This window comes from Falco punctatus (assembly GCF_963210335.1).
Source record: "Falco punctatus genome assembly, chromosome: 3".
NCBI classification, from domain to species: domain Eukaryota; kingdom Metazoa; phylum Chordata; class Aves; order Falconiformes; family Falconidae; genus Falco; species Falco punctatus.
Window position 1 is genome coordinate 120,206,132 of NC_137582.1, and position 142,064 is coordinate 120,348,195.

At 49.9% G+C, this 142,064-nt stretch overlaps 2 protein-coding genes and 1 long non-coding RNA gene across 14 annotated transcripts in view; 1 reads left to right on the plus strand and 2 right to left on the minus strand.

The window, feature by feature from the left end:
* Positions 1-33,755: 33,755 nt before the first annotated feature.
* LOC308060463 lies at positions 33,756-95,155 on the minus strand. 5 transcript variants are annotated; one of them, XR_013926744.1, is made up of 4 exons: positions 83,143-95,155; positions 57,801-83,042; positions 57,475-57,537; positions 33,756-49,682 (listed from the first exon to the last, which is right to left on the minus strand). It is a non-coding gene; the product is annotated as an uncharacterized lncRNA (long non-coding RNA). The 5 variants fall into 5 exon arrangements; XR_013926745.1 differs by having other exon boundaries at positions 33,756-57,537; XR_013926746.1 differs by having other exon boundaries at positions 33,756-57,663.
* Positions 95,156-101,309: 6,154 nt separating this feature from the next.
* CTPS1 (CTP synthase 1) lies at positions 101,310-122,278 on the plus strand. Its single transcript, XM_080379225.1, has 19 exons — positions 101,310-101,463; positions 101,701-101,874; positions 102,202-102,372; positions 103,195-103,295; positions 104,503-104,619; positions 106,255-106,338; positions 106,585-106,665; positions 108,379-108,530; positions 110,233-110,365; positions 111,807-111,895; positions 112,810-112,904; positions 113,460-113,522; positions 114,390-114,433; positions 115,266-115,362; positions 115,642-115,697; positions 116,145-116,241; positions 116,537-116,681; positions 119,001-119,091; positions 120,574-122,278. Exons 1-18 carry the CDS (start codon positions 101,367-101,369, stop codon positions 119,083-119,085), a joined length of 1,881 nt encoding a protein of 626 aa, XP_080235351.1. The 5' UTR covers positions 101,310-101,366; the 3' UTR covers positions 119,086-119,091; positions 120,574-122,278.
* A 1,147-nt stretch (positions 122,279-123,425) lies between these two features.
* The window catches only part of SCMH1 (Scm polycomb group protein homolog 1), a 76,612-nt gene continuing 57,973 nt past the window's right edge, over positions 123,426-142,064 (minus strand). For 3 of the 8 annotated variants that reach the window (XM_080379193.1, XM_080379191.1, XM_080379192.1), the window contains 6 exons: positions 141,362-141,562; positions 140,503-140,688; positions 134,313-134,444; positions 128,576-128,779; positions 127,292-127,434; positions 123,426-125,456 (listed from right to left, as the gene is read on the minus strand). In XM_080379193.1, the coding sequence (XP_080235319.1) occupies positions 125,331-125,456; positions 127,292-127,434; positions 128,576-128,779; positions 134,313-134,444; positions 140,503-140,688; positions 141,362-141,562 (992 nt within the window). In that variant the 3' untranslated portion in view covers positions 123,426-125,330. Of the gene's footprint in view, positions 125,457-127,291; positions 127,435-128,453; positions 128,780-134,312; positions 134,445-140,502; positions 140,689-141,361; positions 141,563-142,064 lie in introns of those variants that run through there. The other 5 variants (XR_013926724.1, XM_080379195.1, XM_080379194.1 and 2 more) reach the window with 5 other exon arrangements.

A 142,064-nucleotide genomic window follows, 5' to 3' on the forward strand; every position in this document is an offset into this window, starting at 1 on the left:
AGGACACGACAAAGCCCCTGCCAAGGCCATGGGAGCAGTGACCACTGCCACACAGGGGACCCTTGTAACCCGCGTGGTGGCAAGGGGCAACAAGCTGCCGTCATGGCCTTCCCCTGGGCACGAGCCAAGGGCGGCTGAAGTGATGTGGGTCTCTGGAAAGGGAATGGCCCGGCCGGCAGCACGTGGTGTGTGGGGATCTCAGCTCTCCGTGCTGAGCACAGGAGCTCCGGATGGTGCTGGACGAGCTGCTTCCACCTGCAGTCCTGGCTGCCAGGCGGCTCTGCCCCTCGGGGGTCACAGGCCAGGGTAGCTGGCAGATGGTCTATTAGTTTAGGTAGGGTTGATCCTGTAGGGGGGCGGGGGGGGGGGGGGCTTCCTGAGAGGTTCTTCTCACTCCAGCTGTCTGTGGGAATTACTGGCATCCCATCGCTATCAGTTGATCTCGTTTTCGCCGTCTCCCCTTGCCCTCTATTGTAGGGAGCCAAGGCACAGAGATGAGCTGGTGTTCCCCTGGGAGCTGGGAATGTGCTCTAGCTGTGGGTCTAGCTGTGCCTCCTGCGGGGCAGCCCCACTCCGTGAGACCAGGGCTGCCCCGAGGTGCTCTGCAGCCCTTCACGGGGGGCTGACAGGGACAGAACTGGGGTCCCACCACGGTCACCCTTAGGGATCAGCCGTTTCCTCAGGTGCTACAGGGATTTAATGCAGTTTGAAGGCCTCTTCAGGTGTGTCTGCTCACATCCTCCTGCCCCGGGGCAGGGCTTGCTGTCTGTGCTGGAGCTGGGCACGTTCCTGTCACAGAGCAGGGAGAAGGCAGCGAGGATGCTCTCAGGGTGTAAGTGCAGGACGAGATGCCCATGCCACGCTCTTACAGCGCTGCATGCTGGATTGCTAACACAGAATGAACCGACTTTGGCGGCAGTTTTGTTTTCTCTCAGCCGAAGCCTGGCTTTCTCACCGTTCAGCATCCCAACCGTCACAAGCCGGCTGGGTTGTACCTCCACAGCCCCGTGCACGCGATGAGGAAGCACTTGCAGAGCCGCAGTCCAACACAGGCACCACCACCAAGCTAGCCCTGTCTGCCCCGTCTCTGGGGACCCTGCAAGGAAACGAAGAGCCTGGCTTGCTGCCGAGGTCCTCTGTGGAGGTGGCGCTGCCAGCAGGGCTGCAGGGCTCACCACCTTCACAGGGAGCTTTTGTCCCGGAGCCCGGCTCCTGCGTGGTGCCCCAGTGCTGCCGCTCCTCCCCTCGCCTCCACATGGGGAAGGATAAAAGTTGCCCATCTGGTGCTCCAGTGGAAGCAGAGGGGGCTTGAAGAGTGGGCTGGGTGCCTGGCTGCCATGGCTTGCTCGGCTCTCGGCTGATGGGCTTGTCACCGCTCTCAAGAGTCAAGGCTGCCTGCCCACCTCCACTAGGCACGAAAGCTTGAGAGGGGCTACACTAGAAACCTGGAAAAATTAAGTCTGGAAGGATCCCTGGAGGTCTCTAGTCCAACCTCCTCATGTCAAAGGTGGGGCAGGTTGCTCCTGGCCTTGTCCAATCCTTCGGAAAATCTCTGGGGCTGGAGACTCCAGCACCTACGGGCACCTGTTCAACCAAGCTTTAAATGACCGGTGACCATGGGACAGATGGACAGAGGGCCAGGCAGGATCTGCTCTCCTCAGGGGCGAGATGGTGCTGAAGCAGCAGTGGACCTCTTCACAGGGTCCCACTTCTCTTCTGCTTCCCTACCAGGACCCTCGGCCTCCAGACCACCATTGCCCATGGCATGGCCAAAACCTGAGCGGCGCTGGCTGGAGCCCCTGATGCTGGCGATGAACAGGGGGAGTTAAAGGATGAAAGGATCACCTCCCTGTGGGGGCTTAATGCAGCCAGCTGGTGGTTGTGTTTTCTTCCTGAGCTGGAATTAGAGCTGTCTGGAAAGTGTACTGCATTTCCCATGAAGGTTTCAGAGGACTTGCACACCTTTCACTTGCATTACCATTTCATGTGCTCTCACTGGTCTCCAAGAAAGAGCTTAGCAGGTAAATATTTGCAGGGGGCTTGCCAATTAGAATTAAGAAAATACAAAATGTCATACTTTTCTGGCCAAGACCTCTTCCAAACTTAGACAAAGTCTTCCCAGCAGCTTTGGCGGTGAGAGATGAGGTTTGGTTTGTTGGGGTGCTTTTTGGTATTTTGTTTTTCGAAACGCCGTTTTATGTCAAAACAAAGTTTTAGGTGAAAACTTTTCAATTGGCTCAGGGGACAGCCAAGCACAGAGCCTGCGGGTTTCCCTCCTGCGTCTCTGAGTCATTGTGAGAGTGGAGGGTCTCTATTTTTAGCCTCTGCACACACTAACTGATACTAGCTACAAAGCCAGGCTGCTCTTCAGCACTGGGTTACAGTTACGAAACCCCAGCACAGAACTGGTCCTTGGGTCTGGGCTTGGGAGCACAGGGTGGCACCTTTGAGGAGAGGAGCAGCAGGAGGGGACAGAGGTGTGACCCTCTGGTCCAGCCTGGGAGTGTGGCAGCAGAGCTGCTGTGCCAGACGATAGCCCCTATGATGGCCAAGGGAGCCATCCCTCCCTGTGCACGATGCTCCCCGTGCCGGAGTGGGAGTACAGATGCGGGAGAAGGACCAGCTCTCACAGGGATTACCTGCCATGTTTGGCTTGCATAATTTTTGCCTGGAAATGTAGAAGTTTGATTTTTAACCGTTTTGTTTGTTTGTTTTTATGGTAACTGTAGCAGAAAGTTTCCAGCTTTATTTAGTAAGTCCAACCACCCAAACCTGACAGCTTGAGAACTATTTTGACTTGAGGTTGGCACAGTGATGCCTTCTGGGAGAAAGATGCCACATGGCCCTCTCCTGCCTGGACTGGTTTCACTGGTGGGACTGCAGCTGGGGTCAGATTTTTTGCTTGCTTTATTTTTGAAGAATCAGCTTTGAAATGTAGAAAACCCAGTCTTTACTCTGCCTTTGTTCTGGGAGCTGAGTGGAAGGAGCCCATGTTTTTTTCCATTGGGTGCAGAAACGCAGAGGAACAGGCGACGGAGAGTGTCCTGCCTCGGGCCAGATGTGGCCTTGCAGACCAAAGGATTGGCCTTTTTTGTTATTTTTTTAAATTTAATTTAAATAAATTTAAATCATTTTTATAATAAATATAATAAATATACATTATATTTTATATGCACATATAAAAACAAATAATATATACATATATGAAATAAATTTAATGAAATTTAAATAAAATTAAAAGAAATTAATTTTAAAATGTTATTATTTTGTTGTTCCACCAGGTTAATTCTGGGTGGAAAAGGATGGCTTTCTCAGGAAAGCTGTTGGGCATGCCCACAGATGTCAAAGCAAGAAAGAGACTTCCCCAACCCACCAGAGTGGTTCTGTATCGAGGAACGTGATGCCACGGAGGTGTGCGTCTGTGGGCTGCGTGATGTGGCAGTTAGCACAGAGAGGAAGGCAGCAGGTACGTGGTCAAACCAAATGGTTAAAGAAGAGATGTTTTAAAAATAGCTCGCTGCTGAAGAGTGTGTAACTCTTCACTGCTTCACTGTGTAACACTGCTGTAGTAGGTAACCTGCCCGAGACATACAGCTCGTGTTGCAAGATGAGCTTAGCTGCAGTTCACCTGAGAGATGCACATCTCAATTAGTCTATGAAAGACGCTGCACGCATATCAGCTCCACGGTAGTGTGCTCATTAACCATGGCTGAAACTACCACAAGACCAAGTCCAGCATTGGAAGGCTATGTGTGAGATGGAAAAAAAACCCTAAATAAGCCTTTCAAGCCACTTTTTCACCCAAGAGTTGATGTTCCTGTAGTCTTGACAAAAAGCCCTGGACCAGAGAGAGAAAGGAGGCACTGGAAGAACTCTGTTCCTCTATAACTCATATACATTCACTTTCTTCCCTGAACCATTTTAAGAAGTGTAGGAACAGCAGATTTTGTTCACCTTATGTGACTCTGGCATTACTCCATGCAAGGACTTCACTCCTGATGTGCTCCAGCACAACTGGGACACGGAGTATAAAATCACAGCGTAATTCAGACCTCACTGCAATGCTAGCACAGGGTGCTAAGTGGCTTGCCTGGGCAAGATGTGGTCCCTCTGGGCCCTGTCCCCGTGCTTGTCCACTGGAACAAGTTCTCGCTGGCTCATCCAAGCCTCCTGAGGAGTTGTCTGGTGAGTCAGCACTTTGCAGGTAATTTGTGTGAACTGCATCATTCCAGCCAGATTCCAACAGTTTTTAAAACCTTCCTCTGTTTTTCTTGGCCAGAGGGTTCAGGCAGCCGGAGATGCCCACCTGGAGTTGTCTAGCCAAGCTTTGTGTTGGGTTGAAGATGGGATGTGTTATCCAGGGGTCACGTCTCCCTTCCCCATCTCCCTGGGGCTGACCTGATCACCCCCATTCCCCTGCTCAGGGTGGCTGTGGTGGTGGACACCACCACCAGCATCTGTCTTACCTCTCTAAGGACGGGGCCATGTGGAGATGTTTCTTCTGCTTCCCCCAGGTCCTCAGTCCACTGAGACCCCCCCAGCAGCTTCCAGAGGGGGCTCTGCCCTCACGAGTTGCTGGTTAGTGCAGAGCCCTGGCTTTACCTCTGCCTCAAGCACTTAATACAGTTTTCTCTTACCTACAGCATCAGAAAAATTCAATAGTGAGGGCAGCACATTTGCTTTCCAAACAAATGCTAATGAGTATGCATAAGGAGTGGCTCGCTGCCAGGATTCCAGCCTCCAGGAGCCCACATTGTCCCAGCAGCCACAGAGGGATGCCCGGCAGGGCAGAGGGATGCCCGGCAGGGCAGAGGGATGCCCGGCAGAGCAGAGGAATGCCCGGCAGAGCAGAGGGATGCCCGGCAGGGCAGAGGGATGCCCAGCAGAGCAGAGGAATGCCCGGCAGAGCAGAGGGATGCCCAGCAGGGCAGAGGGATGCCCGGCAGGGCAGAGGGATGCCCGGCAGAGCAGAGGGATGCCCGGCAGGGCAGAGGGATGCCCCGCAGAGCAGAGGGATGCCCGGCAGAGCAGAGGGATGCCTGGCAGAGCCCACACTGATCCCAGGTGGATGACACTGCGTGGGCTTCAGAGCCGCTGTGCCTCAGGAGGGCATAGCCTCACCCCAGGCAGTGTGGCTGAGATGTGCGCCAATGTGAACAACTTCCCACTGGACTAGGTGTCCATCTTCAGCTTCCTAGAGAAATTCAAATATGAAAAATATTTCCCCATGAGGGCAGAAACCCCCATTCTTCTTGCTCCTCTCTGTTGCACATTAAAGATCAGAAAAAAATGTGTAATTTAGAGGGGAGTCGGAAAGCTGGAAAAAATCAAAACAAATCTTTGCAAAACATCTAGAAGAAAAGCTATATTTATTTTTTTTCCAACAATATTTTTATTTAGACAGTTTTATTTCAGACAAAACAAAACGCCCATTTTGCAAGCAAGTGGAAATTCCCATTGGCTACTCTTGCTCTAATAAACATGAAAAGGAAGTTTTTGTCTGGTTCTGGTGGTAGGTAAATCGTGAACTCACACCTAGGCAAATGTGTTTGCCTGCTCCTGATTGCAGTGTGGCCGGGGCCAGCTTCTGGTCTGTGTTTCGCTTGGGTGATGCTGTGCTGGAGCACAGAGTAACTGCAAACCGGACGAAGCAGCTGCACGCCAGCCCCTCTCAACCACCGGAGCCCTCCAGCCTGCGGCTCGGCTGGAGTCAGCTGTAGCATTCTTTCATGGTGCTGAAAACGATTGTGATTAAGCAGCAAGTACCTCAAGGAGGCTGGCTCTTGGGTCCTGACGAGTGCGCGCACAGCAGCTGCACCGCGGTGACAGATCTTATGGGGAAGTTTGCAAATAGGCGATCCCTGACGGGCTGCTTGGTCGTCACTGTCACTTGTGACTCTCTTTTGAGAGAATCTCGTACAAAGTCCATTTCCAGTGGTCAGAACCCCTTTTCTGGCAGCTCTAGCCCACGTTCTTCCCTGTTACGAAGCTGATGTGAGCACTGGGGGGGGGTAAGCAAGTCCCCCAGGGACACAAAGCCCTCCACTGAAGGAATGTGGCATCCTTCTCAGACGTGCTGCGCAGGCTGCTGGCCTGTCCAGACAGCTGACAGGGTTCAGTCCACATCCAGAGTCTCTGGAGCAACAGGAGGACTCGAAGCACTCATCCTGCTCTTGATGTGGCCGCTGCCCCAGCCGAGGTGGCTCGATGGCGAGGAGGGAGCACTCTGTTTCTCCCTGCCCCTGTTTCTCAGTGGGTCTGTTTGTTCTGCCCCACACCAAGGCCCAGCTGGCTCTTCCCTGGCCCTGGCGGTGCCAAGCCGAGCAGCCACTCCACCAGAACTAAAGCAAACTTCTCTTGGCTTCCCCGATGGCCTTGTTCACCGGCCTCCTTCTCACAGGAGCTGCACCAAACATGTCCTCAACATCTCCCAGCTCCATTCACGTGGCTTGCAATGTAGGGCCTGGGTGGGAGGGTTGAGAATACCTTTCTTGGAAGGAAAGCAGAGCACTGCACACAGCCCTGAATACCTGAGGGCTGTGAAACACTCAATACCAGGAACAGCTTCCCAGCTCCAAAACCCCAAGCCACAGAGACCAGCACAAGAAATGAAACATAATGAGTACACAACTAAGTTATTTTTGTGTTTCTAGGAAGAATTTCTCTTTTCCAGGACCACAAATGTGCACTCCTGCTGCTGCGAGAGCCCCAGAGCTCTAGCGCTTTCACACAGTCCCACTGTCACGTTTTGTAAATGCAGAAAAGAAGACAAAATGAGGAAACCCGTTAGGTGTTCAGTTGCAGGCGATGCAGCAGGGGTAGCCCTCAAACCTGTCTGTTGCTAACCTTTGCTGCTGCCTACTTAAAACACGAAGCGACCTCAGGAGACGTGAGGCTGCCCAGCATCCAGGCTGGAAGCGCAGAAGAGGTTCCCCAGCTGCAACACTCCCATAATTAACAAGTGGGAACGTGATGCTGTTTGGGGAGGCTGCACTGATGCCATCTTTATCAGATATTTGGGAGCTGAAATTAATTACCTCTTGCCACATGTGTGTGCAGTGCTCTCTTTTGGGGCATGTGCATAGATCAAGGCTAATTATTCATATCTGTCTCAGAGGGTGCTTTGCCCGATGATGGCCCAGATCTGCTCAGGCTGCTGACCTGCAGCAGGGAATGGTTTTTGTGTGGAGTGTGCCCAGGTGTGTTTCTCACACCACTTTCTGGAGAACAAGTCCCCAGGGCTCAGGCCTCTGGCTTGCAGCAAGTAACATTTTCCTTGCTCTTCAGTGATGCATTTTTGCTGTTGCATTCTCACTTTGGACTAAGCCATTCCTCTCCCTCTTGATACTCCCATCTCAGAACTGTTAGTGCTTCCTCTAGATTAGCCCAACACGTCTTTTTTATTTTTAATCTTACCCCTTAAACTCAACACGGACTTTTAACTTCTCTTTCTAGCTTGTTTGTGACAACTGTTGCCCTTCCTGCTTTATTAATGCTAGAAATTCCTGAACTAGTCACATTTCTCAAGGCTGTTATAACCCTGGAGCCCCACAGGCAACGTTAACTTCTCCTGCCTTTTACAAAGACCAGTTGCTGAGCACTGTGTGTCCATGAGCTAGTGGGCAGCCCCCACATTACTGCCTTTGCTGTGTGGAGTTCTGGAGCTCCACCAGAGTGAGATGAGGTCTAGCTTTGAGAAACACAATGGAGTGGATCCCTGGAGGAAAGATCTTCACCAAAGCTGCAGCTGCCCTGTGTAGGGAGATCTTTCTCTCCAGAAGACTTCCCTTCTCCTGGCTGTGCTCAGGAAACATGATTCCTTGTTCCTTCAGGATGCAAGGAGGGTTTCCACTCTGGGTAGCTTTAGCTTATGGAAAGGCTCAGTACAGCTCCTGCCAAAACCTGTGGGACCTTCCCGCTGGCAGCCGAGAGGACCTGCACTCACACGTGGCTGCTTTCTCTTTCTATGTCAGGTCTGTGGTGTCTCGCACTGGGACTGTTGGAAACTGCCTTTTACTGTGGGCAGAGAGTGCTGGCTGCAGGCCTGCTGCCTTCTGAAGGCCAGGAGAAAAGTGGGCCCACAACCTCCTGTTTGTAAGTCCTGTGTATTCAGGGGTGTCCTCTGCTCACACCATCCTTTCTGGAAGAGCTCGTCTGCCATTCGCCAGCACTCAGCGGTGGTTACACCACTTGGACTGCGCTTCATTTGTGAATGTATTAACAAAATTCTTTAACAATAATAAGCTTTAAATAACGAGTGGCAACTGGTGAATGGAGCCTCCATCTGTTCTCACCCACAATGTGCAAAGTCTACCAAAGTCAATGGACTTCTCTCCACTGAATTCAATGGGCCTTTTGCCAAAATCTGTGTCAATATAACGATGCTTGTGCATATATTTATGAATGGTGAGGAGGGGGATATGAGCAAATTCAGCATCCACTAAGCGCCCATGAAACTGCTCCTAACAGGTTTTAGTGAATCCCAGCAATTGCCTGTCTGAAAACTTCACATTATTGCAGGAAGAGGAACTCCATAGCCCTGGGATGACATTTGTGCTACATCAGAAGAGAGTCACGTCAGAAAGCAATGTCATTGCAAAGGACACAGCTTCCCCAGTGCAGAAGTGGATTTTGAAGACTTCAGCACTGTACCTGTGACTCATCCAGTTTGCTCTGGTATTTCTTTACTGCAGACAATTGCTGCTGTCACAGTGTTTATCTAGTTATGAAAAAATCCAGCGCTGTTATGACTCCTACAAAGGAAAATGAGGCTTGGGGAAGAATTCCATGTAACTGTGTGTAATGTAGGTTGCTCTGAAGTCATTAGTTTCTCCTAAGGGGCCCTTAAGTGTTGAAATGACACTTAAGGAGTCAGCACATAATGAGCCCAATTAGGGATGGCTTTAATATCCCTCTGGAAAGGCATGCATTCTCCATCACCCTTTGAGACACCCCCTGGACATGCTGAGTTGCCACAGCCAGTTGGAAAGAAAAAACCCAGAGTTAATCTGGATTTGTTCTGATATAAACATTCGGTATTAGTCCTCAGATGATGTCCTGACAGTCTGGGTAAAAAAGCCATAAGCCCCAGTGCAGTATCTCCCCCTTGAGAACCCGCAGCCCTCCTTTCCTTTTGCTCCAGGAACTGGCATCTAGGGTGAGAAAGCGAAACAGTAGGAGAAAGAGAAGGAGGAAGGTCAAGTGTCTTGGAGCAAGCGGACACAAGTCCTGATGGCATCACAGGATCTCCCACAGTGGAGCCGAGAGCTGGGTAGGGACAAGGGCCCTTGTAACAAACAGATTGCCTGAAGGTGCCCGACTCCTGGCCTCTTCACAGCAGCTATCGGTGTGAAACAGCTTTGCTTTATTTGCTGGCAGTCCCGATCCCTTCTGCCCTTCCTTTGCATTTGTCCCTGAGGCCAAACGACAAAGACAAAATTCTCCTTTACATCTGCTGCTCCTGAGGCATTTGTGGTTGTGTCAGCTTCCCTTTGCAAGCCGCGTGTGGTGAGAAAGGACACAACCAAAAGGAGCCCAAGGGCTCCTGTGTCTGCATGCCATGTCCTCCTCCCTGACCCCTCCGTTCACTGCAGCCAGCGCTTCACCCTCCCGCAATGGTGCTCCCCGGTCCCTGGGCAGCTGCCCTCCTAGTTACTCCCGGGAAGAAGGGTGCATTTCACTCAGCGATAAAGGGGAAAAGAAGTTTCCTTAAAGTTGTAAAATATGTTGAAAGCTACAAGAACGGAGATGGAAAGGAAGAGATGTTTAACTCCATTTTATAATTTCAAGTGATGATGTTTCCCGAGGTAAGCCCCAGTGGGGTACCCCTGCTGTCCCAGCCCTTCTCCCTGCAGCTCTTTGGAGGGATGGAGATGCGGTCACTGAGGGATTCCAGGTGTTACTTGCCTGTGCGTGGCATCAGCCTGGGCACCTTGCAGCTTTCCAGCGGGATGGATGGGGGACGGGAGGGTGAGGGGACCCCGAGCTCAGCACGGTGGGGGGTGGGTGCCCATGCGGAGCCCTGAGCCCAGCACGGCAGGGGGGGCGGGGGGGGCGGGGCGTGTGTGCCCTTGGGGACCCTCAAGCCCAGCACGGCGGGCGGGCGGTGGGTGCTCGGGTGGACCCCTGAACCCAGCATGGTGGGCGAGGGGTGGGCAGGGGGCGCAGGCAGGAGCCCCGCGGGATCGGGTCCTCTCTCCAGCCCTCGGCAGTGCTTGCCTCATCAAATGCAAACATCTTAATGACTTGAGCTGTTCAGTGGATTTCTTCTCGGTTATCCCAGCTAAGCTATTTGCTCTACTCACAGGCTGGCAGGCGTTCCAGGTCATCTGAAAATGCTTTGTAAACTTTTGCACATCATTAGATCTAAGTGGGCTGGTTTCAGAGCGATGGAGAGGAGTTAAAAGGCAATTTACTGTTTATGAGAAATGCAGGTACCCTGATGATAAGCTCTTGCCTCCAGTAGAGAATCTGTGAAGCACTGAGACAAGGAGTCTAACACCGGGAGAAATCACAGGCTTTTTTACCCCCAAGGGTGATTTTGCTATTTTCCTGCTTGCGGGTGATACTGTACACCTTAATGGCACACACCCCCCCACACACACACCCCAGCGTCATTCGAGCTGACATTCTGCAAACTGTCACCTAAAGGTCAATTGCTCTGCATTCAGCCCTGCTAGCCTGGAGTGCGCGGGGTCAGGTCCTGGCAGGTGGCAGCAGGTGGCATCTGCTGCCAGCCCCCAGTCCCCCACCAGCCGGGCACCACCGCTGCGTGCAGCACCAACGCGGCAGCCACGGTGCGGAGCGGGCACTGGGAGGCTGCCTTGGGGCTCTGTGCAGGCTCAGTGACACGGGTTTGTTTGCATAAATCAGGTCTCTGTTCATACTGGGAAATGCAGTTTTCTGTGGTGTTTGAACTGGGAGCCTGCTTGTTGCAGTTCGTTCATCACGAGAGGAGCAGCACAAGCTCTTCTGTTTGCTTTCCCTGTCTGGACGTGCTGAATCTGTGCCCTCACCAGGGCAGCTCATTGTGCATTAAGCTTGTCCACAGGGCAAGTGATTTTTCTAGTGCTGACAACAATTTTGTACCTAGCTGACATGTTCAATGCTGTGCTAATCCCAACGAGACAAAACTAACCGCTGGAAAGGGGGAAGAAGACAGCCACCGTTTTTATGCTCAGCCACCTTTTGCAGTGCCTGCAGGAATATGGTCTGAGGATTTTCTGGCTACACTTGCACAGAGGCAGCCTTCTTCCTTGTGCTACAGGCTTAAGACTGTTTGCGTTTGGATTTTTTCATTATTATTATTGAGCTGAATGAGATTACTAATGATACATAAGTACTGGAGATCAATGTGCCTCCAGCAAGCATGCCAGAGGGTTTCTGAAGGCAGCAGGCTCTAGTATTCTTGGCTACTGCAACAGGCTTATGTGGAGTAAAATCAGAGTGAATGATGAGCTGCTGTTAATAATCAAAAACCTATTCTGCACCTTTACAGCAGTTGTGTAAACGATGCCAAGAAACAGCCCATGCCACAGTGGCATGGCTCTCCTGGACCAACTAATGCTCTTCCAAATTACTGCTGGGCATGGTTCAGGACTCCTTGTAGAGCAGACACCAGTCCCGTCAGACAGGCTGGATCTACCATGCTGTTCTGGAGGCTCACAGAGTTTAATAGCAGGGCTGTGGGAGGGTCTGGGCTGCTTGATCTCATGCCAGTGGTTTGGGAAATGTTTAATTCACTCATATAGACCTGAAAAGATTGCGGATGTGGGTATCTTTTGCACTGACAGATTTCAAGGGTAGTATTGTTGTCGATATAAAGCTAAAGATAAGTTACTTGAAAAGAACTAGCAGAGCTGAAAACCTCCACAAGCGAAGGTAAGAATGTGCCTCATTAATAAGCTGGAGCAAGACAGATGGTTCAACTGGCAAGACAGTGTTTTACGAAAGCTTGGCTTTGGGGAGAGGTTTTCACAGGAAGGCTGGACAGCCAAGCCAGGCTCCTGTTCACGATGTGAGCCCTGGTTACGTTTTTCTGTCCGTGTGGCAGAGCAGGAGGATGTGCTGGGCATAGACTTGGCAAAGGGCCTGTGCCTCCAGTTTTGGCAGCGTGGCTGAGTCCTGATAGCATCAATAAATGATGTGGATGTCCAGAAGGCAGCAGCATCCATCTGGCTGTGTTTGTTGATCCGTAATTTGGACTCTTGGGTTATTCACAAAATCTGCTCCTTAAATGCTCATTCTGGGGTGCTGCTCTGCACGGCTCGGAAGCAGTCTTGGCTGTCCAATGATCCCACTCGCCTCCTTGGCAGATCCTATGTGCTCTTTTCCCATGGCTTGCAGATTACTCCATAGGTCTGATTTGTATCTATCTCTCAGCTCAAACACCAGCTGCACATCTGCACCCAGTTACCCACCATCCAGATAGAAGATGACTCCTGCATGACCAGGAGCTTGGCTGGCCTTACACACTGCTCCCCAACCTGCGTCTACAGCCCTGATTTGGAGCATGCAGGGCAAACACACTCTCCACCTCAAGAATTGCCACAAGTCCCTTGTGTGAGGGAAGGGACCACTAGGACATCACTGGCCAGTGCATCCTGCTGGAGTTGGGGCAGTGAGAGTACCTCCTGAAGAAGGTCTTGCTGAAACTGTGCTGGAGGGTTTCCCTTCCCCCAAGGCACAACCCTGCCTAGCTGGAGCCCAGGACATGCTTCCTAAAGACACTTCACCAAAGCCACATTTCTAAGCTTTTCTCGCCAGTCAGGATGGGGTTAAGCCAGCTCATTAGTAAATGAAATGGGGGGGCAGCTCCCACTAGGTCAAGGCATGGCTTTGCCACTCTTGTTGGGACCTGGCTTGAGAATAGAGTGTTCTTGAGTGGTGTTGCTGGCCACTGCGTAGACCTGCCCTGCACTCCTGGCTTAACCATCTGTTCTGATGAAAGCACCCAGCCCCACGGGCTGTTGATTAAGCGCTAGACCATGGGCGGCCGAGGAGTTGGGGCACAGAGCCCAAGGGATTTTCAGGCTGGCTCATGGTCTCAGCTTGGACCTGGAAATGATTCCTTATGAGGCAGAATTCCTGGAGAGTTGTATCACTGCTGTGGGAGCTGCTCTTTGATTGTCTCCTGCCCAACACAGTCATAATGAGATAAGGACATTACTGCAGCCTGCTCACTTTTACACCCATTAAGGGCTTAATTCTTGATACCTGGGTCTTGTCTGGAATGAAGGAGACATTCTAACTGTAACTGCTCAGCAGCGGTAATGTGTGACCAAGGAATGATCTGGCATGGAGGGCAAAAAGGCCCAGCTACAAGAAGGTTTAAAATGGCTGGAAGCAGGAATTCCAGAGACAGAACAACTCCTTGCAAGGGACTGAGGCTGCTGCAAGGGTATATAATAAATCTGCTTGTGATGCATCTTTGCAGACTCCACATAGAACCTCATATTGTGGTAGGACTCTCCCCAATGCATTGTTCGTTAATTTTTTCTTTTATATTTAAGCAGAAACTTGTGTTTAAGTCTCCTCAAGGGATATTATAAAAGTTCCCTATCAGTGACATTTGCCTTCTTAAAGAGTAGTCAGTCTGGATTTGTGCTGACACCAGTTCCAGTGCCCAGGAGCTTGGCTGGCACATTAGTGAGGGCAAGAGCTTGCCAGCTAAGGAGCCATCCCACTTCCACGATGCAGCATACATTACAAATGCATCTCTCACATAGGCACCCCTCACCCACTTTCCTCCCTTGAGGCATGTCTGGACAAACCAGCTGAGCGAGGCTTTCTTTTGCCGACCTCGCCTCGCAGCAGAGCCAGCCAAGAATGAGCCTTGCTCAGGTTATCGGTGTAGACATGGTTTCAGTGCGAAGTTCAGACTTGACATAAGGAGACATTTCTGTACTAAGGGGGTGGCTAAACACTGGATCAGGCTTCCTAGAGAGATGGTCGATGCCCCAAGCCTGCCAGGGTTAAAAAGGCATTGGTATAATGCCCTTAATAACAAGCTTTAGCTTTTGGTCAGCACTGAAGTGGTCAGGCAGCTGGAATAGCTGACTGTTGTAGGTCCCCTCCAACTGCTATGCTATTCCTGTTCTATTCTATTCTATTCCTGTTCTATTCTATTCTATTCTATTCTATTCTATTCTGTTCTGTTCTGTTCTATCCTGTTCTATTTTATTCTATTCTGTTCTGTTCTGTTCTATTCTGTTCTATTCTATTCTATTCTATTCTATTCTATGCTATGCTATGCTATCCTATTCTATGCTATCCTATTCTATTCTCTCCTATCCTATCCTATGCTATTGTATTCTATTCCTATCCTATCCTATCCTATCGTATCGTATCCTATCCTATCCTATTCTATTTTATTCTATTCTATTCTATTCTATTCTCTCCTATTCTATTCTATTCTATTCTATTCTATTCTATTCTATTCTATTCTATTCTCTCCTATCCTATTCTATTCTATTCTATTCTATTCTCTCCTCTCCTCTCCTCTCCTCTCCTCTCCTCTCCTATCCTATCCTATCCTGTTCTCTTCTCTTCTCTTCTCTTCTCTTCTCTTCTCTTCTCTTCTCTTCTCTTCTCTTCTCTTCTCTTCTCTTCTGTTCTATTCTCTTCTGTTCTGTTCTATTCTATTCTGTCCTATCCTATCATATTCTATTATATTCTATTATATTCTGTCCTATCCTATCCATCCTATCCTATCCTACCCTATCCTATTCTATTCTATTCTATCCTATCCTATCCTATCCTATCCTATCCTATCCTATCCTATCCTATCCTGTCCTATCCTATTCTATCCTATCCTATCCTATTTTATCCTATCCTATCCTATTCTATCCTATCCTATCCTATCCTGTCCTATTCTATTCTGTCCTATCCTATCCTATCCTATTCTGTCCTATCCTATCCTATTTTATCCTATCCTATCCTATTCTATCCTATCCTATCCTATCCTGTCCTATTCTATTCTATCCTATCCTATCCTATCCTATTCTATTCTATTCTATTCTATTCTATTCTATTCCATTCTATTCTATTGTATCCTGTCCTATCCTATTCTATTCTATGCTATCCTATTCTATTCTATTCTATTCTATTCTATTCTATTCTATTCCATTCTATTCTATTCTATGCTATTCTATCCTATTCTGTTCTATTCTATTCTCTCCGTTCCATTCCATTCCATTCTAGTCAGTCTAGTCTAGCACAATTTTTTGAAGTTTAAGGACGTCTGAAAACTGCAGGGAGCCTGTGGTTGAACTCCATATAAAAGGGTTATAGTGAAAGAGAAAAAGAGTAAAAATTAGGGACAGAGTTTTCCAAGTTGCAAGATGAAAAGACCCTGATCCTTTTATTGCCCCGGCTGAGGGTCTGGCACTGGAGCTCCTCAGCTTGGTTTCACACTCCTTCTCCCCCGTACCCGGAGAGGTGGGTGACACTGTCACTGCCACCCTGTGAGCAAGCTGTCCAGACCTGCCTCGGGGTCAGACAGGGCATGAGCCTTTTTGGGGCAGGAATCACCTGCCTGACGGGTACAGTCAGAACCAGATGGGTTACTTGTACTTTCTTCTCTGTAGTGCTTATGGAGGGGGCTGGGGATGACTAGCTCACATGGGATTCCCTGCCTTTTAGCCATTTTACAGGGGAGGTGAGATGCGTCCTACTTCAGTTTTGGACTCTGGCACATTATTTCCACTTCATACCCTGCTTCACTGTGAGGAGAGCTGACCACATCACCTGGGGCAGGCAGATCTCTTTTTCAATGATGGAACAAGAGGATATCCCAAGATAATAAGAGGGGTGTGATAGCATGTGGATGTGTGTGTCTGTGCTCATGAAAGGTGGAGCCTTAGGAAAACCATTCATATACCTCCTACAAAACTGATGTTTTTACAATGGTAGGCATAGTTTCTATAGCTGCTGAGCCATTTCAGCTGAAAAATCTGTGCAAAGCTGAAGGCAACAAACGGTTGGACAAAGAGAAGAGAAACAGTGCAATAAACTACAACAAAGAACGTTTTGGTTCAACTTGAGTGGAAACCTTTTGGCCGTCAGGAAGGGCAAATGCTGGGGAAATTGTCTGGGGAAAATCTTGTGACTCCAGCATGAGAGGATTTTAAAATCAGGTCAGACACGTTCCTCTCATAAGTGACAGAAGCATCACTGTACTGGGAAGGGGATTAGCTGACAGCTTGCAGTGTCTCCCAGCCCTGTTTTTTATCATCCATTCACCTTTTTATGGGCACACTGTGTAAGCAGCTTGTAATAATTTTGTAATTAATACAGCCCTGTCTTCTTCCGCCTCCATCACTCACAGCCAGCGAGCTCCTATAATGCAGACTGATGAGTAACTCTTCTGTGAGTTACTGTCAGGCATATCTCCTAGAACAAAGATGTCACCAATGCAACACAAAGTGTGTTGAAGTAAGAACTGAGCATCTGTCATTTGCCTGTGACATTCACGAGGCTGGGGCTAGCAATTTAGGGAGCTTTGAAATCTTACCAGCTATTTCTAGAACAACAGGAATACCCACGATCCCAACAGTTAACACCAAGGAAAATTTTGGACAATGGTTAAATTTTGTGTTCCCTGCTCAACGGTGCAAGTAGAGTACTTGGGTTACGGACCAGGAAGAGGCTGATGGTGGGTGCTGAGCATCAGCATTTGCATCAATATGTGTGCATGAGCATATGCCAGCATATATGAAGACGGAGCTGGATGTGCAGGGTCTTGTGCTCCTTCAGAACAGACAAGAGAGTGGTGAAAGCCAGGCATGCTGATATAATTTAAGGAATGGTTTATTTATATGCAATGTGCACCCTGGTATTTGGGCTCAAGCTGGGTGTGAGGCTGCGTGCACTGGATGCAGCATGTGAATATTTCCCATTCCCACCTGCAGCGCACTAAGTCCAGTGCCATGCTGATGCTCTTGGACTGCAGTTCCTGGCTGCATTGGTGAGATGCTCTGGACAGGCAGGGTTAGCAGAGCTCCTCTCACTAATGGGTCTTGAATTTTTCCATTTCCTGCCTTTTATACATTCACATCAGCAAATCCCATTGGAAAAAAAAAATGTAGTAGAGGGCAGGTGTGGCCAAACAGCCTGTGTCTGCTGACCTGAAGGGAGCAAGTCATACCATTAAAGATTCTGAGGGGGAACCAGTCGCCTTCTTCCCACCTTGAGCTATCACAGATAGATCGAGTGCGTGTGTGTGTGTGTTGGTATAAACTTTATAGTCTCAATGATCTGGAATTAATATTTGCAAGACATGAGATGTCATGGGAACATCAGGACAGGACTAGTGCTGGGAGGGTGGTTTTCAGGACACATGGACACTGTGGCAGCGGGACTTAACTGGCTTACAGATATAATCCTTGCTTCATAGATAACAGCAGCTGTCTGTGGAGTGCCACAACACATCCTGACCTCAGGGCTTTCCTGCTCACTACAGGGACAAAGTATCTGACTTAGGGCTTGGCCAAGTGATGTAACCATAGCACTAACTTTGGGAGCTTCTAAAACCTCCCACGGTGCTTTACAGGGTGAGACAGCTGCCACCTCTGCAGCCCTGCTCCCCCCTGGCACAGTGCAGTGGCCACACACTGACTGCTCAGGGGGCACCCAGCAGCTTGCCTTCATCTGGGGTCTGGTCAGAGCAACCAGGCATTGGGCAGTTTTCAGTGGAAAGGCCACTCATTTCTAGAGTTATTCTGGATTCACTGGCTGCCTCAATGTCCTCTCTGTCTGCTTCCATTAGTACTGGCTGGAGCACTCGCACACACACTCATGGGGAAAGTTTCTGACTCTCAGGATGCAGCGTGAGGATGACCAGGGCACTGCAACCACTTGTGGGTATTTCTCAGCAGAGGGGCTGTGCTCCTGCCAGGCAAGAGAGAGAAGCACCTGCAGCTGCAAGCAGTCTCTGGATCTGAAGAGATGCATTCGCATTGCTGTAGCTGGAATTCCCCGCCAGCAAAGGGAATTCAGTTTCTGCTACACCTGCCTCAATCTCTGAATTTTGTTCTTTGCCATCATGGTTATACCAGGCATGGCACTGGCCCGTAACAGAGCATTTCTGCAAACCCCTGATAGCCACAACACTAATTGAACATTGGTGGGAAATGCCTGGAGACACTCTCTGTTCCCTTTGGAACATTTATGCAAGGAGCAAACAGGTTAAGCTCTGCTGATCCACGGAGTTAGAGGAGCAAAGACATCCTGCCTGCCTGTAATACGTCGCCAGTGTCCCAGTTCTGTAAACATCCTCTCACCAGGGCCTAAATCGGTGTGTCACATGTAACCACTCCATCTCCTGTTATAGTCCCATGGAAAATAAGAGTGCTACAGCCCATAGAAAATAGCTCCAGTCATGCTGCCAAGGGGGAACTTGGACAAGGCTGTTGACACCCATGTGAATGGGGAAGAAAGACACTGGCACAGGGTGGATGAAAAAGGATGTATCTGCTGGAGCCTGCGCCCTCCTTTGTGCTCATATGAAGACAGATCCATCCCAGCTAGTCACCATATCTGGAAGTGTTTCATGTCTTTTAAGTAAGAAAAACAGAACAAAAAGCATCCTTCCTGCTAGCTTTTGCTTCCAAATGAAGAACCTGTGTGCTCAGCCTAGGCTGGGCTCTGTGTGATGGGCTGACAGCTGCTGTCTGACAAAGCCCAGCTTTCCAACACAGCCCAACACAGGCACGCAGACAGCAGGCACCTTACTCTTCTCGCTGCAGGTACCAGCACGGCAGAGCTGGATGGCCAAGGCTGTCCGGGGGCTACGGGAGAGCCAGAGCTACAGCTTTCCAGTGGACAGGGGGATGTCTGAGGGCAGGGAGTGCACGGTGAACAGAGGACACGGTACGGCAGGGAAGGGCAGGACCTACAAGTGCATGCACCTGTTTCCCACCACAAACCCACTTGTGAAGCCTAATCTGAACCTCCTCTCTATTTTCAGGTTAGTTGAAGTAGACAAAAGCTTGAAACTACAGAGAAGACCCAAACACAGTAAGCAAAATAGGATCCAACATGTGGTTCTAAGGTGAAAATATCTTTATTTTTAATTTGATTTCATACTTTTGAGACTTTGCAGTGACTGGCAACACTGAAACTCATTGCTAAGGAAACAGCGATCCTGTGCTCCTAGGAAGGCAGTCTTGAAGGTACCTGCATGCCTGAAACTGAAGCAACAGCAACAAAATGATCATAAAAGCAGATTTTGGCCCTACCACTGTTTTGGAAAAAAACAAGCCATCCATTTTTGAGGTTTGACAGTTACATCTTAGTGGCACAACTTTTTTTCTTGACTCCTTTACTGTTTAAAAAGCCCACGAAAGTGGCAGCAATTACAAGACTGCTCTATCTGAGAAACCCTCAACCCTGTGCACGCTAATCTGTGGAAATTTACTGTGCAGTCACTGCAACACAGGGAGAATGCTCTTCCTTCCTAATCCCTTACAGCTCTTGTACTGTAGGATTACTGCTGCTAACAATAGGATATCAAATATTCAGGAAGAAGTGTGATTTGCCTGGCGCTGAGCGTTGTGATGTCCCACACTGCAAACACAGCTGCTGATCCTGCTGGTTGAGCTGTGTGTCGCTTTGCTGGCTCCTTAGGGTGGAGTGTGATGGCCACTCTGGAGTGTGTTGCTCCACCTGATATTTGATGATGTCTCGCTGAAAACCCAAAACAGAAATGTGAAGATGTTCTCAGGAGGCTCAGACTTGTGCTCCCTGCTTACGGGGAACAAAATCTTGGTTTTGTGAAAAGGAAAAAAAAAACACAAACCAAAGACAGAGCTTCCCCAGATATTTGATTTATGAGGCAGAATGAAACCTAGGACATCTGAAATCATGCTTGAGAGGATGTGATTTGGGTCCTGATCACCTAAGACAGTCCTGTGGAAAAGAAACAGCTCAGGTACCTGAATGGGTGTCTTCTGCACCATGCACATCAGCATTCTCCTGGCCCAGTGAACATTTAATTACACACTCTAGATGAAGATGGTTGTTTCTGCAGCCTGCGCCTGGGGCATGAACTGGGAGCTAGAGGAGTGGAGCCAAGCTTCGAACTGCACTTGAACAAAGATGGTGCTTGGATCGCTGCTCTCCATGCCTACCCCTGCAAAGGCTCTGTCAGACCAGGCACTTTCTCTGCCAGGAGTTTTGATAAAATTGTTCCTTGGGAACACGCCTGGCCAATCTGCAGTTTGTGCTTGATTTCCCTGGATATTCAAACAATCCAGCTACTGACAGGATGTTAGCTGGAAAAGTGTCCAGCAGTTCTGCAGAAAGCACTTTGGCACCCTCCCAGCGAAGGAGTAGGAGCGTATCGGGTAGCTCATCTGAGCAATCAGGCCAAGGACCACAGCACCAGCGCAAAACACTTGTGTTTGGTGCATCAGAAAAAAATGGATGCAAAGGGTAAAAATGAGGGAGGAGGGGGAGAGAGCTGCTCAGTGTGCTCCTAAGAAAAAAGGAGCCTAGAGACCTGCAAAAGAAACTCAGTTGTGGATGCTCCCCTCCTGGCTAAAAGAGGGACTTGGTGTAGGTTAACCCCTACCTAGCCTTCCAGGTTTGCAGTGGGATGGGAAATAACCTTCAAATGACCTTGCTGGAGACTGTAGTGCCATTGCCATCAGCAGTAGGAAGAACAGTGAAACTAGAGCTCCTGAAGCTTCTTAAGTCCCACTGCCCTGTGTTTGCCACATGAGCACAAAACCTCTTTCCACCTTATTAGCAGTGAAAACCACGGTGAGGATTTTAGGAAAATCCCACCGGTGCGGAGGAGAGCTTCAAACAATAGCAGGGATTTTCAGGGACATGTGCAGCCTTGCCAGTGACTTTCATGCTGCAGGTGTCCTAACCTCATCCCTTCCCCCATGTGAAATCTGCTGCGGCTGCCTCGCTAACAGGCAGAGCCCAGGGATGCTGCTTGCCCGAGGGGAGCAGCGGTGATGGGGAGCGTTTTGCTGTCCAGCCCCACTTTAGGGGACAGCCCATGCTCCTGCTTTCAGGTCCCTTTTTAGCACATATCCCAGTGCAGCTTCATCTTGCTGTCCCATGTAATTTAAGCAAAAGCGGTGTTTTCTCCTCTATCTTCATTCCTGCCTCACACTGCATGCAGCCCTCTCACAAGCACCGGTGCATGCAGACAGACAGGGATGCACCAAAACCAAATCTCTCCAGCAGCTGGACTGCAGCTGGCTGTAGGACAGCATCGGAGGGGAAAACACCCTGTGCTGCCTCCTGTCCAATGAAACCTGCAGGTCTCTGCTGGTGGGCTGGGAGCACACAACACCCATTAGCTCAGGACAGTAGGAGTGCAGGGACTGAGCAAACTGGCACCAGGCTTCAGCCAGCTGCAGCTGCCCTGCGCTTTTCGGGTAAGTATGTGCAAGTCACTGCTTCCTGCTGCATCTGCCTCTCCTGGCACAGCCTGTTCCAGCCCTGGTAAAGCTGGGGATGACAGGGGGTTGCACCACAGGGACCTGGGCTGGAAGGTCTCCGTGGCCGTTAAGAATATTCCCAGGTCTCGCTGTGATTGCAAGCCACCAGCATGATTTTGGGTCAAGCCAGTTAGTGCTTTCAGAAACAATTCCTGGAAAAAAAGAGCAGTGTGGACTTGGTATTATTGCCCTTTGCACTTGGATGCATCCATCCTGGCTTGGAGGGTAAAAAAGTTTAAATTGTTCTGTGTCAGTGGCCTCAGGGCCAGGGAACAGTGCCAGGCATATTTAAATTGCTGGTGCAGATGCAAGCACTCTGGCTGCTGGTAAAGCTCTGAGCATCTCCTTCTGGGCAGAAAAGCAGCCATCAGATTATGAGTGGGGTAAGGGAGGGTCAGGGCTCCCTGGTGTGGCCCTTCTCTGTCCAGCTGGGCATTTCAAAGGCTGTTTTCTGCCCAGTTTCTCATCACCTGCCAGCAGGAGCACTGTAGCATGCCAAGGTTACACAATCCTTTGCTTAAGGAGCAGGCACTAAGGCGTAAGCTTTCCCATCCGTTCTCCAGACAAAAAGACTCAGCCGGTTCTTAGAATACCTGAATGCACAATTCCTTTCATAACCATCTCAAAAGTGCATCCTGGGTGCAAGCAGTGAACGTCCTGGGGCAGTGCAGAGGGAGCCAAGAGGGGCCGAAGGGAACAGCTTGGAGCTAGAGACTGGGATCAGTTTTCATCTCGACGGGCTGTTGTTTTCCCTCCCTGCTCCTTTCGCCAGATCACACAACCTCCCAATGTGACCTTGAGGGTGCTGGGAGGGGGGAGGAAGACATGGCAAAATTTGTGCAGCCGAGAAAATACTGAATTCAGAGGAGCTGCTGTCCTGGGGCAACCTGAGAGCTCGGTGACCCAGGGGAGTCAGAGCTGGAGGAGGAAAAGTGGAGAATCGGGGACTCATGAATGCCCCCCTTCCCATGATAAGCTATTTTGCAGACTCAGCAAAATCCCCTGGAAAGGGCTGCCTGGGAAGTCCCACAGGGCTTCAGACAAATTAACTCAGTGTTACCCTGAAACAAAATCGCTTGAGCATGACTGTGCAGGGTGGGGAGCGGGGGATCGCGTTTCATCGGGGCAATGATCGATCCCAGATAACCCTGCTGGAAGAAGGGACCTGCCTTTGTTCTGGCTCCCCTGGGGCATCTGTGCTGGCATTTACCCTCTGCCTTAGGGCACTGCCCCGGTTCGTCAGGGCGAGAGCCACACCGACAGGCTGGGCCTGATTCTGTCATTCATTTTCTGGGGGTGAATGGGGGAGGACTCCGCCGAAGCCCCACCAAGCGTGGAGCCTGAGCAGGAGAAGGCTGGTGCGGCCCGAGGGACGCCAGCGGTCCCACTGCCACCATCCCAGGCAGGGTGAGCAGCGATGGGCTCCGTCAGCCCCCACCCAGCTGGTTTGTGGCTGCCCGCCTGCAGCCCACCCGCACTCCTTGCCCACGCCTCACTGCAGAAGCAGCAGCAGAGCAAAGGACGAGGGTTGACGACCTGAGCTCGGGGGCTGTGAGCGAACTGCAGGCACGTTAAGGATCATGCCCAAGCGAGGAGAACCAGTTCCACCGCAGCAGTGTGAAGGGTGTGGATCAGAGGCTGGAAACCCCCCAGACACAGGAAAATGAAGAAACGAGGCACCAAAATTTTCTTCCAAGCACTCGCTGTGACTCAGAGGCACAGAAGACTAAGCCTGGGAGAGGAGCAGCGGGTCATGCAGGCTGCCCAGGGGAAAGGGAGCGATCTGCAGGGGACCGCGTAGGAGAGCCTGTCCTCAGGCATCATCCAGGAGAGCCACCAGGGACCCTGAGCAGCAAACAGACTCTGGGTGGCTGGGCCGGACCCGGTCCGGCAGGGCTGGGACTGTGCCCGTCTCTTGGCTTGAAACTGCAGTGTCAGAGCAAGCCTTGACCCTGCGCCGAGAGCAGGCTGCGCCGCTCTCACAGAGGGTTTCTGGTCCACTTGGCCTGTTCCTTGATGGCTGCGTTGGGAAAGGGCCCCCCATTGGTGGGGTTGCTCCATTTTGCAACTCTCAACAAATGTTTGCTTCTTTCCCTCCCCCACTGAAATGTTTCTCTGGAACATTTCCACTCCAAGAAACCATTATTTCCAGAAGAAAAAGTCTGTATGAAATTTCCCAGAAAGATTGATGACATGGCAAAGGTCTTGGCAGGGCAGCCAACCTCTGCAACTAGGTTATGCTCAGCCTGTCTCACTTCTTCCAGGACTGGATCAAAAAGCCGCTGAGATAACCAAGCATTCAGCCTTCAGCTTCCCCAGGAACTGCATCAGGCTGTGCAGCTACTTGGAGGCTGAGGAGGTACCGGATTGCTTTTGGTCAAGCATGTCTCTGCAATCAAAGTTATACAGGCTTCTCAGTAGGACGGGTAGAAGACACACAGAGACCAGGAAGCAACTGCTGAAACTGCCAATGATTAAAATGCAGTAAAATGTTTGCCTTCTGCTGCTGAGCACAAGTGTGGCATGTGTTTCTGCTGAGGCAGCAGAAGTGGTTGTGTTCACTGAATGAGCAGCTAATGAAAAGCATTTCAAGCAGGAAGCAATGCTGATTAAGATTATGAGCCAGCTTAGATCTTGGAGAATTAAATGGCCTGGGCTGGATACTCCTGTTTTACACCTGATTTTGCATTGATCAAAGAGGATTTACTCTGCTCTACACCAGTGTGGAAAGAGTGGGAGCACCTCTCTGTGCCAGAAGCTGCTGGGGAACATCCCCCTGCCAGGGCTACCTGTCAGCAGAACAAATCCCTTCCGCAGCCCTGGACAGGGCAGCTCAAGCAGATCAGGGCCCGGAGTGAAATTAATCTGGCAGCAGCCATTTGTGCTGAAGCCAGTCCCACGGGAGCAGCTGCCGAGAGGCAGAAGCTTCCGATCATGCTAATTCCTCCTGGGTGTCAGGCTTACGAGGCTACACACGGTGCTGGGTCAGCTAAAGGGATGGTGGTCTGCAGGGTCCTGCCCACCGTGAACTTAACTGCCCCGGAGGGTCAACACCGTCAGTCAGCTTCTGTGTCTCCCTTCTCTGCAGTGGTGGAATTTGCTTTGGTACTTTACTGTTCCCCAATGTATTCTTTTAGAGGTGGTCTCTCTGCTCACATCTCTGGTTGAACCAGTGTGGCTTGTCACGGGAGGGTGAGATGCTCCAGGGAAGTCATGGCCTGAGACGGACCTGATTTCTCCTGAGGTGTCTAGCACTTTATGCATTTTTCTCCAGAATGTCAGAAGGCAGCAGCATATCTGAGAGCAACACCTGCCTGGGGCCTAACCACGGTCATTACCGGTATTTTATTTATTGGTGCTAGTAAAACTCGCTGCCTGTCTCTTGGCAAAAGAGCATGGGTTACTCTTCAAACATGGAACCACAAACCAATGTCTTCACTCTGAAATCACCTCCTGCCATGCTGGGTGGATGCATGCAGAACAGCCTCCACGTGCAGTCAATGACATCTGGCAGCTTCATTGTCACTGCTTCAGGAATTTCCTGCAGTGCCAGGCAAGCGAAGGAGACACAAAGTCACTGAGTGTGAGCTGTTCAGTGTCCTCATAGCACTGCATGTCTGTGCTGCTCCCAAAACCATCTGCAGAGGCTGGGTTCGGGTACTCAAATGCTAGCAGAGTGCATTGTGCATACCGGTCCCATCCTCGGAGGAGCAGGGCTGCGAGCCTTACGATACTCTCCAGACTTCCACACCATGGCTGCAAGTCTCTTCTAGGCAGCATATTACAAAATCATATGTGTGTACAAACTTGTTTGGATAGATATTCCCTGCCTCATCTCTTCCCACTCCCTTCAGGGCAGGACATATAAGTCATCCCTGACAGCTGGTTTACATTGCAAACCCTAGTGTGCTGTTCAGCTTTGCTGAAGGTGGGCAAAGCACCTTCTCAGGCTGGAAGTTGGCAAGGATCCACGCGTTGTAAAATCTCAGCTCAGCCAAAGCCCCAGAAGGATTCCTGGTAAAACAAGAGCAGACATGTCTGCTTACCCTGACACTAGGAGATACTAATGTTAAGAGCAGGGTGGCAAAGAACATCTAATGGATGGAACAACACATTCCTAGGGTTACTCACATCCAAATCTTGCAAGACACAGAAACAGTCCAAAACAACCGTGCCTCCACAGTTCTGGTTTCTTCAGCAGCCAGTGCAGCATTACACTGATGGTGTGTTTTGGCTAGTACCAGGCTGCCAACTAAAAAGCATGTGTGCTTTCTCATGCATGCTAGGAAGGGCACCACTAAGAATATTTCTAGCCCATGATCCCCCTCGCACGCTGCCACGTGTACCAGGGCCCAGGCCTGGAGAGCTCTAGCACTGCCCATGGCAGATTCCACAGCTTGGCTGCGACCTGCTGTGGCGTGGTTGCACTCAGCATCCCATTTAGACTCATTGCATGGCTTCCTCTGCCTGCTTAATGGGAATGGTTGTAGTTATCAGCCTGGGTGCACCTGCATGTTCCAACACCAACATGTTGGGTGGTTTTGTTAAACAGGTTTAACCAATCTGTGCTGCAGAGCATACTCCAGGGAAATTCAACTCACCTGACTCTAGCTCTGGAAACACCAGGCAGCTGGTCTAAGATGGCTGTTTTGCATCCCTTTGCAGTCAAGGGAGAAAGAGAGAAAATCCTGAGGACAGCACCTTACTGATGTCAATTGTCAGCTTACTCCACATAATTTTTGGTGCAATCCTCATGAGGCAGATGGGCAGAGAAGATCCATTGGCAAGACTCTGGTGCTGCACAACACATCTGAGAACCTTCTTCTGGTTAACAGCTGAAATGTGACCTTAACTCTTCCCTCCCAGACTCCATGATGTTCCTCAGACAACTGCAGTTCCATCAGCCTTCATCTTACCAGCTAAACGGGCCGAGCCCACGCAGCATTTGCTCTCAGGAAGGGGTTTCTTTTCCCATCACTACAATTGCAGCCCCCCTGTGCCTCAGGTCTCTTGAGAGTTCATGTTTCACTGAGCAGGTCTTGCTGATGTCTTATACAATATCCTTTATAATTCTTTCTCTTCACTACTGCTATCTCTGCTGACGCATTGGGATCACACTAGCTGTGTCATACTGATGGGTGCAGGATTTCTGAAAGACCTCGTGTCCCAGGCATTTCCAGCTTACGAGGCAATGCTTTTGCCACCACTTGACTTTGCCTTAGTGCAGCTGAGCATCATCTAGTTTTGCCTGTGTGAGAGACAGATGCATGTAAGGACAGGGGATGATACCCCGATTACTAGGCTGTGCAGGACTTTGGCATGTCTGCCTCCACATGGTGCTGCCAAGAGCAGGGCAAGTTGGTGGAGCCTCAGTCACTGGCCTGTCGGTCATGCTAACAATACTTGGAGAGAAGGACAGGCTGAAGCAAGTTAGCTTCCCCATTCACCTACAAGGGTGAAGTTCAGGCCAAGATGAAGTCTTTCAAGTTCTCCCCTAGGAGAAAGCTCTCAATTAACAGATTCCATAAGCCATGATTTTTTTGGGTTCAGAGGGATGTCTGGAGGTCTCTGGTTCAACCTCCTGCTCCAGGCAGGGCTCACTTAAAATTGTTTAGGTCTCAGATGCTCAGGGCCTTGTCCAGCTGAATTTTGAAAATCTCCAAGAAAGGAGACCGCAGCATCTTTCTGAGGAACTTCACAGAAGAGGGCAAAGAATAGTGTTTGAGATGCCTGTTGGAAAAGACAGCCCTCAAGGGTTCCCTGGGAGGGGAAGAACTGAGGCAATTCCCCTGATCTTCAGCATTGCTGGGCAGATTTGCAGCAGCATAGTTTATAATTTATAGGTAATTTCTAAATATCATGCTTAATGTTTAATGTCTAACCTGGACTATGTGTCGTGGGGACACATGCGTGGAGAACTGCAAGTTACCAACTGGAGAAGGTGCATGCACTGTGAAAGTTTTGAAAGTACGAGGTCTGTGGCGTTTAATGCCACCTTGAAGATGGCTCAACATGTAAGGAAATACTTCCTTGAACTCAGCAGAGAATTCAGCAGAGTTCTTCCTAATGCCCACAAGAAGCATAACAACTCGAGGTCCTCTCTGTGCCCGTCTGCAAACTCTCAATCCATTTATCCACCATAAACCACTTTGCAGCTGGCTGGGCTGAGAACTGTGTCACGCTGCTCTTGAGCATGCAAGTAGGCAACTCTCACCTTCATCTGCCCCTGCTCTCACAGTGGTGGAATCAAGAAATTTCCTTGCCAGCTAGGTTGGGGAAGGACAGAGATGTCCTGGGTATGAAGCAGGGAATTAGGAGATGACAGCATCTTCTAATCACTATGGACAAGTCAAAATAAGTCTTGTGGAGCCTCTTGAGGTCTCTGTCAGGGCTTCAGCAGGTCACCATTCATGAGATCAGCTTGCAGCGTGTTAGGGCAGGAGAGGAAGATGGATGTAGCTCCTTGGAGAAACAGGGTTGGGCTGGCACTGGCCCCGTTGGTGTTTGAGGTTGCTCTGTGTGTGCCTGGAGTCGGTGGTGCAGGCTCTCAGAAAACAGATTTGGAAGTGAGATAGGATAGGGAGGGTGGAGGCGTGGGCTAGAAACAGCCCCAGGCAGCTGGCTGTGTGGGTAGCCATGGGCTGGCACTGGCTTGGGCACCTTTCCATCTCTCAGGCAGCCACAGAGCCGTAAGTAAAACTAACATTTTCAGGCTCTTATCAAACAATTTGTGTTTGTCCCGAGAAAAGCTTGGTGCTTTACTAGCTTTGGGCTGACCCTCCTCAGTCCCATGACCTGCTGAAGGTGTGTGGACAACTGGGGAAGGACAAGCAGCAAAGTGGTCTGTGCTGCTCTGCTGCTGGATGGGGAGCGGTGAAGGGCGGGTGGCCAGCGGTGGCTGGTCCTGGCCCAGGGGAGCGAGCCAGGCATCCAGAGATCCACAGGGGTCCGTCCTGTGGGACAGCAGCTGCTGGGTGGAGGCTGGCAGGTGTGGGCAGAGGTTTGGTGGACACACCTGGGGAAGGAAGGGCATTTGTCTTCAGTGCATTCACCCTTCAGTCACCGTTCAATAACCTTTTCTGCCAGAAAGAAATGTCCAGCACTGACCAAGCCCAAACCCGGTGGCCTTTTGCTCCATCAGGTTAGTCCCTAAAGCAACAGGCTGGCTGATAGGAGCTGGCCGCCCTGGGGATGCTGGCGGTGCCTGCCTCCCTCAGTGCCAGGGAGCAGCCCCGTGCATCCTGGGGGAATGCTGGGATGGGCTGTTCCCTCCCCTGACTATGGGGGTGGAGGAGCATCCCCTCGGAGCACAGCGCTGTTAGCCATCTGCATGGCGTGAGCCCTCACTGCTGTGCCTGTGGCAGGTAGGGCAGCAGGACCTCCAGCCACCTTTTCCACTCCTTTCAGCTCCCAGGGTGAGGGCCAGGCAGGTCTCTCCAGAGTCCCCATCACAGCAGCCAGAAGGGGAGGAGGATCTGGAGGTGATGCAGGATGGAGCCCACAGCCCACGTGCTCCAGCTCAGCGAGGAGGGGTGCAACGAGGTCTGTGCTCTGAGCACCAGCCCCTGGGAAGCGGCCAGGCTCCACGCACTTCCCACAGGCAGGATCGTGCACTTGTGGGTTTAATGGAAAAAAAATCAATGGAGACAACAGCCCATCAGCACAGCCAGCAGTGCTAATGGGGAATAAATCTGGTAGCAAATGTCACTGCGTAGAGGGGGCTGTCTGGGAGACGTTTCTGTAGGGCCCAGCGATGGCCAGGCTTGTCTGTGTTTTCTAATCTGACCTGGTTTCTATAACTGTATGTGGACAAGATGTGGACACTGTTAGGAAATTCTGGAAGACAAGAGAGTAAAATACTTTTCATCTTAACCAAAAATGCAATAAAAATTTGTCATTATGTTTCTGTCTCAAAAATCTGAGCTGCAAAACACCCAGTTCCTATCCCAGGCTGAAATAAAATATGCATTGATATTAACTTTCAGGTGCAAAAACATGTCTGATGGTGTGTGAGGATAGGTAGCAAAGCTATCAGCACACGCCACAGCAATCAGAAAGGTCTGTTGTGCCCCAGAGAGAACAGGACACACGTCAATGACCTGAGTGTTCACTTAGGAAGCCCTTGCCTTGGGGCTGGTGCACAACCAAGAACTTGTTCAGATCCAGCTAAGAGCTGAAATTTGTTTCAGTTTCATGTGGGATGAGTTTGTGATGAATTTTGCTTTTGGATGGGGGGCATCCCCAGAGCCGAACAAGGGCTGGCTTGGCTGATTTTTGGCTTTTTCATCTGTAGGCAAGATGGAACAGCTGCTGGCCTCTGCTCTGGGGCTGCATGCTAGAAATACATCCCTGAGCACCCTCCTTTTTGTCTACATCTACAGTTCAAAGTGGTGATATTCAAAAGAAACATAGTGCAAGGAACATGAATCACAGCCTTCCCCTGAAATAAAATGGTATTCATTGCTGCGAAAGTATTAGTTACTGCCAAACCTTAATCAACCACTTTCTAAATGGGCAGCAGAAGCCCAAAACTGGCTGACAAACAGGTTGGTTACATTCACTTTTTAACTGGTTCCTTGTGATGACCCATTTGAAGAGGCTCATTTCGTGCTTGCAGTATTCTCTCATATTTACTCATCTTTCTCTTTTTTTTTCAATGCTAATTTCAAAACTCCTTCCACCTTTTTCTTGGTACCTGGAGAAACCTGTTAGCTTTTTAACCCATTGCTCTGTGCAGATCCCAGCTGGTTCTCCTCTTGACAGATGCCTTTGACACTGAATCCTTTGGTTGCATCCTGATTTCAAGCTCCTTTCCCAGCTCTCCATCAGGATATACCTAAGCCTTGCCAACAAAAAGCAGAGAACAGTTGTGGTATCAGTCCCAGTCCTGCTGCTTAGATAGCTGTTTAATCTGCTGCATCTCATGAATTCTGCTATAAAAACCACAAATCCAGGACAGAACTACAATCCTAGAGTCACAGCCCTGTCTCAGGTATGGGCAACCCAACTTAACTCAGTGTGTTTTTCTTGCAGAACTGCATTTCTTAGCAAGAATTTAACACAAGCACAATTTTTACAAAATCTACAAGACTCAGCTGCTGTGCTGGCCAGTGATCTCACCAGGCCTGAGTCTCTTGGCCATCTTGTCTGCTCATGAAGCCACTGCTGTTCCCCAGGCTGGTGATTTTATCTTTCTCATTCCCCATATTTCTCTGACAGCTGCGGACCAGTTATTTCCATGGCACCAGGGAATTCCTCCTGTGCATCCATACAGTTCTCATGGTTTCAGCTCGAGGTTACACCGCTGGTGGCAGGGTCTGAGGTTTATTTTACTGGCTTGCTCCTGGACTGGTGATGGACCTTCATTCTTTGTACTGAGGCCACTTTTTGAGAGAACTAACACATTCACCTTTTTTTGGTAGAGTCCTTGAGACCAGGCTCAGATGATGCCGTGCCTCAGAAAAGAGAGCAGGGGTGGTTGGGAGGGACCTCTGGGGATCTCTAGTCCAGCCTCTTGCTCAAACTTGGTCAACAGTAGTCCATGTTTCCCAAACATCACTGTTGATAACTACTGTTCTGCTCTTCTTGTTCCCTTTGTTTACTATTGCTTTCACATGATTTCCATGTGGGTTAGCAGGGCCCCTGACACAGACACCTGCTGCATGAGTGCTCAAGGCTGAGAAATGCTTGGAGACTCATGACTCTTCCCAAGACTCTGGCCAGCTGGGCAGGGAGGAGGGGGAATGGATGAGAAGAGGAGGCAACTGCTCAGATGGGGCAGGGTGGACTCAGTACCTTGCTAGCTCTAGGGTCCAAGCGCTTGGCTGCCTGACCACGAGCTATGAAATGTGGCTTGCTGTCACCTACAGTGAAGTCTGAGAGATACAGTCAAAACCCACCTGGACAGCACTCTGTGCAACCTGCTCTAGAACCTGCTCTAGCAGGAGTTGGACTGGATGATCTCCCGAGGTCCCTTCCAACCCCGACCAGTCTGTGGTCAGCCAGGTGTATAAAAATACGTGTCCCAAACATTCTTTTTATGTGACCGTGTAAGCCATGCAGATTGCCACACAGCTTCCCAGCCAGCTGTATTTACACAGCTGAAGGGGTGCGGGCAGCAATTTCTTAAACTGGCATTGCCACTGAAAAAATGTTGGTGGCACCACACCCTGCATCTGCCTGGGAAAAGAGTAGTCAGAAGGTGGCAACTCCATCAGCCGCCTGGCAGGAGGGTGAGCCGGGTGTGAGACATCAGCACATCACAAAGGCTTTGTGTATTCCAGCACCCAACATGCTTCAACAACATTTCATTTGCATTCTCACAAACAAGACATTGGAGCCAAGCTGGAAATACCAAAAATTTCTTAAATTGATTAGTTAGAAGGAAGGAAAGGGAGGGGATGAGGGAGGTTGAACTGCTTTGAGGATACCTGCACACTCAGTGCTGCCTGGTGGCCCTGGCTTGTGCCTGGTGCTACAAGGACCCGAGGAGGGTGCATGCTAGGGGCTGAATTAGGTGTGGTGTATGTGTCTCACAGAAGGGTTGTCCCTGATAGATAAACATTTTTCCTCATGTATTTATTCAGAAATCTACTGAAGTGCTCTGGAGTGGGGCTTGGTTGCATAAAGCCACATTACTGTGGGCATAATACGCATTTGCCCCAAGTTTTGCCAAACACATTTGTTTTCCCTCAACAAAATGCAGATCAACGTGTCCTAATAGGTTGCAGGGAATGTGTGGCCAATGTCGGGTGCCTTGTGAACTAGTTCAGTGCCCTTCTCCTAAGGAAAGCTACACATCCCACCGTCCTTCCCCACCATGACATTCCCAGGTGGCACAATAGTGGCACGTTTTCTTTCCAGAGATTGGAGCTATGAGCTGGAGCTGTGTCCATCAGGCTTGGAGAGCAAAGGTACCGGGTAAAGGAGGGTGCAACAGACCTGCTGCAAACTGCTCACGAGGGATTTTCACCCAAACTTCAGCCCAGGACCCAACGGGACCAGTATTACCCCGCTCAGGCCCTGGGGCTAGCATGAGCATGTGATGTGCCATAAAGGATGCCTCCCATCTATCTGGGATGAGAGGAATGCTCTCATGTACTTGTGAAGGGTATCACAGATGTCCTCAAACAATTCTCACCTTTCATTAACCTGCACCAAAATGAAAGAGTGCTCCCAAGCAGCTCTGCTGATGCTGCCTTTATGCCAGAAGGAAAAGAATAACCTGATGGTGGAGGACTGGTCACACTGGTATGGGAGTGCTGTAGGACTTGTCCTGCCCTCCATGCTCAAAACAGGCTGAATACACAGAAAGGGTCCAGCAGACCCAAGAGGTACCAGGAATCCATGTAATATATAATAAATCAGCAAAGTTCAACAATGGAAAGTGGGAATCAGACACTCTGAGACCGAAAGTGAGACACCATCTAATAACAAAGGTAATTAGACCTTGGAAGGCATTCACAAAGACTGTGATGGACTCTGTTAACAGAGCTGTTAAAGCAAGAGTACATGTTCAGCTGGGATGTCAGAGAGATAAGGTGGAAAGATAATTGTAAGGAAAAATGCTGTGCTGCCTGGCTTCGGCAGCAAGGGTGGATGCGAAGCGTGCGGGCTGCAGCCCCAGCAGCACGGGCAGCCTTAGCTGTGCCCCCTGGTGCTGCCGTGTCGCAGCACGGCCCGCACACCCCCTCACACTGTCACACAGCACCCCTGTCCCAGGGGTGCAGGCTGACCCCCCTGCTGTGCTTTGGGTGCTTGCCACCTTTGCCAGCACCTTTTGTCACCTCCCGCTCCAGGGTCCCTCTTGGTGTCTTCTGTGTCCTGACCGGGGGGCTCTGCACCATTCTGCCTCCTGCCCCTGCGGTCTGACCAATCCCCATCTTTCTGGGTGCTCAGGCCCAAATACAGCCCCAACATGCACGGTCGGAGCATTGTGTAGGAGTAGGAAGATCAGTAAGGCCCAGAGCCAGCGTCAGGCATCCTTCAGCCCTGACATCTGGGAACTCCGTGACCTTTCCCTGCTTGTTACCTGGGTGTCCCCTGCTGCAGGGAGCAGGTTCCCCCTCGCCCCCGGTGCCTGTGTGTCACTGCTGTGCAGGCAGGCAGAGCTGGTCCATGCACAATGGTTGTGTGCCACGCTGGTACCTGCCACGCCAGTGGGTGCCACGCTGGTACCTGCCACACCAGTGGGTGCCACGCTGGTACCTGCCACGCCGGTGGGTGTCACGCTGGTACCTGCAACACCGGTACCTGCCACGCCGGTACCTGCCATGCCGGTCATGCCCTGGTCTGCAGTAGCTCTGCCAAGGTCTCCACTGCAGATGACATAGTGATGGCTGAGCTGTGCTGATGCCACCTGTCACCCACGGTGCCCCTGGGCGTGCCTGCAAGCAGAGAGCCTTTCTGAGGGGCCTGCTGCATTAGCAGCGGCAGAGGAGCACTGCAGCAGGTGGACCTGTTTGCCAGCTCCTCTGCCCAGCTGCAGGAGCGGCGGTGGATGCATTTAATTCATATTTTGCTGGCAATCTGCAGGACTGGCCAGGACCATACTGTGCAGCAGCTAGAGCAAAGTGGTGCTTTCTTTCCTATTGTTCCTCATGTACTCAGTTTCTCACATTTTTAGGATGAGGACAATTCAGAACCAGGGAAACAGGGTCTTCAGGAGGTGAAACATCATTTTAATGCCTTTGTAGAGGGGCAATACAGGGACATTTTCCAGCCTCTTGGAAAGTGGAAGTTCATGTTGCACATTAACAGCTGAACTGAAACCGTTTCTGCACACCCTGTCATGCCTCCTGTTGCTCTTGTGGTTGGTTGTGGGTTTTTTTCTTGAACGCAACCATTCTGTCACTGACATTACTTTGCCCATCTGAAAATGCTAATTTGGCACTCTTATCCCTGACGTAGCACCCAAAGGTGTCCAGCTGCAGGGCTGGGGAAGGCAGACAAGAAAGAAGGGGAGAAAATGAAAAGCTGTTTGGGAGCCAGCAGCAGCCCAGGCAGAGAAACCTCTGGTGATAAACCAAACCAAGCGCAGGCAGAAGAAGCGAGGACAGCTCTCGAGCCCACTCCTGAAGTTCACAGCTGAGTGTATCTCCACTGATCTCAGGCCTGCTACAATAGCTAATAAAATAACACAACATATAATAAAATAAAAGTTCCAAAATCATGGATTGGAGCAGTTACTCTGCAGTTACAAGCAGCTGTGTGGCTTTAGTGACAATGGATTTCACCTGAGTTCTTCTCCTTCTCTTCTTATGTATTTGTCACGTGATCCTGAAAACAATTTTAGCCTGGAGCTTTAATAACATAAGAAGGGAGCCCATGCAGTTACTAAATGCCTCATGATTTTGCAATTTATTTATTTTTTCGCCCAGAAGTAGGATTTTAGATTCTCATTTTAAGATTTAATAAGATTAAGAGCTCTGTCCTCACGATGGAGAAATGCAGCAAAAGATATAAGGAATAACAGAAATTAATATATATAGAAAAACTCTTAGCTTCTCTGCTGAGAGCCTTGAGGGTTCAGCCGTGCTGCTGGCCCGTCAGTGCTGTCACAAGTGCTCAGAGTCCCCAGCGCTCCTCTGCCATTTCTTTAGGCATTTTGATTGTTACATTTCACCTCTCAGGGCAGTAATAACACAGGTGTAGGGGAAGTGCTTTTTATGCAAATGTTTTGTTTCTTGCTTGTAGGAGCCTGAACATATCTCCGAAGACCACCTGCTCAGGAATCCCAGGGGTGGCCACTCCAGGGTGCTCCCACGGGCGGCACTGGCCATGGGGGGAACTGGTCTGCTGGCCACTGACCATGGACAGGACAAACCCCATGGCTTTAGGCACCTCCTAAGAAAAGGAAACGAAACTTGGTTGGGAAGTGTCATTTCCAAGAAAATGAATATTTAGGGTAGTTGAATTCTGGTTTAGTCTGAACCAGGCTGAAACTGAAACTTTTCTACATTTCCTTTGAATGGGGAACGCTCCAGATGTTTCTAGGGCTGCAAGACTGACAGTTGTCAGTCAGCATCACCTGCCCAAGCCCAGTTCCTCAGTACCTGGAGGAGTCCCAGTGTGCCCAGTCAGAGGTGACCCAGCTGGCTGGTTGTACCGGGGCTGAGCTGGCCGGCCGCTGCCCACCAGACCTGCAGCTCTGGAAGCCCAGCTCCGCAGGCGAACTGGACAGCTTCCCCCAGACCGAGGCATTCCCAAGGAGAAATGTGGGGCTTTGTGAACCGGTATTTTCCAGTTCCCTGAGCTGCCGTTCCTTGAGTTTCCCCAGTGTTTATAGCAGGGTAACAGCCCTCTAATTGCCTCGTGCCTCCCTGCTGATCTTACGGGAAGGCTGCCACAGCATTTGCTTTCTCCCAGCCTCGTAAATCTTTCACGACATCCCTAGGTTTATTAAAAATATCATCCTATGAAAGCACCCCCTTCTAGACCCTTGGTTGCAGGTTATTGCAGCTGTTTAACTTTGAAGTTTTTAAGTAATCAGTTAAACTTTGATTTTCTCAATTGCAGTTTAACACCCTCCTTCTCTTAGGGGTGGAGCAGACACTTTGGTGTTACCTCAGCTTGGTGGGAAAGCCTCTCCCGCTATCTTTCCAGATATTAGCAGAGCAGTTTACTGAATCCCTTGGAGCTGTGTTAAGCCCAGTAGACGCTCGTGACAGCCTGATCTCCATCTAGCAAAGGACCTGTGAGATCTTCAGTCTGTATGTTTGCTTCAGATATACTTCAGCAATTCCATGTCTTTGTTCTTATCCTTGTGGCTATTCGATCTTCATTTGTTTTGTACTCTGCTGAGCGCATTCTTATAATGGATTTTATTTTCTGTCCTCACTATGCTTTCCCACACCCATAAGGTGTTACCAATATCCAGGCTGAACGCCAGCAGTCAGCTGAGATTGTTTCTGATAAGGCAGGAATCCAAGGACTTCGATTTTACACGTGATTTTGTGGCCAGTTTTTCTGGGCTTGCGCAAGCCCTTTTTAGCCACCAAAAGGACTTACAATTTGGATTTTTAAACAAACGTCGGTCATTCAGATTTTGATTCTTGAAATTCAGCCAAATTTAATCCTGATCGACTAAAGCAAACATTTAAAACCTACCCAAAGTTTACCTTTGGTGGCCAGCTGAACCCTCCTGCTTACAAGAACTTGTCCAGCTCCCGGTCACTGCACAGTGACTCCAACTCATACCACATGGGTATGGACCGGGCCCAGGCTGGTATGCATGATCTCCCTTTTCTGGGGAGAGGTCCTCTGTGTCCAACTTTTCCATTTGGATCAATCTCCTCATGGGATGTGTCAGCTTTCTGCAGAGCCCAGCCCAGCACCCAGAGGCTCGGTTTCTGTTTCTCTCCAGCTGACAGGCTGGTAGGTGCAGGGAAGATGGCAGTGAGCTTTTTTCTTGCAGGGCAGACTGGCAGTGGGGAGGCATTCCCAGCCCAGGTCTGGGAACATGCTGGTGTGAGCACGCAGCAGCCTGGGCCCGCGGGGCCAGGAGATCCCTTGCTGGAGAGCTGGCATGGCCGGGAAAGGCTCTGCAAGTCTCTGGCATCTGTTACAGGGGCAGCTTTGCAGAGGGAGACATTTGCCCCGTGCGTTAACCAATGTGTTTGTGAACAGGGAAGAGGAAGGAGGGAAACACATCGAACACATCTAGTATTCACTGTAGATACACACCCTGACTGGCAAGGTGACACCTCTTCACAAACACAGATAAGCTGCACTCACCAGCCCAGGACACATTTTGCCACTGTTTGCCCTGGGATTAGTGCCCTGACTGACCTTTCCCGCTGATGCTGTCACTGGGTGAAACCCCCCTGCGCGGGCAGCGCTCTGGGATTTGGGCATCCTGCAGAGTCTGTGGCAGAGCAAAAAGCCTACCTTCATCTCTTTGTGTCAGACTGTGAAGATTGCTTTACTTCCATGAAAAGGCATGACATAGGCTCTTAAGGCATCATTTGCACTTTAATTTTTTTTTTCCCCCCAAAAAAGAAGCAAATACATGGTGTGGCAGGCTAGCAAACCCCACAGACAGCTAATCAGATGGTCTATAAAATGCAGATTACTGAGGTGACAGCTGTGGTGTGCAGTTGGCTGTGCTCCCCCAGCTCCTGACCATTTGGTTGAGGCAGGTACACACAGCACAGAGGCAGCAGCCTTTTGCAGGAGTACAAGCTGATTCACAAAATATTAATACAACCCTTTTGAAATTAAATACCAGACAGGTTTAGGATCCTGACATACCACTGGGAATGCCATGTTTTGGCTAAAATATCTCAGAGTTGTGAAACGCACGTCTGGTTTTAGCTGTTTGTATGGCTGCTGCAGACAGCAGTAGGTTTTGCATCTGATTCACATCCATTGAGACTCAGAGTTGTTAACCAGAACAGCTGGCCCCTGAACCTCTGGTCCTTAGTTGTAAATCAAATGTGGACAGTTCTCTAGATTATCAAAAATAGAACCAGGACAGTGCTGTCAACTTGTGTCGGCAGGCGGCAGGCTAGTTGGCCAAGGCAGTCTCTTTTAGCCTTGAGTCTGTAAGTACCTAAGATTAAGAGAAAGCCATGCGCATCCTGCAAATGTCTCTGCTGACGTTGAAAATAAAGGGAGATACCCAATGCCATGGCACAGCCTTTTCCTGTGTCAGCAGCAGCAACTCAAAGAGAAGCGCAAAAACGCTTCCCTGGCACAGATGCCTGCTGCTCTGAGCACAGCATGACCAAGAAGTCACTTTGGTCCCTTGAGTCTTCTGACTCAGGCTGAGGGTGCAGGAGCACCGGTCAGAGTCAATGACTTTGTGTTTCTCCCTGTGATTTCATCACTTCAGACATTTCGTGTCTATTTAAAGTTCTGGTTCCTGATTATTCACATATTTTGTCTTTTAAACTCATAGGAAGACTCTAACTTCCTAAGAAGCTGTGAAGTAACATCCTTCCAATATAGAGGAACTTCCAAATGAAGTAACAGCTTTCCCAGTGTGACACTGCTGCCTGGCCTGTGTCACCATACTGTAGGTGTGGGCATTTCCTCAATGTAACCAAAGCCTCATGGTGCTTTCTGCACTCAGAGATGTTAGTATGCACAGGCATGGGAAAATACAGAGGGAATTTACAATCCATGTCATGATTTTGGCGCTAGATTTCTGATTCTGAATCTCTGAAGCTGCCACAACCACTGCTGGTCCTGAAGACGCTATGACCTACCACAGCCCTGACTCCTGATGGAGGGAGTTCAGCATCATGACTGGCTTTGCATCTCCAAAGCAGAGGGCTCCTACCTCTCTTGGTTTCCTCCATAAAGACATCTGTGTTTCCCAGTGCTTGGGTTGGGCAATGATGAGAAGGTCCTTTGACACATGAGGGCATCACAGTGAACCAGGGGGATTTCTCAGGAACTGTCTTGAGAGTAGAACATCACTGACTCCCTGTGCATCCACCAGCTCGAGGTCACTGCTCTGGATCAAAGACTTTTTTGTGAGATGCAAATAATTAGAGCTTTATGAATTCATTCGCTTGGCTGAGCTACAAAACTTGGCAAAATAATTTTGCTTTGAGTGAATATGAAAGAAAAAAGCCAAAAATAAAGCAAAAAAAAAGGTGGAAGTGTTCAATTTAAAAAATAGCAAAAGTTTGTATTGTCTTGAGTTTTCCCATGATTTTTCATGGGATCATGAATCAACGTGGTATTTGCAGGCATGTGCTTGGTGTGCTCCATCCTTTCCAGGAGCCCAGAATTTACAAGTGGTGGAGTCCCTGAGATTGGTCCTGCTGGAGAGGCTGGTGCTGGGTGCGCTCAGCCCCTGGGGCTTCCTAATGGGTGGGTGGTGGCCAAGTATCAGCAAGAAGCCGCAGAAGGGAGTGAAGGAGAGGCTAGCCCAGGGTTTGTGGTGTTCTCTGTGTTTAAAAAAATAAAATAAAATTGAGCACGTTATTGTGAGATAAATATTTCTCAGTTTGGAGTCACTGTCAACAGCTTAACACAAAACTGAGAGTCTCAGGGGTGAATGGAAAGAAATGGTTTATTTGACTCCAAAAAATAATTAACTTTTTCTTTTTCTGTTGCTATTTGGCTTTATAGGAAAAAAAAGAAAAACCTCAAATGTGTTCAAATGAGAAAGTGCTTTAGATGAAAAAGCTAAGTCAGCCATCCTCTTAATTTTTGTCTTTTGATTTCATTCTTACAATATTTTTTTTTCCCCAGGCCTTTCTTCTTCAGGAAGAAAGAATGGGACAAACTTTTATTATTTTTTCCTATCACAAAGGACCTGCAAATCTCTTCAGTGCAGGAAATCTGAGCCTGGGAAACCCTGTCATTTGGTGGGAAAGAGCAGAGCATCCACCAGAAGTGATGACACCATCACACTCTGTGATTCTAGAATCCTCTAGTATTTATTTACTTCCTAGTATTTATTTACTTTCAAATCCCATTGCCAGATTTGTCTTTCAGAAAAGAATGACTCCGGAAAACACGAGGTTTGTCAAGCTGCATCTTTCCAGTGTGAGAGGAGCTTGTGCCCCACACAGCCGCTGCCCGGCCTCCAGCCGTGCATCCTGCAGCACATTAGGTGAATTGTCAGTAAAGGAGAAAAGCACACCCTTGGAAACAGAGTGAATCCCTTTAATGAATAAGAACTTTGTACATGAGAGAGCGAAATGTTGTTTAATGAGCCTGAGGCCCATTAAAGGAAGAAATCTGCTATTTACCTCTCTCCGTACTGTGAAATCTCTCTTAAACAAACACCTGCTATAGGCATAAAGCTGCGAAGTATTAAATTGGCTGCACATTATACCTAGACCATTATCAGTTATCTAAGGAAAACATCAACTACTTTTCGAAGCTTTTTGCTGGGGCCCACAATAGACAAGAACTTTATTGTTGGTTCTGTATCAGCAGTGTTACCCTGCATGACTGAGACACTGATGTTCATCTTTCCCCTCCAAAAAGCTGAGATTTCCCCAAAGTACCACAAAAAGGACCTCGCTGTGATTACCTCTAACAGAAAGACTGCTGTCGTCATCCCAAGGGATGAAGTCTTCCTGGAAAACCTGTTCAGAGGTCAGAGCTGGACATGCCTTGAAGGCAGGTCTGCAGAGCTTTTGTAGGTTGGGAGAGCTTTGCCACACAGCACCATGACACAGCTCGAGCTCCCACACAGAGCACGACCCGTGTGCTGCTGGCCGTTGGGCACTGCCTGGCTGATACCCCAGTCCAGCTGTGACACATCTGTAAGCACCACAAGGGACCAAGCAAAGATGTGCTGGCTTTGGAGGGCAGTGGTGACAGGAGCTACCAGTGGGTCCACGCTTGGGTGGCACTGGCCAGTCCAAGTAACATCACTGTCAGCTCATGGCTGGGTAGTGGAGGTTGGCAGGCTGCAACCCCTGCTGTTGTATTAGCCCTTACAGAGGTATCTGGCCTCGCTGAACCTCATGAGGTTCACACAGGCTCACGTTTTGCACTTGTCCAGGTCCCTGGATATTTTTATTTTATTGCCAGCTGTTACTTTATTTATTTTTTGTTTGTTTATGTAAATATATATTTATTATTCAATTATTTCATCTTGCCTGAATGGTGAAAGATAATAGCCATGTCACAACAATGCAACGCTAACACCGCGTGCCAGCCCTGGTGATGCCATGGCTTGGTCGCAGCAGGCAGCCACCAGCTCCCAGCCCCAGCCCTGTGAAAGCAGACAGAACGTCGGTGGTGGCTGTGTCGCGGAGGAGGTGTTGGTGACCTGGGTGGCCCAGGATGGGTATAAAAAGGGGTACACCAGAGCAGACTGGCAGACAGGTAACCTGGTGAGCAAGGGCTGAGAGAAGAGGGCAGGGCTGCCCATGGTGTTGGAGGGTCGCTGCTCCTCCTTCATTCCTTCTCCTGTCTATTACAGCTGGATGCCTGGATAGAGATGTGACCAGACTGTGGCACATTCCTGTCCTGTCCCCCCTCACATGCTCAGCCAGAGAGCTGCCAGCATGCTGCAGGACACGTATGATAGCCCCAACCCCATTATGGGCTTACGGGCCACTGGGAGCTCCCTGAAGCTGTGGCAGAGCCATGCACCCTTTTCCCCCGGTAGCCAAGGGCTGAGCAGCACAAGAGCTCTTGGCACCAGCCCTTGCATCCAGGTCACAGTGGGAAAACACTGGTGATGGCCCATGTTGCCATCAACCACAGTGGGGCTGGTGACATGGTTGGCCCGGGAGGTGTCTCCTGTCTGTCAGGCAGGCATGGGATGGACAGCCCTGACATGAGGCGTGGGCAGGTGATTCCCTGTCCTCCATGTGCCTTAGCATAGCTTCGAGGAGGACCTGTTCCATCATCTTCACAGGCACAGAGGTGAGGCTGACAGGTCAGTAGTTGCCAGGGTTCCTCGTTTAAAAATGGATGCAATGTTTCCCTTTTTGCAGTCACTGGGGACTTCACCTGACTGCTGTGACGGCTCAGATATCATGGAGAGTGGCTTGGCAACTACATCAGCTAATTCCCTCAGGACTCTGGGATGCATCTCATCAGGTCCCATAGACTTATATATGTTCGGGTTCCTCAGGTGGTCTCAAACATCCAGGTTTCTCGTCCTGAATAGCCCCAGAGTGCAGAGGATGCCTGGGGCTGGCCAAGCACCATGCTCCTGCCCCTGGAAGATCTCCAAAGGGAGTATCGTAGATAGGATTCAACTGGCCAGTGCAGTGGAGTAAGGAGGTCTAGCTTGGACAGGAGTAGGAAACAAGCTGCAATTTCTACATCCACATGTTCAGTGAAAGCGAGTGTGTCGAAGACCAGAGCTCTGTTCCTGGCTCTGCCATGAGGTCCTGAGTAAGCCACTTGGCTGTGACATGCTGCACCAGTATGATGGGCAGGGAGGGGCTGCCTGGGTGCCATGCGGCCAAAACAGTTATGAAACCAAAATCTGCATGCATATGCAGCGGATTATCATATTTAGCCAGAAAGGGACAAGTTCATTTCTATATCAATATATCAATACATTTGAAATGTTCAGAGAAAATCAGCAAAACCGTTTGGGACTCAGAAGCAAAGATGAAAAGCGTTAATATTTTTAGCACGGCAGCCTCTGCTTCAGCAAGGTCATGACACCAGCCCATTGTAATTTGAAAAGTGTACTCATGAAAGAGGGAAAAGAACTGCTTTGGAGCAAGTAGGTGTAATGGGATGAAAGGCACAAAGCTACATTTCAAGCCGAGAGCAGCCTCTTCCAGGCACTTGGCTGAGAACTGCGACACCCAATTTCCCTCCCGTTGCCGCCGCTGACCGGCTTTTTCATCTGCAGTTTCTATTATTCAGATGAGTGGAAATTACTGCAATAAATATTGATGGAGTGGCGTATGGGAATGACCGCACTGAATATTGACAGATTACTATACAGTGCATGTGAACTGCATAGAAATAAGTGACCAGGAGCACGATGCGCTGCGGAGCGGGCACAGAGGTGCTTCTGGGGGTGCTGGGTCCTGCGGGGGAGGTGGGGTGACGGGATTTTCTCTGGGCCTTCCCGGCCGTGGCCGAGACAGCGCCGTTCAGCGATGGATGCTCACCTTTTGGGTTTTTTCACAAAGAAACCAGGAAAGCAGCACGGCTCTGGATTGCACTGAAATGAGGTTGGTTCCTACAGGACTTGGTCGGGGAGACGGGGCTGAGCACCCGGCATGGGGGGCTGTGCTGGCGCAGGAGTCGGCTTTGCATATTCAGAGGAGACGGGGAGGAGGATTTCATATCGCAGGTGACCCTGTGGCAGGCACAGCTCCTCGCCTGGCTGCTGGGAAAGGTGAAGGTCCCTGCCCATGGCCCCGAAGAGTATCACCAAAAAGCTGCCTGTGAATCCCAACAGTACCTGCAAAGCATTTCAAACGGAACGTCCAGAAATAAAGACTCTTAAGCATTTGAAAGTGTTGAGATGCTAATTAATTCTGATGATTTGTATGTTTTAATTATTCACTGACACTGTATTATTTTTCAAGCAGAAAAGGAACTTTTTAAAGTGTCACTGCCTCTATTACTTAAATCAAAGTAATTGTGTTTAATTAAACCGAGACCAACAAGGCTGTATTGTGTGACACTTGCAAAGAAGCCTGTGGAATAAGAAATGTCAAAGATTAAACAAACCTCTTTTAAAGCCAGCTAAGAGCAGAGGTGCCACTGTTTATAAAATCAGAGCCAGGAAAGATACAACAATTAGAAAAAAAACAGGTCATATGGAAAAAGAATATCCAACTTGACAATCCTTCATGCAGATGTGATTTGAAGTTTATTACTCATTGTATTCTTGCACAGAAGGCTTTTTGTTATTCTCTGTGCTAAGTCATTTTTTAATTTAAATGGAGATGGAGATGTGTTCAAAGGATTTTTTTTGAACAAATGAACACAGATGCATTTCATGTCGGTTTTGATATAAAGGTTGAATGAAGCTGCAGGGAAGGAAAACTGCATTTAATTAATTTATAATTTTTTTTCACAAATAGATCTGTTTCTGACCACTTCCTTTAATATTCATGTGTGGTTGGCGGGCAGAGAGTACACGAGGTTGTTTCCTCATTTGAAGCCTAGTTTAATTACTTTTGAAAGAACATAACAGTTAAATTTAAGCTCTAAAACGTAAATATGTGTATTAATGTAGAAGGAGATGATGAGAGATTTGTCACCGGCTGGATTTCATCACATGGACCTAAATAATATTGTAATCTGAGATGCTCATTCAGACATAAGACACATATCATTAAAATGTGCTTTAATTCTCCTCTTTGGTGCTTAGAGCTATTTTCCACCCCAGAAGGTTACAGTGCAAAATATACAAACCGACAGTTCCCTCCTCCCTCCCGCTCCTGACAGCTGGGTGCATTGGGATGGAGGCAGCGGCATCGCTCCGGAGCCAGGTGGGCACGCTCCAGCCCTGAGCCCCCACTTGCCCCGACTCGTCCCCCGGCTCGGGCATGGGGTGGAAGCCCAGTGGGACCCTGGTGCTGAGCCAGCCCCGCGCTGAAGGCACGGCAGAGCCTGCCCACGGCCCCGGAGAGCAGTGCCCGTGCCTGCCATGGTCCGAGACCAGACCCCAGGTTACAGGACCATCCAGCCTGGATGAGGGTCACGGACCCTTCCCTAGCTGGGGAGCAGCTGGAGTTGGACGGGCTGCTCTGTTTCTCCTCCACAACCCATGTACTTTGGGACACTTAGGCAGTACTGTCCCCTTTTCTCGGAGAGCTGCTGGCCTCGGGGGCAGGTGATGGGCTCATGGCAGAGCCTGGGGCAAACCTGGCTGCCCTTACCATGGGTGAAGCTTCAGCGTGCCCGAGACGCAGGTGAGGGGCTGCACTCCCTTGTTCAACAATTCCAAGTTGCTTGGACTGAATTAGCTCGCTTGCTTTATACTCCCTAATGTGCCATTGAGTTCAACTGTCCTGAAGCAAAAATTCTGAGAAAAGTATAATAAAATAACCCACATGTTGGGATTCCTGATTGCTAAAATCTGTCCACCTTATTACCTGGTGTGCTGGACACACGAGTGGACAAAGCAGGTGTCTCTTTCCACTTAGAAGGTGTTAGAGTTTGACAGGGCTCTATTTAGCAACCGAGACCTGGGAAAGACTCCTGAGTGTTGAGTCCAGGCCCTGTAAATCCTTTCCTAGGCTGACTGGGATGACTGGCCGGCAGTGGAAGGGCTGGGGGGGGGGGGTGTCTGCAGCCCTGTCCCCCTGAGAACGGGCTGGGGAGATGGACTGTGGGTCCAGCCTGGGGCCCAAATCCACCTCCATACTCTGTGACAAGAAGGGTGATGCTCCAAGGGAAGAGGTCTAGGGCATTACCCAGAGGGAAGACATCTCCACTGGCTTCTTGGTGCTGCCATGTGTTGCAGCAGCATTTGTCCGCAGCCTGTCACTGCAGGGACTCTTGCTGTCCTGTCCTGGTGTCTTTCCTTCCCTGGTGGGACACATGAGAGGTCTCATCCAACTGTGCCATGCCTAGGGCTGAGGGAGCAAGCGTTCCTGTGGGGGATCTGTGACCCTGGGACACATATGATTTATTTTTATTGAACTGTGTTCAAACTTACTTCAACCAGCTGATAACACTACTGAATGTGATGCCAACAAATGGAAAAATGTGGCATAAATAATCATAAAAATGGCAAATGAGAGCCCCACGGCATGGCAGCAAATGGGAAATTGTTACAACAGTGCATGCCACTGATCTCCACTCAGTCTTGGGTAACAATGGTCTGCTTGTATATCTAAGCAGTCTGTTGATTGATTAATTGATCTGTCTACCCACTCCATGCAGAAAGGATATTTTAACCCATAAAAGTATTCTTACAGGATCTAATGACAGAAAATGAGTTGTTGCTTTTTCTCTGGGATGAACCAATGCCAGGTGCCAAACCCTCAGTCCTCATTTCTACTACAGAGCACCAGACCATGGCAGATGCATTGAATGGATCCTGGCAGTGCTTGCCAGGGTTGGAAAAGCCATTATCTGCACTGCTAAATTGTCAGAAAGGGCCCTGGGTTTGGACTGTGCCAGACAGCTCTCTCCAAAGCAATTTCTGGACGTGGTCGGCAGCTGGAGTGCTCCTGGGACTGTTTTGGATGCATCCATCCTGCTGCAGGGACCAGGCAAGTTCAGAAGATAGTGTGGGGTGCTCATGCTGGTTGGTCCCAGTGCCTGGGCATATTTCCAGACCTATTTAATTCACTGTTCAGACGTAGGCCTGAGGTGATGTTGGCATTTGTGGCATCCTGCCTGTTGGCAGATTGCATCCTATGCCTCCAGTTGCTTCAGACCAGGGTTTCCCACAAAAACATCCTGTTCTTGCTCCACTGCTCTTCCACCTTTGGTTCCTATAGGTGTGCTGCTCTGCCAGTGCTGCCCTGTACGATGCTCTCACACTTCCAGGAGCCGTAATTCTCACCTCTTGGTCCTCTCCAGATGACAAGAGTTCAGGGTGGTGAGACCTCCCCAGCACCTTTAGGAGGTCTCTTCCTGCAGGGAGCTGTGGCAGCTCCAGCACACATGTCACATCACCTCCTCTGCAGACTCCCTCGCACGGGGGTCCAGCATCCCACTCACACTCCCTGTCAGTGGTGTAATTCCCTGGTGGCACCCTACTTTGGGGCTACTGCTATCCATAAAACCTCTTGAGGCTGAACCATTACAAACCTGTCACCCTAGGCTTGGGTTAGCAAAATGTAGACCCCTGATGCCCCTCCTTTCTCCTTAGGCACATCTGAATGCCTAGATGTCCAGCCAAGCCTGCTCAGATGCCAAAAATCTCGGTACCAGCTCAGCCCTGAGCATCACCAGCATCCTCCCCTCTGCCCCTGCATTTCTCTCCTCTGCTGCCCAGTCTGCAGTGTGCCTTCAGAGCCATCCCACTGGGTTAGGGTGGGAGGAAAACAGCCAGAAAACCATGGGCTCCTCACCACAGCAGGCTGGTACTTTGAGATACTTCAGTGGGTCTCCTACCTCTCTGAGGCTGCTCCAAGAATGCAGCTGGGATGGAAAGGGCTCTTCTCTCCTTGCCAGGGGCTATTCTCTTTGCTGCCTCTTAAAGCAAAGGCATTCAGTCATGCCAGCACTTCTGCATCGCAGGGCTCCATTAGAGCTTTACCCTGCTGGAGACACAGCTGAACATTTTGCATCAAAATTATTTTCAGCCAAAACCGATCGTCATCAACACAGAAAACAGTGTATAACTTGGGGGAGGGTCGAAATTTCAGATTCTCATTAAGAAAATGAGCCTGAAAAAGCCCCAGCTCAATAAGACAAATGTCATTTTTTGTTTTGACAAAAACCCTGGCAAATCTTGCAGAAAATCTTCAGCAAAAATATTTGTTGTGAGCCTGTATAAATCACTTCTGTGAATGTACAGTTGCCCTGAACCCAGGCAGCTCCTGGTGGCAGGGGTGGCCCAGGTGCATGGCCAGCCCTAATAGACATGTTTCCTTCATTTGTTTGCTTGAAGCGCCCCAGGGCTGTCCTAGAGGCAGAGGATACATTGAAATAACATACAGATTCATTAGTGCCCCTGCTCATTAACTGAGACCTCTGTGGCACTGATGTGGCGCCTCTAATTTGTGTCAGTGGTGCAGGGGGTGCTGAGCACCGCTGCCCACCCAGCTCTTGCAGACAAAGCTGTCGCCGCATCCTCGAGGGCAACTCCTGCCCACCTTTGCCCACCTCGCCTGCGCCTTCCAGGGGCTCAGGGCTCCTCTCTGGTCCCAGGCACGATGTCAGCTTATCCATGGAGAGACGTGGATACTCCAGGTCAGATGCTGATGAAGGAGGTTTGGTGCCAGGATGAGGAGGAAAAGTGAGAAGGCTGAGAATTAGTTTGGGGACAGAAGTCAGGGGCTGTCTGGGTTTAGGAACACAGCACCAGATGTCACTTCTTCGCTTCTGCCAGGCAAAGCCCCCAGTCAGCTCCCCCCTCCCCGAAGAAACCAATCCTCCTAATCAGAGGTGTCTGTTTGCAGGGATTAAGCAGAGATCAGGCCGTCTGAGGATCTTACTCTCTGTCTTGAAGAGGTCCTGGTTATTTGAAGAGGTCTGCTTTGCTGTTATCCTTGCCAGGGGCTGGGTGACGCTGCGAGAGCCCGCTGTGCTCCCTGTGTGCCTGTCCTCGCCTCCCTCAGCCCAGGGTGATGCCTCCAGCGCTGGGACCAACGCTCCCTGTGCTCGTGGCCGTGACAGAGAAGGGGTTCCTCTGGGCTGGTTGCTGAAGCGCTTCCACAATTTTGGGAAGATCATTTGCCTGTAGCAACCAGCATGTGACCCTGCTGGGATGCGGGACAGGTAGCCCTGAACACTTAACCTGTTCTGTGGCTGAGCTGTCATCCACAGGACAGGAACAAGAAGGAAGATGAAGGGCTGGCTCTGCTGCTGCTGCAGAGAAACCCTGAACCACTCCACCCACAGTCCCCAGTGGCTCTGGAACTCCCTGCTGGGATCTGGGTATGCACAGCTGAATGATACCTCTGTGATGCTCCTGGGAAGCTGAGGCTTTCCTGAAATGGCAGTGTGCTGCTGCCTTGTCCCTGGCACCTCTGCAGCAGCTCTCAGCAGCCTTGGGTCTCCACGAGGAGCATTGAAGTTGGTGGCTCCCAGAGTTAAACACCCAGTTCCTGACAATCTCCCCTCTCCTCATGCAGCTGAGGATGGAAAACCTTCTGGAGATATCCAGCAAGGTGCAGGTATCTGTCTTTTGCTGTGTCCTCTGCAGCAACCCCTCCTCATCCCACTTCCCCATGGCACAGAATTTGTGAGCAAAGAAGTGACTCAGTACTGACACCTTCTGCACTTGGCTGCAGAGACAGGTTCACTCTTCGCGGGGCTAAGAAATCCAGAGGCGCGTCCCGTTTATTAGGAAGTTTTGGGAGGATTCCCTTTATCCACCTCGGTGTTGTCCAGGGCATCGAGCACAGAAGTCCATGGGGGAAAGGGGTTCTGTCTTTGCTGCTAGAGGCTGATGGGGACACTGGAGAGGTGCTGCGATGCTGCACTGGTCCTGGATGATGTCCTTGCTGTGCACTCAGGAGATGCTGGTGGGACCCACAGGACTCATTCTGTGGGGTCAGGGATAGCCACAACCCCACAGTCCACAATCCCGCTCCATCATCTCCTCCAGTTTGATCTGTGCCACGACGTGGTTAAGGAGTAACCCTTTGGGGAGGCACCTGCTGTCACTTTGTTTCACACTGCCAGCCGTTACTCCAGCCACAGGCACTGCTGTAAGGAGAGGCTCCTTGGCAGGTCTCAGTGGCAGGCTGCTCCGAAGGGTGTCCCAGCACCTCCCGGTGCACGCCACACTTCACCTTCTGGTCAATGGCAAGTGCTCCACTGCCTTTATGGCAGGGACATCGCGTAGGGCCATTGCACTGCAATTGCCACAGGAATTTGCTGGAAGTCTGTTCAGGACAAGGAATGGACACAGCTGGAAGAGGCTTGTCCCGCTCTGCTGGGAGATGCTTGCCTCGCCATCGCCGCTGCTGAGTGGTCTCCTAGTGCAAACACTGGTGGTGCTTCCTTCCTCTTGCTGGGAGTGGGAGGCATCTGCGGGTGAGCTGCAGCTCAGCTGGATGTGCTGCATCTCACCCCGACTCCTAAAGGATGAGATGGGGCAGAGATAGGGGAAGGGAACGAGTCCTTCTCCTACCCACCCAGCCTCTCCAAGGGTGCTGCCGGAGTGTGAGGTACCTCCCAAAAGCTCCTTTCCTGCAGTGGGCAAGAAAAAGAAATAGCACCAGAAAAGTAAACTTTTTGGAAGTGCATCCCTCCTCCAGTTACCCTTCCCTCTGAGGACCCTGTTCCCCCTGCCAGGGGTCACCACCGCTCTCATCACCGAACTGAGGGAATAGCCCAGACCCACCGAGGCTGCAGAGGGGCTAAGAGCACCCAGCCCCTACCTCATATTGTGCAGGGGTCTGGCTGCAAAGAGCGGCTGAAAGGCTGCGTTCAGAGCTGGTCCCACTCGCTGGCGGGAGGCAAGCAGAAATAGCTTCTGTGGTATCATTTCTCCAAGTCTTTTTTTTTCCCCTGGGTGTAAATGATTAATGAAGGATATTGTGGAAAGCAGATGTACTGTTGCCACAGTAACTGAAACGAGTGGCGGGCAAGGTTTGTGCACATGGTGAATACTGAAGCAATGATCTTCGTGTGTGTTGTAGTTATTTTAGCTTTCATAAGATTCTGGTTAATTATTAACACCATAAGGTCCTAACCTGGGGGAATATTTGTAGGTGTGGATAAGTTCATAATGAATCCCTTTCAATTTTCTCTCCCTATCCCCTTCTCTCCCTGGATACCGTTATAATTTTATCTCCCTAAAATCTCCCATTATCTCACTTTCAACTACAGTAACCTATTACCATCTTTAATTTTTAAAAAGGATAATAACGCAGAAGAAAATGTGAGCATGGGGATGACTCACATTCACGCACCTGCGGTGGCATTTCCTTGCTCTATTACCTGCTGTTTCCCTCCGCTTTCTAGGGTCAGCCCATGGTCAGCACTGAGCGAGAGATCCCAGTCCAGCCAGTCTGTATCACCAGTCTGGGCCAGTGTCCAGCCTCCTCCACAGAGCAGCAGTGTCTGGTGTGATGGCCAGCACTGTCACTTTGGGAGACCTGTCCCTTCTCAGCTGCCACCACCTGAATCCCAGCAAAGTCTCTGGACTTTTAAAGAGGCTGTGTCCCAGGAGAGGGAATCTGGATTTTGCTTTTTGCTCCCTGAACTGACTTTGCATAGTTCTGGGAGAGAAGCAGAGGGGTGGGATCGATTTGAAAGAGCTAAAGCAAAAAAAAGAAAACAAAACCAGCTGCCCCCGTCCCAGTCCTCTGCTGCACGACGCTGGTGCTGCTAAAAGCAAGAGGCAGGGCTAAGTCTCATTGCTGTGATGCACCAGCAGGTACCAGGGAATTGGCACCTTCTCACATCTAAGTGACAAATCCCATTGTGCAGCATCATTCTTTCCTTTACTGACCCCGAAAGGCTGAGAGCTGGCCCTAGAGATGGGCTGTTGAGGAGTAAACTCTAGCCAGCCGTGCTCGGTGCACAGCACCATCCAGCTATGGGACACAGGGATCACGCCTGATGCTGCTCTCTCCATGGAGCTCACAGTGTGGCAGGCTGGCAGGGTCTCAGTGGAGGTCCTGTTTTATAGATAAGGAAACTGAGGAAGAGCCAAGCAGCGCTTCTTTCTCAAGGCTACACAAAAAGGGTGCCCCAGGGCTGGGAACTCTTCATTTCCATCAGAGTCACCGTGGTTGGACATGTCCACAATGTCGATGGGAAGTCAGCAGAAGCCTTCCTCCCCTCCTCTACCTCCACGTTCATCACTGACTGCCAAAGCTGGCATATCACACACCTGACCGGCCTTTCCCTGCCTCATCCCCTTCACCTCCTCCCTCCTCTTGCTTTGTGCTCCTCACCCCCACGCTGCTCTGGTGACCTGGTCCTCAGCAAGCCCTCTCAAAGCCTGGCAGACCCAGGCGGACAGAAGGGAAGGCCCCTTTGCCTCCCGTTCTTCCACCAGCCCCCTCCTCTAGCCTTGCTCCACACCATCCCCTCTGATGGTTCCGTCGGCTCCTGCCTGGGAAGGTTGGGTCCGCTCTGAGGGTGCCTTCTGTTTTTCATGTACTTAGAAATCACATTCATGCCTCCAGCTGATGCTTTTATCTGGAGCAGATGCTTTTATCTGGAAGCAGTGCTCACATTGGACTCCCAAACACATTAAATGAAGGTTGAGAGGAAAAAATGAAGGGCATGTTGGCTGGTCACAAATGGAGGGATCTGGGAGTCCTGCCAGCAGCAGAGGGGCTAATAGGGTGGTTGGATTCTGCCTTGCGCAGTTCTCAGGGAGGGACAGATGGTTCAGGAGCTCCGGGCTCCTGATTTATTTTGCTTACAAACTGCAGCGCTACCCACCTTCCTCCCCAGGACACTGATTCTGGCCTGCAGGATAGGCAGCTGTGGGAGGGCAGGACCATGCCAGACCAAGGCTGGGATGGACGGAGCTTTATGGCCCTAAGGGGAGCAGTGGCTCACAGCATGCAGCGCCTGCCCTGCTTAAAATGCCAGGAAAGCCACACTGCATGGTGAGCTGTTGTGGAAGAAAACTTCCTGAAGGTGCTGCACACTACAACCCTGCCACTTGGCACACAGACATGTGTGGAGGGAGCGCGTGCTCAGCAGCTGAGCATGTCCCATACCCACCTGGGGACTCATCCCTGTGTTTGCTTATGCTTAGGGACTCCCTCAGCTGAGGAGTGATGGCAGCATGGTGAGCGTGCCAGCAGGGCAAGGAGCTGCCCGTGGGAGCTAGATCCTGCAGGAAACAACTGCAGGGGCTGCAGCACAGCTGGGTTAGAGAGCCACCTAATCGTTTCAGTTCTCTGGCCATGCTGTGCTATTAAAACCATGGTCCTGGTCAACAAGCACCAGTGCATCGAGGAAATGGGGTCGTGCAGTCCCTAAGCCTTTCCCTTAGGGCTGCAAGGACACTGTGTCTGCTCACAGTGAGCCGTGCACATGGCCCTGGCTCCTTCTGACAACAGTCAGAAGGTGCAATAACCCTGTGGTAGCAGATGCAGGGCATTTCTTTCTATGTTAAGCCTCAATCCAATCTCTGAAGATCAGCTTAAACAAGATTGACTTAAACCCTGAACACCTCTTCTGTATTTCTCATTGCTGTCTATTGTGACAGCAGGGTATTCCTCCTGTGCACAAAGATGTTCACCTCCTTTTATGAATCTTCCTAAATTCTTGTCCTCAAAGACTAAGTAAAATTCAGAAGGAGATGGGATTTTTTAATGGCTTCCAGAAAATCGCAGAAGATCAGAATTAAGAACAAAACTTCTCAGGATGGGACCTTTCCCATGATCAGGCAAGAAAATGCAAGACCTGACTCTTGTGAGTGATAGTAAAAATGAGGTGGGAAAGGTCACTTGGAAAGACACACAAAAAGGCAGCATCAAAGGATCTATCTGAAACCCTGCACCACTTGTTCCTCTTTTCTGCATGAAGACATTGCCAAGCTGGGCTTAGCCACCAGCACACGATTTACAAATTGCCTCTGGCACGCAGGTGGATCAGCCTTAGACAAGGCTGAGGGATGTGCAGCAAGAAGAGCTGGTGACCTCCAACTGACCTTTTCTCCTCCAGCTGTGGCTGCATTTCCAGGCTGTGAGAAGGGTGGATGGACCTCACAGATCCCCGGATTATCCCAGTTCAACAGGCTGCAAGCACACGGCTTGTGCCCATGCGTCTCTTGCACCAGAGAAGCTTCGTCTAGAGAGAGACTGCTCTCCAGGGCTGCAGAGGCTTCAGGTCCCTGCTGGCTGGGATGCTTATAGGCCCCACTTTGTCCTGTCTGGTATTACTGGTATTACAGCCTGGGAGAACCTGGTTGCCAACCAGGCTAACAGCTCAGCGAGGCGCAGGAGCAGCCCCCCTTCCCACACTTCACTTCATTCCCTGACAACATTTACATAAATAACTGAAAGAGCCCCATCTCCAGCCAGCAGGCAAAGCCAAGAGCAAGCTGTCAAGACGTCTTTGACAAAGACTTTTTTTTGTCATGGAAAATGTGATTTCATCAGAACAGCCTTTTCAGAACAAGCCTCTTTCCTAGAGCCCTGCAAGAATGCTGGAGAACTTTGCACAGTGATTCTGTGCTTTCAACCTAGAAAAAATAGCCAATTTGATTGTCTTTTCTTGTCTCTCACACAGTTTTGTACTTTTCAAAATCCGTCCCGTTTTTCTTACAAGAGAAATGTGTGTCTAGGGTGCATTAAAGGTAAAAAATAAGGAGGGGGGAAAGTGAAGGGAGTAAAAAAGAGATTACTAAACCCAACATTTTAAAAATATAATGCTTCCTGAAAAAGTAACACTTTCCATTTTAAACAATCATGTGTTCACTTTAAACTACCTGCGTCTCTAAGCAAGTAAAAGTAAGACAAATAATTAAAATGTGATAAGAGATGGTGTTTGTCTTTTAGACCTCTCAGTTCAAGCTGCTGTTTCAGTGGGTAGAGAATATGATTTTAAAACAAAGAAAATCAGGAATTTTCAGCAGAAGCCCAAAGCAAAGGAATCCACCACAGAAGTGCAGCTAAAATGGGCTCTGAAATGCTCAGAGAAACGTGGGTGAACCCACCGTGTGCAGGACCGTCCCCAGGGGATGGACAGCGGCTGCAGCATCACCCCCCTGATGCGGAGGTACTTGCCACAGGGAGGTATGCAGCTCTCACACCCTTCAGGCCCTTGCAGGAGGTGTGTGCTTTGCCCGGAGCTGAAGCTGCTGCGGTGGATTATCTTGCAGGGACACCTTAGAAGTCACCCTTGGATGCCAGCTGATCCCAGGCTGGGATTCTAAACGCTGTGGGCTGAGCTGAGGTCTGCTGGCCAGCTGGAGCCCTGTCCAGCTACTGCTCTGCTCCTCTGCCCCCTGCTTGGGCCACATGGAGGTCACCCTCCCTCCCAGGCTGTGCTCACCAGACTGGAGCTGCCCTTCCCCCCCTCTGCCCACCCGGCTCCTCCCCATGCTGGGAGAGGGGGCAGGCGGGGGCTCAGGAGTGGGCAGTAGGTATGTAACATTGTGGAGGTGCTTTCTTTTGGGCCACAAGACCTGCAAGCTCAAAGCCAAGGGCAGGGCTGGAGAAGGGTGTTGGAGAAAGCTCCACCTGGAGCAGAAATTCGCTGCTTCTCCACTGCTTGCCCTGGCACCCCTGCCACCTTCCTTGGCGGGGGGGCAGCTACCTGCAGGACAGCACAGCTTTTGGAAGAGCTAACGTGAGTCCTGCCTTCAGTCCTTGTAGTTGCAAGTGTGTGTCCTGCTCATCCGCAGGCACAGCCGTGGCTTAGCCACGATCTGCCACGGGTGGCAGCAGCAGGTGGGACGGGAGCGGGTTCTGCCAAGAGCAGAATCTTTCCATCCCCCCACACAGGGATGGAAACACTTCCCTGGGCTGCTGCGTGTGGCTGGGGTTTGGACTGGCCACAGCTTACTGCTTGTGCTGTGACATCTGTCCTCAGCCAACCACCAGAATGGGAAGGAGCAGAATTTGTCCCTGAGGTTGTGAATTGCCAGGTCTGCACGTTTCGTGCGTCTTGGGTACTGTGCATCACTGCTGGCTGGGAGCTGAAGGAAGGCACAGAAGGCACGGGTCTGGCTGACACTGCAGTCAAGGCAGTGTTATTAAATATTTGTCAAGACAATCCTTCCACTGACTTAAGGGTTTTACTCCTGATTTATACCATTAGGAGGGAGGAATTAGAAAGTTATCACTGCAATGGGGAAATGGTGTTATGTTGGCTCTGCCACATTTTTGCAAAAGCTCTTGGACTTCAGAGCAGGTTTTTGTACACACTTTCTCACTAGACTAACGGCATTGAGTCAGTGTGGGAGCTCTTCCCAACTGCTGCTCTCGGTAAAGCAGGGCAAATCGGTGCCCTTCTCTGACAGAATCTGCAGCACTAAAATGCTGACAGATAACACAGCAACTCCAGGAATTACAAGAGAGAAAGGAAGAAAAAGGATGAAGGAAGGAGTCAGGGAGCTATCAGTATCCTCAGCCTGGCTGGGGAAAGGGCACGGAAGGCTGCAAGACTCCCATGAATCTGCCCTTGGCCCCTTTTCCTGGTGCATCAGGGCTGGAATTCGAGGCATGCGGTATGTTAGCACTGCAGATACTGGAATGAAAACAGGAAACGTGGAGAGGCTGCAGGCACCCAGCACGCTGGAGATAGCCCCTGCAGAGCTCCTGGGGAGAAGAAGTCATTTGTGCTGCAAAGTGTGCTCTTGTGAAGGGTTTTCTGCCTGTGGTGCATGTCCATGCAAGGGTCCCCATCTCTGCCAGTTCCCAGGGGTGCTCTCTCCAAGGGCAGAGACTCAGTGTGAAGGGAGATGCAGGGCTGGGTTTCCTCCAGGCTGGTCAGATCAGGAATACAGTGACGGTCATGGCTCCTTTAGTTCACAGGCAGGTGAGAAAGGGGCACAAAACTCCTCCGCCTCATCCAAAAGAGGAGCTAGAGATATTCTCTGCTTGGGAAGCAGCAAAATGATCCTGGAGCTCACAGTACGCTTCTATCACTTCCAGCCTTCTCCAAGGGCAGAGCCTGCACAGGGCTGGACTCTCCCGTTCCCTCTGTGGATGGTGTTTCAACCACCGCAGGTGCCAGCTGTGGTCATGGTCTGGTCACAGGCAGTCAAATATGCTCGTCTGGCAAAGCAGCATGGGAGGAAGGATGTATAGGACTTAGCAGCAATAGCTCAACTTCCACCAGACACTGGTAGAAAGGACTTCACAAACCTCCCAGGTGGAATTGTAGCACCAGACACTTCCCCTCCTGTGTGTCCAGCAGGAATGAGTCCCCTTTTCGCAACACCGAAGACAGAGTTGTGACAGACACAGCACAACACAGAGCATCCTGCCCATGCACAGGGCTGGCAAGAGGTGGCTGCAGCCAGTGCCATGCAGCCCTCCCCCATCTGTGGTTCGATGCTGAGGCCACGGTTTAGAAAAGCAGAAAAGCACAAGAAGACGCATGAAGTTTCAGGTTGGGGTCTGTCATGTGGATTTCAAAATGCAACTGTTGGGAGCCATCACAGGGCTGTATCTCACCACTTGCCCATTTCCCACTGAAAGACGTGTTGGTGTGGGTACCGCAGGGTGGCAATGACATGAATCACTGCAAACCACTGCCTCCCTCTGCCCCCCCGCTGAATTCCACCTGCAGGTGTAGTCTTTGCACGTGGGGGTTCTGGGCTGAGATACCTGCGGCATCCAGAGCTGCACACACAGCCCGGCTGGAGAGCTCGGTCCCCATGGCAGGCTGGAGGAAGGAGCTGCTTAGATACCTAAAGCGATGATTTCCACAGAGATCATGGTTGCAAACAATGAGATGCTTACCACCTGGTAACTGTCACGGTATGCAGCTGCCAGAGCTTAGGGTGAGCTGAGGGAGCTACTCATGAGCTAAATACAGTAATGAGACAACTCTGCGCATGGTTCTTAAGGGCTCAGCAGAAATGAAAAGTGAGCTGTGCAGATAAAAGATTTGAACGATGCAAATGCTGACCCAAGACACTGTGTCATGCAAAGGATGTTGTTCTGTTTGTCCTGACAACTTCATACCGTGGCTATCCCCCTCCCTGCCTTTCTCCTGCTGTAGCAAGAGCTGGTGATGTATTCATGTGCATTTCCCTGCTTGTTCCTCTGCTTCTATCCCGTGCACTCTGCTCCACAAACACAGTGCTTGGCTTCTGGCAAGGAGAGGAAGATCCTACCAAAAACTGAGGCCATGTGGCAGGAATTGAGAAACTGAGACATCTACCCAAGAGAACACAGAAAAAAACACAGGCAAAACACAAGGCTCCAAAGCCAAAACTCAAGTGGGTGTTTCAAGCATTCCTTGGATTGCTCAACCCCTTCCACAGCTTCCTATTGCAGGCGCTTGAGCTCTTTGTTACTCTCTCAACAGGGAAACTGTATGGAGATAAACTCACCAGCACGCAGAGATCTCCAAGAATGTCAAGCAGCTATCGACATCTGATTCAGGGTTCATTCATCTGGGTGAAAAGAGATAACAGAGTTTGCATCACTTCGTGGCACTGGAGCCATTCTGAGTCACGCGCTGCCAGGTGGGACACAGGGACCTGTTGCTGTGCGAGCACCGTGCCGTCCATTGAGTGACACTACGGACAAATGGGTTAGGGACCACTCATTACGGTTAATGAAATCAAGGCATTCAGAAATTACATCTGTGGAAGTGCAATCAAAATCTGCCAGACTAAAAGCTAATTGTTGGATTTCTCTTTAAAAACAAGCCTACCTTTCCAGGTGTGTTCCCATGAATGCTGCAGCAGAGGGCTGTGATTACACACTTGTTTACAAGCCAGGATAACTGAATGCCAATGCTGACGCACTGCGCTGGCTGGTGCTAAGAACGTGAGATCGTCATTCCACCTCCAGATGAAGTTTTTGTAGAGAAACTTCTCCCTAACTTGCCTATCTTCACTGACCAAGTTGTGAAATGACTGCCCCAGTCCCAGTCTGGTGTGTGCTCCAGCTGAAAGCAGCGGGGCTGGCCCCTGGCGCAGCTGCCTCTATGGTTCAAATCGTTTTGACTCACAAATATGAGTGCTCCTTCCATAGAGGCTGCTTTGAAAGGATGCTCTGTTATTACTCCTGATGAAAGTTTCCTGGTCCTTACAACACATCTAGGAACTATGTACGTGAAGTCATTCCTGACGGCTCGAAATCAGCCTCACAGGGAGGTGCCTGAAATGTGCCCAGTGTTTTCACGGGAGGTGTCCAAGAAGTCACATCCACAATCCATGGTGTCATTGCTGAGTCCTCTATGGAAGAGCTTTCCAGTTGTGGTAGACATGTACTTGAAACGGTCTGTGGTGACCATGGCCTCATTGCCAACAAGTATTGCAAAAATCCCTACTCTTCATCATCTCTTTGAGACTCCTGGACCTGGCTGCTGTGGTAGCTGACAAGTGAGCAAGCAGTCCCTATCTCTGAGGAGTGCCTGGACACAGGCAAAACCTGTCCAGTTTGATCTGGCCCCAGTTCACTGTGTTATACTCAAGGAAATGGTCAGATTGACTGGATAAAACAGATGGACCAACGTGCCTCAAACAGGGTAATCACAAGGTGCTGCCTGGGGTGGCAGCTAGGTCCTTCACGACATTGCTGCTTCATCACATCAGCGTACTGCTCCTGGCTAAACTCTGCAGAGTTAGTTTAGCTGAACTGCTCTTTGCTACTTTTCCAGCTCTTTCCAATGTATTCTTACTTCTTGAAGACATCTCAGGTGCTTGTTTTGGGGCACAGGTGAATGGGACACACTGGGAGCCTTTTCAGGATGTGAAGCCCATTATGGCAGGGTTATCGGTACTTTGGTAAAGGATATTTTCTGGATACCTGAAGTGTCGAGATGCTGCTCTGCAGCTATTTCCAGACTTAGTGCTTCCAGAGTTGGCATCTTTTGATCCCTGCAAGGGTTGCTCTTGAGGGACACAGCCCTCTCCTGACGCCGTCGCTGCACGTATCCTGCCACCATAAAGCAGCCGTTTTCTGGACCAGTGCAGTCCCCTCTGCCTTTTAGTTCCTGCAAAACCTGATCTCTTTGGTGCAAAAGGGTGGGGCACAACCAGCTGCCTCATTGATTAAACAAATGTCTCAGAGTTGGTTGGCTTTAAATCTTTGCAATCCCCAAAGGTAACCTGCATCCAAGTGGGACCACCCTTTGTAAACACACCTTTTGCAGGCAACATCCCTGTCACTGGTAACTTCTCTCTTTGTTTTCCCTCTGACTTTGTTTTTCAGGGTTCTGTTTTACTCTCTGACTTGCCCTCTCACTTTCCTGGGTTGCCTCACTCTGCCCACACATCACCTGAGCACCTTGATTGAGTTCAGCAGCGTGTGGGTCTCCATTTAATTCCTCCACTGTTTTCTTTCCTTTGTTTAGGACATTGTTACAGTGAACAATCCACCTGCTGTCCTGATTGTCACTTTCTGTGATTACATATGCCTTGATAACTTCGCATATATTTGCATAATGCTCCCTTCTGTGGCAGTTGTTGCAGAATTCCCAGTTTGCAGGGCACATTTCAGGGACATTCAGCTCCACGCTTAATACAGTCCAGCTCTGGCTTGATTTTTTTGCCGAACTTTGCCAGTTTTGCTTGCCTTGGTCTGTGACCTCCTCTGAAGAGCACCCTTACCTGTCGCTGCACTCGGTGCAGTCCCTGTCAGAGGGGTCAGCATCTCGTTCTTGGTGTATCTGCCTTTGCCTTGTTATTTAATGGCTCCTGCATTTCCACAAGGATCTGCAGCTGGAGGTGATGTTCAGACTCAGTCTTCTTTGACTTCTGGAGGACATCATCACCCCAAAGTTGCACATTTCATCTCCAATCTATTTTATTTTCCTCTCATCTCTATTTTTGCTGTCAGATTTTAAGCTCAGCTCCTCTCACCTTCTTGTTCCAGCTGGGGTTTAGTCCTTCTGTCCACGGTATCAGCAGAGCGGGGATCACTGAAGGACTTACGCTATTCATCAGCAACAGCTCCTGGGATTTCCACCTGCCCAGGGTCACTGCTCTCCTCCTCTGATGCTACATGGAAGACCAAGCATGCAAAATCCATCCGTGTTTGAAGCACGTGTGACCTTACAAAGCCACGCAGCTGCCACGAGAGGGAGGCGATTAATGAAGCTGCTGCTGCGCATCATCCCTGCAGCCATCGCCCCAACACAATCCCATGTGTCAGCGTCGAGGTGACACCTGTGTCCTGATGCCACCTGGGACTGCGCCACGGGTCCGCCGCAGCATCAGGGGCTGGCGCAGAGCCTCAGGGAGGGGGGAAGGGGGGCTCGTCCCATTCAGAAGTCATCAAAACCTCAGGGTGCCACCGCCCTGGTGCTGGCGGAGAGGACGAGCAAGGGGATGGGTGCTGGGGCAGGGTGGGCAGTGCTGCGAGTGCCGGGGGCTGCAGGCTCTGTCTTGTATCTCCCAGCTCAGCTGCTGCAAGGCTGGGATGTCCAGGACTGGAAGTGTCCTGGTCACCGCAGGGAGCTAACCACAGCCGTTCCCAGCAGGTGCTGAAAGGTGCTGTGTGCTGCTGTGCCAGGCTGCAAAAATTAAAGGGAGGAAGGTCACCTTCGCCCAGCCAGCCCTCCGACCTGCTGCTTTCCTGGGCTCGCTCTTTTTGTTTTCATGTTTCGTCTCTACTAACTCTGAAATCTTTCCTAGAATCAGAAAGCCATGCAGGCCAGTGTCACTGACTGCAGGGTGGGATTTTGAGAAGAATTAATGAGAATTCAGTTAAGTGTGTTGCACTCGGGTCCACTGATGAAGCAGCCTGTTTCCAGGCTCCAGATCCGAGGTGGCCTGGCCCTCATGGGGGGATGGGCAGGGTTACTGCTCAGCTGCACTCCCAGCGTGTGGATGGCTGGGCTGGTGGTGAGTCAGTGCATCATACGTTATGTGCATTGTACAGTTACATTTTAAGGCAAAATGAAATAAACTGATTTATATGCAGCAGGTGAGAGGACGCCTAGGGAGCAGTAACTTTATCGTCAATCCTGGTGCAAGCTGGCTTGCCTGGCTCATGAGTCTGACACCTCTGATTCAGGAGATCAAGAACCTACTAAAAAATGGTGTCTGTAAACAAGAGCAAGGAAGGTGTCAGGACAAGCCACCTTACAAAACACATCACTCCAAAAAATAAAAAACCCTCTGCTCACAGCATGGAGGAGACAGCTGCAGTTATCCACTTTAATACATAAGAAAAAACCCACAAATCTCTTGCACAAGCTTTAGTGCAAGAGGTCAAAACACCTTCAGGGCAATAGGTGGAAGGAAGCAGTGGCTGGAAGCTGCAGATGGGACCATAAACCGCATCTATGAAGGATGACTTGCAGCATCAGTGTCTGCTGAAACCACAATGAGCTGCCTAGTCATTTTACTAGGGATGACCCTGTGTTAAGTTCTTTCCAGGTGAAAAGAAACACAGTTAAGACCTCTAACTGCATCAAAATATTCAAGCGAAGCCAGTGACTGAGATGTAAATGAGCACAAGTGTTCAGAAGTTTGGAGAACTTGTGCTACTTAATGAAATACATTGCAACAAAAGAAAAGAAACAAATTTCAAAATGTTAAATCTTGCACCAAGATACTCCATTTCTAAATCTAAATCAAACCATTTTCAAAAGATGGATATAATTCTTATTAAATCAGTGCTTACAAGTCCCATAATTTCCAGGTAAATATCCCAGACAAACCACCATTTCCTCAGATCTTCTTTATTTGCTGAAGATTATACCTCCCTGCAGCCTTCCTCCAAGCCATGAAAGATGGCCGCTTGCCTGCTGCTCACTTCCAACATCAGAAGGGTGTTGGACCTGGCTGGTCCTTGCTCCCCAGCCTCTGCCCACAGGGATGCTCACTGTGCTGAGCCAGGTAATGCTGCTGAGCACCTGGCTGAGGCCTCCTCCAGCTAATCACATTCCCCTGATTAAGGGGAGAGACACAATTACCTTTATTTGCCTTGTCAGCCCTTGGATGTGATGTGTGGCTGATAGTAAAGGGCAGCCGCTTTGCCTCAGGGCTGCCCTGGGTAATAATTTACATAGTGCAGCTAAATCTGAAAATCCCACTAACATCCTCTTCTAATGAAGCTCCAGGTACCTTTCTCAAAGCCCCGGGCAAGGCTGTATCTAGGCAACAAAGACGGATGTCCCTCAGCGAGGAAGCATTTAGATGAACACCTCCAAAGGCAAAGGATGCTGCTAATTAACCCTTGGGGCAGCGCTGAGCTCTCTGCTCCGTAACAAGGTCTTCGCATCCCTCGCAGCCCGCTGAAAGGCTCTTCGGGCTCTGCCTCATCCCTGCACTCCAGGCTCCCCTCCAGCCCTGGAGCAGGGCTGGCAAGCAGTGCTCTTTGAATGATTATCTGCCAACCTGCAGAAGGAGTTCACCTGAGCCCTGGTTGCTCCTCTTTGTACTTGCAGTTCCTGAATAGTTCCAAAGTCTGCAGAAATTTCGTGTCACATTGTTAGTGCAAGCGCCCTGTCAGGAGCAGGGTACAGGCATGCCTGCTGCAGGCAGGGCTGTCCCTTCAGCAGGGAGCGGGAGCAGCCTCTGACCCCCGGCAGCCGGCTGGAGGTGATGGGGAAGGTGTTTCATGTGGCAGGTGGATCTCAGGAGCTCCTGCAGCCTCAGAACCGGCATCTCTCTGAGATGATCCTCTGGAGAGCGAAGGGTGGCTGCAGGTGGCACAGCATGGCTCCTAGCAGTATTCCTGCAGGGACAGAGGTCAGAGAAGAAATTTTGGCCTGAGGTCCATCCTCATGCCAGAGTCACCTAGGAGCATCCTCTGCAAGGGAAAGAAGGAGAGACGGAAGGAAGGAGGGACTCTGCAGGAACCTTCAAAGGCATCGGAAAACGTTTTCTTCAGACTTCATACATGAAATCAGCATCAGCATTCCAAAGCAGGTGAAATAAAGCCCACATTTTGGGAGGTTGAGGCATGGGCCTGGGCTGAGAGCAGGATGAAGACAACACAGACTAGGAGCAAGAGATGCTGAGAACAATCACGTGCTGTGTGGTCCATCATGGGTGCAATTTCCTGCCACAGTATCAGGAACATGGTATACAAGTCCTCCAGAATATTCCTCACCAGTTTTATTCACTGCAGAACGAGAGGTGCAGCAGGCAGGGAGGTGGTTGCCACCCCAGCTGGGAATCTGCCTGGCAGCCTTTTGCCATCTCTTCCCCTTAACTCTTGAAATGGTGTGAGGAGCAACGAGGCAAAACACGTCATGAGAAGGGAACAGGACTCGGGGTCCAGCCTGCCACCAACTCCCCTCTGGGCAGACAAATACATTTCCTCGGCCGTCTGGAAGCTGATCCAGAGATGCTGGCTGCACCTGAGGTTGAGCCCGTTCCTCAAGGAACCAAGGTTCGAGGCTGACTCAAAGATTTCATTGATCAAAACGCTGCCAGCAACAAGCACCTTCTGCCTTGCTGTACAGGGTCTATTGCACCAGGCACATGTAAATCACAGGCACGACATACCTTGCTAGATCAGATGGAGATGACAACGCCAAAGCAATGACAGTGGTCTAGAAAGACCTGCAGCAAGATGGCACAACAACCCCTCTGGCTTCCCCCCCTCCTGTAGGGGAGCAGGTCAGGCAGGAGCCCTGTCCCTGCCCCTCCACACCACGGCAAGGACAGACCCCCTGCACACCCACCCAGCGCCTGAGCACTGGGCAGGCCGTTTGGACACAACCACCCTGGGGCCCACGAGCCTGTGAGGCAGCGAAACAGGATTTGCTGAAAGATAAAGTCTTCTCCTGCCGGCGTTGAGCTCTGCTCAGCACCTGCGCCTTTGGCAGGGATCTGGAGCGCCCAGGCATCCAGGAGGGTGATGCTTTGGGCACGGAGAAAATGTGCCTTCAGGCTGAACCGCTCCTACTGCAGATGTGTAGTATTTACCAAGTTGTTTATATAACAAAAATCCTCAAAATGGACAATATTTTGTGTCTGTATTTCTAAAATCAATGCTTCAATACCCCAGTTTGAAATGGCAACATATGAAATCCTTTTGCTGGCAAATTCAATATTTTCTTTAATATACAGATTTAATTTCCTATATACTTGAAACAAATAAAACATTGTTTCTCAATGTCTCACTAATCCAAGCAAAAAAAAATAAAATAAATCGGGTTCTTGCCCAGCACTTTGAGAACACAGAACAGCAACTGATTTACTGACCCTGACCTTGGCAGGGCTATAAACTCCCCATCTGGTTAAGTCAGGCTATGGCTTGGGGCAGACCCACGTTGAATTTGGTGGTTCATCAATCTCTGGCAGCAAAAAACCCTATCATTTTAATTCTAAAGAACTCCTATAGATAGACCTGATGCTCCCATAAATGCATATAAAATTCAGACAAAATAGAAATGTTTCATTTTGATAATTTATAAAAGGCCTTTTTTCTCTTTGGAGACAAATTTATAACTATTATTTACAAAACAAACAGAGAGGTAATTCTCTCCTCAGTCCCCTCAGCTCAGTCAAAATGTGGGAGATGTCAGCTTGAACAACTTTCCTGCTTGCTTTAGCACAGGGGTCTGGAGCCAGGACAGCTGTCTCTGGAGGACGTGGTGCCCAAGGAGGGCGGGGTGCGCTGGGCAGCCGTGCCCCCCACTCCCCCACTGGGCACTCACCTAGCAGAGGGGGCACCAGAAGCCTAGATCATTTTTAATTGCTTTTTGTGCAAGTGGGAGGAACAGAGGATGGAGGAGGGCAGAGCACCCTCCTGAGAGCCCTGGGGTCCCCGGTCTGAAGCAGGGGGTGTACAGCAGCGCAGGCAGATCCCCCCCATCCCAGCTGTGCTGCCACCGTGCTGCAGTGGCACCTCTTGCCCTGTTGAACGCAAGCCTTCACGTGGAAATTTCCTTTGCTTTTGTTGTAAATGGGTTACTCAAAGCCTCTGCTGGGGTATTATTTTGGAGCGAGTGCTTCAGGTCCAGCTCCCACCATCCAGCCGGGATCACAGCACGCGGCAGAGCTTTTGCCAGGCTGGCCGTGCCCCGTGCCGGGTCCTCCGCTCCTCAGCTGCTGAACACTCACTGAACGGACCACTTGGTCCATCGCTTGCATTGAGGAGGTATCGTCACCGTATAAGGCACAGACCCAAGTGCACACAGTGGGGGATCCTCCTGCAGCCCCCAGGGCAGACGATTTGTCCTAGGGCGACAGCCCAGGGCTGCTCAGGGATGCTCAGCCATCCCAGCCCGGGGCTGCTCAGGGATGCTCAGCCATCCCAGCATGGCCCCTTCCTCAGTGTTACCCGGTCCTGGCTCCTGGCCGTGAGGCTGGAAGAGCTCAGACCCCAGCTGGATTTGTGGGAATATTGTGATTTTAGATTAGGCAGTGAAAGGTGTGAGAGGAACAAGGACGTGTACGGAAAGCCTCCAAGGTTTCCATCTGTGTTGGTCATCTCCAAGTGAAAGCCAATCCCAAATCTTTGTGGATTGTTTCTTCTTCGAATATTAGAGAAGGAGGAAGCCAGGAATTACATTTGCAGTCTTGCCAGGTCTCTAGAGTTAGATCTCAGTTACAGACACATATTTTGACCTAAGATGTTAAAAGTTCTTCCCTGAAATCAGATCATGCTCAGGTGAGGCACAGATGGAGGAAGAGATGTTGTCGAGGGTGGTGATGATGCGATTAGGCAGTGCAAGTCTGATCATAGAAGCCAAAGGGGCGAATGAATCTTGAACACCTTGTAAGCCAGCATCTCTGCATTTTTACCTGCTTGGCTTTGCAGCCTTGCTGTTCTCATTGCAAAGTTAATTTTTTAATTCGGTCTCTGAAATATAGACACAAGGCACGTAGGTCCCAAGGAAAGATTCAGCGTGTGAAGGTGAAAATTTGTAAAGGTGTCCACAAAGAACCTGCCGCGGGAGATGTTCCAGTAACTGTGCCCCCACATTTCTCTTGGCAAGTGCTCCTTGGAAATCCTACCATTGAAGCTACTTGTGACTTGCAAGGTGACTTATTAAGGGCATCAGCAAAGTCCTTACACAGCCTTGGGGGAAAGCACGAGCAGAAATTCACTTCCTCACACCTGGAAATCCCTCCAGTGTTCAGCAAACCTGCAGTTCAGCAGGACTGGATTTTATGTTGTTTTTGGGAGGGGCAGCCTGGGGGCACCTCTACACGATGGAAGCTTGTAGCTCTCTCTTTAATTGGAGGTGAATTTAATTTCAGTAATGAGCCTGGCACATTCCAGTTCCTGATTAGATTTGCACAGTGATTAACCCAGCAGATATTCACTTGGCAAACTGCCCAGTCCATTCCAGTTGCAGTGGACTGAAACCACTTCTGCTGCTACTCTCACACTGGGAAGCAAGGTCACCTGAAGGTCATTGTGGCAAGGGAGAAGTAGCAGTGCTCAAACTTTTGCTGATTTTCTAAAATTCTGCTCGAGAAGGGCCTGCCCAGCTCTCCTGTTGGGTCCCACCTAGACTGAGAAGGTCCTGTGGTCCACAGTGTGCAACTTCTGGTGCTCCAGGAGACAGCAGCAGCTCCTTGGAGGAGTTTCCCAAAGAGATGGTTGGGTTTCCCCAAGCCTCCGGGAGCTGAACACCTCTCAGAAAGTGCTGCAAAGCTCTTCCATCTCCACGTCTGTAAGATGTACAAGAAGCTTCCTGTTGCCTTCCTGGCTCAGGTAACTGTGCCCGTGCCTAGAAGAGATGGAGCTGTGGGTACCTCCAGGTAGGATCCTACTTCTGCGCGGAGCTGAGCTGCTGGCTGCAGAGGAGAGCTGCCCGGGCAAATAGGGTGAGCTGCGCCAGCAAGTTTTGCATGCAAAGAATCCCATCCCCAGGGCTGTCGGGAAAGTGTCCTTCACCCGCACGAAACCATAAGCTACTCTAAGATGTAAAATTCACCTGTTAGTTGATCTGAGCTACCCAGTGGTTCCCCAGAGGTCCAGCTCAGTCCCACTTCACCTGGGGAGGTGGGGCTATGTCATAGTGCAAACTGAGAAGCACACAAAACGTCAAAGGACTTTTTCTACAGTAATTCCACTTACCAGTTACTGGATGTCTCCATTACAATTATTACTGGGTCAGAGAGTGAAAATGACCATAAACACACTCTCAAATCCATTGCAAAAATCCATAGTTGGCTTGGGAGAGACACAGGATGATGACTGCTCACTCTAGCCTCCCTCAATGGCTTATCATTTTCTTATGCTCACAAAAGACATTTTTTTCTCCCTTCAGGGACTGTCCAAGAGGGAAATAAGACAGGATCAAGAGATTAGCATGTGTGGTTCACGTTTGTAATTTGGCACTGATGGGATATTATAATATGGCCCAGATGCCTGGGAAGATGTTTAATGTAAGCCAGAGTGATTGACATCTCTCCATACAGGATCTGAAAACTGTCAGATCTCAGGTTATTGAGTGTCCCACTTACTGACAAATATATACGCCAGCTAAGTAGGGCACAGATCTCCAGATCACCCTGCCTGAGCTCAGATCATTCTCCTGGAGCTGCTTTTGCAGGAGCTGTCAGATGCTGATGGCATCAGCAGAGAACACTGGCGATTCCCAAAACCAGTAATGGCCCCAAACCCCCACCTTCCCGTTGTGCAGGCGAGGTGTACTTTGGAAACAGGCACCACAGCAAGCAAACTGTAGGAACTCCCATTAATCCATGACCTTGGGCTGCAGGAACGGCACGAGGACTTTGCCTCTTAGGAGGATTATTTGGTGCACCAGCCAAGCTCCTTGGGAAGGGGCAGCGGGGGCGACAGCAGGCGCAGGTCACGCCAGGCTGCCTCCATCTCCCCTGGCCATCAGGCATGGCGTGCTAGCTGAGGTTTCTTTCATTTGAGGTTGCCATTGCAGTCGATCGCCTGTGATTTCTACCAGGGTGAGCTGCTCCGGGTGACTCAGGAGAGCGGCCGTGTGTGGAGGTGGCACAGCCGGGGGATGGGGGGGCTGTAGTATCCACTGACCCATGAATGCCAGGGCCAGGGGGTGCTGGGAAGGAACAGAGAGACCACAGCCATACTGGGAGCTTCTCTGGTATGCCAAGGCTGCGGTGCTTTAGGAATATTTCTGCACCAGCAAAATATTCTGCACCTTGGCATAGAAACATCGATGTTAGCATTAACTTGCTTTTCCCAGAGTGTCCTATTTTGCCCTAGAAATAGCCCTGCATTATGAAGTCCAAACTCTGTGAATTAGATGGCCACAGGGATGCTTTTACCTGCACCAGCAAAGCTTTTCCTGGCCCATCTGAGCACCTGTATAGCAGGAGCAGTGAACTCAAACAGCTCCTGTGGGAAACCTCTGTTCCCTTTGTATCCAATGAGATATCTGGGAAAGAGATGTCAAAACAGATTTGAGAGCCACGTCGTGAGACTGAGCTCAGACATGATAAATTTGCCAGTGGTTAGTTGCTTTAACAGATATTTCTGGGTTGAATTTGCCTTGCTGCAGCTCCCATTCATTGGATCCTGTTACGTATTTTACCACTAGATTAACGAATCAGCAGAAATCAATTTGCCATTTATCCACCTACATTTGTTATGAGATGTATATTTCTCATTTCTTTATTAAAGTTATTTGGTTGAGCAGTTGTAACACCACTGTAAGACAGCTTTCCTGGGCCTTGGATCACTCTAGAAAACCTTAATTGGACACTTTCCATTTGAAGCCAGTGCCTGGTAAGACTTCCACTGAGATCTTCAGAGTCAAAAATAGCTGATATTCCCCTTCTTGGGAAGCTACCGTTGTGGTGGTCTCTCCCATTTGTGCTCTTCCCCAACTGCTGCCAGAAAACTGTGGTCCCACAGGACCCAGCTCCGATCTCTCCTTCAGCCACCGAAGCAAAAGCCCCTTCCCCAGTCCTCATCCAAACCACTTTGCTTGGTGCAGGGCAGTGCCGGGACACCTGTGCGCTACATTAGTCCTCAGTTCATCCTCAGGTCGGGCTCTCCTGTTCCTTCTTCACACCTTCCAGCTGCAGGACCCATGCTGGATCTTCTCTGCATGCTGGAGATCCTCGTGTCATCGCTAATTGCTCCTTGTGATTGTTGGAGTAAGGCGCCGTGGCTGTGCCGATACTGAGCAGCTCCGGTGGGAATGCGGCTCCTGGGGGAGAAGCCGGGGGGAGTCAATGCCGGTCTCGTGCAGGCTTAAGGGGTCAAACCTACGGCACTAATATGTGGTAGTTCTGGCTTTACTTTGGGTTCTTGAAAGACCGCAGAGGACTGTGGAGCCCAGCTCCCACGGATACCTGGTCACTGTTTGCCTTTGATCTGCTTTGGAAAGCCAACCTGCACGAGTTAAAAACCCATGGTGGTAGAAGGCAAAGATCCTTTCATGCTTCTCCTTATTGCCTTGAAGGAAGAAGAAAACGAGTGTGAAAATGACCTCTTTCATCTGGAAGAGGCTGGAATCAGCACAGCAGAGCCCCGATGATGCCCTGACACTGCACACAAGACCTCCAGCGCGTGGGTGGGAGCGCGCAGTGCTGTGGCCACCCTGGAGCCAGTGCCGTGCCATGGAGACCAGGTTGTGCTCCTGAAGTGGGAGAAGCACGTCAAGAAGCATTGTAGTCAAGGCATGCTCTTAAGTGGAAGACAAGACTTAAGCAGCATTTTTGCAGCAAGTCCCCGGGGTTCATAAGAAACACAATAGCGTGTCCTTTGGATTCAGTTTGGTGGGCTCAGGCAGCATTAACTGGGAACGGCATCTTGGGGATAAAGAACAGGTGTCAGTCCAGACTCAGGGTCTCACGCCAAGCAAGGATTATTTTATTATAATTAATTTTATTATTTCTTATTATTGTTAATTACTGGCTGAAGCTCAGTGGTTTAGGGAACCTATAGTAATGCCTCCATCAGTGTGCCAGACGATCCTGCGTACTTGGAAAGACCTTGTCAGATCTCATCAGGTTCTGCAGATGGCTGGATACATAGCAACCAGAGGTGAGCAGAAATATTACAGAGAAATCCTGCAGAAAAATCCCCGTGAAACATTTTGTTTGCATTCGTGGCCTCTTTTATTCATGAATATTTGGTAGAAAAACACTTCCTTCCAAATAAACCCTTGTGAAAAACAAACATGTCCTAATTACTCGTGCAAATATTCTCATCTGCATATTTATGCAAATATATTTGCCCACTCCATTCACCACCACGCTCTGGGCTCGGGCGCCCAGCCAGCTGCCTACCCAGCGAAGCCGGCACCTGTCCCAGACACGCGCAGCCGGCGTCCCCAGAACGTTGCGGGAGATGGTGCAAGGGCCCAGGCAGACACCCGCTGCCTGTCCCTCAGCCCTAAGTGGGTCACCAGGCTGTAGAAGTTCAAGAATATTTGAAGAACAAAAGTTCCTCGCAAAACTAGCAGATTCTTGGCTTTTGTGCCAAAAACGTGCTCTGCTCCATGCTCCATCAGCCATGGGGCGGCTGGGCGCCTCCGGTGATAAAGGGAGAAGGCAGGTGGAAAAATGTCAGAGGTTAGCAGAGTTCAGAAAGATTCGGGGCAGTTCAGACCTTTTCCGAGCGTGAGTAAAGGTGCAGTAGTGAGGGCCCCGCACCCAGCCCCCACCCTGCCATCAGCCCCTGCTCTCGCCCAGGGCCTGACCGCCATCCTGCCATTTCGCCAGATGTGGTGGGCCAGGGCTCTGGATCAAATAGTGGCCCTGCCTCCCAGGTGAGGCAGAAGTTGAGCTCTAATTTTAATGTGCTAAAGATTTCTTTTTCTGCACACCAAGTGACCTAACATATATTAAAAAGTGGCACATGACCTGTCTGTGTGAACATAACCACTTTGTATGAACAGAAACCAAAAAGACATTAAGAAGAAATCCAAACAGAAGGCACTAGCCTGGTTTCCTGTGCCTGTCTTCAGTTATGCTCAAGTCATCTTTGAAAACCTATTTAGATTTCTTTCATTTTTCATTTTGAGATTATGGGTGTGTTTGTCTAAACACCTGTGGTAGCTGGTTAACAGGATCAGGCCAGCATTAGACTAGTCCAGACACAAGAAGATAATCTTTTGCAGCCAAGCAGTAGCAATAACATTAATGCATAAATGCATAAATCCTCCTGTTCAACTCCATTTATCACCCAGACACGCCACCCCCCAAGCCCTGCAGTTGCACGGTCAGTCTGGGCTTTCTCTCTGCTGAAAACACAGCGTCACCACAGCGCTAGCCGCAGAAAGCTTAGGGTCTCATGTAAGGAAATTGTTAAAGCTACTTAATTCCTGTATCACCGAGGAAATGCAGGAGTTAGACACGTCATTCTCTTTGTCCCACTGGCTTCAACAGAGAGCAAGACTTTGCCATGTGCAGTTATGTTCATGGTGGTTAATGATGAGCATTTGCTAACAATAATCAATAAAATGGTGCAAGCGTGGACTGGTCCCTCAGCTGCCACTGCAATGTCCTGGGTGCTGCACAGGCAGTGCAAGTAGCTGCCTCTGCCCTGGCTGGAGGTGGTTTTGGTCATGGAATGATTCAGCATTCCTGATTCAAAACTGTCCGTGGTGCCACAGGGACACACGATCCCTGGGAGACAGGATCAGCCAGAGCCCAGATCCTCCCAGGGGATGGAGGCTGCTGTCCAAGGACACCATGAGCAACAGCATCAGAAGGTTGCAGGGCGTGGGTCCCAGATGAAGCCACCATCCGCTGTCAACTGCACCCATTTACAGCGCTACATTAAATGTCCTGGGAGACTGGGCGCCCAACAAGATGGATTTGTGGCCAAATCTCATGCTTGAGAGAATCATGGGTTGAATGTAAAACCGACCATAAAAGGTTGACAGAGGCCTTTGAAAGTTATCTAGTCCAACCTTCTGCTCCAAGCAGGGCTGGCGTCAAAGCTGGAGCAGGTTGCTCAAGGTCTTGTCTAGTCAAGCTTTGAAAACCTCCAAGGATGGACACTCCACCACCGCTTGGCTCAGCCAGCCTTGCGGAGAAGAATTATTCTCCCCTTACGCCTACATGGGGTTTCCCCCGCTGCGGTCTGGGCCTGTTGCCTGCTGTTCTTTCATTTTGGTGGCTCCCACACTTTTCATCAGTATCTTTCTTACACTGGAGGAGCCTGACATGGTCACAATACTCCAGATATGGTCTCACAAGTGCTGGAGAGGAGAATAATCTTCCCTTGCCTCGCTGGCTACACTTTTGTTCATACAGCCCAGTCTCTGGTTGGCTTCAACACAGCCCAGGCACACGGCTTCCCATGTTCAGCTTGTTGGCCACAATCCCCAGACCCTCCTCTGCAGAGCTGCTCCCCAGTCACTCAGCCCCCAGCCTGGACCCATGCAAGACGTCACTCAGCTCCAGGAGTTCATATTTCTTACTGAACTTCATGTGGCCAATCCCACCAGCTTGCCCATGTCCCCCTGGGTATCAGCCCAAGGGTATCAGCTGCTCCTTCGCGGCGTGGTGCCACCCAGGCAATGGTGATGTGGAGCAGAACTCGCCTCCTCCTGCAGCCAGGGAAGATGTTCTGCACAAGCTCCTCTCAGGTGCTGAGTTACCATCTCTAACTCTTTTGTCCTACAGTCTGTTGGCTGGTGGTTCAATTGGTGTTTTGCATGAATAATAGGCATTTTGCAAATTTTGAAGTACTTGCTATAACTTCTGGGTGAATTGCACTGGACAACAGAAGGAAATGGACAATTAACTGTTGCAGTAATTTAAAGTGTTAATGAATGTTTGTTTGATCTGTAACCTGTGCTGGAGGAGTACTGCGGGGTGCTCTTTCAGATACTAACTTTCATGAAATATACAAGAATTTCATGTCTTGGACCTCAATTTCTTTACATAATGTGATCGATGTTAGCCTGCTACTGTATGAAGACAAAGGGGCAGAGGTAGAACGCTACTGCGTGATATCACCTCCTTGGGTCATTTGGGTTATAATTTTTAAAGTATGAACATGAACTTGGCAAAAATAAGAGAAATCCACAATTTGTGTCGCTGAGCCTGTGTTTTCTTTCTCAAAGTTTCAGCTCAACATTTCACCCAGCTCAGGACCCAGGAGGTGTTGACTTCGCAGCCCTGGCTGCACGTGCAGCATCACACAAAGAACTGCCTCCAAGCTCCTGGGGGTCGGCGAGGTGCCATCTCAGCCTGCAGTCTGCTCAGCCTTGAAGTTGCTAATTTTGGCTTTAAAAGGAGGAAACGGGTTGGAGTGCTTTGATTTTTCTCCTCTAGACTGCAAATCACATTATGCACTAAGTCGCTTTTACAATACATCAGACTGGGGGTTATTTTCCAAATCCTATGATGAGAACAGCTTTAAAAAGCAAGCAAATGACGTCCCCAAAGATTGGCTGAGGATAAAGCATGCACAAGAATTCATTCACCACCCCCCAATGATAACACAGTGGTGATCAGAGCTCCCAATGAGGCAGCCGTGGGCAAACAGTGACTCTTTAATGACGAGCATAAATTTAATTTGATTGCTGGGAATAATTGAGTGTTACGGCCCTCCGCTCATTGCAGTGGATTTGAGCAAACATAATTGAAAAGGACATGTGTTTTTTCCTTAGCACTCCCCCTGCAGTTGCTGATTAACCTCCCAGCTGTGGCATTTGAGCCCGGTGCTGGCTCTTGGGGAGGACAGACACTGACCCAGCGCCGATGGAGCTCAGCCTCAGGGGCAGCCCATCAGGATGCGGGGGCAGAGCCCACGACGGGCGCGAAGGGGCACAGCAACTGCCGTGTGCTTTGGAGGGAGAAAAGGCCGTCAGTTCATGTCGAGCCTCACCCACCTGGCAGAGAAGGTGTGGATTTTTCCTGTCAGCTCGATGCATTATTTCGTGTGGAAGATTTTTATCAGAGGTGTCACTGACTGCTCCAGCCCCATGTCCTCCCGTGATGGGTTCTCGCTGACAGAGCACACGGTGTTTCTGAGTGCTGCTGCCGACCAGCAATGACTGCCCCCCCCATGGATCAATGTCGCCATGCAACCCAGGCATCCCGATGGATATGTGCAGCCTGTAGCAGGTTCTACAGAAAACTTACAGCCTGCTAGATGAAAGCCACGGGGACAAGAGATGGGTTTACCCATCAAGGATGGCAGGCTTGAACCCCACCAGTTTCTGCGCTGCTTTTCCCCAGTACTCTAAGATCCTTTGCCCTATCTAGACACTTCCTCCTCCTCCTCCTCCTCCTCCTGATGTTCACATCCCAAAGCTGTTTCTGTTCATCTGATGGATGGAATTCAGGCCTTCTACAGCAGGACAGTGCATGTTGCAATCTGTACAAACTTTGGGAGGAGCATTTCCAAAGCTACATGGGGGCCTGGTGCTTGCCTTGCACCTTCAAAGGTGACTCAGGTGCCTTGGAACGAAAAGCTGGGGAGCAGCCACGGCTAGCTGCAAAGGGCTGTGGCAAAGGCAGTGTCTTCAAATTGCACCTGTAGAAAGGAGGAGGAGGAATGTCAGCGAAGGTTGGAGAAATCCCACCAGGGAGACTGGGGATAAGTGAGGGAGGACCAGGATCCTCTGAAAGAGCTGGAAGTGTTTAATGAGTCACTGAGCATGATGAGCTATTGAGCACAACCTCCTCTTGGGGAACAGAGTTCTGCCACTTCTTTCATCGCATCTGGGCCCATGAGAGAGGGTTTTGTCTGTTAAAGCATCCTTTGATACCTACAAAGACCATCAAGGGATGGGATCAGTTTTGTCAGCAGCATATTGCTGATTCAACAGAAGTTTTTGCAGGTGTCGTGCAGCAGAGAAACTCTGCCAGTCACAGAAGTGCTGTGGAAATAAAGTTGAGTGTTTTCTTGGATAAACCCTGGTGCCAAGCAGAGGCAGAAAGGAGCAACTACAGGCCAGGCGTACCTTGATGTCTCTGTGACCCTGCAAAGGATGGCTGGACAAGCAACTCCCCTTGCCAGGGCAGCCCCGGCGTTTGCTCCGTGCCTGAAACAGCCAGTGCTTGCAAATAAGTCTTAGCTCTTTAGAGGTGATATTTTCTCTTTCGGGTCAGGAATGTGTCAAAAGTAAAATATTTGCTAAAAAAAATCAAAGTACCTTTCAGTATCCCTTGGAAAGAAGTGACAGTCACAAGGAGGGCAAGCGCTACTGCTTCTCCCTACAAGGTATTGCGGCAAGGAAAAAAACCCCTAATGCAGCACATGGGTTTCCCTCAACTATATATTGCCACTGGACTAAAATACAATTAAATTATGACAGGCTTTGATGTATTCCTTTAAATGCACCTTATTGTGAGTTTTGTCACATTTCACAACACCTTTATTTTTCAGCTAATTCATAGACCTCCACAGTACAGATGGGTTCATGGCTGCTGTGTATCTCAACCATGTGTGTTCTGGAACCATCACTGAGCAGGTCTGCATTCCTGACAAGGGAGTGTCATTGCCACTGCTCACAGAGATAAGAATGGACATGAGAAGCTTCCTGTGTGAAAAGAAATGGGAAGACCAGGAGTTTGAAGTGGAACATGCACAAGAAAAACTACATTGCTCCCTGAAAACCAAACTCCACATTCCTCACCTCTGTTATCCTTTAAAAAAGCACAACAATGATGGGGCAAGCATCAGTGAATACAAAGCAATGCCAAAATAATGAGAAACCAATTTAAGAGCCTTTCAACATCAAAGTCTAGGAAAAGCTATCTTCTGTGGACATTCCCACGTGTTAAAATTTGAAAAATTAAATCTGTAAAATTAAATGCAAATCTGTAAAAATTTAAATCTGTAAAACTAAATTCTGGAAGTCTGAAAAGCTTGGTAAGTTAAGAAGACCAGGTGAAAAAATGACATTGCAAAACATTCAAAATAAATTGTAACTTTGTGTTTTGTAGTGTCTATGCATTGTGCGTTCTAAAGCTAACGTTTGCTCCCATTTTCCAGGAATTACTAGACAGAGCTTCACCAGTTGCAAATAATGTTGTAGTTCACATCCTAAATTTTTCAGCAGACCTTATGCCCTTCCATCACTGTCTTGCAAGTAAGCATTTTCCATTCTGCACACAGGTCTGGGACAAATGACAAAAAGGCAGGGACAGGCTCCAGTTTGGGAGCGCCTTACTCCCGAAGGTACTTATTCGTGCCTTGAAACAGGATGGTAGGAAGAGAAAAGGAAGGTCAAGTGGATATTTGAAAAGAAAAACCTACAAGGGAAGACAAGAAAAATAGATGTGCTTAAACGAAGTTGTGTGCACCTAGGAATTGGAGGGTGTTGTCAGCATCCTGTAGTCACTGCGCCGTGAGTCAGCACATCCAGCGCCCCTTCGAGGGAGCAGAAAATCCACTTTGTCGTGTCCCTGTAGGCAGCTGAGCACCCCCAGCCACTCGCTTACCCTGCAGTGCGATGGGGCAGAGCATCAAAAGGGTAAAGATGTGAAAACTCATGGGTTTCGATGCAGACAGCTTAACAGGTAAAGCTAAAGCTGCACGTGCAAGGCAAAGCCGGGCGTTCATTCACCGCTCCCCACCAGCAGGCAGGTGCTCGGTTGTTACCAACACTGTTTTGGTCACAAATCCAACACACAGCACCATGTGAACTCTTATTAAAGAAATTTAACAGAGCATCTCCATGTGGACCTTTTCTCTCACAGAGTGTGCAAATGTCCCCCTGAAGGTATCTGCCACTCAGACTTGATAGTGCGCTCGGTCAGGTACCTACTCACGAGCCTCCTGCCCTCGCTCTGGCGCGTGGATGAGCTTTAGAAGCATTTAGAAGCATCACATCTCGCAGAGTCCTGGGGGGTTTATCGTCAACTTGTCAACACACAATTCCATCACGCTATGGATGTGCCCTTTGCAAACAGGCTGGGGAGGAAGAGCTGACTCATCTCCCATTCACGTGCATCCAAATACCAAAATATCTGTCAAAGAACTCCAGAGCTGCCTGTTAGGTGAATGTTTTGGTAGGAGAAAAGCTAAGGTGTAGGTGGCATTTGTCCCACCTAACTAGTGATCACGTAGTTTAGTGTTTGGGTCCTTTCCAGAGCCTGTAAGGAGAGAGACAGGTGCTGTCCCTGCTGCGGGATGGACTGGCGATGATCGCTGGTGGTGCAATCCCACCCTGAACCACTACCTTAGAGTGGAGAGCACAAAACCCCTTTGGGCAGCTCTCGTACTGCCCTTCCTCTGCCAGGGCAACTGTAAGACCCACAAAGGAACAGAACAGCGCGGACTTCAAAACTGAGTCATTACGAGCTGGTAGGAAAGAAGATGAAGTCCATACCACGCCAAAAATACCCGTGTTGCAGCAGCACCTCCTCCTCAAACATCACGAGAAAGTGAGACATTTTTACACCTTCCACTTAAGTGCGTTTTGCACCCACTGAGCCCTCCAGAAGTTGTTTCTACCTGGCTGTTCTTCAGGGGGATGGGTCAGGCTGCAGGGATGTCTCAGAGCTGGGGCTTGTGCTTCCTGGATCAGCTCTGCTCAGCACCAGCACCAGCACCGCTGGCCGTGGGTCTCTGTGCACCTCCCCAGCTGCTCTGTACGTGCCAGCAGATAGAGCAACCTTTGCTTTTCACACAACGTGTGATATGGAGAAAGGTCTAAGAAAGGTAGAGGCTGGCAGGGGGCCCATTAACCACGTAATTAAAATAGAAGCAACAGGGAAGAGAGATCACAATGGCAAGCTTTGAAAGACAAAGATACTGAGTAATAGGAGAGAGAAAGGGCACTTTCTTCAAACGCTACCAAAAGGTGGGTCCCTCCCAAAAGCAGACAGACACCCCCATGTCTGAGGAGTCTGCGCATCAACATGCGCCATCAGATGCATTCAGAGGGGACCTGCAGGGGAGGATGGATTAATCCAAGAGCTTGTGCACTCAAAACACAACATGAGTATTAAACCCAGGGAGCACCAGGAAAACGTGAGCCCTCAGCTGAGCCCTTTGGGTCTCTTCACGCACTTCATGCCTTGCTTATAACCCGGATCCTGATCTGAAAGCAGGGAGAAGGGGAGTGTCAGCTGAGACCATGCAAGTTGTCTGAATGTGCAGGATGGCCAGACCCCAAGGGCATCTTCGTCAACGGCAGTATGGTCTTGCACTTGGGTGAGGTGGCACCTTATCGCTTCCCTCGCTCCCAAACAGGCTTCACAAGGAAAATGTCCCTCCTGAGAGTCACCCTACTGTCCCTCTCCCTGATTTACCCATCAGCTAAAGTTAGAGGGACTGGCTTTTCTCCCCTTTGTCTTGCTTTAGTTTAGTGAAACTAACATTAATTTCGCTTACACCAGCTCAATCAAAATAAAATCCCAGCAGCCTTAATGGGCTGTCTTCAGACTTACAGCAAGGCAAAGGGTTCAGGATCTGGCTCTTTCATTAATTATTGTTTTTCCCTTCTCTATTTTCAATTGTCTCTCACTGATTAAGGAAGAAGAGGAAAATCTTGTCATTTCAGCCAGACAAATTTAACCCAAACTTCAGACCCCTCCAGCTTCCTCATTTTCAACCAGTGCTGGAGGAGAGGAGCCCTGTGTGGACCTCTGCCCGTGCTCCGAGCGCTCTGCCTGTTTGAGCACAGGTCGGCTGCAGGCTGAAAGTCCATTACCTGCACTTGCGAGGGATGCAGCCTCGGAGCAAACCCCTTGCCTTTCCATCACAGCCCGGCGGTGGGAGCAGCAACGCACTGGCCGTGGCTCCACAGCTCTCCTACAGAGCCGGCAGAGTCCACCCTGTCCAGGGCAATGGGACCTCTCACGAGGCCTGTCCGTGGGCAGGTGTGCAGACCTGCCTGCACGGACCAGTGCAAGAGGAGCCCGGAGCTGAGTGGGGATGGTTAACTGGCAACGATCAGCCTTGGAGATTCGTGTTATTTCTGCACAGCACACCAGTGCCCTGGATGCAGCTGAGGCACACCAGGTCCCATGACCACCCAAGCTACTGTGGTGATGTGGGGATCCCACGGTAGCTGGCCCTGCGGGCAGGCAGCACAGCCTGCTCTGCAGACCCACCATGGGAGACCAGCTCACCTCTTGCACACCCATGTGCCACGCTTGGCACCGACCTGGTCAGGGAAAGAGTCTGGTGTGAGCTCAAACATCAGCATTGCTTAACCAGGCTCCTTGCTCACCTGATTTGCTCCATCCCCCACGATGCTCTGACAGCATCTCTCCCTCCTCTCCCTGCTCCCCTCACCCCGCTCGGAGGAGCGCGTTCCTGCAGATTGCTTTGTAGTAATTAGCACATCGGTGGGGCTGGGAGTGCAGAACAGGGAAGTGGAACAGGAGGAGAAGCTAACGAGGTCAGAAGACAGCATGTGGCATCCCCTCAAGGAGAGGGAAGAGGATTCAAAACCTGCTGCAATCAAAGAAGCACCTGCCCGGGATGAATCCCCGGGGCCAGGAGAGCGAAAGGAGAGGGAGAGGATTTCTTACTGTAACATACGGTGCCAAGTCTTTCTCTCCCATTTGTTTCAGAGACTAATTAGGTCAATGTTGCCCTTGTAGATTCAGCCTGGAAACCTGAGGTCTGCCTTCGCTCCAGATCGCAGGGTCCTGGCAGACAGGGAGAGGGAGTGGGCTGCACTGCAGGGCTGGGACAGCCGGCTCACGGCTTTGTGCAGGGAGCTCAGTGCTCTCTGCCCTTTGATACTTTCTTGATGTAAAGGGCTTTTCACCCCCAACCTCACGGCAGAACACCACCCCCCCTTCCTCAGCCCTGCGCTGGCAAATGGACTGGAAGGCAAAACAGATACGGTGTTAAAACCCCACGCTGCAGCCACTTCCAGGTGTAACTAACGCTGCATGTAACTGGGACTGCTTTCCCCACCTCACCGCCACCAGTGTCCAGAGCTTACAGGGCTGTGTGAAGCCACAGTCTTTCACTTACAAGCTTTTCACTGATCTGTATTTCTTTCATAGCACAAATATTCTGGGAAAGTTCTTAGGGATCAGCTCCAAAAGCCTGAACTTTCGGGGCATTTTGCTTCTGTGTTTGCTCTCATTTGTAAACCACTGAGCTACAGAGTAAAGTAGCGTGACAAGAAATGCAGCAAAACCAGGCCAGAAAGTGGTCAGCATGGAAGAGAGAGCAAAAAGATCCTCCACCACCCATCACCAGCAGTCCCAGCACTTCTGCAGAAAGAAAAAGATAAAATCAAGATATGACTAACATATCCTGAACAGTAATATACAAACATAAACCCCAGATCCTTGGGTACCAAGGTATGAAGCAGCTTGCTGCAGGAAGAAGAGAGGAAATTCTTTCTTACAGGGATTATTACATGGGTGACCACCGTGAAGTCCTTTTTGGCTCCTCCGGATCACAGTGCAGAGCTGGTCAGGCACTGCACACAGGTTTGATAAAATCCGTTGGTTCCTACATCGATAATAGCATCATATTAAACGATTAGGATGGCAGCAGCTCCCAGATCTGTTTTGGTGAGGGACAGGTTCATGACAGACAGGCAGCTCCAAGCAGTCCCATTTAGGAAGTTATATGACCCAGAAGGTGACAACCCCTTGGGCAAGTGCGGCACAATCCTGCTTTCATGGGGGGAAAAGGAAGCGAATGCTGATACCACCCAGATAAATCACTGTGGAGACTGAATCCCAGTCGTCTGCCTCCTCTCTGTGCCCCTCTCGCACACACACGTGCTTGCGTGCACCCCCCACATCCTTTCCTCTCATTTCAGCAGACGCTGGTAAAGTGGGTCACCTTGCGGCACCAGAAAGGTCCTCCTGTGTGACAGCTATTCCTGCAGAGACACGTCAGCCCTTCAGCATCTCCCATGCTATGTTTGGGCAGTGCTGTCATTACCTCCTGCTTTATCAGGTCAGCCCCTGTGGCACCTAACCTGGGGAATAATGGGGGTTAATTCCTGCAAGAGGCTCACTCCTTTACGGGTTTGCTGGGTACCATCACAGCATCCTCATGCAAATGACATCCTGGGAAGCTGGCAGCATCCCTTTGACTTTTCCAGATCAAAGGTGCTTGCTTTGGGAGTCAGAAGCTGGTTTTCTTCCCAGCCAGCTTGGTTGTGTCGGCCACTGGTAAGAAACACAGTACAGGTGCTGCTGTCAAAGCTTGTGGGGGGCAAGGCAGGAGCCCTTTGGACCCAGCCATGTCGGCTCACCCCACAGTCAGGCTGACTGCTGTTTGGGCAGGAGCACATGTCCTCTTGTCATCTCTGTCACCCTGAAGTGATGGCAGGTGGCATCATAGTGCAATGCCATCTCCGCCACCCCTCTCCTCCAGGACAATTTCACGCATGGTTCTGCTTTTCACTTTCTGCCACACTGCACATTGCCCCGGGGCTAATGGCAACAGCATCTTACCCCTTCCACAAAAAGGGAGAGGCGAGAGAGGAAAGGCAGGACTTACCCTTCACCAGAGAGCCCTCTCTTCACTGGGGTTTTCATCTTTACTCCCTCTCTCTCTGGACTTTTGAATCCTGAATTTCCTCCTCTCTGGGCTGGCAGCGGGGAGCGGTGATGGGAAGGCAGGTTTCTCGCTCGCCGCCCTGCTGCCCTGCTCCTGCCCACAGAGAGCCTGCAGGACAGCCCACAGGTCTCAGCCTCTGGGGGAGGAGAGTGCCAGAGCTTTGCTGCCCTGTCCTGCCCCAAGTCTGGTTCCCTCCTGGTCAGGCAGGGTGCCCCTGGGAAAGGCTGGCTCCCTGGGGCCTCGCGCTGATGCCCTCTCCCCTCTTTGCTCCAGGCAGGACCCACAGGTCTCTCTTCCAGCAATACCCAGTGAGTCACCCTGCAGGGAGCATCCCTCTTCCCTTCTACCTCCCTATTGCAAGAAATCCTTTGCCACCTTCTCTCCACCCTTCCCTCCTCTTGGCTCCTGCCCTGGTGTGGCGGGAGAGGGAGCAGGGATGATACAGAAGCCTAAAGAGCTGGTTGCCGATCCCTCCAGCACTGGCCTGTCTGGCCTTGATGTTTCCAGCAAGGAGCCCTGCAGCACCCCACCAGCCCCACTGGCCTGTGCTGGTCGTGAATCCCCAGGTACCAACCAACACAGATGAGCTGGTTGACTCCAGCTCCCCGTGAGCTGGAGAGGGCCATGGCTCCGGTTGCCGTCAGCTTCCATCTCTGGCTATGAGCTGTAATCACCACAGCTTGGTGAGCATTTTTGTTTTGAAAAAAGCTGGACTTAATTTGATGGCAAAGTGTCTTCAAAAATTGAGGAAGAATCGTGCCACTGCTTTTGGCAGCTGGATTATTAAAAATAAATCCTGGTCTAAAATATAGATGCTGTTGCTCTAGTCTGTACTGCAAAAAATTATTTTTATTGTGCCATGGAGATTTCAGTATTCCTAAATCTCCTTGGAAACTTGCATGCTAGCGGCATGGAGAACACAGATCCTAATTACACTGTTACACAGCTCTTGCTGTGGACAGTTTGGGGCCAAGCCTCCTCATTTTGGTCCGTGAGTACTTCTCCCCAGGAGTCCCACAGGAAGAAATACAGGCATGCGTGCCTGCCTCCAAGCGGAGCAGCTGCTGACTGAGTGAGGCAACATTGCTAACGGAGCCAGAGCCCCTCATCCTGCTGATTAGTAAGTGCAAATAACCGTTTTAAACTTTGATTTCATAACAGTCTTGCTCACGTTATGCTGGAATGGACAACACAAATTTTGCTGGTGTCTCACCTTTCCAGCTCCTTTAGCAAGAAGCCTTGCACCCCCCCAGCCCCAGGCTGCACCCTCCATCCTGCCCATCACCAGGAGAGCGGATGGGTCAGTCGGGTCACCCCGTCCCCACAGCTGTCACGCTTTCTGCACAGCGTGGTGGCTCCATGCCAGATCAACCCAGCAGCTAGCTGCGCCGTAGCTGAGGAGGGCATGGACGGAAGCAGTAGATGGAGAACCAGGAGCGTTACCTGAGGTCAGGCCCCCTCTGAGCTGCTTGTGTGGGGTTTGCATGGCTACAGCTGCTGCCCGCTGCGGGGGCAGCGGAGCTGGGGCTTCTAGGGAGGGCTCATATCTCCAGGTAAACAGATACACACCGCGGGGGGAAACCAGATCAGCTGTTGGAATGAAGCTGTCGCATACCTCCACAGCCCACTGCAAGACACAATGAGCCGGAGAGAAGGGAGGCTCGCCCCCCCCCCCCGTCCCTGTCCCCGTCCCCTCGTCCCCAGCTCCCCAGCGGGCTCAAACTCACGTGCTGGCACGGGGTCCATCCCATGTGCACTCCCATCTGTGCGGGGACGGAGGCTGAGCTCCAAGCCTCCCAGCTAACTACCTCTCCATTGCACAAATCCTGAAACCCCTCCAGGCACAGACTCAGGACTCCAGTATAGTTGTTTCAAATCTCATCCACTCACCCATGCTGCTTTTCATCTGGTGATGGTTTGTTTAGCCTGTCCCTAGCAAGTGACCCATAAGGATCCTGGCAGTGTTTATGCTACTGCTGATTAGCAAATAGCTGTGTGACCCGCTGGGAAAATCTAAGTCAAGTCCTTGTCTAGCTGCTGACCCATGTAAACACTAAGAATTACTCCTCCGGCTGGAGTGATACAGGTCTGAGGTCAGAGGATTAAGCTCCAGGGAGCAAGCGCTGCTTTACCTCTCAGTGACAGCATCTGCACAGAGGTTTGGTGACTTACCCTGACAGGCACTACCTTCCCCGCTCTGCCTAACTCAGCTTTCCCAGCCCTCAGGAGACAAGTCCAGAGCATCCATCCGTTTGATCTGCTCACCTCATGGGCCTGGGAAACCAGCAAAGGGTGCAAAGAGAACAAAAAAAGGTCAGAGAAGAAGCAGGCTGAGAAAACAAACACAAAGGAACAAGAGGGTCTCTGTACGCCAGACATGGGACATGACTGCTTTCTGTAAATATCACTTTGGAAGTGATCCGAAACCAGAGGAAAGAGAAGAGGCATCTCCCACCCCCACGCTCATCCAGTAGCAGCTACAGTCACTGGATCAGGAGTGAGTGCGGACACGGGAGTGAGTGTGGGGGCAGACAGACCGTGAAAGAGCCAACATGATGAACACAGTGCGACAACTCTGCTTTCCCCATACAGCCAAGGCCACAAGTGCCGAGTCCACTCGGAGTTTCCACTCAGGTCCCTCGAATGCGTACTTCTACCAAGTTTTCAGCCATGCCTCTGGCTGCACCTTCCTTTCTTTGCAAGCTTGGAAGCAATTATTGTAGCAAAGTGGCATTTGTGGTTATTCACAGTGCCTGGGCAAATATCAGAGCTGCGCATGTGAACTGATGTCTCTCAAGGGGATATTGCATCAGGAGCACAAAAAGAAAGTCTCTGCCCTCCCTGCTTCTGCTCCAGTTCTTGCACTTGAGAGGCACAGAAGAAAGGAGAGCATCTCCTCTGATGTTTGCCAGCAAAGGGTGAGCAGGACACATGAAGGGCCAGGGTGACCCAAACTTCACGAATACAGACCAGGAGGAGAGGGACAGCAGGTAAAATGTCTGGACTGGTGGCAGGGGTGCACTTTCAGGATCTTCACTGGATCCAGTGAGGCTGTGTGGTCCCAGCTGGTCTCCATCCCTTTGTCCAGAGTGATGGTTTCTGGTGTCTCCTCCCAGAGACAGTTTTGGTAAAACTGAGCTGTAACAGAGTCCCCTGCCCAGGACAGGTATCAACTTGGCTTTTACTAACCAGTGATTCTGGGGTTACATTAAATAGAAGGATACAAAAATTAGGCCTATCGGCTGAAGTCAATGTTTTCTGAAAAAGTTTCCTCACTTCCCCATGGCTACACCTGGAATTGCAGGGGAGCTGGCTGCTGTGACACAGCTGCTCCTGGCACGTTGCCTCAGACAAAGAGGAGGATGCATTTACTGGGACTTGGGTGACATTAATAATAGATAGTTGTCCTGAAATAGCAGTTTCGTCTCTATCTCCATGCTCCGTACAAAGGCAGTTGTCATTTCCCAGAACAGCATGTAACCTCATGTGCCCATAACCGAGCTGGGAACAGCAAACACCACCCCTGCACCAGCTGCGGGTCCTGGCTGTGGTGCAGTGACTCTCGCCTTCTCACCTGAACCTCCAACCCCTCCCCATATCTAGGGGATAATTAATTGTCCCACTCTCGTCTGCATTGTAAACTGATAACCCACAACAACCTTCTCTTACTAGTGGAAACCCTCCCTTCACCTGCCCGCTGGCCTTACCCCACACCTGCTGCCTTGTGGCTCAGCAGCAGGAGTTGTGAGCGGACCTCCTAAAGGAGGTGGTTTCCTAGTTTTTGCTGATCTGGGTCACCCATAAATTTAAACATGAGCTAAAAGCCGTCAGCTGTTTTGCCTGATAATTACATGCACGTGGGATTTGTTTCAGTTCAAGACAAACTAGGAATTTCTTTGACTGAAAGTTGTTTGGAAAAACTGTGGCTTATAGAAATTAGTCTTGCAACGCTCCCAGCTCTGGCTCCCAGCTCTGGCTGCTCAGACCTGCTTTCTGCCTTGGTATCACATCCCTTTGTTATTCACCTAAGTGCTCCGTAGTTAATTGCAGAGCTCACACTTTCTCTTGGCTAGCTAGCTTCCTGCTGTTTCATGATTCATTACTTGTAAATGAGTCCCTGCGGTTCCCTGGCAAAGCTGATTCCCAGCTACACAAAAATCCTCAGCTCTGCCCTTTGGCTGAGCCTTGGCCGCTAACGCGTGTGCCTGCTACTGGCGAAGCTGTCGCCGAGTTGCAGGTAGGAGCTGCAATTTGAAGAACTGTTTCATCTTCTTCAAAAAGAGACTTATTAAATTTTTTTTTGAGGTCCCGAGGTTTCTATTGATTTCAGGACTGTGAAGGGAGTTTCCCACTGTGCAACAGCTCCAGGGCAGGGCCACAAGTCATCTCCAGACAGGGACCATGGGAATAAGACTTATAGTCAGATGGTGCAATTGCCCTTCGCTGCGACCTCTGCAGCAGTCCGCTGGTGTCCGGTGTGGATCCTGGCCCAGAAGAACAGTTCTCCTTGACCAAAACACCACCAGCTCCCAAGGACACCCTCAGCATGCCTCTGGGAACACTCATTTAAGATCGCTGCTTAAGCATCACCTGTGAACTAAAGCAATTATTTGTTATCACCTGAGATGGACAGAGAATGACCATCCCAGACTGGAAAAATGAATTTTGCTACAGTTTGCAATGAAACCCCCGAATTTCAGAGTGTTTCTCCTGGAACAGATGAAGCAGCTGCTCCAGAACTGCGTGTACAGCAAGCTCCAGCCACCCAGGACAGCAAAGCTGGATCTGTGTGACTCGTCCGTGGCAGGACAGGCACAGCCTACTCATGTGCCCCAAGCTCCTGTCCTGGGAAGCCGTGTGGCTGTAGGCAGGTCCCAGCCCACTGCTGCTCCTGGTCCCTAGGGCTCGGTCCCAGGACCCCCCCCCCTCCCTGCTCCCCGGGGAGGATGCTGCCTGCACAAGAGCTGCAGTTGGGACCAACCCCTCCAGCTGTGACAGTGGCTGGCGTCCTGCCCCCCTCAGAGTGCCGCAGTTTACTTTTCTGGAGAATGAGGCAGTTAGGGTAAGGAGCACATGCTCCTTACGGCAACTTTTAACACTGCAGAGTGATCGTACACAAGGCACAAACCAGTACAAAGCAGGACCCCTTGGATCAGGTTCCCTGGGCTCATCTCAGTCGTCACAGAGGTGAAGTCTGAGGCATAAATGCGAAGCAAATCACCTCACGGAAGGTCCATACAAACAAATGGACCCTACAGAAGGTGTGAACATGGGGCATGCCCAGCGCCAGCAGGGCACCGGCCGAGCCAGCCAGGCACTGGGAGTGTGCAGACAGGACAGCATCTGCCCTGGGAGGGTGAGAATTGAGCCGTGCAAGCATTTAGGAAGCAGTCAAATCCTTCCAAAAAAATCATTTGCATTTCAGGGCAGGTGTTCAGCCAGTGTGTTGTGTGTGTCTGCAGCTTTCACAGTCAGGACAACATGTTAGCTCACTGTCAACCCACAGACAGGGTTCACTCAAGCTGATGGCTGTACATGTAGGGACTCACATGCTCCCAGGCTTGGTACCTGCATTTTTGCCAAAACTTGCCCAAACTGACTGTTTTCTGATTTCAGGCAGAGCTGCACCAGTACCAGGGCCATAACTGCCAACCTGCAAGAGAGCATCCATCAGGCCAGGACAAACAGAGTGCCTTGTGTGTGTGCCATCATGGCTGGCTGCCATGGATATGACTGTAGGGACACCAGCTGGGACCACAGTCCCCTCTCAGAGTTCCTGGAAAGAAAAGGAGGAGGAATGTGTGTTTTCACCAGACAGCACTGCAAGGCAGGAGTAACATTCTCCCAGCCACTGGGTTGGGACTGCTCCTGACTAACTCACCACCTTCCAGCAACAAGTGAAGATTAAGGACCAGCCAGGAGTTTGCAGCCCAACTTGGTCAGTCGTTTAGGGGATCCTCCCTCTTCTTGGGGGAACATTTTAAAACAACCTACCTAATGAATGGGTATGCACGGCTCTGATGGTGAATACCCTGGGAAAGGACCGTTTAAGCAACCACTTGCCCAGGACTGATGGTGGGTGACTCAGCCCTCTGTGCTCACAGCCCTGTCCTGCTCCTAGATGGATGTGGACACACTGCTTCTGGCAGGCTGACATGGCAGGAGTCTTCATCTCTGGAATAGCATCCTTCCCCTTTGTAGTCAGACAATGACAATGATTTCATTTTTGTTTCACTTTCTTCCTTGTCACCAACATTTCTTTTGTCCCCTCCTCCCTTTACAAATGTTAATTTCCATCTTTGTCTCGGCTGTAGCTGTTTCAGTGCATTGTCTTTTGCCAACTGAAATGAAATCCTCCTCGATAGACAGAAAATTAACATCATGCTGCAATCTGGAACAAGCACAGATGAAGCAGCTGCTCAGCTGAAGAGAATGAGAGATGAGAACAACAGGACTGTTTGAAAAGCACCTCCGACCCAGAGGAGCTGTGCAGATGTGGGGCCATACTCTGCCTGTATTCACCTGTGGCATTACTTCATCATTTGAAGCCAGAAGGAATACCTAGGGACAGAGAGCTAGTCGGGGGTTTACATCCCTGATGATTTTGCATCAGCTGGGGCAAGAAGACAACTGGGAACTATGGGCCAGTCAGTCTCATGTCAGTGCCTAGGTAGGTCCTGGAGCGTGTCCTTCTGGAACCCTTATCCGAACCTGTGAAGGATGAGGAAGCAACCAGAAAGAGCCAGAATGGGTTTACTGAAGACAAATCATGCTCAGGCAACTTCATTGCCTTCTACAACAGTGTGGACTGGGCACAGCTACACTTGGGTGGCTGAAAACTGGCCAGACCACTGGACTTAACAGTCATCAGCAACAGACCAAGCGCTGGCTGGTGAGATTCCCTGGCAGCCCATGGGGAAGCCCACGACGAGGCAGGCTGTGTGACCCCAGGGCGAATGCATGTAGCTGGGATGGTGTCTGAACCTGTGGCGGGAGCAGCAAGACCTTTGCGCTGCTAGAAGGACAACACAGCCTTAGGTACGGAAAAGCTTGTTAGCAGCTTGAATAATGTACTGTCTGCAAGGACATGGGTTTAATGCTAATGCTAACAAAACATCCATGGTGTCAGCATGTAGAAATCTTGGCCTTAAACAGGCATGTTACCATGGCAGAGACCTGGTAAGTTCCAAGTGCCTGCTCCTTGTTTCAGGTTCCTTGGAGTACACTATAACTTAGGAATGAGGAAAGAAAAGGAAAATAATTAAAAATTGTTTTGAAATTCTGCAGCTGGCTGCACAAGTCTAATAAAGAGAAGAAAGTGCAGACCTGCTTCTACCCCCTTGTCCCATGACTATCCCCATTACCTTATCACCATTCGCACCAATTTGAGTAGGAACCCTTCAAGTCTTTGGTTCTACATGTTATAGTTCAGGAACTCAAATTTAATCAAAGTGCAGTTATTACCTTGCAGCTGCATTACATATTACAGCTGCAATTTGCACAAATGCACTGAATGAAGATAGAAATCTCTCTGGGTATTGTATCATTTTGAGAACAACAGCTAAACGTCTTCCTGGGATGCTAAGATACATGCCAGAATCAGATCTAATGAACAGCACAATCGGCTGCAGCTGCAGGACCAGTGCACGGAGGGAACAAGGGGTTTTCTGCAGTTCTGCTTCCGAAGGGACCTCTCTCCCTGGAGCCGCGGGCAGCACCGCAAGCGCTGCAGGGCAGGAGAGCCCACCAAGGCCCGCCGAAAGGATACCAGCCTCTGCAGTTCCCAGCAGCTGCTGCTCCGGGGACTTCGGAGGAGGTTGGTGGTATTTAGTTGTTTACAGGACTGAATCCAAACGGACTGGAAAGCTCTGACTCTGGGAAGCTGACTGATTATGTTGTGGTAACCAGCAGAACGCCTCAATTAATTCCTCAATTAAATCCTCAATTAACTTATCAGATGTAGGACAGGCTGAGCTGGACAAGGCAGTTGATGCCTCAGCAGAATCCTTTGCCAGGCTGGAAGGAATGTGGAAATCATTCAGGATTAAAATTCCTCTGGCCCATCCAGATTGCCCCTCTGCAAATGCAGCAGGACCGCAGCCCTGGGGTGACGGCAGGGACAAAAGCCTCTCTGACCTGCTGTTGTGGCACGCCTCCTTCTCACTACCGGACACTTAAGACCACGCTCAGCCTTATGCTAGAGAGATCGAGAGGGAGAGATCAAATCAAAATGCCAACTCTTTCACCCTGGGGTGAATACTGCTGGGTTTACCCTCCCGGTGCTCCTGTCGCCTGGCCGGCCGTTGGCAGGACCGCTTGCTCTTCCCCTTCTCCTGGAACAAAGGCGATGAACAGCATTCATGTCTATCTGAAAATGACTCAGCTGTGCTTGTGCAGAGCTCTCCTCATCTCCTGACCCAGTGTCTTCTGCTTCTCCTGACTGAAACCACCAAACCTCGCTGCCCCTGCGCACCCAGCCCGTGCACCGCAGGCACGGGCAGCCCGGCACGCTCGTGCTGCCTGTCCTTTCACACCTTCCTTCCCTGCGAGCTCTTTATTCTTTCGTGTCTTTCACAGTGTTGGCCTCTTCTCAGCATGGATCCGAGTGTATAACCTGCTCGTACTTAGCAGCCTGTCTTGTCCGCAGGCGTGGAGCGGGGTTTGCGGGAATGTTTAACAAAATGAGCTGCAAGCAGTAGCTTGACAGTAGCCCAGCAGGAAAGCGCACCAAAATCCTTTGACTGCACTTAAGGGTTTCTTCTGTAATGACTCACTTTGTGCAGGGAAATGTTATAAATTTAGGCAGAAATTAGTAGCACAAGTGTGCGAATATTTCTTCATTGACAGTTAAGCAAAAACAGCATAAAAATGAGCTGTGCAGTGGCCTCTCAATGAAAAACCCGTTACAGCTACATCAGCCTGGTAGAAATAGCGTGCAAATGATTTTGTTTCAAGAATGCTAATGGTTTTATATTGGGGGTTTTGATTGAATTAAATAGAAGTTCAAATTATCCTGCAATGGAATTAACTGAAAGTCGCTGTATTTCTCACACATTTCATAAAGGTGAATAATCCAATCACGTAAGAATTTAAAGAGTACTTACAGCAGGGGTTTGCTGCCTTGAAGACTGTGTGAACTATGAGTGATTTGTCCTTTTCCATGCAGTCCATTCTGAGAGATCCCACACTGTTTATGTGATACACTCATTACCAACCAACAAAGCTAGCACGTATGCCTTCAGAAAGGAATTGAAATCCCTCAACTTTTTTGCCTTTTCCAAATTAGAAACTAAATGGCAGAGAAGGAGGAAGAGGCCACCTGCAGAGTCAGGCTCAAGATGTAGGAGTCCAAAAAAGTCAGTGTGAGAGAATGAAAGACATTTTAGACTGGTGGGTGTCCCTCAAATGACTGCATTGTGGAGCTGTTATCAGGGTGGATACAGGGATGTCACTGATGGTGACAAGCTCTTCGTGGGGAGCTTCTACTCGGTCATAATGCGTGTTGCACTACACCTGCTGTTCGCATAACCAAATGTTGTGCAGAGACTCAGGGTTTTATGAAGAGGGAGTTAGATGGGGTGGCTTAAAGCCCATCCAGCTCTTGAAATGACCACACCAGTTCTGCTGACACCTGTTGCAGAGAGAGAGGCTGGTGGTTAGAGGCAAAGCCTATGTTTGATTTCTTTGACTTTGGGCACTGACCAAAAATAGCAGACCTGGCAGTGACCCCATGGATGTGCCTGCGGAGTGGCCGTCTCTCGCTGTGGGATGGCAGACGTGCAGATGATTTGGGCAGAACATGAGCTCAGCTGCTTCTGTGAGGTTTCCTTGCCAGCTCAGCTTCACCTCTGCTAAAAGTCCACCCAAGAATGCTCCCAGGACAGTCTTCATGTCTCAGGGTTCAGTGTCAACCTGAATTTCTGTCACTCTCTGGAACCGTTACGGCTCTCCGCTCCGTGCCCAGCTTGCCAGGAAGAACCTCACAGGAGTCTCACCATGGGACCTGGTATTTTTCAGCCAGCCATGCTGGCCTGAAAACTCTTCTGCCTGCACATGTGCTCACTTGATCCTCACACCCTCTGCTTGTGCAGGTGTCCGCTCACACCAGTTCCTCTGTTTGCTTCGCACTTTGTCAGCGTTGCTCCTTCTGCATGTGCTTCGCTGTCCTCTAGCCAAGGTCGGGTCCCACAGCTCAGACACATTGCCGTGCTAGTGGTATGCTCCCTCTTGCTGGTGATCACACGTGCTCTGCTCCTGAAATGGAAGGAGGATGCTCCTTTTTTACAGGCAAAAGAACCTGAGGGAAAGTGACCCCTGGGTGAGAAGCTGTGTCATCTGTTCTCTGCACCAGAGAACGATCTTGTAGGATTTATGTTGTGGAGTGAAACATGGAGACCCGATCTCACCCCTTAACTCTGCCAGAAGTCTCATGTGACCTTCAGCAAAAACACCGAGTGCCTTCATCCCTCGATCACCATCCTCTTCAAAGAGGCACCCACAAACTTGTGGGAGAACCCAGCTTTCTCCCAGAGCTGCCTGGCTGATGCTGGCCCCTGAAAGGTATTTCTTGCACCTCAGCAGCTGCTTGCAGCTCTGAACCTTCCCCTGCGCTGTTGGGGAAAAAGCAGCTCCCTTATGCCTTGGATAGAGCTGAATCCTGCATGGAGGCGAGACCATTCCCAGAGGAATGGGAAGGCTCAGTGTTCTCCAGTTATCCAGAAATCACTTTTGCTACCAGGCAAATTTTGAGGTGAAAGCAGAGTTCAGTCATTACGACGCAAATATTGTCAGTATACGTTTAAAGACAGGTACAGAAATAAGGGAGCGTGTAAACAGAGCTTTACGTTAGCTCTGGATGGGTTGTTTCCTGCGGTCGGTGAGCTGCTGGGACACTTACGCAGTGATGTGGTGGACAATCAGTACTTAAATAAAATTCTGGTCTTTGGCACATCCACAAAAGCATCCTGAATTAGGGAATTGTAATTTCACATCTCCAAACCTCCTCTGGGGTTCTGGTGTTTCCTCGCGGTGGTTTCCTCTGACACAGAAGCCTCCTATGAACCGGTCCCACCTAATTCCACAGCAGCGATGGCTTTTGCTTGTGGCAGCCTGGTCAAAGCATGGACAAACATGCTTTCTGCAAGCCTATACTGGCAACGTCCCTCTTGAATCAAGGTTTAGACATGGCGGTAGCCAAAAAGCTGCTGGGGAAACAATGAGCCTGGTGTATATTTTAATTCAAAGAAAAATGGTACAGAGAACCACACTTATTTTTTTCTCTGGCTGTTCTGTTGCAGATATGAATTGTTTGGTGAGAGGTGACCCGAAGGTGTGCCTGCGCAGTGCCCCACAGCCTCCCCACGCCTGGGCATGCCTGGCTAGCGCAACCAGCAGGCATTGACAGAAACCTGGGTCACACTCTATGTATTGTACGTTGCAAATGATGGGACCAAAACCTGTTTTGCCTCCTGGCACCTCGCTGCTTTGCCGAGCGTTCCTGCCCTGCTCTGTATATATCATGCTTCAGGCTTTCTGGATCCCACCCTTCAGAGAGCAGTTGCACTGTCTTGCTTGGCACCGAGCCCCCATGTTCTGTGGCTAGCATCGACCTTCTCATCCCCATGCAGAAAGTCCCATCACAGCAAATTCTGCCCATTTATCGAACACCTGGACAGTCAAGCTTTCCTCTGTCACAAAGGCAAGACAAGCGTGACTGACAAATGCACAAGTAGCAAGGATGGCTGGTGTCTGCCCGTGGAACCTGCTGGCACACCCGGCATCCCAGGGTGAGGTCCCCTCCACCAGTGTTCCTGCAGGTCTTTTACCTCACCCAGCCCTTTCACCTCTCTGTACCAAACTTCTTCTTCAAAACTTCATTCATTACCATGACCATGTCTGATGAGCAGCTCCATGAGATAATTTTACATCACTACCTGTTGCTACTAAGAGGAAAGGGAGCAACGACTCCCTTTGGTCAGTAAGAACAGAAGGTGTTACCTGACAGCAGATAAATGTGCATCATGCAAACACAAACCCAGCTGAGTGCAGGAGGATCCGGGTGCTGGCCTGGGAGGCATCGGGGGAATCCCCCGGATAGTCAAGCTCACAGAATTAGAGGCAGATGTAAATGACACTGTGGAAATATGACAGACTAAAACCATTAAAAGCAGAGGATTCAGGGCAAAATCCAACCAAAATGTTGCCTGGGAGTAGCAAGTCTCTTTTCCCTATACTGTTATTTTTCTTGAACGATTCACTACAAAGTCCTTGTACCAGCTTTCCCTGATCACTGCTAGAGGCAACTTACTGGGCCAGAGGACTAGCAGACCCGTCACAGTGCTGTGGATTGTTGGGAAGCCTATATCGCGTGGTTCATGTACAAGGACCGGCCAGCTCTCCTGGGAGCAGACGTAATTAAATTTTGCTCAGTCGTGCAGGTAGAGAAGAAGCTCTTGACAGTCTTGCCTCTTGCCCTTGCACGCCTCCGTAACAGGCTGCGCAGCAGCTGGCCTTGCCTCTCCAGAATGCACAAGCTGGAAACCCGGAATGCTGGGGGAGCTGGGGACACCCCATAGGCTTCAGATGGTCCATCTGGTTTCTCTCCTCAGAAAGAAGGAGTCCAGCAAAGCTCTCACCAGCACAGCATCCCTCAGAGAAGGAAACTTCATTTTTTCGAAGGAAAATGTCTTATTCTAGGTCTGCAACCTCACCATGCATGAAAACTGCATGAGTCTTGCTGCAAACACGGGAGCCTGCAGAGCGCACCCGCGCCAGGCTACCCAGGCAGCTCGGTCAGTGCCAGTCACACCTCGAACAGCAGCCGGTTTTGGCAGACCCCGGGTGGCTTTCTGTAGGAGATCCCACTCCAATGGACATGAGGGAAAGGAGGACACCAGCCCGCGCAGTTCGGCCCCGGCCGGCCAGTCTCATGCATGAGGCTAAAATCCCCTCTGGCTGTGACACCAGGCAGGGAGGACACGGGCTCACAAGTGACCAGCAGAGTCAGTAATGAAAACGCAGAGCTCCAGCGCCCTTTTCGTTGTAGATATCAAAGGACTGGCCCAAAAGGCTCGGACTCCTTGACTCCACCTTACACAGAAACTGAGGCACAGGACTGTGGGGTGACCTCCCGGGAGGGAGGGCTGTTGCTGGTCCCAGCACAGCGCTGTGGCCAAGGGCAGCGCAGGCTTCGTCACACACAGCCGAGAGCATCAACACCCAGCACGTGCTGCCTTGGTGGGAGAGAGTTAATTTTCTTCTCAGCAGCTGGTTCGGTGTGTGCTCTGGATGTGGTGTGAGAATCACCCTGATAACACACTGAAGGTTTTGGTTGTTGCCAAGAGATGTTTATACTAAGCCATGGACTTCTGGGTTTCTGAGGCCCTGCCGGCGGGAGGGCTGGGGGGGCACAAGGAGCCGGGAGGGGGCACAGCTGGGACAGCCAGCCCCAACTGCCCAGAGGGATGTGCCAGACCACAGAACGCCATGCCCAGTGTACAAACTGGGGGAAGAAGGAGGAAAGGGGAATGATCACAGTGATGGTCTCCGTGTTCCCAAGTGCCTGTTGGGCGTGACGGAGCCCTGCTTTCCCGGGGATGGCCGAGCGGCCGCCTGCCCGGGGGAGCGGTGGATGAACTCCTTCTGCTTTGCTTGCATGCACAGCCTGTGCTTTACCCATTAAACTGCCTGTGTTTCATCCACCAGTGTTCTCACTTTCACTTTTCCGACTCTGCCCCCCCCCCCCCCCCCCCCCCCCCCCGTCCCACCGGGGGTGTGAGTGAGCGAGCCGCTGCGGGGGCTGAGTTGCTGTCTGGGGTTAAATCACAATATTCTGCATGTGCAAAACTTTTTCTTCCCACCCACCCCGCTTTCTGGTGACATGCTCACCCAGGTCTGCTCGCTGCCACCTTCGGTCAGGTCACCGTCCCCTGACCCCGGCGTTCCCTCCCCGCAGGGTGAGCACCGCAGCACCGCAGTGCTCGCTCCTTGCTTCCTAGGAAAGAGACCTGCTTCCCGGAGGAAAGTAGATGGGAGGAGGCCTGAAGGTGGGGAAGCCCTACCTGAAAGAGCCCGGCCCTACGAGGGAGGGTCGCAGTCCCCCGGTGGCAGCAGGACATGCTGCAGCTAGTGGCCACACGCCACCTGGCCCACAGCAGCTCTGAGGTCCCAGCCTGCCACCGCTCCTGACCTTCCCTTGGTTACTGCAGAAACTCTTCTTTCCCTGTCCAATTCCACCATCTCGTGGACATTTCTGGAGAAGACACAGTGCGGCCATGCGCTGGGCCAGAGGGGAGGGCGAGAAGCCCCCACAGAGTCCGCAGCCCCTGGCACCCACCTGGCTCCCATGCCCGCAGCAGCCTGCGCCTTTTGTAGGAGCTGCCCAAACTCCTCTGTTTGCTCAGGGTAACGGTTGTGTTTGTTTGGCATCTCGCTGAAAACCTGATCAAGTTCAGAGCAGTGCAGACTCAGTAAAGCACTTGAACAACTTACACAAACCCTGTGTTAATCCTGCACGTGGAAACCTACAGGAGCTGTACAGAAGACTCAAAGTGAACATCCTGCTACGTGGACGTGGGGCTGGACCCCACTTGTAAGAGGAAATTTTCTTCCCAAATCAAATTCTGTGCAGTCTGCTTGCCACTTGCCAATGACTCCACATTGCCCATGGCTCCACCTTGCCCCTGCTAAGTTTAGGACAATGAAACAGCAGATGAAATCCAGTGGTCAGCACACAGCGGAAACCAGGTGTAGAAGAGCTTCTCCGGTGTGTTCCAAGGCTGGCTGACCCTGCAGTGGCTTTGAGCCACGTGCTGATGGGAACTGGTCAGGAGAAACTTAAAACCTGGGATTTTTAGTGTCATTGCTACAGAAGAAAGTGCAGCGTCGTACCTCAGGTGGTACATACTGCCACTGCTAAGGGAGAGCTGCCACCGCCACCACAGAAGAAGCCTTTTAGGAGACATTTGGATCACAGCAGGAACTATTCCGTCACCATTTCAGCAGCCACAGAGTAAGAACTGAGGGTGAATCTGGAGAAGGAAAGAATGGCAACTGCTCTCATATTTTGATTTTTAGCTGCCTGCAATGTTCTGTGTGAAAAAAACAGCCAACAATGATTTGCAGAGGCCCGCAGAGGCAGAGAGGTCCAGGGCACTTTGGCAGCATGCAAGGTGGTCCGCCTTGCCTTTGTGCCCTCCTCCAGGGGAAGTGCAGCATTCGGATACGTTCTCTGCCTCCCATTTCAGGTTGCTCCTCGTGGTGTTAGTGCCACATAAATCAGCTGGATTTGCTTTCTGCAGATGTTGCTTGGCATGCCTGCACAGTGCAGAGGGCACAGAGCAGCTGGAGCAGCTGCACCTCCTGTACGCCCGCCAGCGCCGTGCGGGTGCTGCTGGTGCTGTCCACATGCATGGGTGCGCTGCTGTCCAAGTGTTCTGTGAAGCTGCCAAACTGCACAGCACAGTCAAAAAAAAAAAAAAAAGGGGAAAAAAAAGACTAAACCCTTTTATAAATGGCAATAAGAGTAAGTGGTAGGGTTTTAAGTAAAAGAAAAGGGCATTTTATTTTGCAAGACTTGGAGGGTTTGGCTCTCCCCAGGTACTTTCTCAGGCTCCCAGGGACCCATCAGGGCCAGCTCTGGCCTCGGGCTGAGCAGCTGGCAGGGTGCTGAGGTGACAGCCAGCTGACCCTGGCTTAAGCCAGAGAGGAAGGGGAACAAGTGTCCAGCCTGTCCTTGCTGGTTCCAGCCTTTGGCAAAGCTTTCTGCTGCCACCAAGGGACAGGCCAGGGGGGATGGGGATGGTGTCAGGGGTGTCCTCACCCACGGCGGTGCCATTTGGGGCATGAGAGGGGCATCTGGAGTAGGCAGCAGTCAGAAGGGTAAGAGCTGAAGCCCACCCAACACGATACGACCGAGACAGGTGCTAAACGTAAATACTGGATGTGTGTGGTGATGTGCAGTGCCGGTAACAGTAAAACCAAAACATTTTCTCTGCAGTGCTGCCCAGCGGTGGGGTGGTGGTGAGCCCACATGGCTGAATACCCTTCTCCACAGGGTCTGAGTCAAGCTTCTGGAGATCCTGTCACTGCCCGTCACTTCTCTCACCTGTCACGGAGAAGAGTCACTGGCCTGAACTGACAGCCCCTTCTCAAAATCTTGCTGCAATAGGTCATGTTTTCATCTTCAGGAGTGACTGTGCTATGAGGAGGCTGCAGGAGCCCTGGCCGCCATTCCTGTGTGCATCCCCCCATGGAGGGGCAGCCACGCTGGGCTGGCAGCCCCCTGCCTCCAAGGGGCACCCGGCTCCTCCGCCCGGGAGAGGGGCACCAACAGCCAGCTCAGTCGGCACTGAATACCACGCCAAGCACGTGCCATTCCACCTGTGTCTGCAGGTCCGGCATGTTGTGGCACTCGCCAGCAGCCCGGCTCTCCACGCGCTGGCTGGGACTGCGGCACCGCCTGGGCAAAGCGGCATCGCAGGGGAACCAGAGCCCAGAACAACGGCAAAGCCACGTTCGAAACGCTCCATTTCAGGAGCAAGAATACAGGGCAATAGCGTGACCCAGGTTACTGGACGGCTGGTTGACGCCTGAAGGCATCTGGTTCTGCGCGGTGGAGATCGCTGTTAGCAATGGCAGAGGTGGCTGCTGCAGAGGCACAGCATGGTGAGAGCCCACAACACTCTGGCACCGCTGAGACAGCCCTCCGAAACGGCAGGGAGGGCGTCGTGAGGTACACGTGAAGCAGTGACCTTATGGACACCCCCCTCCACATCCATCCCCCAAGACGCCCGCCCAGGCACCTCCAGGTGGGACACCCTGGCTAACACCATGCTGAGCCGTCTCCATGCACCGAGGCAGCGTGCTCATCACCAGTGTGTGACATGGTGCGCTAATGTGGTGAATAAAACTCCATCACCTGCTTAAAAATGTTTGTGCACGTTTGTCATCTTCACGGGCTAGTTCTCCCACGTGCTGTTGGGGTAGATGTACGGGGGTCAGCAGAAGCAGGTTTGACAGGACTCCTTTTGCTTATAAGCAAAAGATAAGGGCTTGTATTTTGCATGTTATTGTCATTAGGCAAAATCAACTTTTCTGTGGAATTTTAAGGCAATCAAAGAAAAAGATGCAAAACCAATGATGAACAAAGTGAACTTGTTAAGAAAAGCCCTCACTTGAAAAAAAAAAAAAAGTTAAATGTACCTTTCAGAGAAAATACAAACCCCAATACCTATAATCAGGATTATAATACAATATAAATATTACATAATATATAATCTATTAACATCATTAATATTATATAAATATAATACCATAATAAGCATTTTCTGGCATCAATAGGCACCTAAACAATAACAAAGTTCAAGTGAGTATTAGAGGATTCCAGTATATTGTTTCCTCACATAATCCCGGTAACACATTAATATTCACCAGAAAGATGCCAGTCCTCTGAGCAATGCTTTCCAGTTAATTAGTTCTGCTATGAATCAAACCCTGTTAAATAAATAGGGTGAACCACATCTCACATCACATTTCTGAAAGGAAAATATTCACAATCTGTATTTTACAGAGGGCTGAGAACAAGACATTGTAAGGGCAAAACTTACTAAGGGCAAAACTAAGGATGAAACACACCCCCATCCCCCTTCCCCCACCTCTCCTCCAAAAATTTGATGCAATTTTTTGTACCTTGAGATATTTGTGATTTGACTTTTCTGGGTCAGTGTTGTTCCACACCATTTAACATTCACAATAGGTCCCACTGAGTGCAGTTATCTCTTAAGCACCACTGGATATCCGACCCCTTAGGCCTTAATTAGGCACTGAGAAAATGATTTGTGTGTCTAAGAGGGGATGCTCACGTTCAGGTTACACACACCTCTGGAAGGAGGACTTGCCTTGGGTCACAGAGCCCCTGCCAGAGGCAGGTGTGTTATGCACCACTCACAAAGGGGAGAAGCTGGGAGCAGCCTGGAAGAGCTCAGCCTCCCCCTGCCTCGCCAGGATGAACCACCAGCCCCCCCGTCACCCCTTTGTCAGACCCATCTCCACTCTGTCCTTAAAAAAGATGTTGGAAACTGATGTTCTTCTCACTTGTGAGCTACCTGTGTAACACAAGAAAGCAGGACGAGCCCTCCACAGATGTCCTGCTTCCGGCTGGGAGAGAGTTAATTTTCTTCTCAGCAGCTGGTTCGGTGTGTGCTCTGGATGTGGTGTGAGAATCACCCTGATAACACACTGAAGGTTTTGGTTGTTGCCAAGAGATGTTTATACTAAGCCATGGACTTCTGGGTTTCTGAGGCCCTGCCGGCGGGAGGGCTGGGGGGGCACAAGGAGCCGGGAGGGGGCACAGCTGGGACAGCCAGCCCCAACTGCCCAGAGGGATGTGCCAGACCACAGAACGCCATGCCCAGTGTACAAACTGGGGGGGTTGGCTGGGGCCAGCTGATTGCTGCTTGGGCATGGCTGGGCATCACTCAGCAGGGGGTGAGAAACTCTACTGGCATCAGTTAGGGTCCCTCCCCCTTAGGATTTTATTCCTCTCCACTACTCCCTCCTTTTCATTACAATTATTATTCATTGTAATTTTATTTTATTTCAACTATTAAATTGTTCTTGTCTCAGCCCTCGAGTTTTACCTTTTTCCGAGTTCTCCTCTCCATCTCTCAGTGCGGGGGGAGCAAGCGAGTGGCTGTGTGGTACTTAGCTCCTGGCCGGAGTTAAATCATGACAGTGGAGAAGCAAAACAGCAACAGAACAAGGAGAGCCTAGAACAGCATCCCCCCACCCCCCAGCACAGCAGCTGGTGTAATTAGGAATTGTGATGGGGTGGGGAACATAACTTGGAATGTAATTACCTGTAATCAACAGCAATGCATTTCACCTGTAACCCATTTGCTGTGAATACACACAGGCTTCACACCAAAACATCGAAGCTCTTCAGATGCAAATCCCTACGAGTATATGGGTCATGGAGCAGTGCTTTTAATTTCTTAAATCATTGGAATATGCACTGATATGCACTGTGCCAGCCAGCAAGGCAGAAGTGATGCTTGTCAGAGCAGGGGGACCCAGCTGCAAGGATAGCAGAGAACGGAAAGTAGAAGACAGAACTGCTGCTCGAGGCAATGTATCACAAAGCCAAGAGACCGAGTGATTTATTACTGCATTTCCACGTACAAATGGTGTTCGCCGTAGGCGAGTGGGGTGATGAAGGCGTGCACACAACTCACTGCACGAAGCTGGGCAACGCATGGATAGCGGAGCTGCGCGAGTGGGAAGTGGGAAGCGTCTGTGGAGCATCACCAGTGTCCCTAGCGTGAACAGCCGGGCCCGACCGGCAGCCACAGGGAGCCCCGCTGAGGAGCTGCCGCCCCCGGACCCCCGGGCCAGGCTTCTGCTGGGGCTGGTGGGGCTGGGGCACCTGCCGGGCCCACTCCCCGGCTGGCTGAAAGGGGGCACGGCCGGCACTGCACGGAGGCCTTTGGGTCCTCGAGTTGCTTTGGGGCCCGGTTCCCCAGCACACAGAGCAGGTTCGCGCCCGGCCGGAGGCAGGCTGCCTCCTCCTCCTCCTCCTGACAGGGCCGAACGTCCCCGGGCTCCCTCCCGCCCTGGGGAGCCGCCGCACCGAGTCCCGGGGCACGGCTGAGGCTACAGAACATCTCCCGGCGTCCCGGAGCGCTGCCTCCGCGGCAGCCGAGCAACGCGCTGGGCACGGGACGCGGCCCGCCGCTCGCCGCCGCCCGGGAGCAGCGGGGGGGGGGGGGGGGCGGGGGGCGGGCTGGGGGCGGGGCTGGGGGGGCTGGGGGCGGGGCCCGGCTCTCGGCCACGCCCCGCCCCTCGGCCGCGCCCCCCTGCCATCCCGCCCACCCGTGCGCGCCCCGCCACCGCGCACGCGCAGCTCCCCCGCGCGCCCCCCCCGGGCGCCTGCGCCCCGCCGCGCGCCGGCCTCATGCGCTTTGCCCGCCCCGCCGGCCGCAGCGCCGCGCGCGCCCGGAGCCCCCGCCCGCTCGCCACGCGCTCTCCGCGCGCCGCCCCGGCGGGCACAGGTGAGGGGCGGCGGGCGGCACCGCGCGCACCCCGCGGGGCGGGACACGCGCACCCCACGCACACGCGCGGGGGCTCAGCGGGGCCGCGGCGGGGGCTGCTGGCGGGGGGGGCGGCGCGCGGCCCGCGCTGAGAGGCGGGAACGGCGGGGGGTGGGGGGTGGCGGGGCGGACGCCCCCTGGCCCTGTGCCCGCCTGCCCGGCGCAGAGCCGCGGCTGAGGCGGTGCCGCCGCCCGCAGCGAGGCAGATGAAGTACATCCTGGTCACGGGCGGCGTGATCTCGGGCATCGGCAAGGGGATCATCGCCAGCAGCATCGGCACCATCCTCAAGTCCTGCGGGCTGCGTGTCACCTCCATCAAGATCGACCCCTACATCAACATCGACGCCGGCACCTTCTCCCCGTACGAGCACGGTGAGTGCCCCGCGGGGCCGGGGTCGCGGTGTGGGCCGGGGCGGGGGGCCGGGCCCGCGGGCTGAGCCCCTCACGGCGCCGGGCCGGCCGAGCTCCCCGGCCTCTTGGCGTTGCTGCCCGGCTGGGGGATCCGGTCCCCGGTGCAGCCGGCCCCCGCGTTACATAAGGCTTTTCGTGTTACTGGCTGCTCCGAAACTGGCCGTAGCAGCCAGGGAAGGTGTTTCCTCACGTTGAGTTCTTCCAGCTGTCACAGGCAAACCCAGCACCGTGCTGCTGGGGGCCGTTTCCCGTTGACGGGTGCGCTTGTGCCTTTTCCTGTGTGCGCAGGGGAGGTGTTCGTGCTGGACGATGGAGGAGAAGTGGACCTGGACCTGGGTAACTACGAGCGCTTCCTCGATATCCGACTCACCAAAGACAACAATCTGACTACTGGGAAGATCTACCAGTATGTCATCAACAAGGAGAGGAAGGGAGACTATCTTGGTAAAACCGTCCAAGGTGATGTGAAGCTTCCTTTCTGATGCTTAGAAATGTATTCTGTATTTCTCTTCTGGTTGGGGACTTTTGCATTTCATCTTAACTTGAGATCTTTGTCATACATGATTGTGATTTCACATGTATGTAATAATCATCTACAACTGTGATTAATTTTGTTTAGTTTTTTCAAAAGGAGAGGCAGAAGGCGCACTGGTGCAGGTATATTGGTGTGTGCCGTGCTGAATCAGGTTACCTGTTCGCCCCTCCCTCAAAACTTCCCAGTCCTCAGCAGCGTACTGCCTATTGTTTGGACTGAGTGCTGGACTTGGATCCAACTGTCTAACGTAGCTGATATTAAATGTGAACCAACTTCTGACTAATACGCCTGTGGAATACTTGTTAGCTGGTTAAAATGGTTATTGACAACTGTCATGTCAGTAGAAAACCCAAAGGATCTTTGAGGACCAGATCAGTCCCTTCCCTTTTTAAGCATTCTCCACAGCTGGTTTGGATAAGGACATTTGCAGACAATTTAAAGCAGAGTAACTCTCTCTGCTTAGAGCTAAGGACTGTTTGTACTTGAATCTTCCAGCTTAAAGGAAACATTGCTTACATGTGTTTAAATTGAGGCAGGATTACATTTCCTGCCGAGGCACTTCTTTTGCAAAATCACAGCCAAGAATAATCACTTCAAAAATGCATACTTCTTTAAAGACGCAAATACCTGCTCAAGTCATGTGGGAAGCACTGGCTAGTTACTTTCAGTAATTTGCTCTGTAATGAGTTAAAGGGAGAAATGTGTGTGGGTTGTGGCTTTAACCCTTGCCTGGGTTTCTTTTTCAGTTGTTCCCCACATCACAGATGCTATACAGGAGTGGGTAATGAGGCAGGCACGAATTCCTGTAGATGAAGATGGCATTGAACCCCAAGTTTGTGTGATTGAGGTTTGTAGCTCTTAAAAAACCAAAAAATAGTTTTGCTTCTTGTATGGAGTAAACTGAACTATGTGCATATTTTGCATAATACATTTTTTCCCCAGTAATGTTCAACTTTGCATGAATTCACATTTGTTGAATTCTTAAAAATCTCCCTTGTTGGCTTCACTTAAGTGGTCTAATCTTCTGAATGTTCTGTGTCTGAATCTGCACGCAGAAGGACTTAAATCTTGGACAGTTGTATTTTTGAGGTGCTTTGCTCTCTAGTGTAATGTGAATTAGTCTACAGAATGAATTTTAGCTCTTGTAACTTTCATATGCCAGAGTCTGAGTTAACCATGCGGTGCCCTCTTCCTTGGTGGATAGGGGGAGGGCAGGTAAATCGCCCTCTGGAAACAGTCATCTTTCCTCCTTAGCAGTGAAGGGAGCCTTGGAGCGACTAGTTCAAGCGTAGACCTAGAAAAGGGAATGGCACAGGTCAGTGGTGACAAGCCCTGCGCAGTTTCCTGTGTGTTGTATGGGTTGTCCTGGTGCCAGAGGAGACAGAGGAGGGCGAAGGCTCTGAGTCTGCTGAGTTGGCTGGCGGGATATGCTAATACAGGGGAGACGGAGCTTGTCAGAGTGCCCGGGTCATGGTGACATAGGACTCTCTGCAGCTTGAGTGCCAATTTCTGTTCTGGGATTCACAAGCCTGGATCCTGAAGTACCTAGGAGGCACTATCTGTCAACGCATGGGAGGCTGGCAGTGCTCCAAAGAACGCCTTGTCTCTGTTCCTGCATGTGTCCAAAACCACTCTCTGTAATACAGTTATTAAAACTTAACAGAAGTTTTGCTTCTCAGTGCCACCTAATGTTCCTAAATGATAATTTAAACACCTTAATCTTTTCCCCAAAGAGAGAATAAAAGTAAACCTAATCTCTGTGGAGAGATGCTGCCCATATGAGAAGCTGGTTTTATTGTGACTTTCATTTTGGGGGAAATCATGAAGGTAAAATAATAGTTGGGGTAGATTGGGGGCTGTGGGAGCAGTACAAATGACTGGCAAATCCTGGTACTTTTCATATTGGTATTGGTGCTGCTTTAGGGAATCAGAGGGAGGTGCTGGGGAGATGTTTTAGTGTCCTTTTAAGTATGTTTTAGTATGCTTTAGTGTACGAGTCCAGTAGGTGATGTTTTGGTACTAACTTTAATTCTAAATGCCTTTGTCTTTTTTAGCTTGGTGGGACGGTAGGCGATATTGAAAGCATGCCTTTCATTGAAGCTTTCCGCCAGTTCCAGTTCAAAGCCAAAAGAGAGAATTTCTGTAACATTCATGTCAGTCTGGTTCCCCAGGTAAGGACCCAAATTGTTTTGCTGCTCAGAGGCTTCCTCAATCCAGAATTTGCTTTCTGAATATGTTTCTGAAATGCTGTGTCTATAGACACTGCTATATTTGTATTTCTATATATAGAAACTTCTAGAAGAAATGCAGAGAATATGTGGTTATGTAGTTAAAAAGGTTTGCAAGGAGTGAACAGAAACTTTTCAAAGTGCATAAATGTGTAATAAATAGTTGGGAGTTGCAGCAAATGCAGTTTTGCATCTTTAACTGCTGTTTTTCCTCTATGGAATTGTCTCCTAGCTTTTACAGGTAAACTTGCTTTCTAGGGCTGAAAACTTTTATTTTCCCTTCATTTGCATATCCTTTCATTTCTGCAAAGCTAATATAAAATTCAGTGGTATAGCCAACCTTCGCAACCCTTTGGACTTATTTAAAATAAGATCATATTCCAAGCTCTTCCTCGAGTTCTTTAATATTTCTGTTGCTGTGTGCTTCCCCCTGACACCCCCCGCCACTCCCCAGATTTTCATTAGCTGTAGTTCATGAAATAGGTTGGGTTACCTTTGTAATTTCAAAACATAATGCTGTGTTGAAACATGATCTGTTTTTTTAATCCCTAGACAATATTATTAATGTGTGTTTTGATCTTTTAACAGTCATTTCATAGACTCACACATCTCACTGCTATGTAAGCCATTTCAGTTTGAGTAGCTGTTGCCCTTGGTTCAGAGATCCAACTAAGAAAAAGTATTATGAAGCAGTGCACGATAAGAATCAGTTAATTAGGAATTACAAAGAAAAACAAAACACCCGTATGTGCCAAGTAGATGGGTTGAACTCCAGTTAATATCAAAAGCATATGAAGGTGTTTTATGCCATATAATGCCTCTTATATCCTCATCTGTATTATCTGCTCTGGTTTTGGAGACGATTTACAGTCTTAACCAGACAAAAATATCTCTACTGCAGGAGTCACTGCTGAAAAAATTCTTCCATGGTTATGTTAACAGTACTGGAAAGCATGGGTGTTCCTTGTCTTGGAACTGGATTTGGCAGAGCAGCTTGATAGTCACTGGAGCGCAGATCAGTCTTTGCTCTCTGTCTTTCTCCTGTCCAGGCCAGGTGATTTACGGATTAAAAAATGAGAAATGTAAAATACTGGGTGTTTGGAGAAAGCAGTGGATAAAAACCTTAAGGTCTCTGCTCTCTCCTTCCCTCACTAATGCATAGAATCGTAGAACTGTTTATGTTGGAAAAGACCTTTAAGGTCATTGAGTCCAACCGCTAACCCAGCACTGCCAAGCCCACCATTGACCCATGTCCCTAAGCACCGCGTCTACACGGCTTTTAAATACCTCCAGGGATGGTGACCCCACCGCTTCCCTGGGCAGCCTGCTCCGGTGCTTGACCACCCTTTTGGTGAATACCTGCTGACTGTAGAGACATGAACTCTGGTTTCTGCTGGTTGCTTTCAGTCTTTGAGATATAAATGATAGTGTACTGGGATATTTAAAGTTCACGTGAATGGTCTGAGAGCTGGATCAAAGTTATAAGATTAACAGGATGGAAAGTCCTTATTAGCTTGATGAATCATTGCTACATATCATCATAATTTGATAGACTAACTTCTGCTCTTCTCTGACCAGCCGAGCTCTACAGGAGAGCAGAAGACTAAACCCACCCAAAACAGTGTTCGTGAACTCAGAGGTCTTGGTCTCTCACCAGATCTGGTAAGGTTTGCTGCATGGTTTTGAATTTAAAAATGCAGTACTGGGATGTTGCAAGACCATGCTAGTCTGAGCAATGCTTAGGTTGAGAGCTGTTGTGCATTGGTTATAAACAAGTAGAAGTAACTGAGTTGGGTTTTTTTCCCAAGCCACGGAGACTGCAGAAAGACAGGTTTTTTACAGGTTTGTTATAGGAATGTCTGAGTACTTCTGTTTTGCTTCACAGCCTTGATGTTGCTGTTCTGTCAGATTGTTTGCAGGTGCTCCACTCCATTGGATACCTCAGTAAAAGAAAAGATTTCCATGTTCTGTCATGTTGAACCAGAACAGGTAAAGATTGCTGTCTGCACTTCTTGCAGTAAATATTCTAGCTGTTTGTCACATGCTGAGTGGAGTTCTATCTGAACGTACCATTTTTGTGTTGTAGCTGTGGTTTTTGTTAGCTGCATAATTCATTTGTTGCTTTGTCTTACTTGCATTCTTTACATGTGTAACTGTTGCAAAAATAGTCCTTTTCGTGCCAGTACCTGGGTTTTCTTATAAGGTAGTTAGCATAGGCTCAGAGAATTCTATGGAATCCAAGGTATTTTCTGAATAGCTGTTCTTGACCTTAGTTATCCTTCCACATTCCTTCTGTGAATACAGAAGAATGAGATTTTTCAATATTTAGAAGCCAGAGTAGTTGCCCAAAATTAGGTTTAAAGCGTGCGTGAATATATTTCGTACACTACTCTTTTTACAATACTGTTCTTCTTCCCAAGATTTCATGAGGAGAGATTGCACAGAAAAGTTGAAATGGTATTTGAGAGAAGCATTGCTTCACTGCAGTGTTATGTGATACGTAAAAATTCCATGCTAGCATGATTCTTTTTGTACTGAGGCTACTCTGCATAGCATAGTTTGAGGTAGACCTTGGAAAATTATCAAACAGTCTGTAGGCTTAATACTAGCACTTTCCAGTCCAGCTGGAGCTTGAAAAATTTTGCCTTTTTGTGAAAGACTGAGTATCACTTTGGAATTCCAGGCTTTGTCAAGTAATTTTTATTAATTTTCTATACAGTGAGATCAAACTGAGTCTTGCAGTTTCAAGTATTAAATTCAGAATTAGCTGGCAATAATAACCATCTGTTAGCAGTACAATATCTACCTCTTGTTGGCCAGGAATTGAAAATTTGCTCTTGTCAGTCACTTTCCAGGAAGTTTAATGCAGTTTTACGTGATTGTTTCTCTGACTGAAGTTACTTACTGAGAAGTAAACTTTATTGACTGTAAAGGAGAAAAATTTGCGGCCTAGGGGTTTTTACTGCTGCAAAGTTGAACTCTGCTTTCATTTGAGTCAAGAGAAATATGAATTTAAAAATAGTTGTGCTGGTGTATTTTTAATCCTTAAAGTATGAGTCTCACTCTTGATGGACAGTTGACAGTTGTCCAGAGCGTCTTTCCTTTTCTGAAGAAGCCCATTTCAGTGAACTAGAGCAGTTGACATAGATACTCCTCATTGATCTAAGAATTCTTTGCTCATAGTTGTTTAATCCTAAATTTGATGAAGGACGCTCTGTAAAATTTATCGCTGTATTGAGATCACAGATTTCCCTGGGCCTTAATCAAACTGGGACCCCTGTTAAGAACAACAGTGGTGGGAGACGGGGAAGCTGGGCTTGTGGGCAGGTTAAGTGTAGCTTCAATTAGGATGACCGAGAAGGCTGTGTCACGGGCAAAGTCTCGCTGAAGTGTTCTTTGAATTTTACTGTGCAGTCACATAACCTGCGTAGCAGCTGACTTCCATACTGGTAGGTTATCATGTTATAGCCCTTTCCAAGGAGCTCCAGTGAGCAGTAATACCTGGGAAGTGTTGAAGGATGACCTTTTCAGGTGTATGGAAACTAGTATTAAACTATTTATGTTTTTAGGTCATTCAACAGATGTTATTTCCTGGAGGTTTAGGTGGTCATGTGGTTGTCTGGTGGAGACAGAGGCGCTCTGAATATCTGTCCAAAAATAATTTCATAGGAATTTTTAATGACAGTCATATTTTATGAACAGGTCATCTGTGTTCATGATGTCTCTTCTATCTACCGGGTTCCTCTGTTGTTAGAGGAGCAGGGAGTTGTTGACTACTTCAGACACAGGCTTGACCTTCCCATTGAGAGGCAGCCGAGGAGGATGCTCATGAAGTGGAAGGAAATGGCTGACAGGTGAGTTGCACCGCTGGGCATAGTTTGATTTAAGGCTGTAGATTAGATTTCCCTTCTTGGTTGCTGGTTATTAAGTGATGAGTGTTCTTCATGGTCCTCAAGTATTCTTATGTGCTCAATTTTTTTTCTCTCTCTTTTTTTTTTTTTTTTTTAACTGCAAAAACGCATTTTATTCCTAGATGTTTAACAGTTTGGAAAAAAATATTCTTCAACATGAGAATCATAGGATCACAGAATGGTTTGGGTTGGAAGGGACCTTTAAAGGTCATTTAGTCCAATCCCCAACCCCCCTGCAGTGAGCAGGGACATCTTCAACTAGATCGGGTTGCTCAGAGCCCCATCCAACCTGACCTTGAACGTTTCCAGGGATGGGGCATCTACCACCTCTCTGGGCAACTTGTGCCACTGTCTCACCACCCTCATCATAAAATGTTTCTTCCTTACACCTAGTCTGAATCTACTCTACTTCAGCTTAAAACCATTACCCCTTGTCCTGTTGCTACAGCTCCTACTGAAAATTTGTCCCCATCTTTCTTATAAGCTCCCTTGAAGTATTGAAAGGCTGCAGTAAGGTGTCCCGGGAGCCTTCTCTTCTCCAGGCTTAACAACCCACCTCTCTCAGCCTGCCTTCATAAAATCCTGTAAGATAATGTTAATGAGTTCCTTATCTTGTGTTGGTAGTGTACTGTGTATGTCAAAGCCAGTTCGAAGTAGTTAAAAGGTAGACAGCTCTGCCCTCACTTCTTATACAAAAAATCCCTGTGACATTACAAAGTGTTGAAATCCTTTTTGTAGGTGTATGTAGGAGCCATCAGGAGTGTCTATAAAAATGTACCTTTTGAGTATGCTGTCAAGCGAGTGAAATGACTGTTTTGTAACTGATCTGTCTGAGGCTCCTAGGACACAGTGTTGCGTTTTCTTGTGGGGAGTAGACAGCATGATTGTGGGGAAATAGTGAATTGAGTCTTTTCAGTCACCATTCAGGGCCTTTCTGAAGCCTTAAGTATATTTGCCGATATAAGAAGTTAATTTTCAAGATCTAGATGTTTCCCTTTATTCATATGCCCGACACAAGCCACTACCGTCAATAACATGTCCTTCTGATGGGGAAAGCCCTCGGTAACCAGCTTGGTTGAAGGTACTCAGCATTCTGAAATAAACTTTAAACAATCTCCTGGCTGTAGCCAAGAACGCTGTGCAAATCACAAGCTGCCAGGTGCTGGGGATTGAAGGTGTTGGCACTTCAGCCTTAGAACTCTAGGAATCCTTTCTGTATTTCTGGCTGCTGAAGTGAACTCAGTCAGAAGCAGCGTGGGAAGATGCTGTACAGTATAAACATATGCAGAGTTGGGCTTTGATCCTCTCTCCTAATAGTTCGCTGCAGACTTTGAACCTAATACAGCTTCCTGAAAAGACAGTTTGGATCTACTCGGAATGGCTTTTCAGCATAAGCACAGATGAGTTAATTTATATGTGACTTTCTGCAACTGTTTTTCTCTGTCATTGGCATTTTTTTCTTTCTTTTAATGTTGCTTTGATGTTTTAAAGTCGTAATTATTATAAAAGGTCATCTCTTCCAAAGTCGTCATCTCTCTAGTTGGACAGACTTTCAAGAGCCCATTTATGTTACTTGAACAGAATGTGATTCTTGCCCCCATTTTCTGTTAATGATGAAATAACACTTGTGTTTTGATTTTGTTAGGTATGACCGTCTCCTTGAAACATGTTCCATTGCGCTTGTTGGCAAATACACCAAGTTTTCAGATTCTTACGCATCTGTCATTAAAGCACTGGAGCATTCTGCACTGGCTATCAACCACAAACTTGAAATTAAGGTAGGGGTGGGCATGTGTGTGTTTAAAAGTAAAAATAAAATAAACCTCCCCCCCTGGGTTTCTCCTTCCACCTACTGTGCTGCCCGTCTTACTTAAGTTTTTTGCAAACCCATAGACGGTAAGGGAGAGTTGATTCTGCCAGTGAACTTTAAAATTGTCCTTGGATTACAGCATCAAAATCTGTTGTCAGGCATGAAACAGCTTAAAGCAAACCAGCCTTTTATCCTGTAAGATATACAAGGTGTCTGTATAATTGATGGGAACTCCTCAGTGCTCAGTGTTGCGTGCTGAACTGTGATAGAGTGGTAGATATATTTGAGGAGGGCCTGTTAGCTTTAATTCCTCTGACAGTTGTTGAAAGTGATCCTTTTTTTAGGGTTGTTGCTGTTAACCTTCTGGTATTCATAGGTTTTATGATGCTTGTGCCTTAGGCTTTATTAAGGTTTTAATGCTGGTTTGGCTGCACAGGTGCTTCCAAGGGTCTTGGCTGTAGCTAGGTGCTCTGAAGAGGTGAAATACATACCTGTTGTCAGAAATTTTACTTTCATTTAAATATACTTTTAAAATCTTTGGTGATTTCGTGATGCCAGTGAGTCATGGAGATCGGTGCTTGCTTTATAACAGCACTATTCTATGTTTGGGTTACCTTTCACCTTACAAAATCAGTAGAGGAGAAAAGAAAACCAAGTAAGACGAGTGAAGGGTAAACTCTGCACATGCATCTGTGGGTAGTTTCTGACACAGCTGCATTTGTATGATTCAGAAGGGAATGGATTCTGCGAGTCCTGTACATGGAGATCCTATATTGGGTTAAAGAACTGTTTGGCAGTATTCCAACCTTTAAGGAGGAAAAAAAAAAAGACAAGAATGTTGTTCAAAAGGGTTAGCAGACTGCCAGAACATTCAGCAGTTCAGAGATACTGTAATACGTAGATGAGAAACTGGAACATTTGCAAGTTTTTTCTATATGTGGCATTGGTCATAACATCCTTTAATTACAACAGTCTGTTTCACCATGTCCTGTCTTTTCTTCAGTCCCTCTTGAAGAGATTAAATTATTTGATGAATAATGATTCAGTTTTTTCTTGCTGTGTGGTTGTTTCTGTCTGCATTTCTGTGTGTTCCCATCTTGCTGTGCTCCATTAAGACTTCACATTTTATGAGTCTGTGTTTCATGGCCTTCATGTATGTCACAGAGGAGCGGCTGAGGGAGGAAGACAAAAAACCGTGGCTTCTGCTGGTGCATCAGTAGTAGGATGGTGGGGGAAAGCAGTTTCGTTGACTAGCTGTCAGGTAATCAGCCCAGAAAAAACATAAGCAAGTATCCAGTGGGAAACAAATCCAGAGCTATCCAGGAGGAATGGTGATAATTTAATGAGAATCAAGGAGACCCTGTACGCTCCTGTGGCAGTATCTCATCCTTTTTTGGATTTCTTCCCAGTATATTGACTCTGCTGACTTGGAGCCAGAGACTCTGCAGGAAGAACCTGTCCGATACCATGAAGCGTGGCAGAAGCTGTGTGGTGCTGAGTAAGACTCTTACACTCTGGCTGTTTCTTTGGAGCATGTCTGATAAACTTGCTGCTATTGACAGTTTTGGAATTAAGAGCCTCACCAGAGACTATTTTCTTAGGCACTCTACCAGCACGCTGACATTGCCCCAAATCCACCTCAGCGAACTTTAGGATAAGATGTAAAATGGAGGGTTGTTAAATAAATGAGCGAGTTTGTGAAAGGCGTCGGTGGGGGAAATGATGGTGCCCATAAGGATGTGCACAGACTTAGTGGGGAAACAGGGTGAGAGGAAATAAGGGGAGAGGGTAGGTGCTGGTAAAGGCTATTAAAGCCAAATGAAGAGGGCGTAAGGTTTAAGTGTGGTATAAAGTTCTTTAGGAAGACAGTGTGTGAAGGGAAGAAGCATTAGGATGCAGAGGAGTGCCAAGAGTTAGCCCAGAAAACAAGAATAAGTGGGGCTTGTTATCCCTCAGGGAAGCAGATGTTGGGTGGTCCCAGGAGAACAAAGAACTTCCTGCAGAATTCGGTGGCCTTGTGCCTGCGGGGAGAGCGCTGGACACTGCAGCCAGCGGCTTCCTCAGCAGGGCGGGCAGGGTGACGTGTTCGTGAACACGTTTGGTGCAGAGCATGGGAGCCATGTGACGTGAACCGCTCTAGTGTTGTAACCTGCATCGTATTTGAGATTTCTCGGGAAGGTAAAATGTGCATTTACAAAATGTTTCCCTGAAAATTCGGTGACATTTTATGTGACGGCTCATGTGAAGTCGTGTGGAAGATGTGCTGCAGGCAGGCCTTGTCACATCAGCTACTTTAAAGCCCTTTTCAGGAGTGAGGTCTTGCAAGTCCAAGATTTTATGGGAGAGAGGCGGGAATGGGGGGAATCACACTGGTGAGCCCCATGTGAATGGAATCTTCTCATCCTCATGTAGCGGAGTTCTGGTTCCTGGTGGATTTGGTGTTCGAGGGACAGAAGGCAAAATTCAAGCTATTTCCTGGGCAAGAAAACAGAAAAAACCCTTCTTAGGTGAGAAAACATGTTTCATCCATAAGAAGAAATAAAGAGGTTGAATAACAGCCTAACTGATCTGCAGCAAGAGGTTTACTGACTTTCATTGGTGTCTAGAATGTACACTTTGGAAGAGGGTTGGCTGAGGAAGGCAGCGATCTATGCTCAGCGTAACGGGGTGACACAGCTGTCGTCTGTAGTTAGCTCTGAGGTGGTCAGAGCGGGGCGGGATGTGATTACAGGGAGTCTCTGTAATGAGGGGGTGGGAGTCTGAGAGGAGGTTTCAGAGGAGGCTGTGGTGGTCTTGGCACGAAGGAATATATGGCTGCATTTAAACAAAATTAACATGGTGAGAGACTGGAAATGTGTGAGCAGAGTGCGTGGGGAAGGGAGGTGTGGAGCAAAAGTTGTCGGAGCTACTTGGTGCAGAGTGAACAGACCCCTAAATCTGAGTCAAAGGTCTGTCTCATCCAGGTTTCCCTCTAACTCGGGACTGCTCTGTGAAAGTGCACGTGCTTCGTGATACGGGTCAGTGATCCTTGTCCTGACTTGGTTCTGTCTTTCCTTCTGCAGGAGTTTGTTTGGGAATGCAGTTAGCAGTTGTGGAGTTTGCGCGCAGTGTTCTTGGTTGGCAAGGTAATTGCACAAAACCATTCCTGTTTTTTGGTAATTTTTTTGATTGCTTGAGTAATACATGTAATTTTAAATTTTTCATTGGTGGGTAGATTTTTTTTTTTTCCTAAGCCTGTAAAATTCCCCATTTGGTTTGCTATTTCAAAGGAAAAGGAAAAAATTCCTTATCCTATTCAAATAAATATCAGTGGAGTAAGGCATACTTACAGTGACAAAACTTTCCATTACTTAGAGTGAGGTTCATCTCCTGAATAAAACACCTCAATGGAGTTGTGCCTGTGTGCTGGACATCCTAAATTCCCATTATAATAGCCAGTGGGAATGAAGACCAAAAAGCAATTCAGCCGACCAGGCAGCTGCACCTAGTTCAGTGAGCTGAATTGCTTTCTGAGCTCCACTGTTTGAATTGACTAGGTCCCTGTTGTCAAAACTCCCTTTACAGAGTGCTAAATTTAATTGCTCAGCCTGATTCTGAGTTTCACTAGTAGTGAACGTAGGGGGAGGTGTGCTTCTTGGAGTACTTCTGCTCCCTTTCCCCTCCCTGGCTTTATTTAAGGTATTCTAAGCTGTTGAACGTGTGATTTTCCTGAACGACCCTCGCTTTCATCACCGATTGCACTAGACTGGTTGCCCCCAGATTGCAACATCCAGGCAGTCTCGGGAATTCATCCTATCATCTGCTCCTGTGTCAGTGCTGACAAGAGTCCTGTTTCTGCTGCCTGGGGCTGAGCTGGCAGCTCTGTGCAGCTGGGTGGCTCCGCACAGTTCAGGCTGCCGCTTGCCAGAAGCGCAGGGATGAGATGCAGCTGGAAATGCATGTCATGGTGTGAGGGACAGTCATGTTTCTCATTAATGAATATTACATTGCAGATGCTAACTCGACAGAATTTGACCCCAAGACTGGTCATCCAGTGGTGAGTTCACGGTGACTTGCTTGTAATGTCCTTACTGTGCTGTGCTAGACTTCTCTGCATGTACCTGTCGGTACAGTTAGGAGCTTGGATTACTGTGTCTTGTTTTAAGCCTGTCTGCCATCATTTACTCACCTGAAAAGAAAATGCCTTTGCCTCGTTACCTGCATGGCAGTTGCTGCTTCATAGAAGACTGCAGTGCTTATTATACGTGAAACTCGTAACACTTCTATTTTTAGTTACACTTTTTCATAAAGCAAGGTGTTTTCTAAGAGATAAAAGCTTCTTAAGGGGCAGCTTGAAAGCTAACTGATTTCACAGAGTAAAGCTTTAATGATACCCAGATTCCACTGCATAACTGTTTAATTATGAACTCAGAAATTAACACAGACAGACATGAAATCCTTGGAACATTTGTGGACAGATTTCTGAACCTGCATTTCTGAGACTGTGTGCCTCCTCCAGGGTCCACCATAATGACTGGCTTCTGCTACAATTTAAAATGCTACTCAAAAGGAAGAAGTTCTCAAAAAAACGGCTTATGAAGTTATTTATCAAAGTATAAGTGATTCTGATTTGGGGATTTTTTTTTCTGTAACTTTGCTTGTTTGTTTGTTTTAACATTTAGTTCAGTAAACAGCACAGTATTAGTGTGTGTGATCTGTGTAGGCTTTGACTGAGACCATTTCCTATGCTAAAGCTTCCTGAACACCCACAAACGTGGTTTGCTTGTTTTCTGTATAGATGTTGAGGGTTTTTCCCCCTTTAAGGTTTCAGAGTCTGCCTGGGACTGTTACTGCTCCTTCATTCTCACCTCCCTGAATGCTCTTCACAGGTCATAGACATGCCGGAACATAATCCTGGGCAAATGGGTGGGACCATGAGGCTTGGCAAGAGAAGGACACTCTTCCAAACCAAGAATTCAATCATGAGTAAGGCATTTCTTACCTCTTTCGGAAGTGTTTCCTGGGGATGACATGCATGTATTGTGGGTGTGGGGAAATCAGACCTGGGGATGTTAAAAGTATCATTGCACTGTAGGTGTTTGCAGATTTTTTTTCTGATAGGGGTATGGAGATCTCAATGAAACTGGTCCCCTCTAGAAGTGGCAGATTCTGATGGATGGATGCTATTCATGTGAACTTGTTAAAAATTGGCATTGTGGAAACTGTTTGGCATTTGCTCTAAGAAAAGTCTTCCTTTTGGTGTAGGGAAGCTGTATGGAGATCATGATTTCTTGGAAGAGAGACATAGACACAGATTTGAGGTAAAAATGCTACTGTCGCGACGGAGGGAAGACACAGTCACTCAATATGAGTGATCAGCAGACTTCGTTTATTGTCTCTTACAGTCACCTTTTATGCCTTCTTATAATTAGCCCATACATATTACAAAAGTTAAGCTCATTATTGGTTAGTTGCCTAAATACCAAGTCCGCCCCTAGTTTCTCTTCTGTAGTTTTCTGTTCCCACCTGCAACATTCTTTTCCCGCCGAAATCTTCCTGTTATTGTGTAACAAGGACAGCCAAAGACAGTGTATTTTGCTTTACTTCAGATAAGCTGAGAACGATGTGCATTTTTGTCCAGCCAGCTGGACTGTGTCTGTGTGACCCTTTTCAGCTAGCCAGTTATCCACATGCTACTGTAGGTATTGAGCTTTTTTGTGTAATCCAAACACAGGGGATCATGGATTTTCTTGCTTCTGGTCTTCTAGGTCAATCCAGAATTGAAAAAGTGTTTTGAAGAGCAAGGTTTGAAGTTTGTAGGCCAGGATGAGGAGGGAGAGCGAATGGAAGTGGTTGAGCTGGAAGGTGAGTACTTGTGCAGTAAGTTTGTGGGTGCAGGTATTTACAAGGGAGGGTGTTCATAGGGTAATTGAGCAGGTTTTTGTGTGGGACCAGCCCAGACTCTCTCAGAATGATTCCATCCATAAAGTTATGCTAAAAAAAAATACCCCATGTGCCTGTCCGTTTGGGGGCAAAAGGCAGGATAGAAATGACAGTTCTTCCCCATCATCAGGCCTTCAACGTGATCAGTGCTTTGGACTGCAGTTCAGCCACAGGCTTAAGAGACTTGGCATTAATATTTTCTGTTTCTTTCTTTTAGAGCATCCTTTCTTCGTTGGTGTTCAGTATCACCCTGAATTCCTCTCTAGACCAATTAAGCCATCTCCCCCATACTTCGGCCTCCTCTTGGCATCTGCAGGAAGACTTACACATTACCTGCAAAAGGGCTGCAGGCTCTCACCCAGGTAGGTTGAAGGAAGACACCACTCAGACCTTTCACAGGGCAGTGCTTCTTCCTACAGGATAAACCAGAGAATCCTCTTGGCACAGTTACTGCAGGGTAACTAGGGGGTATTTACAGCATCTCTTTTTTCCACTTTTTCTGTGAAACCTCTTCTCTTCTCTTGCATTTTAAGATTGACAGTAGTGCCGTAGAGCTGTCCTGCAGCGAGGTCCCGACTTCAGTGAGAGTAACTGCAGTCTCATGTTAGTCAGAGATGTTTGGGGAAACTGCAGCTGGACCTGCTCTTTTGGGTGTTTGGAGGCCTCCTGGGGTTTTCCCCCCATTCCCTGTATGAGTCCTGGGTCCGGGCTGGTCCTTAAGAAACTTGTTCCTGTTGCTGGTTTAAAGAATGGGCCCTGGTGGTTGCAGCTTTGGGGTTTTTTTCTTTCCTTTTTCTGCTGACTTAAGCTTTCTTTTGTCTCCGCTTGCAAAGCAGCTAATGTTTTGGGTAGACCTAATGGTGCATTTACTTCTGCTGCTGCTCCCCCATGCCCCGCAGTTCTGCTCAGCAGTCATGGCAATATGCAACACCTAAACATCACTTTGGTAGTGACCCGTTTTCTTCCTTATAGAGGAGAACACAGAGGATTTGTAGTGTAGCTGGGATGCTGCTACAGTGCACTAAGCAGCAAAGCCCAAACTAAATGCAAAAGAGAAATAGCACTGAATGTATTAAGCTAAAGAATGCAAAAAGGAAAGTATTGGCCTTTTCTGGGTCGAGCTGCAATACAGTTGCACCACAGGAATTCCTGTGTCGATGCCTGGAGAACGGCTGTCAGTTGTGCTCTGACTGACCTGCTCTGAAGAGAGTTTTTGTGTCAAGATGGCTCATTTCAACGCCTGTAAATGCTGAGGGGTATTTTAATTTCCTGCTTTTGGACATCTGAGTTTGAAGTGGCTTCTCAGAGCGGGGGAGGTGACTGCAGCATCCTAAGTTAGTATATCTGCTCTTGGAGTCTTTTTGTGATGCTGGTCACGAATTGTTCCATGGCTATCATGTAATCTAAAAAAGTATTGGTGGGTGTTACAGCCCATCCTGTACTCCCCTTCATTCCTGTGTCATCACGTTTTCAGGGGAGGCTCATTGCACTCTTGTGAGGTTTGCATGTGACACCAAACTAGGGGGAAGGGACTGTACACTTGAGGATGGGACTGCTGTTTGCAGGGACCTGGGCTGGAGGAGTGGGCCAGCAGGAACCTGACGGGGCTTAACAAGGACAAATGCAGAGTCCTGCATCTAGGAACCCCTTGGAGGAACACAGGCTGGGGACTGAGCAGCTGGGGAGCAGCTCTGCTGATGAGGTCCTGGTGAACAGCAAACTGAACACCAACCAGCATCCTGGGCTGTATGAGTAAGAGCACAGCCAGCAGGATGGAGAGAAGTTATTATTAATGTCTCTTTACTTGGCATTTGTTAGACCACATCTGGAATATCCTATGTAGTTTGGGGTCACCCAGTACAAGTGAAACACGGATAAATTGGTCAGAGTTCAGTGGAGGGCTGCTAAGGTCAGGCGTTTGGAGTATGTGCCCGGTGAGTAAGAAGCCAAAGGAACTGGGCTTGCTCAGCCTGGAGAAGGGAAGCCTTTATGGGGACCTGAGAGCAGCCTGCCAACGCCTACAAAAATGTTATCAAGAAGATGAAAACGGGACCTTTACAGAAGTGCATGGTAGGAGGATGAGACACAACGGATGGACATGAATTGAAATAAGAAGGTTCTGACAGGATATAAGGAAAATCTTACTCACCATTAGAACAGCCACATGTTATTGGTGCAAGTTGCCCAGAAAGGCTGCACAGTCTCTCTGTCCTTGCAGAATTTCACAACGTGACTGGATAAAGCCCTGAGCAGCCGTGTCTGATGTGAGAGCTGTCCCTGTGGTGTAACTGTCCTGCGGTCCTGCCGATCGCAATTATTTTGTGATTCTGAAAAAGCTGTTTAATGGATTAAAGGCAATCAGCTTTTACCAGGAAGCTGAAATAGAATGGCTTATGGGTGGTTAACCAGTCTCCTATTTCCTATTTAATGAATTTAATTTAGAATAACTTTGCCTTACAAAATGCTTATTATATGTATAATCATTTTAATTTACAAACCTTAAAATTGATGATGACTCAGCCCAATTTCCAAAGGGACAGCTAGCTACACTAGGAATTTTGTGTGCTCTGCTTTTCAGCCTCGGCTAGCAGTACTTGCTACCACGCCCCGCTAATTGCTGATAAATCTAGGTCTATAAAGCACTTGTGCACCATAAAATAAAATCTTTCTGAATTCTGCAGGGACACCTACAGCGATAGAAGTGGCAGCAGCTCGCCTGACTTGGAGATAACAGAGCTGAAGTTCCCATCAGTAAATCATGACTGATTCCTGGTAACTTTTAATGACCTGAACCTCTTCATTATTGAAAAAATTCCTTGCCCAGTCTTTCCTCCTGGCATCTGAACATTTCACATCAGTTGGCAGAAAACTGGCACACGGTAAAAACTGGTGCTCACACATGTGCTTCAGCCGTGCCGAGGGATGCGTAATACCTCGTGTCTGTGTAACAGATGTCAGTGAGTATTTCCTTAGCAAATTGACACATAATAAAGTATAAAAATACATGCGGGAGTTTGAGATTAAACTCCAGTAAAGAAACAAAGCACAAATATAGCACACATTCCTGAAAATGGAGGCAAAGCTGAGCAAGGGGTTACTGGATTTAGAAAGCTGAATACTGGAGGAGCAATCTCTCGCCTTTGCCAAAGAACATTTTTGAAACAGCCATTCTCCCCCATCTCCTGATACAGCAAGTTTCTTTGTCAAACCTGTGAGCTCTGAAATGCAATAGCTGCTGCAGTTGTTGTGTGGATGTGAAAACTGCATGCATGTCATCCAGTTGTGGAGTGGGGGCACGAAAACCTGGCTTTCGGACTTCAGCAGAAAAAGGTAGACTTAATTTTTAAATCAGTTCTCCCTCTGTGCAGTATGTGATCCTGGACATGACACATTTTCCCACTGCTCTGGCTGGTTTTGTATGGTGGTTTTGGGGAAGTTAATCAGCATTTGTGCACACACATGTCAAGTGAGAGCAGGGGTTTATTGCTGAATGCGAGGGGACCAAGGATGTCCAGCTTTTCCCTCCTCCCTCTCCTTGCTTCCAAAGCTAACTGCAGAGTGAAAGTGAGGGTTAGCCTGAGTCTAGCACAGAAGTAACTCCCATCCCTGGCCATGAGACTGGGCCTCTGCGGTGCTGAAGGTGGCTGGGATCGTTAGGTGTCGGGTACAGCAGCAAACTAAAAGCTGAAGAATCCTCTCTCTGTTTTTATCCTCCTAAAGCTATTCTGAACCTCTGACTTGCTGACAGTATCTGGTGTGCTCCGTAGTGTGACAGTCTGGGTGCTGTGTTGATACCCGATGGCTTGGAGGCTGTCCTCGCGTGAAGAAATTGTAGGGAAAGTGACACTGGCATGTGTGGCGTGTCCAGCTGACTGGCCTGTGGGTACACATCCAGCTCGACTCAATAGCTGCATCGTCATGAAGATTTTCCTTTGGTCCCTGCTGTGGGCAGCGCTGGGAAGGGCAGGAAGTCAGCTCTCAGCTGAACAGTGCTCACTTCCCACGGTTTATTTAAATGTCAACTTCTCGAAGGAGCTTGCTTTCTCAGGGGTGTAATACACTGGTCTTAACGTTGCCATAGTGCCCCTGTAAAACTAATAAACACCTTTTATCCCGGGAAGAGGAGTGTAGTCAGGTCCCACGTGCTGCGTTTGCCTGGGGTGGTGCATGTAAGACCCAGTGTGCTGTGCAATTCCAGCCTGTTGCTCTTCACTGTCAGTAATTCCTGCTCTTTTTCTTTCTCTCTTTTTCCAGATGTGTCTTCGCTGAAGAGAAGAGCCTTCATTAGATTTTCCAGGCATTCTTACAGCAATAGCTTGAACGCTGTCAGCTTTGGGCTTTTTTAAGTTACAGTTTTATAATTTTCGTTATGAAATCCTGTCCCTTTATTTCCCCAACTCTTCTGTACTTAAGTTTATTTTCTGTGTAGACTCTTTATTTATTTCTGGAGGAGAGCTCATCACAGCACATGCACCTCTAGACTTCAGTTAGCACCATCTTGGAGACAAAAAGCAAATTTGGGTATGGGATTTGCTGTGTTGGGGAGAATCCAGTTGCACACTTGCTTCCTAGTGCATGGTAACACTGGCATGGGTTTGTATCTTGGACAATGACAGTTGAGTTGCTTTCTCCAGCCTTTCTGCTCCCTTAGCAGTCTTTATTACTTACTAGTGAACTTATTTTGGGGGCTTGCTCTGTTCTTGAGCTGTGCTGTGCTGCAGAGGATGGGTCTGTGCAGCTTTATGCAGTTTTTTTTTTTTTTTTTTTGGGGGGGGTGATGGTGGTGGAATGTTTTGTTCTTTTTTGTTTTGGGTTTTTTTTTTCAGTAGTATTTAAAAGTGTTTGGCATTGGTGGTCTTGGTACTTTCATTGCCAGCAATGAACTTTTAACCAGGAAAATCTTCCTGGAATAGAGTTAATCTGGAACGTGATCAGCTCTAACTGTGATATGTCACTCCGCAGGGATGCAATTATCTTGGAACATGTGGGGGAAAACCCCAAGCAAAACTGTCAGGAAAGCCCATCGTTGCCTGAAATGAGGCGTAACTGCTAGCCCTTTCTGCACCAGTGTTTGCTGGTGCTGCTGCTTGGGCTGGGAAATTTCAACTCCTTGCATCAAGGGGGAGGTACAGAAAAGAAAGTGAACTACTTTCAGATGCTGCCTTTAACAGCTCCCATGGTGATTTGCCTTGGACTAAACAGTTCATGGTGCTTTTTTTTCATTGATTGGAAGTGGAGCCTTCCGTTGCCTTTTTTTATACAGCAGAGCCGCGTGTCCCGCACTCAATGCAATACCGAAGTGCTGTTTCCTGAGGGAGGGGCTTCGTAATTCGCCTACAGTGTTCTGGTGTAGTTGGTAGATGTGTGCTGTCCTACGGTAAGCTCAGTGCTGGCAGTTCTGGGGTGGGAAACACACTTGCTTTGTGTTTTTATTATCCCCTGCATCTTGCTGCAGCACAAGCAACACAGATTTTGGTCTTTGGTTGTTTAGAAGAAAGGAGGAAAGTGTCTCAGTTGTCTGGAGTGTTGTATGTTCAGAACTCTTCAGTTCATTAAAGTTTGGAGAAAGCTGTATGCCTCGAGCCTGGCTCGGTGCTAACTCCTGTGTTGTCTGATGCCAAATCTAAATGCTGTCCTGTCTCATCCTAAGTGATCTTTCCCACAGCCCCTCTTGCTTTATTGCTCAATTATTTTCAGTATCTGCTGTAAAGCTGCATTTAGCCTGGAAAGCTTTGAGCGTTCTCTGTGTGTGCCAATTACAACAGTTCTGCAAGAATGATCAACCGAGTCGAGATGCTGAACACCGGCCCCGGCACGGCTGGCCCTCTAGCCGTGCGAGATCATTCCTCAGCTGTAGCACAGCTTGGTTTGCTTTCTTCTGAATTGTTTTTGTTTTGGCCAAAACTGTGCATCTGACTTGGTCATTAAATGCATATTTGTAATAAAATGAGTAACTAGGCAGGAGCCTGCTCTCTTCCTTCCGTAGCGCAGAGGGAGGAAAAGGGCTGAACTGTAGTACTGTCCCATTCGAAATTCATCCAGCATAAGCTACGTTTGTTAGCAGTGTTCGCGGTGGGTTTTAGACTCGTACGTCCAAAGTCTGGCTGAAATAACGGGGCTTCCCCCGGCAGCGGGGAAACCTGGGGAAGCGGGTCTGAGCCTACAGCCTCTGGAGGGCAGAAAAATGTCAGTTTTTACCCGAATGGGGTGGTGACCTGCTGTGGGACGTTCAGCCGCGCTGCTCGCCCGGAGCCGTGCGGGGGGACGGGCCGGCTGGGGGCTGGTGCAGGGCCCCGAGGGCCCGGGCTGGGGGCGCCGTGCGGCCGGCGAGAGCTGCGAGGGGCGGGTGTGGGCAGAGGCCCCGGGGCGTGCAGAGCCCCGGCGCAACGCCACGGCTGCAGGAGAGACGGGTGCTGCTCCCACCTCGCCAGGGCCAGCTGGGACCCCTTCTGGCCAGCAGCACCCACCGCCCTGGGGCTGGGCTCCCCCCTGCCCCTCCAACCACCAGCCCCGAGGAGACCCCACAAGGTGCTCCAGGCGCATCCCGGGCTCGTGGCATGAAGGTGGGACTGACCCCGGCTTCCCCCCACCTCGTGCTGCCGCTGGAGGCCCGGGGTCACGGTGCCCCGGTGTGGGGCCCGGCGGGGTCTCTGGCCCCCCTGTGCTGCCCGGCCCGTGCCACCAGCCCCCTCCCTGTGGGACAGGGCAGCCCCCAGCAGCACATCGGGGCTCCTGGCCAACGTGCAGCTGCTCCGAGGTGGAGACCATGGTCACGGCCTGCGTCAGCGAGCGATGCAGGGGGCTCGGCTGTTCCCCCCACCTCGTGCCCACCCTCTGGCCGCGGGTGGTGGTTGCCCACCCCCGTTTCCCACCTCGGGGCACCCTCGTGGGGCAGAGGCGCAGGGCTGAGGTCACTCACTGACCAGCCCTTGTTCCTTGCACCACCACTTTGCTTGTGCCGCTTTGTTTTTCTCTGGCCTGGCCCTGCTCTCCTGCATGCGCTGGGCAGCAGCCAGGGGTCTGTCCTGAAGCAACCCCCCACCCCGTCCCGGGATCCCCCCCTCCGGCAGCCACGGGCTCCCATCGGTGCACACACAAACAGTGGGGAGGAACTTAGTTATCCTTTTATTTATAAACAAATCAACGTAAAATAAGTGCAGAGAAAAGCACTGGCTGACCCCGCATGGGGGCCTGTCTGCAGCGGGCCAGCGGGATCAGCGTCAGGTAAAAATGGGGGCGTCCCAGGACTGATGCTGTGAGCGATGGGGCTCTCTGAGCGGCCACAGCCCCCCTGGCTCCGAGCACGGTGGTGCAAGGGCAGGGACTGCAGCACAGACTGTGCTGTACAACAAAAAGCCTTTTTATTACTTTGGGGTTAGTTTTTGTTTTTTTTTTTTTTTTTTTTTTGTTTTTTTTTGCAACTTTTCCCCTTAGGGGTAAACCTGACCCAGTGCAAGAGACTGGAGAGTTGTTTGCCACGGGGCCAGTTCTGGTGCTGGCCAGGGCCCTTGCGGCTGGCACGGAGGAGGGCGAGACGCTGCTCTGGATGCAGAGGGTGAGCTAAGGACAGACGAAGGAAGTGCTTGCAGTGGAGCATCCTGTCCCGGCCCTCGGGTCACTGCAGAAAGGAAGCATGTGCGGGAGCGCACTGTGGGTGCATGCGGGGGCACACACCTGGGCAGCCCCCACTGCCCCCGCCAGCCCTTCCCCAGCTTGGCCTGGGCCGGGGCAGGCGATGCTCCAGGGGCCCGCGCAGCCCCGGTCCCACAGGCAGCCCTGATACTCCTGCAGCTGCAGTAACGTGTCTGGAGCAGCAGGTTACTGCTCAAGTGCCATCAAAAATAAATACATTAGACTGTCTGAAACAAATAGGTGCCCCGGGGTAGGGCAAAGCCCTCGCAGGAAGAGCAGCGCAAGGGCAGGTCACTGCACTGGGCTCCTCTGACCTGCCAGACCCAACACCCTCTCACACACACTGAGCTAGGACGGACCAAAACACCAGAGGATAGGGAGGGCCCCTGGGAAGACGAACCTTTGCATCTCTGGCTAAAAATCTCCAAGAGCTGTGAGTTCAACAGGTAGAAAAATCATTTCATCGTTTTAAACAGGCAACTCGTTATTGGAAAAAAAAATATCCAAAAAAAAAACCCTACTCAAAAAAAAAAAAAAAAGGAGAGAAGGATCGGTCGAGTCCTGCAGCATCCAGCCAGCCTCCGGCGCCAACCCCGGCCTGTCCTTGCCGTGGGTCCCCCAGACCCAGCCACGCTCCCCAGCTCTCTCGCAGCTCGCCCTGTGCTCCCGGGCAGCGCCGTGTGCTGCCGCACGGCCTCCCCAGTCAGAAATAAATACGGCTCCATCCCCAGCCCGGCATCCCCAGCTGGAGGCATGCCGGGAGCTGAGGGCCAGGCAGAGCTCAGGAGGTGCACGGTGCCCGGGCTGGGCGGCTGGGCTCCCCCAAGGCGTGGAAGACGGGGATGGGGGTGGTCGTTGCTCTGAGCTCGCTGCGGTGCTACGAGGCTGAGTGCAGGTCGGGGGCACCATCCCCCCTCGCAGCCGGCAGCCCCCTACCCCTCCGAGGGGATGGGAGCCAAGGGTCAGCCCGGACAGGAGAGGCCAGGAGCGCACAAGCCACAGCGAGAGGGAGAGGAGGCAGTGTGAGCACCCAGTCCCCACAGGCTCCATCCCAGGGAAGCAGGAGCAGGAGCCCACGGAGAAGCGCTGGCTGCGCAGCAGGGAGAGACCCTCCGCTTCCAACGGGATGCCCACGACTCGAGTCCAGTGCAAAGCCCCAGGACAACTGTGCACCAGTCTCCTCCCGAGCACCTGCCGGGGCCTGGCCGCTGGTGCGGGGGCGGGTGGGTGGCTGGACCCCTGCGGCGGGGCCAGGCTGTCAGCGAGGTGTCCATCTGCGGCATAAATGGGTGTGTGTGCATGCGTACCTGTCGGCAGGCAAGCGCAGGTATGGGTGGCCAGGAGCGGAGCTTCCAGGGTCCGTCCTGCCAAGCGTCCTCTCAGAACTTGCCTTGCTTTAGCTTGTCGATGTGGTAAGTGAGCTTCAGGGCTGGCCCCAGCTTCAGCCCCATGTACTTCATCATCATGTCACTCCGCAGCAAGAGCAGGGCTTTGCCATCGATCTCCTGCAAGGAGGCGAAACGGCAGCACTTGTGACTACACCGGTACGGCCAACCCGGGCTGAGCCAGGCCGTGCCCAGCGTCAGGACGGCTGGGGGAGCACAGCTGTGGCAGCCAGGGCAGGTTGCACTGAACTGCAACATCCCAGCACAGGCATCCCTGTATCCCACCCTGCCTGCGGCACAGGGGTTCAGCCCCAACCCCCCCAGGTGGTGGGAAATCTGCTGGGCGATAAGGCACGAAGGAGCCATGTCCAGCTGGTCAGCAAATCCTGAAGGGAGGTGGGGAGGAAGGAAACGTGGGGGGTTTCCTTGACAGGGGAACCATCGAGGCAGCCACAGTGCAAAGGGAGCAGCCTCTCACTCAAGGGCATCGTCATCCCACTGCAGGAGACATTTCCTGGCAGAGGATGCACCAGCCCTGCCAGCAGCCCTGCTGGGACACAACAGCCCTGCAGCCAAGGCTGAAGAAGGAGACAAGGGACCAAACCCCATAACCCCACAGAGGCTGCCACTGCATGCAAAGAGGGTTTCTGGACTTTCTAAGCAAAGTCCCAGCAGCTGGCAGAGCAACGGTGGAGCATCTTGACTCCAGCCAGGCTCATTTCAACATAACAGCTTTCAAAGTATCTGATGCTTTACAGCTGAGCCAGATGTGTCCCTCACTGAGGCTCAGGAGGGGAAGGATCATGAAGCTCGGAATAACCAGAGAACAGCTTTGCACTTAGCATCTGCAAGTCTAACTTTTCCAGTCCCTTGCAGCACTCCTTTCCTTGACTTAATCCAGGCTTGGTCCAAAGCTTTGCATGGGACAGGTTTCCAAGAAGAAAACGTTATTGGACTTATAAAGGAAAAATAAAAATCACAACTTCAAACAACAGAAAATCCTGTCCTATGTCGATGCTCAGTTAGGTCTCACACTTGGCAAGATCTCCAGTGAGCTCCAGTACCAGGTTTGTTCTGCTTTTCCCCTCTTCAGATGACAGAGAAGTTCTTCCTCAGGATTGCCAATACAGGGGACTTTTATCCCTTACAGAGCTGAGCACTCTCTTGTGTAATTAAAACAAAACACTTTCAATTTACTGGTGGTTCTAAAATAGAACTAATTAAAACAAAACAAAACAAAATGAGTGTTGTCCCAGCACAGACCAAGAAGCATCGCGTCCACCTCTCCTGCCTGGGGAAGACAGGTATTTTCTCATATGCTCTTCTGACTTCATGAGAACCACCAGCTATAACATGGACTTAATCAAAAGGCAGAAGGAAGACAAACTGTTTGACAGGAATCAGGACATGGAGCTGTCAAAATTTTTGTAGCTTTAGTTGTACAAAGCTATACGTCTGCAGCTATTTTACAAATTTAAAGATATGCACCAGAACCAGAGCCTTGGGAGACTCCTTTTTAGAGGAAATAGGGGAGTTTAGCAGCTACACACTCAATGAATTCCACTTAGAACATGTTCCTTGCCAGGATAAATTTGCTATGAGGTGAATATTAAGACTCCAGAATGAACAAGGTTTTGTGTTTTCAGTGAGAGGGTTCAAATGCAGCGAAGAGCTGAGCTCCACCCGCACAGAGGCAGCAGTGCTTTAGCTCCAGCTGGGCTGCGATGTCTTCCCCTTGATGATTTCTGAGTAAGAGGATCCCAAGCCTGAACACGGTATGAGCAGGATTTATGAAGATGTTTTTCTTAGCACAAAACTTCAGCTGGTACGAAGTGCTGCTGACTCTCCTAGATTTTCCTTGTGTGATGATCTGCCTCCTCCCATATACAATACACATATATATATGTATACACATGCACATATATATTTATATACATATATACAGACATACTTACATGTTTTCGAAAGAGGTCAGCGTGGGGTCCCAGCTGTGGATCTGATTCTCGTATGAACTGCATCACCTCCTCCACCGTCCAGGACGAGGGGTCACGGCTGCTCAGCCGCGAGACGTCTCGAGACCCAAGGTATCTATCTGAACCTGGGGGGATGGCGAGACAGCAGCCGTTACTCCGAGCATCCCCACGGCACCACTCCACCAGTTATTCACCCTTAAGCTACCGCTCTGTCTCCTCTCCCAAAGCAATGGCAGAGACAATGAGAAGGGCACGTCCCAGCTGTGCCCCAGAAATTCCTGCAGCGCAGGCTCAGCACCGAAGCCTTATTCCCTCTCCTTCGGCCTTACTTCTCAGGGCAGCCTCCTACACTGAGCCCTTTTCCTCAGTCTAAACCCCAATTTCCCCTTGCCCCCCTTCAGCCGAGTTTGCCCCCCCCAGTTCCCACTCTGCTGACGGCTCCCACCTTTGCAGAAAACAATCTTCCATTCCCACTTCCCTCCCTGTGCACTGCTTCTCCCCATGCTCCCCCCACTCCAAACACCACTTTTAGCAAATCTAACACGGCAAAGCTGGTTTATGTTTTCACCAGCTGCATTTTCTGATGGACTGAGCCCGTATGTGGAATCCTCTTGTCTTGAAGCACTGCCCGAACTAACAGAAGTCCTGCTCCTAACGTGCCAGCACTGGCTCTGCCTGCATACACAGATGTGGGAGGAGGCACACGGATCAAGGCGTCAGCAACCTGAGCTTTTTAGAAAGTTTGATTGATGCCGTGCACCTAAAATCACAACTTTTTTTGCAAACACCTGGATTCGACGTGCTGCTTTACTCCGATGAACAGCTCTCCTGCCCCTATTCCTCCATACAGACACATGCCACCCACACATCCACCCACCCTCCTGGCCGCCCGCTCCCAGCCTCATCAGTTCTCGACTCCCTGCCCATTCCTGATCCATCCTCACAGACTCGAACACCCATTTACCACTTGACAACCCCCTGCCCATGCTTGCAAGTTCAGCTCCTGCCTTCTCCTTCCTCTCCACTGACTCCAGGTCCACCTAGCCACCACGCCCAATGAGCGACCCTGCAAGCATCACCTCTCCGTACTTCCACCCACCCATCTGCCATGTCTCTAGAGCTACTGTTAAACCTAACAGACTACCTGTTTAACAGTGTAGAGGCCAGTCTCTGGTACTTGCTGGAGTTAGAAAGGTGTAACTGGAGTTAGACAAGCCCTTTATTGCCAAATTTACAATCAGAGGGCTGGCTTCTTAACTCTCTTACCCCCAGAGCTAAGCCTACGCAAGGCAGAGGTACTGCCCTGGGTGAGGCTAGAGGGTTGGTGCAGGTGCCTGTATCCTTGCAGGCGATAGTCTCTGGAGCTCCTGCTGTGGCTGGATGAATTGACAGAGTTCAAGGCAGAGTCCATGGGGTCCAGGCGAGGCTCCAAGGGCCCTGGGAGGCCATCTCCCAGAACAAAGGTTTCACCTGGAACGCACCAAGCTGCAGTCAGTGCACCCGAACGCCACGCAGCCCGAAGTTACGCTCGGTGGCAGAGAGCAGAACCGCAGCAAAGGCAGCGCTGGTGCACGGCTGCGGGTCAAACCACCACGTGGGTGGTCTCCTCGAAAGCACATAAATTAAACCAGGCACTGCTAAAGCGCCCCAGCCTGCTATCTGCACAGCAAATGGCAGTCCAACCAGCTGGCAGTGATTATGGTCGGTACTGAGACTGGAGTAACAGCTCAGCCACTCTGCTAACGCCGCCACCAGCTCCCGCCCGCGGTCCCGCGCCCTTGCTGCTGCCCGAGGCCCTTCTGCGGCTGCGAGCACCGCAGGGGCAGGTGGTGCAGGGCTGCCCGTTCTGGATGCCAATGGACACAGGAGTCACACAACAGCCCTGAGTGGGGAAAGAAGGCTCCCCAAGGGGTCAAGCACCGCACATCACCGGCATTAGCGTGTGAGGTAACGGACCAAGTGGTTGGAATCGTGGGGGATATTCAGTAAGACCCACGCTGTGGCCTGTAGAGCAGCACACGTGCAGAGCAGGAGAGAGCAGCAGGCTCCTCTGAGCAGCTCTGCTGCACTGTCACAGCCAGAGAGCACAGCCTGCTGATCCTCCTGCCCCAAAGGCAAGGTGCTGGTGACCAGCTGCTCACCCCTCCTGACCTCCTGCTGGGCCCTTTTCCATTGCCTAACCAAGTCAGTGACAACACCCATTGCTGGGACACAGTGCTGAAGGGACAGGGCAGAAGGCTCTCCCTGGGCAGGGGTCCCACTGAGACTGGCTTCCTCACCTTCTCTTCCAGCAACACATTTAATTTCCAGCTGTCAATGGCAGCATCAGGATGGAGGCGCTCAGGAAACTATCTGGGGTGATATACTGTATCGGCTGAGCCAGCAGGATCTCCCTTTGCTGTTAAGACTGTGACAGCTTCAGCCTAGGACCACGTGTTTGTAGATTTTACTATGGCACGCACAACCTAGTCTCAGCAAAGGTGGACCTGATGCCTCATGAGTCATCCTCAAATACCTGTGTTCTTAATTATTAAATGCCTGGCAAGTTCATACAGCCAAAGAGGAAAGCAGCTCCTACAATGAGGAGTATTGCCTGCGCACTCTAGGCTGGGCCACTGCATCTGGCTGGCAGCTGGAGCTCCTCTGCCAGCATCTCCCCAGAGACCATGAGGGCAGCTCACGGCCCTGAGCTGCTGCCACTCAAACACCGTGGCAGGTGACAAGGATGAAGAAACCTGAGCAACTGCCCCAGCCAGGCTCTGCGTTTCTTCCCTGGGACTTCACAGACCACAGGAGCTGCAGATGAGAAGCCAGCACAGCTGTACTGAACCGGGATGGTGGCGAGGGTGCAGAGGTGATACTGCAGCCCGTGAGACCCGAAGGCTGTTAAGACCTTCCCAAACTTGCCTGCTAAGCTGGTGCTGCCACGCTCCACTGAAGGGAGACGCAGCCTGCCAGAGCCTGAAGTGGTACGAGTGTTGCAGACACTGGGCCCCACCAACTGGGGGGCAACCGCTCCTGAGGCACATTATTTTCCCTGGTTTCTACGAACTACAGGACTATTCTGGGAACTGGGAAGCTCTGGTTTCAGTGCTTCTGCTGTTGGTGTTTGAGCAGAGATCCCAGGAGTGAGATCAGCTGCAGGGAGCCAGCCCACACCTCCCTGGTTCATCTCGTAAAGCCACAGGACAGAAACATCCCCCTCGCCCAGCTGTTCTGCAGTTCAGCGAAGCTGGTATGTGGTTATCACCTGCGCATCTGCAACCCTCCATCTCCTGAGCTGTCATCCTCCACTTGAGGCATTTCTGCCCTTCTTTGCTTTTAGGTCTCTGGGATGCTCTCAGAAACCAGCACCACGTCCTTAAATCTCATCTAGAAACAGGGCGGGTGTGAAGACTGTTACTCCCCTGGTGACCTGTGTGCTGGCCTGCTTCCCACACGGGTAGATGTGTTTTCACCTGCTCCTCAAGCATAAAAGAAGGCTTTCTGACTTGTGACTATTCCTCAACAACTTTGGACCCCTCCCTCCACTCCTGCACCGCTTTGCCACCATCCAATCTCAGCACAAGGCTGGATGCAAACCCAGCCCTGAGCCGGCTGCTCTGGCTCCGGGGTGGACAGAGGTTCCCTGGCCCAGCCCAGCCCAACCCACACACACTCCACATGAGCTTCTTCACAGCAATGACATTTGGTCCCCTCTCCAACAGGACAGTTTTGCTTAAAACCCAAACCACTTCCCATTAAAGGTGATGTCTGACTCACAGGGAAGTGCCGAGGCCTGAGAGGGACCAGCGGGCACAGGCCTGTGCTGCACATCTCCATCCTCCAAGGAAACCAGCACCCTCTGTGAGGTGGCACAAAGCTTCAACTTGCCAGGAAGCTCCAGGACACTCGTCCCAGATGTGCTGGGTCAGGCAAACGTGCTCATCTAACCGCTTGTGAAGACCCCAAAGTTCACACAAGAGGGGATTTGTGTCAGCAGAAAAAAATTCTGGGCTCAGCTAGGGAAGTCTACAGCTTGGGAGGCTGGGAGACCACGTGCGCAGGTTCGTGTCAGTGCAATGGATCCAAAACTCACCCTCAGAAAATATTCAACTCAACAATTAACCCAGTCGTTATTCTGATGTGAATGCACTGTGACACATTCTTCAAATAGGTGATCGTGTTCTCGCACGTGCTTATGACCATCTGAAGAAGAGCATGAGGCCATGCCACTGGGGAGCACTCCTTTGTTTTGCCCCAGAGGCAGAACTGAAGCTGCATGTCCATTCCCAGGTTACCCACCTCTGGACTGGTGGGGTCCTGGCTGTGCTGCAAACATCGCAGCAGAGCTGGAGGCTTCTTGGTAGGGTCAATGCAAGAGAGATTTAGGATTTTCTTAAAAACACAACCACACAGAGAACTGCTCAGATGAACGATACCTCCAGAAAGGGGACAGGGAAACAAGGCAAGAGGGGAACAATTACTAGCCCTGTGAATCGTCTGTAGCAGAAGGCAACACGCTTCTGCCAGCGGCAGGGCACAGACTGCGTTCAGGCACGTACGTTATCAAGAATCCTTTCACCCTTGATAAGCAACTTTGGAGCGAGGAGGCGGTGGTTAATTCTTAGGCAGATTTTCTTATACAAACTGCTAGTTTTAAATAAAGGCTTGCATTTAGAGCGTTGTAGGAAAACATGCCACGATTAGTGGCAGAGAGGCAGGGAGCAGATAATTAAAGTTTAATTAAACAAATAGTGCTATAGATTCAAGAGTGCCGTTTTACTGCTAAAACACAGAGTTTGGCCACAAGCATAAATCTGATTTGCACAACTACTAAACACCCACTGTTTCCCACAAATGGTAGTCTTTGAAAAGCAGGTCCCCACTGTGCTGGAACTGCAGCTTTTTAGCAAAAAGCTACAAAAATGCCACTGGATGCAAGAGGAAGAACAATGTAAGAAGTGAGATCCCCTCCTTATCTTTCTGACTTCTTGCCAAAGGCATGACGAACGAAGACATCCCACAGCTACTCACTGCCTTCAATTTGGCAAACTGGAAACTGTTCAGGTACTGCTGTCTGTCACACTGCTGAGGCCAGGCTGTGCTCTGCTGAGGGAGTTCATCACCGTGAGATGTACCTCCTGGCTCAAGAAATATTCTGTATCTGGGTATTTCAGCCTCATATTCTTAAAATATAAAATGCAAATATTCCTGCTTGCACTTACATTTCATGGTGGAGCCTCCTCCATGAATAGGCTTTTAGCTGTGGGACAAAAATGAATTTCTAGATGGAATTTGGAACCGCACCTCTTCTCCCCCTGCCCTGTACACCCCCTGCCTGGGCCAGGAACAGAACAAGACCAAGTTGCTGTAGGAAGTTCACATTCCGGCAGAATCACCCTCATATGAAGGCACACTTTCTGCTCACTTGTACCTACTTCTACAGAAGAGGCTGGAGTATTCTGGGCATCCAGATGGCACGACCCATTCAAAGGCCAAGAGATAACTGAGTAGATTTTGAAGTAGGCTAAGAATCAGTCTTGCAGACAACCTAACTTCTCTTGGAATTACCCATTAAGGAAGCTTTGTCTCTTCGCTGACAACACCGAGTGTACAATATTCACCCAAGGCACCTTGGAGTACACTGCCACGCTGCAGGAACAGGTGAACACTCCGCGTTCCACCTGCTGGTAGAGCAGTGACTGGCTTTGCTGATGGTTACCTGTGTGCAGCAGCTGACACATTAGAGGAGAATGTCAAAACCAGCAAGGATGTGTATCGAGAGGTAAGAAACAGCCTGGGACTCAGGAAACAATTTTTGACTTCTCAGTATGCTGGAATAGATGAGACAGTCCCACAAATCACCTTGTTCTTTGCTTCAGCTACATGACAAACTTCCAATTTTAATCAATGTAGATACTAAGGCCACTAGAAACTGTCACAAGATGCAAATTCAGATCAGCTGTGCTTAGATACGGGGCCAATAACCCTGAAGAGCACAGGGCACAGTGATGGATGGAGTCTAAATTATGCCACAGCGCATGGGAGGCTGCGCACTCTCAAATCTAGGCTCAACAAGCCAAGCCCAGCAAACTCAGCAAGAAATGGTGATTCAAGGGACAGCAACAGAGCACAAAGCCACTGAACTGTGAGCCCAGCCAAGGGTTTCCAGCAATTTTTTAGGGACACATTACAAAGAACAGAGACTAACACCTTGGCAGATTCCACCACCAATTAATTAAAGGGCTGCAGCAAGGTTAAACTTCGGGTCTGTGTTATGGAGCGTGGGCAGTTCAAAAGAAAACAGAAGGTGGAAGTGTATTTACTGAAGACCCCTGCTCAGGGTTCAGGTAGCCCCCCAACTACCTGGACCCCCGGAAATCTCCCACCTGCACGTGCAAGGGACACCTGCGGGCCACAGACCAAAGATGTCCCTGCAACTGCTTTTGAGAACACGGCACAGCACACCCGCCCCAGTTACCCAGCAGGCACTGCAGCCCCAATCTCATCTGGTTTCACTGGTGAAGCACATGCTAGTGAGACCCTCCCTGCTATTTAGGGAGGACTGTGAAGAACAAGATGGGATCCTGGGAAAGAGCAGCAGATTCCTGGCCGTACAGCTGCACATCAGCATCTGTACAATACACTGCAGCAAACCATCAGGAAAAAATTCAGGGGAAGACTGACTGAAGCAACTGGGCAGTTTTATGACCGTTAATACCATGCATAGCAATGGAAGCTAAAATATGGGTAATTAAATCCCAGATTACATGGTATTAGATGATGACTATCAGAAGGAATTCTCCCTGCATTCCACATGCCTTACACAACTGCTTGGGGAACCTGCCCTGGTACAGAGTGGTTTCTTCTCTGTGAAACACCAAGCACCAAACCATGCCAGAGACAAAGCAAAACAGACTTCCTAAACCCACGGCTTGATTTGGCACAGCAAATCTAATCCTGCTGTATCCGTTACAAGCCACTATAAACAACCAGCTTTGGGCAGAGACGCTGTGCTCACCTTCCAAAGGGTGACGATCATTCTTTGGTAACTTGGGGGAGAGAGGAGCACTGTATGGAGGGGAATCTTGGGAATATCGCTTTGTACCCCGGCCTGGTCCCTGCAGAGTGCCGTCTAACGAACTGCTTCTGTCTAGGAAAAGAGAACAAGCCCTATTTAGGAGTGGAGACTCTCTGGGAAATTCAGTCTTGCCAGAGTCACCTGAGACTCGCATGCATCTCCAGCCTGGTAACAGCCCATTGAAACTGCAATCCAGCACATCTGTCAGCGCTTAACACTTCATATTTTGCTTTGCAAGTTTTATCAGAGAAAAAGGGTGTTGAGAAACCTAAAGAAGAATCTTAGCCACGTTTTGCCATATTTCATCACAAATATCACCTCTGATTGACTTAATTCTATTTCTCCTCATTTTACCCCTTGGCTCATCCCCCACAATTCCTGCTCCTCCCCACTCTTCACCTTTCAGACGCACGTGATCCTTGGACAATTTGCAAACAACCCTTGGACGATGTGCAAACACTTGGTGCCACAGACCAATTTAAACCATACTCAAATTTTCAATCTTTCCCCAAATGGATCCCTCCAGCATCCCAGCTGTCGCTGTTGCTCTTCTCCAAATGCTTCCCAACGATGGGGATCTCCATATTGTATGCGGCAGATGAGATGTCAGGCTGGGCTGCGAGACGCCTCTTTGCAGGTGGCTCAAGGCTGCACACAAGTGTCAGTGGGTGGATGAACACAGAGAATGGAAGCGCTAACACTGATGGGAACAGCAGCCAGGCAAGCGATACAGGGGGTGGCAGACCATGTCCCAGTGAACTGAGAAGCAATGAAGAGGTCACCCACCAGCCACCACCTGCCCACGTGGGCCACCAGCGCTCCTGGCTGGTCGCTGCAGCTGCCCCGAGCACAGGTGACACGTGTGAGCCTGCAGCATTCAAGGTGTGCGGGGAGAGAGGGGTGAAATGCTCGTAGACAGACGCTGGGAGCGGGACAACAGCACAGAGCCGCCCCAGCTGCGGGTGCGGGGCAGGAACGGGTGCCAGAGGGGTGACAGAAATACAGCAGAGAGGGACTGGGACGGGACACCAGGAGAGATGCATCACGCCAAACAAAGAAATGAAGGTACAGACGGGTGGGAAGCATCAGACAGTCACAATTTAGTTGGCTACAGAGAAATACAAAGGTAAATATCTGTTTATCAAAATCCTTTGGGGAAACGGAAGGTAAGCTGCTTATACTGAGCCCCTGGGACTCCCACACACGTATGACCAAAAATCACCGTAACATTATTAGAAGGACAGACATTGTCCTCAGGACAAGTCCCTGTAAGAAACATTCACTGCCCAGAGAGAGATGGGAAAAACATGCTCTTAGTAACGCCTCTGGATATCTCTAAATGTAAAACTGCACGATCTTCTTCACCAAACAGTCACGGAACCACAACAAAAGGTGATGCTTTTTAAAGGTTTTACCAAGTTTTGTTTTGGGTTATTTTAAAACTGCTTGACTTTAAAAGTAATGCAAACACAGAAGGTCAGGTTATAGAAGATAATACAGCGGATCAGAAGTGACATCAGTGTAAATTAATGGAAGGATAAACCCAAAGAAGGTCTGTAGTTAGGGTCTCTGATTTTAAAGGACAAATGCTAAGAAAACAAAGAAATGGAGTGATACATAAAGCTGCACTCAGCAGTCACAGTGTGGATCACCAGGAAAAAAGAAAATACCTTCAGTTCAAAAGATGCCATAAACATCAAGAGTGTGTATCATTGATGAGGAAATAATCTGGGAGGAAAGGATCCCAAACCTAAGTAGATAAATGTTCATTTGAGAAGGGTGCTGAGAACAGGCAGATAATTTACTGGAGATGAAAAGGACCTGCTCAGCATGGGGTCCTATACCTCAGAGGATGGCGAGTACAGGGATGAACTGTTTAACTCATTCTGTCTTTTCATGCAGTGCAAAGGAAAAGACAGGACTGTCTTTTCAGCTACAGAAGTAACAAGTGCATGGGAACAGAGCGAGAAGAGACTGTGCAGAAAGGTAAAGACTGAGAAAAAAGAAAAAGAAAGGTCGTCCTTGTCTGCAAATGATGGGACAGCTTTGAGGGACATTTCAGCTCACCTGACTGGAGAGGTTGGTGGGGAAGAAGAGAAGCACACCTGCCCGTGCCTGGGTCTGTGCTGCTGGCCATCACGAGGCAGTCAGGATGGACGCCTGTCAGTCAGCGAGAGGCTGCCCACCTCATCTCATCAACTCAAAGCCAGTCAAGGCTCCAGCTCCAGGAGAAGTGCTGACTGCCCCGACTGCAGAGCATGCCTACACAACTAGCTCAGCCATCGTCGATGCCTCTGTGACATCCACAGGCATTCCACAGAACAAATCCTACCCTTCACTTCCAGCTGCAGCCACGCTGAACACCAGGACAAGGCTCAAGGGATAAAAGGAATGGGACAGGAATGAAAATATACACCACTGACTAAGTGGAAGTCAAATAACTGAATGTATCAAACTGAGGATGTGAGGGTGTGGAGGAAGCCAAACCATAACTTAAGAAAGAAGGCGTACATTAAACCCTGGGCCTGCTGCACCAAATGTTCTAATAAAATTCAGGGACACACGGCTCAGAATGACTGGAAACACTGTGTTAACATTTAAAAAAGAAGGTGAAAAAATGATTTTGGCAACAAATTGCTCACGTCTGACCTCAACAGTACCACAAGGCATGTAAGAGGTTCTGAAAGAAAGGGTAGAGAAAATACTGTAATTACACACGGCACATATTGCACCAGGTGTTCGTCAGAGGAGGCTAACCCAACAATTTCCTTATCATGGGAAAATAACTGATCTATCGCACAAAGGAAGAATGGCCAATCTCATTTACCTGGAATTCAGCAAGGCATTTGATATGGAGAACCACCAGCTAAGACAGAGAACATGAGGACTACCAGAAGCCTTGTTATATGCACGAACACCCGACCTGAGGGGAAAAGCAGTTGGCAGAGCACTAAGCAAGAGCATGACATTGAAGAGCAATTGCTAATGAATTTTCTTGAGGACCATTCTTAAGCCCAGTGTCATTTAATATTTTTATTAATAACTTTGGCACCAATTTTAGACATTCACCAATGAAATCTGATGTCTTCCCCATACGTCAGGCCAGATAAAGTAGCACTTGAAATTACGCAGGAAAAAAAAAATAGAATGGAGTACCAGAAAGGAGATAAATCCAGCAGCAAAACGCAGGTATGCACTTAAAGCGTTATCCCATCGGCTGGGAACTTGCAGGTGATAATAATGGATGAGAATAACAGGGTGTGTGACCAGTACAGGCTGATCATTACCTGCTACAAGGATGCAGTAACAAAAAGAGGCTTCCAGAGACATTTCTTGTGAACATGGTGGTGCCGGTGTTGTTGCACCAGGCCCCCACGAGCTCCTCCCCAGAGTGCTGGGTGACACTCCGGTCACCTCATTAAGTTTAATTCAAACCAACACTAGGTAAGGATTGCTGAGAGGCTTCCTTACCAGAGCAGCTAAAAGACGAGCTCCCCTGAAGGATACAGCTGCCCTCTAACTAATTCCAGAAGGAGAACTAAGCTAAAGACAATGTTAAGACAAGAAGACACGGATACAAAGTTGCCCAAGAATAAATCTGGGCTAGAGACTACAACGTGGTTTCAAAAAATTCAGCAGAAAACCTTGCAGCAGCCTCCAGCGGAAAAGCAAAATCCCCAGCTCCATAGTCAATTAAAGCAACACCGTACGCTGCGGTGCCTGCAGTGACAGGACCCAAGGCTCAGTGGTCTAGAAGGTCCCTCCAGTCCTGTTTTTCAGACAGCTCCAGATCAGATCTACCTGTTCACAACACCTCACAGCCCATCCCTGTCCCTATTAACAGAAAGAAAACTTCCAGTTTTCTTGCAAAACTGCTGTCTCCTGATGTACAACTTGATCTGTTTCCCCTTGTTTTCATGATTATGCCTTACTTAGCGAGACAGAATGCCAGGGCGCGGCTGACCTGAGGGCTGCTGCAGACCTTCCTTCTTCTGCCCCAAGCACACATATGAATTCTCCACAGAGAGCAGTGGTCCTCCTGTAAAGTGAGTTTGTTCTCACAAGCTGGAACTGAGACCAGCTCCCAGTTCTAACCAGTGATCGTTTTCTAGAAGAACCAGCCCCACTCAGGCACACGAGCACCTGTACTGCAGAGGAAACAAGGCAGGACACACAGAGCTGAAGGTGAGACCATGGCAGCCTTGACACTTGGTGTGATTTAAACTGATGTACAACTCTATCCTCATTCTTCCATGACCATCCCTAACCTCTCAAAATGCCAGTACTGGTTTTTTTGCTCTCATCAGAAGCCACTGGAATGTGTAGATAACAATGTTTACAATCTTCTTTGAGGTGCTTGAGAAAGGTGTTAGATGACCAGATGCCCAACAATCCCTGAGACATCAGTTATGAGCTACAGGACTAGGTGTTACCACTTCTCTGGATTGTGCTGAATCTTTCCTTAATCCCTGCAAACACTAAAAACAAAAGAAGACTTCAGGATGGGCAGGTCTCAGCATTGTGTCATTTATCTGGTGCTCTGCTTGAGTTTCCCTGAATTCTGACTTTGGTTTTTACACTTTTCCACCCTGCCAGACAGCTCAGCTCCTAGACCCACATTGCTGACATCTTACGGTGGTTAGAAACCACGTGTGAGAGCTACAGGACCCTCTCCACCCAAGCCTGCTGCCATGCCCGAGTCCTCTTTCTTCCATTCTGGTTTTGCTCTATCTCATGACAAGAGGGTACTTCCACACTGAAAAATGGGTATTTCTTCTAACGCAAGGTTCCCTAGAGCGGTAGCCTCTAGTACCAGTAACTAGACATGCTGCTCCTGGACTTGCCACAGCAGCCAACCCACTTCCTACAGCTCCTCTTCTTACAGCACAGCACGGCTCCCTGGCATTGCTGGCTCCAGCATGGCTCTGCACAGCCCCAGCCTGCAGGCAGCTGAGCAGCCAGGGAGGAAGCAGAGGACAGTCACTCCGAGATCCTCATGCGCTTTAGACTCTTGCTAATCCCCTCCCCTGAGTACGAGTGCTATCCAAGATGCAACGAAGCACTGTGGCATTAGGCCGTTGCCCCTAAGCTTCACGCTTAGCACCTTTTCCTTAGACAATTCTTCCTAAGTGCTTATCCTTTTACATCAGAAATTCTTGCTTTTCTCATCAGAGCCACAATTATCCAAAGGACTAAGTTTGGAAAGACCTCAAACAGCATGACAGCTATCTGCTGTCTTGGGGGCAGGAAGGCAGTGGAGGAAGCAAGACAGGAGGGATCAGCACAAGACACCTGCTAACTACCTAAAGAGATGCAGGTACGTTTCATGCTCTCCACAACTGGCAGTAGTGCTTCCAGAGCCCCACAACCAGCCCAGGCAGGCAGCTGTCACCCCAGGGGTTGCTGCCACTACACAGCACTGCAGGGAAAGCTACAGGTCTTCTTATTTTCCACCACTTTCACTTAAGAGCAATTTTGCAGCCCGACGATTTGCATTGTGGCATGAACTATCTTGCCAGGGGTGTGTTGCTTCAATGCAGTGGAGCGTCAGCCGTGCCAAGAAAAACAAAGCCACCTATGCCTCAGATCACTGCAGCGTGCATCATCCCTGAACAGGCTACGCTTTCACTGAGGGCTGGATGTGCCGTCTGCTGGCAGCAGATCCATGGCCAGTGTGGAAACTGCCCTGCTAGCCTTTCATTCCATTTCTAATTACAGTTTACTTGCTGCATGTTATCACTCTTCTGTTTCTCATGCAGTCTTTCACCTTAATTCCTAACTGGATGAAGTCACCACAATCAGATTACAGGAAGCAGGAAGGACCTGGGGGGGGGGGGGGGGGGGGGGCGGGGAGCAGGGGGGGGACAAGGAGAGGAGGGAAGACAAGGAGACAAGCACGGATGAGTGGAAACCTACAGGCAGAGATGGAAATCAGACTGACAGGCAGAAAATACTGCAACTTGAATCCTGTGCAAAAAGAGCCCTGCGGACATGTGCACGACACTAGGTGTGATGCAATGAACCCTGCAGAGAGGGCTCTGAAACACACGCCTGCCTCCTGAGATAAAGATAAAATCTGGGTTAAGAGCACCTGGGGTCCCTACAACACCACCCCCGCCCCAGCTCCTACCTGGTAGATACCTGTCGTGGTCGTACTCGTGTGACCGCTGCATGTGGCTGCTCTGAGTGAAAGGCTGGTTCCCAAAGAGGTTGTCACTGCGAAGATTGTGGCAGAGCTTCTCCAGGAAGCGGAGGACGTAGGTGATACTGTTTACTGCTGGCAGGTTCAGAGTGTGCTGTTCCCGATCAAACACAGCTGGAGACAGAAACAAACAGAGCCCAACACGTAAACCCCCAGCAAAGGCAGGAGACTACGCCCAGGGCTGCACAGCCAGCTTCTGTATCTCAGCATCGCTGGTCTAGACTAGAGCAAACAAAAGCCACTGCCTTCCGCTGGCTGCGCGCTGGCGAGCTCGCTTCCCTGGGACAGGCTAAAACCAGCCTGCTGCACCCAGCACCCGGCCGGGGCTGCAGGGCCCGCGGAGCTGCCTTCGAGGGAACGGAAAGGCAGTTGAGGAGGGGCCCGCACTCTCAGCGGCCAGGTAAACACGGGCTTAAAAGCAAAATTAAAAGCCAGGGTATTTCTTGTATTTCCGTCACGAGTTCTGAAAATCCCACCCGTTCCGCCTCCTTCTGGGGGCTCGGGCAGTGCTGGGGGGTGATGGGTGAAGCACAGCGCTGCCCAGGCCGGCAGCAGGGCCATGGGCTGCCTTCTCCAGCAGCTGTGCCTGGCGGCCACGCTAACTGCTCTGCTCCCAGTCAGCCGCTAGCTACTGCTTCACTGACACAGATGTTTGGTGAGAAAGAGAAGACAGAAATCTGTCTGTCCCTAGCCCATGACTGCACCAAGCTTCAGGAGAGACATCTTCCAATGAGCGAGTTCTTGCAATGGCATCTCTGGAGGCTAAGTGCTGCGGGCCAGTTCTCACCTGAGATGACCTCTCCCCCGTGGCCTTGTTTTAAGAAGGAGAAGACTGTTTTCTGATGATAAGCGCAATCAATGCAGGCCTGTACTGCTTGCTGCAGGACAACAGAAGCTCGAGCTGGTCCAAAATGGTCCGGCAGCTGCTGAACTTTCTTCTTGTCTAGGTGGGGCCCAGTGCTGCCATTCTTGTTCAAGTAAATGCAAACTGCCAAGATGAGAAATGTGTTTGCCATTAACCCACTCAAGAAAGCAAGAAACAGATGCCTAAAAACCAATTTGAGAGATGCTGAGATTTTAAGACTCTCAAATCACTCACAAAGGGGAATCCACCACAACTGCCTGTCTGTACCCTAACAGCAAAGCCGCTTATAAAGGGGAATCGCCTCTGAATCTTCCTGCCTCACACCCACCTTCCAAGCTGCCGCTGTTTCTCCTACACTTTCCCCTGTAGTCGGGCTCCCAAAGGCAGGCTGCAAAGTGGCTCCCATGCCAGCCAGGTAAGGTGGCTGCCACGGTCAAAGGAGATGAAGGAATGCAGCCCCCACTTTTTAGGGAAACTTGGTTCTTTAGGTTCCTCTGAAAACTGGCCAGCTATGTCCTGGGGAAACAGGGCTCAGCCCTTATGCAGCGTTTGACTGAACATATAAAAAGCAGCTTTACATTAGACTTTCCTGTCCAGAATCATCTTCAGCTACATCTTACAGCTG

Bases quoted from the DNA above. Each gene is read 5' to 3' on its own strand.
- CTPS1 (XM_080379225.1), top strand. From the start codon at position 101,367: ATGCGCTTTGCCCGCCCCGCCGGCCGCAGCGCCGCGCGCGCCCGGAGC. The intron at 112,905-113,459 runs GTGAGAAAACAT...TTCCTTCTGCAG, and splicing joins ACAGAAAAAACCCTTCTTAG to GAGTTTGTTTGGGAATGCAG. The intron at 116,682-119,000 runs GTAGGTTGAAGG...TGAATTCTGCAG, and splicing joins GGCTGCAGGCTCTCACCCAG to GGACACCTACAGCGATAGAA.